This window comes from Momordica charantia (assembly GCF_013281855.1).
Source record: "Momordica charantia cultivar OHB3-1 chromosome 2 unlocalized genomic scaffold, Mcharantia_2.0 BLBB01000002.1, whole genome shotgun sequence".
Lineage (NCBI taxonomy): Eukaryota > Viridiplantae > Streptophyta > Magnoliopsida > Cucurbitales > Cucurbitaceae > Momordica > Momordica charantia.
In genome coordinates this window covers 11,781,623-11,925,801 of record NW_028275160.1, presented here as the reverse complement: position 1 = coordinate 11,925,801, position 144,179 = coordinate 11,781,623, and the positions used below count along the sequence as shown (strand labels likewise).

The following is a 144,179-nucleotide window of genomic DNA, read 5'->3' as shown; positions in this document are numbered from 1 at the left end:
CTTCAAAATAAAACCAATTACCAATTAAATGCTCATTCTTTTTCTTCGTTAAAAACTCACCTTCTTCTCTATTAGGTGGGTTTGACCATAACCCATTTCATTTCTCTTTCTCTCAAACCACCTCACTTAATCGCCCATTCTTTCTTTTTTATTATTTCTAATTCTTTCTCATTTACCTTATTCACCAAATCCTCTCTCTCTGACGTGGATCCCACTCCCTTTCCTTCTTCATTCTTCATCTTCTTCCTCCAACCCATAAAAAAAAAATCCTCTCCTATGTTTTATTTTTACTGTTTCCCAACCATAAATAAAATCTTCTGTATTTTATTTTGATCTTTCAGTCGAGAACAAGCAGCATCTCCTTTTTTTTTCTTTTTTTTTTTTACTTTCCTTCCCCAAATTTCTACCTTACAAATCATAAACAAAATCTTACCTTCTCTCTAAAATCAAATACCATAAATTTATCATTCATTCTCAGCCATACCTAATACACGTGGATTCACAAAATCAAATTTCTTTCTTTTTCTATAACAAATAACCAAAAATACCAAAATGCCCTTAAAAGATTTCCAACTTTTCTTATTTTATTTTCCCTTTAATTTCTTTTTGCTAAAAGAAACCAAACGGTCCTTACAACTACATATATGGTCCCGTCTCGATATAAGTGATGATACTACCGAAACATGTTCAATATCAAATCTCCACCTATCATTTATTTATTGAAAATTAACTATTATTTTTTTAGTACAACATGTGAGATGGAGATTCGAACCACATCATTATTAATACCAATCAAATATTAATCTTAATACGTAAGTAAATATCAACTGCATTTTAAGAAATAAATTAAATCACATTTGGTTGCCACGTAAATAATATAAATTACTATCGGATAAATCTACTAAGATACTCAGTATCACATATACTTATAACTTATAAGTCGATTGATAACGATATGGTTTTATTAAAAAAAAAAAAGGAAAAAGATAATATTTGATTAATCTTTTTATAATATTTTATTTTTCACACAGCGTTGAGAATTTGGGGTTCCGCCGCCGCCACAGTTCTTTTTAATAAAAAATAATATTTAGAGATATAGAGCGAAAGTTCACCACCACCGTTGGATGATCCGAAAATTCCCTCATCAATTTCAGGGAAAAAGAATATCGGACGGCTGAACTGGTTCGTAGCCAGCTGTTTCAGAAGCGTGAAAATTTAATTCTATAGATGGGTTATTAATAATTTATCGTGGCTCATCGACCAAGGAAAACGACGTCGTTTGGGTGTACCGCATGAAACCAGAAGATCAAATTTCTTTTCCAAACTTGACCCTAAAATTTTAAAATGAAAAAATAAAAAAATAAATTGTAAGTTTGATCCCAAACATCAAAGCTTCTGCATAATAAATCTCCAACTATAAAACTACCTGACAAATTTCTAAAACTTCCAATATTCTTTTAATAGATTCTACGATCTTAAAATATGTTTAAATGAATTTCAATTAGTTAGATATAAAATTAAAAATTCAATGAACTATTTGTAAAAGTTTAGGAACCACCAATGATACATGTTTAGATACTGTCTTATTTTACCCTAATACATTAACTAAAACTTTTGAGTTCATCGATGATTCAATGTAATTCCAAATTAAGAGGTCCTATATATGTTTGAACTCCCATTTATTATTAATTACCATATTTTTACATATTGTCCAAAATTTCAAGGGAAAAAAAGAAGTCAATTTTTTTTTGTAATATATTAACTTAAATTTTTGGATGGAGCCCTAATTTAAAGATATCTATCAATTACTTCAGAAATTAATTCTTATAATTATAATTTAAGTAAAAACGTGAACAATTTTGGATGATCAGAAGAAGAAAAAGGAGAGACCCAAATGGAAAGGGATAAGGTGGGATAGATGTGGATAATTTACATGGAGATATATAGAAGAGAATTAGGAAATTTAATTGACGACGTGTCGTACACAGTAGAGAGAACGTACGGCGGCCGGAAAGTGAAAGTGGAAGTGCTAATTTTTGTTCCGGGAGGAGGCGCCGCCGCCGCCGCCGCCGGTGCTCAATATATCTTTCAGGATGCGGCCCCTCACCGGAGGGTTGTTCGGAGAACTAAAGAACGGCCCCGGATACATGGTTCGGTTGCCGGAGCTCTGCCTTCCGCCGTCGTCTGCCGGCCTGGTTTGCCTCTCAGAAACCGCCGCTTCACTCATTCTCTCTCTCCTCTTTCGTTTCAGGGTTTGACAATAATAATTGAGAGAGGGGTGTTGAAGAGTGGATGGTTATTTATACACATGACAGTCCAATCATGTGTTGACACGTCACAACAAAGATTGTGGACCCAGGTTGTTGCTTCTACTGAGAAGAGTGGATCCGGTCGGGTACGTATTTTTGCCATCCCTAACTTTGATCACTGCACAGTGAACCACTATTTTTTTTTACGAGCAAATTGCACGATTGTGATAATTATATCTAAAATTTTAATTATAAATATTGAAAAATTGTACCTTCGATGAATTTCTCCCATGGACTCTCAATTATAAAAATTAAACTCTCAAACTTTCACAAGGTGAGACAATTACACCTAGAGGTGTTCAAGAGTTGAGTTGGATCGGATTACAAGAGATTTTTTGACCAACTTGAATTTTTGGATTGGTCATATATAAAAGGCTTTGAATTGGATGGTCAACCCAACAATCCAATATTTTGGAATTGGGTTGGATTGTCAGGTTGTGTGTGTTTTTTTTTTAATTTTTAATTATAGTGGCAACCAGAGTTATGATTAAAACTAAATGGATGGACGAGATTAAGATATAAAATGGAACAAGATAATATGAAAACCTTTAAATATTGAAGGGTTTTAGGATGATGGACATATATATATATATATAATTAATTAATTAAAAAATACAATATATGCATAAATTCGGGTTGGATTGGATTCATCCGATTGGATTGGATTGACCCGATCGAGTTAGAAAATCACAACTCAACCCAACCCGATGCTTCATCTAACCCCACCCAATTTATCGAACTATTGAGTTTTTTGAACACCTCTATTTTAAAAAAAACTAAACTTTTAAACTTTCGGGATAAAAAAATTCAATTTATTTTGACAGTCTCTTCTTCTACTCCCTCCCACCTCCTTCTCCTCCCTCTCCAACTTTCTCTCTCTAGAAGGTAGGATCTTCCCCAAACGACGTCGGATTCCGCTTACGACACGTCGAACAATCTTCCAGCATCCGATGAGAATCGCAGTCCTCCGATGCTCAAAATTCAGGCCAATTTTCTGTTATGTGAGCAAGACTTTAAATCTCTCTCTACTCTCTCCCTCTAGAACACTTTATGGGCTTCTTTCAAAGTTTTTTCTTCTAATTCCCGCTTCCCAAAATGGCTGAAGCAAAATTAGAAAAACCCAGCGGTCGAAAATCTTCAAGAATCCCTAGTTGAGTCCCCCTTTTCCTCTTCACTCCTTTACCTCCGGCGAGCTCATTTTTTCCGAAAAGAAAATTTCAATACACAGAATAATAACTTCTAGAGAGAGAAAGTAGAGAGAGAGATACCAGGAGGGGAGAGAGTCAAAATAAACTTAAAAGTTTTTTACTTTTTATTCTTTTAACTAAAAGTTCAACGGTTTAATTTTTGTTTAACGGTGTAATTATAACATTCGTCCTAAATAGGAGTGCAATTTTTTCACTAATAGATTAAGGGTATGTTTACAATTCAAAATTTGAGATTGCACTTGTCACAATCATCATACTTTAGGGGTAGTTTATGCAATTTTTTTTAATATACTTTTTGGTGGAGTTAGATTAATTTTAATGTTAAATTATGTTCTTAGCTTTTGTTTCAACTTTTGAATTGAAATTTAATATAGGTTTAATCTTAATCAACAAAACTACCAAATCAACTCATACCTCCAAACTTTTATAGGTTGTGTTTGATCACAAAAATGGATAGTCTCGTAAAGCTCGGATCCAATAGGTTGACAAATGCTAAGTACCTGCATAGAGAGAGAAACAAAATTTCGATGTTCAAGTCAGTCTAAATCTGATCTATTATAATCATCAAGATGAATAGTATCACATACTTGAAAAATGAAGCAAGTGCCCCTATTTATAGTTTTGGTCTGGGTGTCCTACTTGCTCAACGATTACAATCGTTCTGGAAATCACTACATGTTGGAAAAATGATTAAGAGTAGCGAGGCGTGGTGCTATGATCGTTGGCTTGTCTTTTACCAGGGTCGACCGTTTGGGTCAACATTGGTAGGCTCAACCTTGTGAAGGCATATACAACCATTTGGTGTACTAGTCAGTATCATGTGCATTTCATGTGGATATAAACATTTTAATATAATATTTCTAACAATTTAACCTATAGAATAACAATTCATCAGAACTTTAAATGTACTAATATTTTGTTTCAAATAAAATATATTTAATATAATATTTCTACCAATTTAACATATAGAATAACAACTCAACGGAATTTTTAAATGGTACTAATATTTGTTTCAAATAAAATATTATTATTTGTTGACATTTTCAATAAAAAAAAGTATAGTCGTATAAAAAACATTGAATATACTGTACAATTGAAATAATTAATGTGGTTATCAATTTTTGATAATCAAGCCTATTGTTAATTGAGACATAATAAATTAAATCAAATTATGTAAAAATTCTAACAGTAGTGAAATAATTTGTTAGATTGTGAAAATTATAATTAAATATTAAATGATATGAACAAATAAAATTACTTATTTTTATTCTTAAGCTACCTTCTAAAATTGAAAAATCAAATATATTTTTTCTATTTTTAAAGGATAAATATAAATTATACTACACCATTTAAATATTATAATAATTAAAAAATACAATCTATAACTATTGGCACAATTATTAACAACTTTCTTAATGTAAATATGGATACAAAACTATTAGACAATTTAAAAAATGGATGGTATAATTAAATATATTAAGGTAATATTATGTAGTTAAGAAATAATGTTTTGATATTAAAAAACTAAAAATATTAAATATTAAATCAAACTTGAAAACAACATTAACTAAATATTAAAACACAATATATAACTTAACTTAAAAGTAATCCACATAAAAATATTAAAATAATCTAAAACACATAAAAGTTGAAGATAATACGAATACATAATTTTGTTACTCTACCTCTTAATCGATTAAATATGTTTCTGGATTCTCAAATATTCTTTTGACATGATTTAGTTTTCACTCACGAAGACAAGAAAAATCTTCATTAATATTTTGGAAATGAGTTTTAGGTTATGGAAGAAAAAGACATAATCTTTCATTTTATATATTATTTGTTATGGCATCTATACGTGGATAGATGCATATCTTCATTAAACAGTTGTACTTTTCATCAGATTAACTTCTCTCAACACATCTTTTCACTCGAACAGTTACAACTCTTTTGGATTAAACTCCTTGTTTCATCGAATGATCACAACTTTTTTGGATTTGTTATCTCAACAGACACTTTAACTCGAACAGTCGTGTCTCTCGTAGAAATTTGAAGGACAAAATAGGTATGTATTTAAAAGTTGGGGGTAAAATGGGGAGGTAAAGATTCTACTCCATAACCCCATTTAGATATAGTATAGATTTGTCAACTCGACCAAAGGAGATGGCTAAGCTGCTTATTTGTCTTCTTAGACTTATGTATATTCACTGAACTTTTACTGACATGACACTTTTAATTCTATAGTTCATTGACATGTGACAGTGGATAAATTACCTCCAATATTTGCCCTCACTTTGAGGACCCATTGACGTGTAGGACTCTCCATTTTGCCCACATAGGATTCCAACTTAGTTGGGGTCAGTTCCACAATAAAGTCTGCAACGGCTTAACCCTTTAAGGTGGTTCTTGGTTTGAAGTTTAACTTGTATCCACTCAACTCAAGTGCCCATTTCATGAACCTTTCTGAAGTTTCAAGCTTAATGAAAAACTTGTCTTAAAGGGAAGTTGGTAAGTATTGTAACTTGATAACCTTGGAAGTAAGGTCGTAATCGCTGAGCCAAGGTGAGTTTTCAGCATCGGTTATTGACTTTCTCATATAATATATGATGTTCTACCAATCTTTCTCGTCTTTAATTAAAGTTGAACTAACTTCTTAGAAATGGTTAAGTTCAGAAGCAATTTGAGTTGGACAAACGCTTCTTGGCATTTCAAATTCCATTCGAAGTGTTCTTTCTTTCTTAGCACTTTGAAGAAGGATAAGCATATTGTTGGTTGAATAAGATACGAAATGATTGAGGGCGGCAGTCCAACCATTGAGGCGATGTAGTTACTTCAGATTTTTCGAAGGCTCCATGTTCAAGGCAACTCGAACTATGTCTCGATTAGCTTCAACTCCTTATTGATTTACCATAAACTCGAGGAATTTAATTACCTTATGCTATTCAAGAGGCACATTTGGTCGGATTGAGTTTAACTTTGTATGTACATCAAAAGCTTTCAATATGTCAGCTATGTGTGCTCGTCCGCCTACTTTTAACCAACATGTCGCTTACTTAGACTTCCATGTTCCAATCTATCTGTTTTGCAAACATATCATGTTCACCATGCAATGATAGGTCGCACTAGCATCCTTTAGTCGAATTGTATGATTTTGTGATAGTATTAGCCCTTGGTCGGTCATGAAAGAGGTATACTCTTGGTCGGGCACATGAATCTTAATTTGGTTGTAGCCTAAGGAAGCGTCCATATATGTTAAGAGCTCATGCCCAGTGGTGGTGTCAACGAGCTAATATATATTCGAAGAAGGGGAAAACTATCATTCGAACAGCCTTGTTTAAGCTTGTAAAGTCTATGTAAAAGCATCATTTTCTGTTAGTTTTTTTTTTTTTAACTAAAACTAAGTTAGAGAGCCACACAGGTAGTGATTTTCCTTTTAAAAAATCAGTTCGAAGAGCTTTTAAACTTCCTCACTTATTACAACACTTTTCTTAGCATCGATAGGTCAACATTTTTGTCGCACCAGTCATAATGAAGGGTCCACATTAACATGATGAATCATGATCTTGGGGTCTATGTCAGGCGTGTTCTTAGACAACCACGCAAATATGTCAGCATTGACCTTTAATTTAGGAATTCGAAAAGACCATTCCTCATCTCGGCCCCAGCTTTGTGCCAATGATAACCTATTTTCCAGGACTCAGGAGTGAGACAAGCTCTAACTCCTCCAAGGGAGTTCCTCAATCTTGCTCCAAGGCTTCTAATTCCATAGGGGAAAAAAGTTTGTTGACTGATCAGTGATGGTTGTGCAGATTGCCGACCCTTTGAGGACTAATGCATAATATTTCTTTGAAGTCTTTTACTCACCTTAGATCATTGTTATCCAGTAACAGTTAGATACTTCATCAACTATTGGAACGTTGAGGGAAGATCAGCTTAGAGAGCGTGAATGATGGGTCGACCAAATATGTTGTTGTAACTCGATGATCGATAAATGACTACGAACTCGATCACCTTTATCACTTGAGTCTCTACTTCTTTAATGGTGATGGGTAGATCAATGCACCCCTCAAGCATTACTATTTCGCTAGCGAATCCGACCATTGGTGTCGTACATTTCTTGAGTTGGATTCTTTCCCAGCGTAAGACCGAATATGTAGAAAAAGGCAGTACGTTCATAGAGGCTCCTCCTTCGACCAACATGTGATGGACCTTGACGTGGTTAATATATAGAGCAAAAATATGAAAAATGCCTAATTTTTGTCCTGCTACCAACTACTAAAAATTTTACAGCTCTTCAATTTTTTAAAAAAATAGAAAAAATATTTATCTCTACATGTTAAAATTTTAATAATCTGATAAGCAAAATATTCACCACCTAGATAAACATATAAGCTACACAAACATCTTCTATCTCAAATCTCCTATCTTATTTATTTTTGCAAAAGTAACTATGATTATTTACCAAGTAAATATTCAAACTTTTACTACATAAATATATATCAACTATATTTTAAGGAAAAAATCACATTTGGTTGCGAGTATAAATGACTATCGGATAAGTCTATGAAGATACTCAATATCTTATATACTTATAAATTGATTGATAATGACGTGGTTTTATTAAAAGAAAAAAAGACTGATATTTGATATTGACATAAATAATTAAATAATTATAATATTTTATTTTTCACACAGCATTGAAATTTGGGGTTCCGCCTCCGCCACACCCACAACCCACTTCTTTTTAATAAAAAATAATATTCGGAGATATATAGGAAAGCTCACCACCGTTGGATGATCCTAAAAAAGGATATCGGACGGTTTAAGTGGTTCCCAGCCAGCTGTTTCATAATTTAATTGTATTGATAGTTATTAATAATTTGTCGTGGCTCATAGGCGAAGGAACACGGCGTCGTCTGCCTACGTGTAATGCATGAAGGCCAAAAAAATCAAACTTCTTCTTTACCGAACTTAACCCTACAATTTTAAAATGGAAAAATAAAAGAAACTACCTAACAAAGCTCTAAGCTTTCAATATCTTTATAATAGATTCTTGAATCTTAAAATGTAAGTAGTCGATTGAATTCTCATTTATTACACGTAAAATTAAAAGTTAAATAACTTATTAAATATGAAAATTTGAGTTTAAAAACTTAATTATGATATACCTTTAAAATTTCATTTTACCTTGACTCATTCATTAAAATTTTTTGAATTACGATTTAAGGTAATATCAGAGTAACATATTTTGTGTTTGAACTATCATTTAATATTATTACTATATTGTGCAAATTTTCGAACAAAAATTATAATTGTAATTTACAATAAACTATTAACTTATGTTTTGGATTGAGAGTTTATATTCATGGTAATTTAATTTAATGTTTATAATAATAAAACACAACACTATCCCATCATATACAGGTTCCATGCATAATCAGAGAAGCAGTCCATGCGTATTAAGAACTTATTTACGACATGTCTAGCCGCTGCCGCCAGAAGTGGGAGTGGAAGGGCTAATTTTTGTTCGGGGCGGAGCCACCGCCGCAGGGGCTCAATATATCCTTCACGATGCATTCAATGATTTGGCCCCTCACCGGAGGGTTGTTTGGAGAAGTAAATAACGGCCCCGGATAAATGCTCCGGTCGCCGGAGCTCTTCTTTCCGCCGCCGTCGCTGCCGCAGCCCCCGCCTTGCTCGTCCGGCCTAATTTGAATCTCTGCAACCTCTGCTTTACTCATCATCTACCTCTTATCTCTCTCTTAAGAATAATAATTGAGAGAGGGGGTGATGAATGGAGGGGTATTTATTGTTCTGTAGGTAAGTGACAGTCCAATCATGTATTGACACGTCAGAGAAAAATGACGTGTATTGTGGACCCCAGGTGATGCCTTTGTTGACGTATATCCCTAGGCGACAGCGACTAGGTCAGTGAAGAGGAAAATTTATGGTACTCTACTCTTCAATATTCCTTCCCATAAATATAATTTTAGTTTCTTTTTCTTCATCTTCATCGTGAGGTTGGATTATTTTAGTGTTAAATTTAACTTTAGTTGCAACTTTTCTGAATTGGAATTTAATATGTATCAATATTTACCATGTTTCATCTCGAAATTAATTGGTTTCCGAATTAGTAGCTAAAATATATTATAAACCTTTCTAAGGTTCCATTTCAATATTTATGAGAGTCCGTTTGATAACCTTCAGATTTCTTGGTTCTCGTTTCCAATTTTATTAAAAGAACTAAACGTTTGACAAATTATTTCTGTGACTTGTTTCTCATATTTTAGAAACAATCTAAAAATTGTATAGATATTTTAGAAACAATAAAAATAAAAAAAGTTTCTTACTTCTGTTCCTACTTCCAATTTGTTCCTACATTAATAAATATTATGTTTTATCAATCTTTTGAATACATGGACGTTGGGAGCCATTTTATTCTATTATTATCTATTAAAAAAGAAGGAACAAAAACAAAAAAAACGAGAATTTTACCAAATGAACCTTATTCTTTTAGGCTAATGTTTACTTGAAGGGGGTAGGAATCAATTTTTTCATTAGAGTTTACTAAATTTTGGGAATTGAATCAAATAGTGGGACTTATCTCAAAGTTTGTAATCACATTCCTATAACCTCATCATTCCATTCTCATTCGTTATTATGTGGGCTCATATATTTATTATAATTATTTTACAATTTTTACTCTTATTTTTATGAGTTGGTATGATTTTATTATAAGATATCATAAATTTATATTTAATATTTAATCTTTTAATTTTAGTTTGTTATTTTTTTTAGTACAACATGCGAGGGCGAGGAATCGAATTCACAACCTCTTAGTTGAAGATACATGTCAATTACCGCTGAGACATGCTCGCTTTGACCAATTTTAGTTTGTTATTACTAATTAGTATCCATTGATTTTATAGATGGAATAATAAAATGTAATCATATTTTATATTAAATGATGGTTGTTCTAAAAGAAAAGTATTTTAGTTGGTGTAATTTTATTTGAATTATTCATTATTTATTAATATTAAATAAGCTGTTATAATAAACATTTTTTTTATCAATAATAGTATTAAAATAAATTTAAGTTTAATATTATTGTAATTAAAAAAATACTAGCACAATAATATATTTTATTTGTAAATTAGCTTGAAAGAAGAAAGGTATACTAGTAATTATTATATATCTTATTTCGATTTCGATTACAGATAGTTTTAGTAAAAAAATCCTGATTTCGATTCTAGAAAATTTTAGATAAAATAATATCAAAGAAATAACATTCTCATTTTGATTAATTTCTATTTCGGTTACTATTAAGTAAACCAAACCTCAATGTGGATCCTTAAAATAGATTTGGACAGATTAATTTATACTTCTGTTTTCTTAAAAAAAAAAAAAAAAAATTATACTTCAGTCTGGAGATATTAAAATCGCATTGTCACGCGGAAGACAAAGAGAGGTCCACTTAGACACGTCCGAAAATCTAGGTCACCTTGGATGGTTCCGAAGTGGCATACTTAGTCGTAAATTCATTATGGGAACCATCATATGGTTCCACCGGCATCAATGTCCGACCCATGACTTGGGACATGTCCGACCTACGTACAGCCCAATGCTAATAACTGGTCAGTGTCAAATAATCCCTAACGTATAAATAGAGGGCACTACTCTTGCAGACATGTATCTAATTATATCTCGAATTTTAAGTCCAAACTAGTACTTACTTGAGCGTCGAAGTGTTTGCCTATCTTGTGCAGGTCATTCTTGATGGTGCGAGTTAGCTAACCCAGGTGTCCGACCTTGACCAAGCCTAACCTCATCCTATTTTACAGATAAACAACTTTCAAAACTTGATAGGTTAAGTCAATTAAAAGCATAAACTAATAATTTTATCAAGTAAAAGTTTAAGCTGATTTAAGTGACTCAGCTGGATATTGGAAAACCATTACTTTATATGTTACCGTTTATATTACAAAAAAGGGAAAAATCTTGTATAATTAAACTACGCCTACACTATTGGATTACCAAAAAGTATCCAATATTATGTGCTAAAAATTTTAATGTTGTCTCAGCTGAGAACTCTTTGAACCTTAAAAAATAGTGTGTTGTACGTCCCCAACCAAATATTTAGGGTAACCATGGGTTAGTTAACGTCAGTTTGGTGCCTAATTTGGTTCGGTCGATTTTAATTGTTTGGCTAAATTTTTTGACTACGTTTCCTCACCCCTACAAAATATCACGTAATCAGTCATATAAAAGTGTTCATCATTTCATAATGGTCAAGGGTTTCTCTACAGGATGACCTAAAAATTCTCGATACTCATTTTGACAGTCTATATCGTAAGGCGTTGGATTCAAGATATAGAAGTGTTCGTACATCCATTTCCCAAATTGTATATTAATTCTATCCTTATATGCCATCTTTTCCTAACCAAGCAACATCAACAAAATTAAAGAGCTTTTAGACCAATGACGTTATCGTTAAAATCTGTTGAAGTCTTAATTAAATAAAATTATCGATAGTTAAAATTTACCAACATGAGTTAGGTGTTATTTGGTACCTGTCTCAAACCAAAAGGTTATGAGTTCGAATCTCACAATCTCACCTGTGGTACTAAAAAATCTTGATAAAATTTCAATGTCAATAAATATTTTTGAAAATTCATAAAAATAAAAAATTTGTGACAAAAATTTAAATTAACAAATAATGATTTCACATTTTTAAAAATAAGTTACAAAATATTAATATCATTTTTTAAATAACAAATTATTAACATTAACGTTATATTCATATCAGGATGTTATTCTTTTTTTAAGATATTTTGTCGATATTTTGTGGTATTATGAAAATTTTGATCAACCCCTCCTGTTGATGTAAAGGATTTTTTCTTCCTTTTTTGTTTTTTATATTTTTAGAAATCTCATATGGGAATTTAATTAATTTTGAATTGCTTTCATTCTTGAAAATATAATAATAATAATAATAATAATAATAATAATAATAACAATAACTTCCGGTCGGAATGCTGGAACCGGTCAAAAGTGGTCCTCTCCCCTTATTTATTTATTGTTTAGCGATAACACCGTTATCTACCTTTACTATAAATTTGAATTCTTTGCACCAACAATTTATCTACGTCCTCTATAAATAATTCGAAATTAGGAGGGGATACACGAATCAATCTTTGATACTGAAATTATTTGAACAAATTGTATAATACTGACAAAAACTTTTGGAGGGCTAATTTTATTTTTAGGATTTTATCTTCGAGTATTCTTGAAGATCGTATTGGTTTAATCAATTTTATTTTTTTTTATTAAAACAAGAACTAAAAAAAAGATCACAAATATTGTAGATAAAATTGTTACATTTACTAAAAAAACAAATGAAGGTTTAAATATTATTTTTTGTCCCTATACTTTTGATCTTGTTCATTTTAATTTCTATATCTTTTTTTTAGTCAATCTCTTAATTTGAGATATATGTCAATTACTGTTAATTTATACTCGCTTTAATTCTAATATGTTCTTTCAAGTTTATTTTAGTGTCAAAGAAATTATCTGTAACATTAAAAGAACCGAACAAAATTTTAAGAACAGGGGTCAAAGTGTTGGACTAGTCAAAAGTGGTCCTCTCTCGCATTATATTTTTATTATTTAGCAATGAGGATTTAATTGACCAATCAGAAAGTATTGAGTTCAAATTTTCCGTACCCACGCATTGTACTTAAAAAAAAAGGAGGATTTAATTCATAAATTTTCTTTTTTAGTATAATTAAATTATTAATTGAGTTTAAAAAAATAGCATAAACATGAACTAAAAAAAACATAAATAACATAGATAAAATTGTTGTATTTAGTAAATAAAAGTTTAAATATTACTTTTTATGTAGGTACTTTTTAAATTTAATTAATTTTGGTCCATATATTTTCACAATGTTCATTTTAATGTCTATATTTTTAACTTTTGTTCATTTAACATTCGTATTTTCAAATCATCTATTTGATCTAAAAAAATTATTTATAAATTTAAATGAGCTGAAAACGAAAGTACATCGAACAAAAAAAATTAAAAATTAAAAATAAAAGAACAAAATGATAATTAGGCCATAAATTTTCAAAAGTTTCATTCAAAAGTCGCAGGGCTGATTTTTCAAGTCAAATTTTGAATTCTTTAAAATTAATGAACATGTTGAAAAGTCTATTACATATTTTAGAGCAATTATACACTCTATAACAATCATGATATTTTTTTTTAATTTAATGTTCTTTTTAATAAAAATTTTATTTTGTAAAAATTATACTTGTCAACCAGGTTCTTTTTCTACTTACCTACAAAAATTTTGCTATATTATTATTGTAGCAAAAGTGAAACGGGCTAAAAATGTAAAAGAAAAAAATATATATATTTATGTATATATGTTTTTGGTTTTTAAAATTTAATATAGATTCCAAAAAAGTTTGTTTTAAGAAATAAAAATTAAAAAAGTTTAATTTTTTAAAAGGAAAAACCAAAAAATTCTATTCAGGTTAAGTGCATATTCCAGTAGTTGTTGAAAAATTAGAGTTTTATTTGGATTAAGTTGGCTTACCGATAAAATTAGAGTTAAAAAAGGCATCCTCGTCGCAGCAAAGCAACTACACTTGCTTCGGGATAGATGTGTGGGACAGAGGGCTCGTGGTACTTACTGCCCACCCTCTGGAACTTACTGGTACGTCAAGATCCAATTGGTCCGCTGTAGAGCCCCCTATGTTGGTTTTGGTTGGGGCTGAGGTGTGGAGGACATGGACTGTAGCAACGTCTGACCACACTATCGGAACATGGGCTGCTGTAACGGCTGAAATTCATGAATTTCGACTTGGTTTGAGATTTGAAGTTTGGTTATGACGAAGATCGATGGGTTTCCAGAGAAGGAAGCACAGCACGAATACTGCCATTCTAAAAAATGGTCGAGATTTGAGAGGTTGGTCGGCTGCGCTTAGAACGATTCCTGAGGTACCTGCAGTGGTAAGCCACTCCGACACCCAAATCAGTATAGAGTCCGAGCTCGATAGATAAGTATCATACAAATTTTTCATACCTGGGTGTGAGATGTGGTGGTTTATTTATAGCTGTCAATGAGGTAGATAGCTGTCCCATCGGGATATTCTCCTGCTCGAGCCAGATTCTCCCGAGTGACCTCCAATCCTTGCTATGGACCGGTCCATTCCCTGCCGCGTTAGGTGAGACTGGGCGCTTTGCTTCTCCTGCCAAGCTACCGCATTGCAGGTCGGCCTCTTCTTCGACTTCTCTCGAACAAGTCGGACGTCTACCGTTTGACCCCAACAGTGAGTACCAAAATAATTATTTTGTGATAATGATTACTTTTAAAACTTGGGAGTAAAATAAACCTTTTTAAAGTTGGAAAATTGTTATTTATGTACAAAGTTTTTCGTTTTAGAAGTCTAAATATCACGATCGGATTTAAAAAGTGTAAAAATCCGGGTGAGGTATAAGCCTGAATCATTGTTTTTTCTTAAATTTTAATCTATTATGTTTTTTAAATTTAACTTTTCTTAAATCTTACTAACCTCTTTCAAATACTTTCCTTTTTATTTAATCAAATATAAGATTTATCTATTAAATGCAAATTCACAAATTTGCATTTGGGTTTTTTTTCAAATTTTTATTGACAAATCTTTATAATTTCTCTCTCTAATGATTTTTCTTTTTTTAATTATTATACTTGATTTATCAACGAATTTATCAGAATTAAAATTTAGGACGTAATATATATATATATATATATATATTTTAATTTTGAGTTAGCCAGGATAAAATCCTTCGTAACCAACTTCGATCCATAATTTTAGATTTGACTTATAATTACCGTGGAAGAAATTCAGTTTTTGTTATATTTTTATCTGTTAAATTTAGTTAAAAATTGAGGTTATCAATTTTTTTTTATTATTATTGTTTCGAATTTGTGAGAGAGAAGTAAAAAAAAAAAGGTTTGACTGAAATAACTAATTTTTAGAAATCGAAACTTCTAAAATAAAAAATTTTGGGACATAGAAATGGATAATAGTTTGTTCAAAATCCAAACTCTGCGGGGAAAGACTGTTTGGATTATTTATTTCTTTTCCACTATTTTGTCATTTTCTTTTCCCATTTTTTTAACGATTGACCAAAAAAATTACCGATAAACTATGTTCAAATCAGAGAAAGACATTCATATAATAATTTTGTTATTTTTATTTCCATTCTTTCAAAATTTTAATTTTATATTAATAATTTTTTTTCTAAGTATTAGGACGGGAGATTGAGACTCAAAATTTTTTGGTTGAAAATAAGTATCTTACCCTGTTAAGTTCAGGTTGACAATTTTATATTAATAATATTTCTAAATAATAAATTTCATCATATTAGGAAAGGCATATACTCTTATCTTTAAGATGAGAGGTTTAAATACCCACATCTAATACCAATCTTAAAAAATTAATTAAATTAATAAATTTTATTGATGAATGGGTTAGATTTTGTTGAAGGGCATTACATGTGTTTGAGTATTCCATAAATAGGATATATACCCACATATATAGTATTCCATAAATAGGCTTTTAAAATTTGAACTTTAGAAATTAATTCTTGTGTCTCTCGATACGAAATGTTGTAGGATCAGTCGATTGTTACGTGAGATTAATCGAAGTGTGCGTAATCTAATTTAGACACTCCCATGTATAAAATATATATATACCCATGTTATCAATTTTGATAATTAATTATCAAATGAAAGAAAATCAACTCTATAAATTTTTTTCATATAGCATTCTATAAATAGGTTTTTAAAATTTAAACTTCATCTAAACATGAAATATTGTAGGGTCGAGTAGTTGTTTTGTGAGATTAGTTGAGATGTGGGTCAAACACGACATTTATAAATAAAAAAAAAAGTAATAAAAATAAAAATAATAAAAATCTGAACCTCAAAGTGCAATTTTATTTCAAAATATGACAATTTCAATTCTTTCTTCATTCAATGCATTTCACTTGGTAGAGTCCCCTGTCAAGTCTTATCATGACACGACTCCTTCTCTCCCATTTTACTTTTTTGACCTTTTTTTTTTCTCTCTCTCCATCTTCTTGAGAAATTATTTAAAGCAAAACAATTAACCAATCTCCTAAAACTCTATGCAGACTTTTTTTCTAGATTATTTCAAATTTATTATATATCCCACAATCTAAAAATATTTTTCTTTTCATACCCATAAAACTAATTCTTAAGTTTCCAAAATTGACCTTTTCAATTTACTCAAATTAGTAGCAAATCTTAATGGAAATTGACCTGGCCAACAAAAAAAAAAAAAGACTCTGAATCAATATTTACAGGCATCTAATAGTTAGATGGTAACTACTCACGATGTCTTGTTCAAAAATTGTAGAGTCCTTATATAGAGTAGTGACAAGTGGGCAACTAGGGGTAGATATTTCCAAAACTCCTATTTCCCAACTTCCGAGATCAACTTATAATTTGCCATGGGCGGTTGATGGTTGTCGTCTGATTGTGTTCGAACTTCTTAGGTTGGTCATCGTGTTGACTTCAACGAATGACACATGACAGAGTGTTTTTCGCTTCCTAACCCGGTTCTTTCTTTATCTACTAAAATCAATTAATGTTATGAAAACATTATGATGTTGAGAATAAACTAAAAGAACTAGCTCCTTTTGAACACGTTTTAAAAACCTGTAATTCTTAACCCAACAGTATTTGGTAAGAGTTTTGAGTGGAAAAAAAACCAAAAAAGGAACCAACTTTTAGCCGAGCTTCTCGCGATTCTACAAGGATTAGAACAGGCTCAAACTCTTAATTGCAAGAAAATTATGGTGGAATCGGATTCCCTTCAAGCAATTTCTCTTCTTGCAGCGAGCTGGTCTTTTTGATTCTTGCTCCTTCAATTATGTCCCTCGTGCTTTAAACCGCTCAACACATTCTTTGGCTAAATATGGGTTTCAATCGGGCTTTTCCAATTTTTGCACATCTTCTTTTCCCCTCTGACTATGTGGCCTTGTTGAGGAGGATCTGTTGTCTTCTATTGCCCCCGTGGCTTCTCCTTAATACATAAGCATTACCATTACAAAAAAAAAAAACGCTAAATTTTATTTATTTGCAAATAAGAAAACAAATGCTTCAAAGACTAAATGTTTTCACAAATTTTTAACAAAAATTTAATCAAACACAACCCGATGAACTGAATAAACTCAACCAAAATATTTCCCGATCAAATTGTGTTAGGTCACCATGAAAAAGGAAAAAAAAAATTGAGTTGGATCCATTATCATCTAATTAGAATCAGTTCAGTTAGACAAATTTATAAGCCATAAACATCCCTTAACCCTAACATGATATAAACCTAAAATTTAACCAATTAAATTAAGATAAGAATGGTAGAAAAATTCGAAATATTTTCTTGAAGTGCAATTAATATGTCACTCGATCAATTTTACTCTGGCCTTTTGGACAATTCTCTAGTTGGTTTTTGAATCGGTCCTAAGAGTAGGTTAGTCTTCCCTCCTTGAGTTAACTGGACAAATCTAGTCATACCGAACTGACTTGACTAATCCACGTATGATGTTGTATTTTTCCCTCCAACAATATTTAACGTCTATATGTGTCTGGTGCAGTCATAGTACATAAGACACGCACTTTGGCTATCACCAATAAATAATAGGTGTGTTAATATATATATATCTGATTACCCACCTAGTTGCTTCCCGAGATGTGATTTGTCTGCGGGCAACTTATAAAACGACTTACGAGTATGATAAGGGCTAAATCTAGTGTGCTATAGGGTTATCCAGTACATCAAGCAGCCAACTACGTTAGAATAAGATACATTAATCATTTCCTTCATATCCTCAGTATAGTTTTAGGAAGCCTTTGCCTCGGATAACTTGAAATTGATGAGCTAGAGGCACTTTTACAATCTTAGCTAATGCTTGCTAGAAATCTATTGATCACTATCTTGCTAAGATATTTTGACGAGGTGATTTGCATGATTCTAATGTCATTTTTGTAGGAATCATTTCAATTTCATACGAAATATATGTTTTATAGTCTATTTAACACGTATGAAAATAATTTTGTCAACAATTTTTCAAATGAAAATCTATCAAATGATGTAAAGTTGCAAAAAATTTTAAAATTTAAGTGTATAGTTATCCAAGGTTAATGTGAAATTTGGTGAAATTGAAAGTTTTAAGGTAAAAGTTTAAGACCTCATGTTCCTCAATTATCTTCTTTCTTTGAATTCTTTAGATTCCACGACTTTGAATTTGGTAACTTGATTCGTCTAACACAAAGAGGGAATTGTCGAGCTTAAGGGGTCAAGGATTCACCAATTGTGTCGTGGGTGCCAGCCCATGGTTGGTTGGCTCGATAGCTTGTCAGCTATAAGTCATGGCCATAGGCCAACCCTTGTTAGCCCACGGCTAGTTGGCCCATGGGCCTTAACTTGCTTCCCGGCCTTGGGGTACAATCCACAATGGGTTGGCTTAATCAGCCTTGATCCTCGAGGTATTGTTTGGAGGATTCAGCCCTTCGAAACTCGATCCATTGGTCTACATCCCTTATTTTGACCTATGTGCCTCATGTGTATGACTGGTGGGGCTTAATCTCACCACTAACAATTCCTACCTTGAGTATTTGGGTAAGACATATAATAAAAATGGTAGGGAGAAATAAGTTCCAACAAGTTGTGGAAGAATGCTAAATTGTGGGTCAAGTCAATTTTTTATAAATCAAATTAGTATTTGGCTTGATTCATTATTATTTTTATTATTATTTTTTTTAATGTTTCGTAGAACCATTTGCCTTTCCACTTCCTGATAGATTATGGGTCCTTGATCACAACTCCTACCCCGTCCTTAAAGTAGAGATAGAAGTGTCCCTCCTTATTTGGGACTTTTTTAACCTCGTAACAGACTGGCATCTCAACCACCAAAGGACTTCGAGGTTAAACAACATGCCCTATCCGTTGCGAGCGAATTACGTAGGGGCAAGGTCGATCTTACTAAGGAACTCCTGCATGCCCTAAGGGATGAAGGGTAATCTAAACCAAAACTCAAGCATCTTAAGTTAAATGGTAACATTCTCTTTCAAGAGGATTCTCGGCAGTCTCCCCCTTAATAGGGAGGTGAAGACATATGGAGTCAGAGATATTATACGGCCTTCGAAGTGGTCGTAAGTATATTTCAAGCATCTTCAAAAGGCACACATGCCTTTGTCCATAAGTCAAAATCTCACTACTATTAGAGTCAACCCCTGACAACGTATAACTATATTGAGGGACCTCCACCTTCTCAAGCTCCTCATTTAATCCATTTACTACGTCCTCACTTGAGGTAAAACCACTAAGGGAGGAGGTGTTGAAGGTTCGAATTGACTCGTCAGAGAACCTGCTAATCGAGCTACTAACCAATCTGCTATTCACGTAGTTGTAATACGAATTGATATCCTTCGAGCCACTCCTAGCACTAAAAGATGGATGTTAGAGCAAGACATGACTAAGCAAGCGAAAGAAAGCAAGAAAATTTCGAAAAGTAGAATACTGACCTAGAAGGAAGCTCTGAGATTAGCAAGTTGGACTCAAAGATCTCAAAAATAAGAAAGCGTAGAAGGCGAAGATAGATCTTGGGACTATTTATAGTGAAGCGAAATTCATCCCAATATTACACGTGTCCCGAAAAATAATGATCAAGATTTGATGGCATACTAAAGGTTAGAGACACTCAAGTGCTCCGACAGCTGTCATACCACCACTCAGCTTCCTAATGGCTATATTTTATCAACTCGAAAGTTATGAAGTCGCCACCTACGTAAATTTCTCAACCTAGAAAAATTTTCTCTGCCAAGTCAGACCTTCGGCCAGCAAGAGAAGGGGCCAATGTTGGGAGCAGAAAATGACCTTGCCACGTGGAGGACAGAGGAAAGCCGACAGGTCCAAGTCTTGCTTGAGAACTGTCTCGGATAGGTTCAACCTGCCATACTTAGTTGTAAAATGATGCAGGGACACCACAAAGTAGCGTGATTGTGGTCTGGGTTCGATATTACGCATCTAACATGTCCGACCTTGCCACGTGGAGGACAGAGGAAAGCCGACAGGTCCAAGTCTTGCTTGAGAACTGTCTCGGATAGGTTCAACCTGCCATACTTAGCTGTAAAATGCTGCAGGGACACCACAAAGTAGCGTGATTGTGGTATGGGTTCGATATTACGCATCTAACATGTCCAACCTTCGAAGCGACAAAAATAACCGCCTATCGGATCTCCAACCTACAAATAGAGGGCCTCACTTCTGCATCAGGTATCACATTATATCTCGAACTCTCTATTAAGTTCAAGCTTAAATTCACTTGGGCGTTCAAGTGTTACCTCTATTGTGTAGGTCTTTCCTCGCCAAGGCGCTCAAGCTATTCTCTTTGTCATACGTTGAGCGAGTTTGACCTTACCAGATTTCGTTGCATAAATAGTAGTTTACCTTGGTTAGGGCTTCCCCTTTCCTTTTATAGGCAGAAAAGGAAGGGAGGAATAGAGCGGGACAGACCGTCTCTTGAGACCGTGGTGATCCCTCCTGACATTCTCTGGCCTTTTCCTACTAGGGCAGAGTAGCCACTAGCATCTACGGTATGCTCCAAACATCTTACAGGTGCCTTGCGGACCGTCTGTTAGTGCCTCTAGCCAAGCTTGGTGCATCCATACAGTGCGCTTTTGCATCCTTTCATGTATGCTCGGTGTCACGGTCGTACGTTTTTCAACCGTGCAGCGCCATGATCTAAGTTGGACCATGGCCAGCCTTACGAGGAACTCTAGCTCCAATCCACTTTTCACGCCCCTTTGTGGCTTCGTCGGACCTTAGGCGAGGTTCTTTCTTCCTCGACCGAGCTTCACTTACAGCGGAATTCTCACTTGACTCGACAATGCACGTCGCCCGTACGTGCATTTAAACTCTAATGCGACTCTAGCCGGCTTGCCTCTACACTAGGCCAAGTCCCATGGCTCTACCTTGCCTCTACTCTAGGCCAAGGTCTTCTGAACGCGACGTCGCAACTTGTTTTCAACCATCTTGGTTCTCGGTCACTCGATCGTCCCGCTCCTACGATGAGCCAGGACCTTACCGGGATGAGTTCTGACCTATAACGAGGCCATAACGAGCTTAAAACGCCAATCGGGTACAACCGGGACATTCCTGCCACTTAACTATGTCAGAACTAGCTTATCGGGCCCATCGGACGTCTCTAAGACCATTCCTGCCGAGAAACTAGTTAATAACGGGCTAAACGGCCTTACCGGGTACTGCCGGGATGATTCCTGCCGACTTCCGGACAAGGAATGACTAAACTTGGCAACCGGGATGAGTCTTGCCGCTTACCAGGCCAAGACTAGCTTTTTCTCACTTACCGGGTGCCCACCGGTACTTTAGGATGTCACCCCGAGCGTCAGGATGTCATCGGGCTTCGCTGCTCACTTGGGCATGCATACCGAGAACCGACCCATGTGCTTGTCTTAATGATCGGGACCTTCCGGACATCCAGTCATCCGGACACTATCATGGCACGACGACTCTTGCGCTCGTGCCGTGTCGTTTGAGCATACCGTACCGCATAAGGACCCCCGTGGTGTAACCTCCGACACATGAACCGAGGCGCAATGCCGGCACACCCGTGCCGCCCGACACTGTTCTCGAGTTTTCTATCCTCGACGGAAGTCGCCCAAGACACTCGTCTTGTAGACGCTCGCCCTCGCCATGACACACGCATGTGTCATGGGGTGGCTCACTTAGGCCCTGACATGGCCCAGGGGTGGTGGAGAGCCAACACCATGCCTCCCCCTAAGATACATTCTAAGGCAAACTTGACTTGGCAGGCATGAACGTCGAAAGTGGCGAGGAGTCACTCGCCAACGTAGAGCGCACGTCTGAACTCCGATTGACACAAAACTTGGCGTGCTTACATATCTCACTAATATGCATCTAACTCTAAAGCCGCTCGTCCAAACTCTCGACGGAACCCCGACTTCTAGGGTTGTGGCCCGGGGCCCCAACTGGCCCCCGTTGAGCTTGTCACCGACACCACTGACGTCGCCTTCGCTTTGCATTCTGCATATGCCTTCTCTAGGCATTCTTGAGCACATCCATATGGTGTGATAGGTGATGCACAATCCTCCTTGGTCGCATCACGGCACTTCACTCTCGGCCCTTGACATGGCCCGATGGGCGACATATGCTTGTCGCTGACACTTGCACACTACGTGGGCGTCACAACCTACTCTCCACTAGTATGGTTGTGACATTCTCCCCCACTTAAACTGTCATCGTCCTCGATGACCTACTCGTGGGGTACAATCCAAAGATAAGAGTTAGGATTGTAACACTTGACATCATTTTCGTTGCATTTAACGTTCCCATTTTGTAGGTGGAGGGAGCTTGATGTGTCCCTATCGCCTGTTCCCACGTGGCACCTACTCAAATTTTGTAATCATTCCATCTAAAATGATGTATCTCATTCTTTTCCTACAACCTCATCAATAATTTCTTATTAGGGGAGGCCCACACCTAATTATTTCAATTTACAATTTTTATCATTTCGCTCTCCTCTATCAATGACACTCGTTACTTTTTAATTAATTGTTTACATTTTTATTTATACTATTAATAATTTTTCTTCTAATAAAATTTATAATAGTTGATGTGGTTTTATTATAAAATATTACAATTTTTTATTTAATTTTCAATTAAATAAATTTACTTTATTATTAAGTAATATCAATACGTTTTTTAAAGTGGAATTCATTACTATTAAATATTGATAACAATAACGTTTAATAATATTTTATATCAAATGATGTTTGTTCCAATGAAAGATTATTTTAGTTGATATAATTTTATTTTAATTATTTATCCTTTGTTAATATTCAATGAGGTTGATATAGTAAAAAAATATTTATTATCAGTAAAATAATAATAAAATAAATTAAAATTTATTAATGTTTTTATTAAAAAAGATTAGTGTAATAATATACTTGTAATTATCTATGGATAAGAAAAACGTATACTAATAATTGTTAAATATCTAATTTCTATTCTGATTCAAGACAATTTTAATAAACAACTTGGAATGCTTTCTGATTTTAATTCCAAAAAAATTATAGTAAACAATATCAGAGAATAACATTCTCATTCAAATTTATTTTCATTCTGATTCCTTCTCATTCCAATTCCTTGTAAATAAACGAGACAGTTTTAGTAAACAACTTCAAATGATTTCCGATTCCAATTCCAGAAGATTTCTAGTCAACAATATCAAAGAAATAATATTTCTATTCTGATTGATTTTTAGGACCGTCTTTGTATTAAATTTATTTATGTTATAATTATTTGTGTATCATTTGTTTTAGGTTATAAAAGCAATTATTAGTTTCCTCTACCCTTTGAGTTTCTTGTTTTGTCTTCAATGCCCTCAACCTGTTTGATGAAATTCCGCACAAAATAATTTGTCTTTCAAATCCTTTGATTGGCATTAACATTAACCCTTTTATCAAAGATTATAATAATAAAAAAATATATGGTAATTCCTTTTTCTACTGCCATTCTCCCTTAATTTAAGGGCGAGTTTAATTATCACAATATCTAAATCTTCATTTTGATCTTATTGTATTTGAAATTAATTTATTACCAAGGTAACAAAATCTCTATAATTTCTATTAATCCTTCATTCCATATTTCTCTATCAATTCTCCCTTTTCTTCTCTTCCGACCCACCACTCATATCACTGTGCTGCAGCTGAATCTCTTCTTCTCTACACAAACTGTGTAAGTATGCCAAGTTTCTAATGTAAAATTGCTTGATTTCAATGCCACTTTTTAGGTTACAAGTAGGGTTTTGATTTGATTTAATTTGAGATTTTGATATACTAAATGTTTTTTCTTTTCAAGATATAAAGTTTGTGCTTTCTTCTTTCTATGTAGGGCAGAGAGAATTCTGATTTTTTGTTGGAGATTTTTGATTTGAGGGAATAATGGGGAGAGGAAAACTGAGCATGACAATGATCCCTAATGAGAAATCTCGGAAGACGACTTTCTTTAAGCGAAAGAAAAGTTTGATGAGAAAAGCTTATGAGCTCTCCACGCTCTGTGACGTTCGCACCTGCGTTTTCGTCTGTGGCCCCAACCAAAACGACCAGTCGTCAGTCGAGGTTCACACTTGGCCGCCGTCTCGGGACGATGTTGATGACATGATTGCTTCTTATAGAGCCAATTGCCTCCATAAACGAGCTGGGAAGCCTTTTGATCTCCTTGACTTCTTCTCCGAGCGCAAGAAGAAGATCGAAAGCGACATCTCGAAGCTTCACAAGGATCTTGCACGAGCCAAGTATGAAATTAGCTAAACTACTACTGAACTTAAAAACTCTTGAAATTTTTTATGTTTATTTAATCTTTTAAACGTATTTCTAATTTTTTTTTCATTTACTCATGAATATACAACATGCACGAACTACTAATCAATATCGATTAGGAAATAAATGACATGTTAAATCACCGTTAAAATTAAATATTTTAAAATGTTGTTAATACTAGGTTCCCAAAGTGGGACGAGCGCCTAGACTATTTGTTGGAAGACCAGCTACGAGTTCTAATGGAAGAACTGGACTCAAAGTTAGATGCAACAAAGAGAAAGATCGAGATCGCGATGGAGAATCTCGAGGAGGGAGCGTCGTCCTCGACGGGCAGGAGCAGGCAAATAACCCTAAACACAAACATGAAGCAAGAGCAAAATAGCTATGGCATGTTTGGAAGCTGTTTAGGAGTGGAAACACAAGCCAATCTTATGCCATTCCATCACCAATACCAAAATCTTCAAAGCCTTCAAATGGATCATGAGCTTGATAACAATCTCTCCCCATTCCTCATTGGTTCTTCACAAGGCCCATCAACAACTCAAATTCAGCTCAATTATGGGAGTTTCCAAAACCCTAATATTTACAATGATCCAACAATGGTTATGGAAAGCAGCCAAAATTACTCATTGTGCCACTATGGAGTTCCTCTTCCTCCACACTCAATTCTTCCACTGTCATATATGCAGCTGAGTGATGATCAATTGATGATGGCATGTGCTTCTTCAAATTCTCACCAAATGGGTTTGGCCAATTTTAATGCTTCTGCTCAACTCAATAATGATCACTTTGATTATAACAGTTATGAGTATTTCATGAAGAGCAACAACTTCTAAATATTTCTACAAGTTAAGTTGATGTAATTTATTTACTTTCTGTTTGTTCTTTGTTTATTTAGTACTAGTTCATACTTCTCTTGGGATATTTGCTCTCTCTTTTGGTTAATTTTGTTGAAAGTTTTGATTATTTTAGAGTTTTTCTGCCTGTAGAATCTTTGTAGATACCTCTTATAGATTACAAATATTGTAGGAATACTTAAAATGGAATCATTGGGGTGTTCTGAAAATTTTATGTAGACCTCTTTGCGATAAATAGTTTTTTTTTTCTCTATGTCAAATACGAACTCTTGCATATGTTAATTCGAAATTACGGAATATATAGAGAGACTTCTCAATATATTTGTTTGAAAGTTGAGGAAGGGCTCGAACTCCTGACTTGTGAGTTAAACAATATTATTTACACATTTTTTAGTGCAATATTTGCAAATTGTACGAAGACCAAAACGAGTCATCTGAATCGGGTCCTAGCCAATTGTCTCATTTGCCCATATTCTAAGCCGACACTAATTTTGTGAATAGTGAATGAATTTGCATTACAACTTTGAACTAAAAAAATACTAACTTTTAAGTTTTAAGTAGCTTCATAGTCATAATTTAAGAAATTAACTTTGTAAACAATATTAGAAACGTGATAATAACTCCCAGCAATCACTGTATTCTTTTAAAAAATCAAATGTGAAAGGTAAATTTTGATTTTAAAATATTCGTTTTAAGAGAAGGTTAAATTACAAAACATACCCCTAAGGCCCTAAATGTAGTCTTTGTTTCAAAAATACTCATATTATTTCAAAAGTTTCAATACCACCTTTGACCTTTCATAAACGTTTTAAAAATACTTTTTGAGCAGACATATGTTAATATTTTTAACGAAAAGTTGATATGTCAGAATCTAAAATGCGTGACAATTAACATAGAAGTTTACTTGGATTGTTTATGCAATTTTGTACCTCTCTCCGTTGCAATACTACAAATTTTGGCTTCTTTGACAATTATGAACAGTAAAAAGATTGGGAAAAAATATTGTTACAAATTGTGGAGGTGCATTTTTTGTGAGAGAAAACATCAATTTCATAATTTTTTAAATTTTATGTCGGTTAAAAACAATCACGACAAAACTTAAATTTCTTTTTTTTTATTCAATGATAGTAAAAAACTATGACAAATAGTGGAGGTGCGATTTTGGCAGAAAAATAGAGATTTACGAATTTGTCTAGGCAACCTTTTACATTAATTCTTCCATCGTTTCAAAGTCTTTCATCCCAACTTTCCGTTCAAAATACTAACGGGCATTTGCTCAAATAATAGTTTGAGATAAATACAATATTAGACTATAAGAAATGATATTTTTGGAAGGTTGATAAAAGGTCAAGCCTAGTACTAAAACTTTTGAAATGATTCGAATATTTTTTAAACAAATAGCAAACTCTAGCTTTTTTTTTTTTTTTTTGGCAATTTAGCCTAAAAAGAATTATAATTTAGTTCTAAAAAAGTTAATTTTCACAGCTGTAAAATGGCAAAAACTGACTAATTTTTAGACAGCTGAAATCACGTAACACCATTAGAAAACAAAATTTCTTGTAGAGATATTGTCTTGTCGAAAAAGAACAACTGTTTTGAAGTTCTCTCCCAAAAAAAAAAAAGAAAAAGAAAAAGAAAAAAGAAAAGAAAAGAAAAAGAAAAAAGAAAAAAGAAAATTCCTACCAAATTCATGATCATATTCTCCCTCTGACGTAAACCAGAATTCTTTTAGATCACAAAAGGTCGTTGGATCGATCCCCCACCGGCTTCCATGCGCAGGAATGAAGAAGATGATGGAAGATGATGATCATCAAAAGGAGAATTCAAAGATCATCTTTCCAATTCTGATTCGGATTTTGCCGTACTTTTCATCTATCTTCTTTTGATATACGGTTGAGAGATTGAAAACCATATATAAATGTCTTTGGTGGATCCATCGACTGGACGTGCATTCATATGGATCATCACCGTGTTTCTCTTTTTCTGCATTCTCTCCGGTGGCGGTTGCCTTGTGATGTACATGATCCTACCTGAGACCGAAACCACCGCGTGGTTGCCGATGGTCGGCCTCTCCTTAGTCTGCCTTCCTTGGTTTTTCTGGATCTTAACTTTCTTCTACAGGGTCATATCGCGTGCTTGCGGTTTTAGGGTCTCCCTCGGCGTTGGGGTGGTCGACGGAGGCGCAGGGGTTGCCAATGCATCATCGGAATCCCCTCAAGGACCGGGTATCGATAATGATGATGAGGATGGCCATGGTGGTCTTGGTGATCAAAAGCGAAACAGTACTTCATCCTCCCGCAACTCAGCAGTATCTCGTGAAAGCGAAATGCCATTGGCCATAACAATGGCATCTTAAAGCTAAGCTAGCTAGGCATTGCAAAAACTTGGCTCCCAATTGAAGATTTGGCCATGGAGGAAGAATTAGTCAGAATGAAATCTCCCAACTAGAATTTCGAATTTCCTCCTGCTTGAAATGGAATACAACACATGCATTCTACCGAAAAATGAATGTTGATCTTTCACGAGTGTATATATTGATAGAAATGTTGTTTATGTACATCGGTCTGAATCCAATTCTGCTCCTTAATCAATCACCCTTCGGATATAGATAGATGGTCAATGATTTTAATTTATCTATCTTCAACTCCCTGTAATAGTGGAAATTGACTCGGTTTTACTAGTACAAAGAAAAGTTTAGTTTAGGTTGGGTCGGTTGGGTTAGGGAATACATTATACTCGTCATGTTATTAAAGTAGTAGTGTACGTTAAAGTATCTATATAAAAAAAATTAAATTTATTGCATGGATTCACTATGTTAAATCGCTTTTAGGTTCAATGTTGATTTGAGATCTTGTGTCTGAACCCTGATGTAACAGTGTATATTGAGAGTCGAGAGTTAATTGTCTTGAAAAGGGCAAAAAGAAAAAAAAATAGTCAAGTAAGAAAAGAGAACTTGAACTACCTATCATATTTGCTGCAAAAAATTTTCATTACATATTTGATAATTCAAATCTTATCAGACTCTTGAGCTTCATCCACAAAATATCATCCAAAACAAGGTTGTTTCTGTATTTATTGCTAAAAAATAAGAATAGAGTAATCAAATGTTGTATAATTTTACCTAAAACTTGTCAATAACCAGTTAATGCATGGTTTTTCATGAGATTTAACAAAAGCTAGAAATATTCCTCTAATAGCTCTGTCATTAATCAATGAAAAGAACTTTGATTCTGTAATGGGTGAGGGGGGCTGATGCCATGGTTTCTGTTAAAAGAAAAAAAAATAAGAGAATGGTTGCCAAAAGCAGGCACCCAAAAGAAGAAGAAAACCGAACAACCGCGGAGTTGACGGTCGGACATTTAAACTTACACCCTACAAAGAGAGGTACAATTGCGAATTGCCTAATCACTTAAACTATATTCAGGTTGGACTAGGGTTCTTGTATTGAACCATGTCAATGGGAAACTATCAGCAGCAGCTAGAAGTAAGAACAAGTTGGGAAATCTTCCAATCTTTGTAATACAGACACTCAAACTTCAACAAAGGTTGTTGACAAATCATAGTACTATAATATAACAATCTTTTGTCTCCTAAGTTTACATTTCACAATTGATTTTGAACTTGAACCGAGCTCTCCTTTTTCTTCCTTCTTCTTTGGGATAAGAAGAAACAAAGTTTTCATTCATTTGATGGGAAATACAACAGAAGAAGGGGAAAATGCCTATCAAAGGAGCTCATAGAAAAACTGCTCCAAGAGTGATCTTGAACTTATTTTATCACCTCCAGCATACAAAACAATGTCAAAAGCTACCTTTAAAGATGTTGCTCTAATTGCTGACACGAGCCCAGCTCAACTAATCAAGAAATTACTTACCTTGAGAGATAAGGTATTTGAATCCTACACCCGGGTTGAACTTTAAAAAAATGCCACTCTAATTTTAACTACAGAGGTCTCACATATTCAACATTTCAGGAAAATGCTTATAGCCCGAACAAAAACTACTAGTCAGAAAGGCATGAAATCTAACTATTCTCTCAGTTCTAAAATCAACACACATTGGAATTCTCAAAACCTGTGTGGGGGCAGGGGAACATGAAGAAACTATGCTCAAAACCTGGCTACTCCTTGGAAGAAGGCTGTTTTACAGATGGTGGATCTTTCTCTACCGATGCGACCGAACTGGCCGATTGTTCGGCTTCGTAACGCCGACGGAGCTTCTCTTGTAGCGAACGTACTCTGTCCTCGGTCTTGCGCAGCTTCCTCCATCTATAGCCAGTCCAAAGAGCAAAACCACCATAGACAACAATGTATGAGCCCCACACATAAGGATATGTTTCTGCATTCTCTTTGATTTCCCTGTACTTCTGTTCCAATTTACCCATAAACCCAGAGGAAGTGGCAGGAGTAGTTACCTCATCTTCTTCCTTTTTCGGAGTTTCCATTGCCCCCCTTCTGTTCTCCCACTAACCAGTACAATGAAGAGCTTACTAGTTGCTCAGTTATCTAAAAGCTGTAATAAAACCAAGTAACAATCAAAATCAATCAAAATTAAAGCTCTCAACAAAAGCTCCAGAAAGGGAATTATTCTCATCTCTCTATATGAAAGCTGTGCTAAATTTGAAGTGATCGCATGATAAGGAGAAAGACATAGGAGCTAATTGAAGGGGAAATTAGCTACGAAGTACAGAAGATAAAGTTGAATGTTAACGGATTCCCATCTGATCAATCGGAAAATAAGGGGAAGAAGAATACCCGAGGATGAGAAAGGCGCGACGACGGCTTTGAGCCTGGAAGCTGCAACACCGGCCGGCGGCTAACTGATGAGTATGAGAGGGGCGGCGGGCGGCGGGCGGTGGATTAAGGAGGGCTGAAGATTGAATCAAGACGGAGGAAGAGGAGGGGAGGGAGAGAGAGGAAATGAAATTGGAAGAAATTAGGGCAAACTGGGGAGAAATATTGTAGTAATTCAAAGAAATAGAGTTCTAATTTAATTTGGGAAAATTACCTTTTCGGGTGAGTGTCTCGATTTTGAGGTTAATTTGTATTTGATCTCTAAATTTTAAAATATTATATTTTTACGGTTACATTTTGAGTTTATTTTTCCTTTGGTTCTAAATTTTTAGATTCAGTTTTCGTCTGGTACTAGATCTCAAAATGTTATCATTTTATTCACGAGTTCCGAGTTTAATTTTTATTTGACTCCTAAATTTCAAAATATTAACAGTTCTATCGTTGAGTTCACTTCTGTTAATCATTAATAATCTTAATGATTCGCAAACTCAAATGTTAATCGGTCCATTTAAAAATATTTCAATAAATGATGTGGCAATAAAAATATATTCTATCTAACCCGTCTAATGAAATATTGACTAAGATTTTTTATTATATTTTCTGGTATTATATTTTCTACCAGATCGCCTATTGAAATATTATAAAAATAAATATTTTATTGCGTAAGGATATTGATAATATTAATTAATATTAAATAGATCCATCGACGTCTTCATTAACATTTTGTTAATGGTTTTGTTTTGTTAGGGACCAAAAGTAAGTATTAATGAAAATTTAGGGGTAAAAGTATGAACATTTTGGAATCTAGGGACCAAATAGAAATTAAATTCAAAACTAAGAGTAAAAGTGTAACATTTGAAACTTAGGAACCCAAATGCCAGTCTCATCATTGGGCCAACGGTCGGCCCAGCCCAAAGAAATAAGGGCCCAAACCCTACGGGCCTAAGTATTGTTTGGGTTGGGTTTGGGCTGGCCCAACCACTCAAACCTAGACTCATAGCCCAATCCATGGGCCTAAGTTGATAAGCCAAAATTAGATCGAGCTTGGATCGGCCCGTATATTAATATAGTTTTTATTGTTAAATTTTAAATTTTAAATAATTTCCAAACTAGGTTTTTTTTTTAATTCTAGAATATGTATTTTTATATAATTTTTGGTACATTTTTTTTGTTATTTTTTAAACTTGAAACAGAAATAATTTGAGATGAACAGAGGTTAAATACAACAAAAATTGAAAACTTAAACACTTTGAATTGGAACTTGAGAGAATTTGAGATTGAGAATTAGAAAGAAATTGAGATTGAGAAGTAGAATTTGAGTGAAGAAAAAAGGGAGAATGTTGATATTTATAACAAAATTTTGTATTAAAAATTTTAAAAAATTACAACCTAAATATTATATATTTTAAAATAATTTTAAATTTTGAATTTTAAAATATCAGGAACCTTTTTAAAACAAAGATTTAAATAAAATATTGGGAAGCGGGAGAGTTTATCCATTTTCAAAACAAAGATTTAAATTAGATATTGCTAAAGTGGAAAGTTTGTTCCTAACATGTTTCTATTTAATAGGGTGGAAACCAAGTTGTTTCATGTCAGCTTACATATTATTTATTTAAAAAATAAATAATATATTAATAAATATTAGATTGGACCTTTGGGCCGACTCAATGGGTCGATCCAAATATGGCCCAAACGGGCCAGCCCAATTTGAAAAACAAAGATCCATATTCAATCTAATTTATGGATGGCCTGGACTGGACCGATCAAACGTTAACCTTGGGCCGGCTTTGGATCGATCCTGGACTGGGCTTGGGTCGACCTTTAGAATTTGAGCCCAATGATGAGGCTGACCCAAATGGAATCTAAACTCAAATTTTAGTGGTAAAGTATAACATTTTGAACCATAGAGATCAAATAAAAACTAAACTAAAAATTCAAGAACAAAAACGTATTCTACCCATTTTAGTATCATCATATTTTATCTCATAAAAATAACCATCTTTAAGAGCGTAGATTTGAACCAATTTTCCTTTTTTAAAAAAGGAAAAAGACTTTTGAACCAATTTTTCCCCAAATATTGTTAAATAATAATAATAAAAAAAAGAACTCAAAAGAGTTATTAAATTAAATAAAATTAAAAGATATATACATACCTACGTTAAATTGTAAAGTCCAATCTTTCAAAATTGCGCTCATAAGTTTTTTGAATTTTTAGAAGTGTCAATTACTTAATTGTACCAAATAGATTTTTTTAAGTTTAAAATTTTCAATTTTGTATTTCATAGGCTCATAACTTTATAATGTTGTGTGCATATCTTCAGTAGCTTGAACAATGTATTCTAAAACAATCGGTTGTTTGAATTCTCACTTCATCCCATTCAAGTATTTATTATACACAAAATTTGTAACTTCGGAGAAATAATTATATTATAGATTGAAATTAGTAAAATGAGTTTTTAAAATGAAAATATGTGGTTGGATTCAGAAGCTTAAACTAACCAAATTACTATAAAATTTATTAAAATATTTGGAATTTTTATTACTTTTTGGTTTTTTTTTCTAATAATTGATTTTTATTTAATAAAAAAATAATAAAGGGAGGGAAAAATATTTAGAGGGAGAAATTAAAAGATAGTAAGAAAAAGGGGGAGAGATGTTTTTTTTTTTTTTTTGCTTGATCAAGAAAGTTAAAATGATAAGTTAGAGAGAGGGAAAAATAAGTTGAGATTAAAAAAAAGAAAGAAATAAGTTATAGAAAAATAATGAAAGAGAAGAAAAGTTACCTAAGAGGTAAAAAATTTTGAAAGAAAGAGGTAAGACAGTAATTTTATGAAGAGAGTATTAGAGAAAAATATTGGAGGGAGAAAGGTGGAGAAAAATGTGAAAAGAGAGAATAACAAGAGGGTTAAAAAAATGTTTTTTTAAAAACGAAAAATCTATTTTTAAAAACAAGGTTTTTACTATTTTAAATTTACTTAAAATTCGAAAAAGCTTTTTCAAAAACTAAATGAGTTATCAAAGACCTGTTTTTCAAAAATAAAAAAAATAAAAATTAAGGCGGTAATTATTTTGTTTTTTATTTTATATTTTTTAAAATTAAACTTACAACCAACTTACACCTATGTGATCCTTCATCATGTTATCAGCTTTTTAAAAACATTTTCAAATTAGAAATTAAATATTGAAAACAAAAATAAGTAGTTTTCAAAAACTTGTTTTTATTTTTAAATTTGATTAAGAATTCAAATATATTCTGGGTAGCAAGAAAACAAGCATAATTTTTAACACAGAAAATAAAAACGAAATCATTATGAAACGGGCCTAAGATGTCATGTGACGACCATTTGTTCTTTATTTTATGTTTTAAAAATTAAACTTTGAAATACTATTTTTACCTATGTGTTTCTTTGCAATGGAAAGTACACTTTTGATCTTTGAGCTCTGGATTAAGTGTCTATTTGGTCTTTTAGAAAACTCGTGTTAATTCCTAGTATCGGTGGAAAAGAATTAATGTATGATTGATCTCCTTTTGGATCTCATTTGTGAAAAAGAATTAATATATGCTCGATCTCCTTTTGTATAGCCTCCTTTAATTTGAGTGATCCATGCAACACTATCTTAGTATTGGTGGAAAAGTTTTGATTGGTAGTAACTCTATGTGGTTGAAAATATATTAGATTTTAGGGCTGTATCGAACCGAACTGAATGAACTTGGTTTAATCTTTACCAGTTTTGTTACATTCTCGATTTTAACTAAACTGAATCCACTCATCAACCCAAAACAGTAATTTAGTATAGAAATTGAAAATTCGACAAGAAAACACTAATCGAACCAACTAGAAACAACCAAAAGACGACTCGACCAAAACCAAATTTCTTTTAGCAAAACCAAACCAAATCGATTTTTTCCATTTTCTCCCTAAACCGACCCAACCCAACCCTACCCAATGCCCTAATTCACACCCCTATTAGATCGTAAATCTCAATTATATGCACTGTTGACTTGTCTCTTGCAAATATTTCACAATGATTAGATCTCATTGCAATATTTTCTAATAGAAAAGTTGCTCCATCTTACCAAAATTAACGCAAGGAAAAAAAGTAATATTTGGGGAGAACCAAGTGAGAGAAAGTACTCTCATTTTTTTAGAATTGCAGTTCAAATCAGAGTGGAGATTCAAATTTACGACATTTAAGAGAAATTATTAATGAACTACGTTCAAATCAACATTAACAAGATGCAAATATAAACAAAATCAACCCAAAACACTCGGTCACTTTAATTAAGGAAATAATATACAATAACAAGAAACACAGTAGATGAATTTTGGTCCATATCTCTTGAGACTATTACATTGAAAGTAAGAACCTTTCTACAAGAATGGACCAAAATGAAACACAGTAGATGAATTTTGGTCTTTTGACTTTCATCGGTTGATTTTACAAGAATTTTCATTTATTACATCATAAAACCGAAAGAGTCGAGAATGATCTAGTAATACCAATGGAAGCAAATTGTCGACATCAACTATAAATAAACTTGGATTTTAAAAAACATACCACGAAATTCGTTGTTAAGTTTAGTGAGAGCTTTGAGGAGCATCAGGCTGCTTCTCTGGTGCTGCATCTTGGAATGCTGGTATATCTTTGTATTCCTCATTCAACCTGGATAAAAGTGGGAATTTGGACTGCAAAGAATATTAAAGATTAAAAGTAGTCAACAATAGCAGAAACTAAGCAATAGAAAGGAAACGCTACGATGGTACTACATTGCTATGTAAGTGCATCGAAGTTACTAGCTCTCAACCAGTTTGTGAAGAGCATGTCGAATACTACTACTCTTTAACCATTTAAGCTCAATCGTAGCAATAGAATCTAGTCTAACAATTTTTAACCAGAGAGATACATGCCAAGAGAGTATTTGAGAGCTTCCATATCACCCAAACCAAACTGCCCAACAAGCCAAAAGATACCTCCCTGACGTCACTGACTAGCGTATATACTTCTGTTCTCGTAACAGACCGACACGCACATAAATTTACTCTTCCCTCTCTACCCCTTCCATCATCTTCCTATGGTAAACATTTATAACTGGAAATTGCCTCATTGGACTCTTTCTCCCTCTGTGTGCACAATGTGTATGAGCAACAATGAAACAGTGGACCACCTTTTTCTCCATTGCCCTTGTGTCCAAAGTTTGGGGGTTTATAGCTTCTTTGCTAGATTTATCTCTCTGTATTCCTAGAAGAATTGAGGATTTCATTGCTGAAGGTTATGGAGGAAGGCAGCTCAAGAGCAAAGCTTGGGTTCTTTGGAATTGTGCGGCCCGGGCTCTTTTATGGTCGATATGGAAGGAACGGAATTGTCGGCTTTTTGAAGATAAGTTGATTTTGTTAGATTCTTTTTGTGTGACTATTAAGCATCTAGCTTCTTGATGGACTATACTACACAAGAAAGTTTTTTGTAACTACAATCTTCTTTTGCTTACACAAGATTGGAAAGCGGTGATTGTATAGAGCTTTGGGGAGGGTTAGCTCTACCCTCCGCCTTTTGTTTGTATCCCTTTTAGAGGCCTTCTTGTTTTGAATACACATATTTTGTTTCTTATCAAAAAAAAAAAAAAAAACTGGGGGCCTATCACATATGTAGTTGACTAACGAGCAATTTTCATTATCTCGGTAATTAGTGAGGTACCATACCATAGGCTGAAATAATGGTGTAATCATAGGCTCTGATTCTAATATTAGCAATATGGTACTTCCTAGTTTCTATTGCTCTCTTATTTCTCTTCTTAGTTCTTAGTAAAGTTTGAAAAATGTAATTACGTGAAAGATAACTAATGAAGGTGCATATTCAAGGCATATAGACTCTGTTCTCAGAAAACTATTAAATGAAAAAATAACAAACAGAGTGACACAAGGTGTAATACTACTTGTTATATCATTTACAAAGCATTGCAGAGCAGTTGCACAAGTAAGCTCAAATGAAATTTTAAGAGCTAGTAATACCATGTCAACATTGAATCTTGTAATGGCGCCGTTAAGCTGAGGTGCCAAAAACAAGTCTGCCTGCAAATGATAAGGAATAGTTGACCTCAAAACTCAAAAGATGAATAAAAGAAGTTCTAATATAAATGACTTGTGACATTATGATAATTATTATTAGGATATTAGTTGGTGGTATTATGATAATTAGTTAGGGATATGTTGGTAATAAATAGAGGGAGTTAGCTAGGGGAGAGGGAGGATAGTTTTTGGGGGAATAATCTAACGTGGGATTTGGGTGATAGGTGGCCCTCTCGAAAGGCTATTGATATATAATTTCTCTTTGAAATTGCAATATAGTTACAAGTTCACTTTCTGATAATTTGGATCATAGCACTACTCTTTATAGTTTTATAAACTCAAGAAGTCTATGAACACTTTTCATTTAAAAAAATAAGGACTTCAAAATGGAGGATGAGACATCCTTAAGAACGCCTAAGAGCTTATATAAAAGCACTCTAGTTGGCACCAAAGTCTAAAAGAGAGTAATTATAAAAATTTTTACAAACAGAACTTCATTTGGAGGCTGTACTAGTTACCCCTCCCAAGAGATTATTTTTAACACAAGTATTCTGAAAAGTTCTCCTGTTTCAAGATAATCAAGGAATTGGAATCGGCTATTGTGAAGTAACTTTTGGGCCCGGCAGAGTTTGGATTTAGAAAAGTTCTATTTCTTTCTAACCACACTTCCCAAAGAAGAGCCTTAATAATATTGTTCCAAGAGGATTTTTTTTTCTTGCCTTTGTAAGGAGACCTCTATAAGGTTTGGAGGGGTCTCTTTGATTGATCTTGAGAAACACTATTGAATTCCAAAAATATTTGGAAATATACTGCCAGCAAACAAGCACAGAATAACAATTGGTGAATGAGTGGTCTGGATTCACTCTTTTTGCAGAAAATGCACCAGCAGCGAGAAATTTGGATGATATTTCTATGATCTATCATTCATATTGACCCCCTTTCCAACAAACCGACCTAGAAATCTATTGTATTATTGAAATGCTGCCTCTGAATTGAAAATGGGCCAGGTTCTGTTGATAAAGCTTCAAAATTGATTACTGATACTTGATAGAATAAAAGTCTTAAACACCTTTCAAGCCAAGGGCAAACCACAAAATGATATGCAGATGAGAAAATTGCTTATATTTTCACTACAAATGCTACCATCTGTATCATGGATAACACATAAGCATAAACTTAAACTAACCAGAAGAATTTCATCTCCGGTGGCAAATTTTCCAGCATGATCTTTTAGCAGCTTTTCAAGGGCTGAAACACACATAAATGGCAGAAAAAAGCCAACTCTTTCAGCAATTGTAAATAAAGAGTTCAGGGTGCATGAGCTTTTAGTATCTTCTAAGCGCTGAAACCAATGGCCGAATAAATAACTCTTTTTATCAATTATTTAAATTAAGAATTGAGAGAGCTGAGCTTTCAGCAGCTTTTTATTTTTCCTCTCTCAACTTGAGGGAGGGTAAGGAAGCTGACTGATGGATGATAAGACAAGTAATTAGAGAACTGGTACAGTAGGCTTGTCTTAAATTCAGCCTATGTCGTCTATATTATCATGCACAATGTCCTTTCATGGTTTGATGATATAAAAAGGATTAATATAGGTGGAACTATTGATGTATACAGATAAGTACTTGTCCCATTTCGAGGATAGACATCATCAGTTACTAATCAGCAATCTTTGTTTCTTATTTGTTTAGAGAAGTTATGTTTCATTTCAACTCAAGCTTACCAGAAAAACCTTTTCCGATGTGATGTCGAACCCAAGAAAGTTTCTCCTCTGGACCAGATTTTTCCTCAATGTACTTCTGTAAATTGGGAAAACAGTTAATTAATATAAATAAGAATAAAAATCTCATAAGTACCATAAAGAAGGCGAAAAATACAAGTGAATGGCAAACATTATTTCTTTCTAATGATAAAACTCGCATTTGTTGAGAAAAATGAAAGAATACAAGGGCATAAAACAAAATAAAATAAAAAGCCGAACTCAAAAGGAGTCAACCTAAAAAAAAGGGGATCCAATCGAGCAAAACAAAGACCTGAAGAGAATTCCAGTGAATGGAAAACATCATAAATATAACATTTTACAAGAGCGGTGTAGGGGGCAATAAAAGGGCATCCAAGAAAACTAAATTCCAAAAGAATGCATGTTGAACACTCACCAGAACAGCTAGATTTTGAAGAGGCTGTATGCTAGAAGAAACAATGTTCGCAGCCTGAGGAGAAACTTGGAGAAGTGATTTAATGTTACATACAACAATAGCTAAAATGGTACTCAAATTTCAATCACAGTCCTGCATCAGTAATACTATGTTTAAGAAAGAATCTCTAGGCTCTCCCCATCTTAGGCCTAGCCACATAGCTTTTATTTATTTATTTCTTTTGGATAACTGGGAGTCAAAGCTGCTCCCCTATATCCAAGAACACCCGTGCCCGTCCCAAGACTCGGATTCAAGAGACATCAAGGATTTTTAGTATTAAGTTCACCAAAAGATTCCAACTTGAGACCTCTAAGCCAGTATGACTAAGAGGCCCCAAACCCTTGCCAACTCAGCTGCCCTCGAGGGCTCTAGCCACATAGCTTTTATACATTTGCAATTTTCGTAGCTAGCTATTATCCCCATGCCCCCGTACACGAATCAAAAAATGCAAAATACCTGGTAATTAATAGCCCTTTTATGAAGATCTCGAGGCAACAGAGGATGCTGAGGATACTTTTCCTCCAAATACTGTAAGTTCAAAACAAAAGCAAGCGATTAATAGAAAGTAGACAGCTGAAACCGCAAGCTATAATTCCGAAAGGAAGAGGACAAACCATTAGTATTGCAAAAGAGTCGGCAATAACAGAATCCCCATCAACAAGAGTAGGTACATAACCGATAGGATTTAGCTTTTCATATTCTAAGCATCGGAAAAACAAGTAAACGTAGAAAGTTAGCTTCAACTTCATACAGAATACAATTTTAACAGCTTCCTCAAAAACAAACGAGTAAGGAAATTCTAAAATGTAGACAAATTCGATAGCATAATCATTACCGGGAGTGAATTGCTCTCCCTTCAATAAGTTAACAGCCTTGTACTCGAAATTTAGCCCTAAAAAAAAGGAACAAAAAGAATTAGAGAAGAAGAAGAAGCCATCTCAAAAAACCAGCTGATAATCGAATTCCAATGAAGAAAAGCGACAGACCTTTCAAGTTTAGGGCAATCCGAACACGGTGAGCACAAGAGCTCCTCCAGTACGAGTAAAGCTTCAACGGAGAAGCTCCCGCCGCCGTCGCCGCCGTCGCCGCCGCCGCATTTTCAGCCTTGACAACAGAAGATGAAGTCAGGTTATTAGCTACGCGAATGAAAGTCGAAAAGGGAAACAAAATCAAACAAAATGGCACAGTAGAAGATGAGAGAAATCAAGGATCCACCATGATGATTTCTGATCGGTGGAGAGTTCAAGGAATCAGAAATCAGCTGTCGCCCGAGAAGCACTTGCAGTTTGCGTACTCCGTCATTCATCTGAATTTCTTGCATTTTTTTATACAGTTTTTTATCGTTTGAATGAATTGACAACTTATCTCAATTCCCTGGCATTTTTTTTTTAAAGAAAAATTCATTTTTTAAATCGTACGATAAAAGTCGAGACCCAAAGGCCAAGTCGAACCTGAACCAATCGATAAGGTATGAAAATTTTTTAAGTATTAGACCACGTTCCATTTCAGAATTTGACACATCATTTAGTGACACAAACTTCGGTTATGTACATTAAAAATCAAACATCGTACCACTATGCCCACATCTTAAAATGAAGTTTTAATTTATTTTTTAAACCTAAAAAAACTACGAATTTTGTTAAATTAAAACAAAAAAAATAAATAACTTTTTTTATTTATTTCGACATTAGCGAGATTATTTTTTAAAAAAAATTTATTTAAAAAATAAAGTCAAATTTACTTTAAACAAAATTTATTTGCTAAAAACTATTTTTTTTTTAAGATTTTCTTCCAAAAAAATAACTGTTTAAAAGGAAAAATATATATATATTCTAAAACAACCTTCCAAAAGATTTTTTTTTAAATATTCTTTTTTTAAAAATCAGTTTAAAAAAACGTGTAGATCTAACCAAAAAAATCTTCCATATAGAAAAACTAAAAAAAATAAGGGAAAAAAAACCAAAACTCACTCAAAAAGAATTTAAAAGACTCTTTAAAAAACAAAATTTTAAGAGACAAAAAAAAACAAAATAAAAAAAAATACTGCAGGAGAAGACTCTTATCAAATTTGACCAAAAAAAATTAAACCTTATTAAAAGTTTTCTTTTAAATAAAAACTAACTTTTAAATTTTGAATTAAAATAATCCAATTTGTTTTTTTAAATAAGATTTATTTCATAAAAAATTCCTTTTTTTCAACTTATTTTAACCAAAATTTTAAAATAAAATCTCTTATTTAAACAAAATTAGAGAAAGAAAAATCTTTTTATTTTTAAAATATCAAAATTTTTATTTTCTTTTCAAAACTTATTTAAAATTTCTTTTATCTTAAAAAAATGGTTTCTTATTAAAAATAAATGTTCTTTCCAACTTATTTACTCACTTAAAGCGTATTACTGGGAGGGAGGTCACCGGAGTGCATGCGTCACCGGAGGTCGTTGGAGTTCGTGATTGGAGGTCCTGTCATTTGCTTGTGTCGTCGGAGGTCGTGGGTATCAAGGAGAAAAGGTGGTGGGATAAGAAATAAGAAAGGAGAATAGATGGAGTGGTGGTTACGAGTGTTATAGAGGGAGAGAAGAAGAAAATGTGAGGGTGTGAATTCCTAACTCTCTGCCTTGTATGCACTTGTCCCTTAAATACATAAAAAAAATAACGGTAAAAGAAGAAGAGTCAAAAGAAGAGAGAAAAAATGAGGGAGAAGAAGGAGGGAAGGATGACGCGTTCGATTATGACGAAGGAAAAACGGGAGGAGAAACCAAATCTTTATTTTTAACCAAAACAAAATCTATTTTTTTTAATTAAAAAATTCATTTATTTAAAACAAAATTCTTTATTTAAAATCAAATCTTTTTATTTATTTTATTTTAATAATAAATCAAATTCTTTAAAACAAAATCTATTTTTTTAATTTAATTTTAACTTTAGCTTATAACCAATAATAAAGTAATCTTATAGTATTTTAAACCAAAATAATCAAAATAAAACTTAATAAAACAAAAATTAAATAGTAAAAATTAAAATTAAAATGAAGCCGGACCAAATACAGTGTCTACAGCTTGCCCCCTTTGTGTATCCTTGCAGAACTAAAAGGGTAGATAAAGGCAAAAGACAAAATATTTGGGAAAGCGAAAATTTTATTCAGACAAGATAGAGATGGACCCAACTGGACACTAGGCGAGATCCCGACATGCAAAGAACCTCGTACTTGATACAGGCTTTAACCTCAATCTTGGATCGGGTGATTTAAACGACATGATAAGTGCGATGGACCTGGCTTAACACAGGCTTCGACCACAATCTTGGATCGGGTTCGATTTAACCGAATGATAAAATGCAACGGACCTGGCTTTAACACAGGCTTCGACCTCGGCTTGGATCGGGTTCGGTTTAACCGAATGATAATGCAATGGACCTGGCTTTAACAACAGGCTTCGACCTCGAGTTGGATCGGGTTCGATTTAACCGAATGATAAAATGCAACGGACTTGGCTTTAACAACAGGCTTCGACCTCGAGTTGGATCAGGTTCGATTTAACCGAAAGAGAAAATGCAACGAATCTGGCTTTAACAACAGGCTTCGACCTCGACTTAGATCGGGTTCGATTTAACCGAATGAGAAAATGCAATGGACCTGGCTATAACACAGGCTTCGACCTCGACTTTGATCGGGTTCGATTCAACCGAATGATAAAATACAATGGACCTGGCTTTAACAACAGGCTTCGACCTCGACTTGGATCGGATTCGATTTAACCGAATGATAAAATGCAACGGACCTGGCTTTAACAACAGGCTTCGACCTTGACTTGGATCAGGTTCGATTTAACCGAATGATAATGCAATGGACCTGGCTATAACACAGGCTTCGACCTCGACTTGGATCGAGTTCGATTTAACCAAATGATAAAATACAACGGACCTGGCTTTAACAACAGGCTTCGACCTCGACTTAGATCGGGTTCGATTTAACCGAATGATAAAATGCAACACGGACCTAGCTTTAACACTGGCTTCGACCTCGACTTGGATCGGGTTCGATTTAACTGAATGAGAAAATGTGATGGACCTGGCTTTAACAACAGGCTTCGACCTCGACTTGGATCGAGTTCGATTTAACCAAAGATAAATGTTTGATCACAAAAATTACCAAGCTTACGAGCTCAGCTCGAATGGAATTATGGCTTTAAGGATGAGCTGAATTTTACTGAGCATAAGACCTTCAAGAGAAAACACTCCGACGCCCAACTTAGGAAGAATCTGAGTTGTATTCGAGGGAAAATACAGTGTTCGCGTACCTTGGATAGAAGCAAATTATTTCTATATATAGGCACGGACAGGACTCCCGACCAGGCCTCAACGGCTCTTTAAGGTAAGCGTGAATTACGGCATGCTATCGTGGAGTTTGTTGAAATATGTGGCTAAGCAAGACACATCTAGGTCGGTTCAAACAAAGATTGGGAACGAGACCAAAGGAGATCTTGGTTGGTTCGGCCATAACGGGCGTCGACTCTGTAGATAGTCGAAATATCGAGGTGATAAAATTTGGCTTCATAGAAAGCTATCTCCAACAGATAAAATGTAATTTCCAAAAAAGGTTGAAGTTATTTGACTTGTAAAAAGGTTTTGACCTGAGTGCAGGGTTTAAAACCATGACGATAAGACTAACAAAAATCATGTGATCATGCAAATGCGAACTTCCAATGGCAGTATGCAGTACTTATCGTAGTGGGAGTCTGATATCCGAGCGAAAGGTCAGACCGAACAAATTCATCCTAGCGACCAACACTTCACTACGTAGGTACAGCTCTGGAGGTGAGGCATCGGTCGGTCCTAGAAACGGTTGCTGTGGCATGATGAGTTAATGACTGGAATCCCAGAGATCATAAAGAATGTGATAGGAATGGAGGCTGTGGAAAGCTGTTCTCATATTAAATTGCATCCCTTTGTAGAGCTCTTGCTAGAAATAGCTAATGAAGATCGGGTACCCTGTCGCTGACAATTGAGTGTGGCCTATCAACTAGCTCTAACTTTAAAGGCCGAGGAAAAGCTAAAGAGATATATCGGAGGCTCCACGAGAAGCTGTTGCGCGACCTCTGGCACAACTATCTTATGAAGGATGGGTGCATCTTTAAATGTGCATTGCCTCAATATCATGAATGACAAATGATGCTCCATTTTATTTTGTATTTATTTTTATCACTTGAAAAATGTGTAACAGCATATGATTTGTTTTTTATTTAGCTTAGCCAATGAATTTGATTTTCAATGCATGATGCAATAATGTATATGCCTACTGAAATCTAGAATGCAACATGTATGCATGATACTAATTTTTGTTTTGACAAACGTGATTACGAATGCACAATGCATGATACTTAAATTTTCATAATTTAACCATGATATTTATTTCCTTTTTTTTTTTTGAAGAATATGTATGCCAGTGATGTGAATGAATGATTTGTGAAAATATAGTTGAAAGAACAAGAAGTTTTTCCATATTTTGCAAAGATATTATCTTTTTTGTCTACTATCATCCTTCTTATTAGCAATTATTTAGCAAAGAATCAAATGAGAAAAGGTAATGTCGACATTGGAAGAAACACATCAACTGTTAGTTTTTCCCTTTTGCTTTTTTTTTTGTTTTTTTTAATGAATGCCTTCACTCAGTTTTGAAATCACTTTTTACTCAAAAGAAAAAAACAGACAAGGGATTAAGCTTTGAAGAACAAGACGGAAGAGAGTTGAGAAGAAAAATTTAGGTATGAATAAAAAGCAGTCAAAATAGGGAGATGTTTGTGCAACTACAAGTACCAATTTATGAAGCAGTAAATCATAAGAGCTCAATGTTATTTCATTACCTTCAAAGTTCTCAAAGTAACACTAGGTGGATAATTTTGGACGCTTACCACACAATTAGATGTGACAGAATTAACAAAAGGCTTTTATGGTAAGTAGACAAATATTGATATTCATCACAAAAATTGTATGTGACGAAGGATCTTTTGCAGTAAATGGTCAACTCTCAATGTTGACCATATTTACCATACATCGATAGGCTAGGCTCAAGGTAGATTAGGCTTAAAGCAGGCTAGACTCAAACTTTTATAGGAAGTCAGTAATTTTGGATTCTCACCTGAAAAATGCATCATTGCCCCAATATGATGGTTTACTGGTTTGCACATGAGAAGAAATAAGAAGGCCAAGATAAAGCTATTTTGGTTTAGGAATTTAGCCTGACAACAAAGCTTTGAGAAATATGTTTCAAAGAGAAGAAAAAAAAAAGGTTGAGACTTGGCAAAAATTTATATCTCATTGAGAGTATCAAAGACATTCATTTTTTCACTTTTTTTAAATTTTTTTTACATTGTTTCCTTTTTTCACCTTTTCATTTTTTTCATTTTCTCACTTTTTTTTTCCAAGTGACTTACTGTAGTCGCTTTATGATTCTTGCTAAGGTCCTAATAACAAAAGTGATAAGAGTAGACCTTTTTAAAATTATTATTGAAAATCTCAAAACATGTAACATTTTTTGTTTTTTGTTCTTTTATTTTTCAACCAATGATATGATATGAGTGATGCATGAATGAATGTATGATTTAGATTTTTTTTTTTTAAGAAAATAGCTCAATTTCCACACACTTGCATGCTTTTTTACAAGTACTTAGCTAAATCATGGGTGACTGAAGCTTCATTGTCGTTTTAACACTAGCAAGCAATCTCAAAGATGACTTCAAATAAGAAATAGACTTTATTTATAGTGGGAAAATATTAAATCCACATTGATTTCCATAGTCTTGTGAACTCATGATTCTAGTGCTTCATGTGTGAACCATCTTCCTTTGAAAACTTTAGTCATTCTGTCTTCATTAGAACTTGCACTTTATGCTTTAGTGAAGTACAGTTCTTAGTTGAATGACCTACAGCTCATTCATGGTAATCACAGTGGACTTGCGGGTCGTACCACTTTGGATAAGGTGGTTGCAATGACTCTACGGATACGGGAGCTAATAGATTACCTTGAAATAATTGGGATAACAACTCAGTGTAGGATATTGGGATCAGATGAAAGCTCTCTCGCTTTAGTTACCTCCTCCTACTATGATTATCTGGTAATGTTGGCAACCTTAGTTGTGGGTCATACTGCAGAGCCAATGAGTTTATGGGTACTATAGACGGATTATTGTATATCGTAGGTCCTTGCTGGTGCATCCACTTGAGCTTCGAGATTACTGCCTCGAATTTATTTTTCCTTTTAACAGAGCTTCTATTCGTTTCAGAATGTTGCTCTTTATTAATTAAAGGCACTGGCAGTTGTTTTGTTGCTTTTCCCCATCTTTGAGCATATTCTTTCCCTACAGTTTCTTCAGCATCTCCATTGGTAACATTTTTCTTTTCTTTACCTTTTAAAATATTTGAGTGATAGCCTTTGATGCTTGTCCATCTTGGAATGTGAATTCAACCTGACAGATTGTAGGAGCTTGTTAGCATTTCTTGGAAAGCTAACCTTCATGTGATGAATTGTGCTGGGGGAAGCCCTCTATTGACTAACAAAGAAGTAAGTTCACCTTAGGTAATGAATTATTACGAGGTTCGAGTAAATTATTAGGTTGAGAAATGTCCCCAACAATATATTTTAAGATATTGAAAATTTATGTGACTTGCCTTTGAATCTTATCGATGTTTTGTCTCATCTTCTTTAGCTTTGCATTTTGTACCTCCATGACCTGTTCTTCAATTTCGTCTCTTATTTTCCTTAGCTCAGTATTCAATTCTTCCCTGACCCGTTCGTGGATTTCGTCTCTAATATTCTTTAGCTCGGCATTGAGTTCTCCCATGTTATGCTGCTTTATGTACCTTGTATATAAAGAATGGTAAATATGTGGTTGTTGCGCTATTTTTAAGAGTTCGTGTTAATTATGATGTAATGGAGAATGCACAGATTTTGATTTTTTAAAGATAGAAATTGATATGCATGAGACGATGTTATGCAAATGTTCGATATAAATTAGAGGAATTAGGCGAAACAATGCCTGCAAAAATATTGCTTCCTTTTTTTTTAATACATATATTTAGACATATGAAATGATGCATTAGAACGATAAATTTTTTAATTTATGATATATACATGTAAAATGATGCATATGAAGAATATGTTTTTTTTTTTAATTTATTTTCTTTGAGGAGGAAAAAGATTGTTATCTAAATATGCTACAAATTGCCCCAAGATAAATTAGTACATTCTAACTGCATGCAAATGTAATGGTAGACTCTAATTCACCCTAAGAAAGAGAAACATGAATATGTACATAAAATTAAACTCTAGGGTTATAAAGCTGAACTTCTAAGTTTTCGAAAGTTTTTGGTGGGCCTACAAAGGGAAGTTTATAGTGCCTTTGAAAGGTAACACTTCTAAATTCACTTAGAAGTAGACTAAATGTGTGACTCAAAAAAGTAAAATAAATGTGATGTGGATGCATGTTGATAACAAATGAACAAATGGGAGTAAATAAAAGTTAAATGATTTTTTTTTCTTTTCTTAAAAAAAATGGTTAATTTCAAAATCTTATGATTAAAACTCCAAATCAACCTTAAAAATTAAAAATAATATGCCATGAATGACACAACAAGCCACATAAAATGCAATATGAATATGGTGTGAAGTTATATACTAATGTATCCTAGAGGATAATGGCCCCCAAATCTTCCATATGCTTGGCAGTATGGTCAACTTGAGTGGAGAATTTCATGCGCCTGCACGGGAACCGAAATTTCACGAAGGTCACACTACTCAGTCTCCGATCTAATCCTAAGGGTAAAGCCCGGGTAGGAGGCTTGTGAATGTGTGTGACATGCATAATGATGCAAAGATAATATTACACTATACAATAGGATAATTAAAATAACATAAAAAAAACAAAGCGGACCAACAAGAAATATAATGAGATAACAAATAACAAAAATAATGGTTTGACTCTCTAAAGTCCCCAGAGGAGTCGCCAAGTTGTCGCAACGTCATCGCAATGCTGAGCGGTCGACGTCATCCCCTGACGGGTCTCTTTCGAGATTAGGGTTTGGAGTCGCCACGAATCATCTACGAGGTGTGATTGGTCACCTATTAAAAAAAAAACTTGGTCTACATAAACAGAATTTTGGTTCGGTAGTCGGTTGAGCATAGGGAAGGTATTAGCACCCTACGACACCTGTTCGAAAACAGTACCATATCTTGTCGAAAATTATCCTATTATACTTGGTCCAAAAAGAAAAATACTTTTGTGTTTGATTTTAAATGTCCCAAATTTATTGGTTTATATTTTACAATAAAATATGAACCAACAAGCATGAGTGGCGCAAATACCATTAGAAAAACAAATTATCACCTCGAGAATATTGGAAAGATCCAATTTCTGTCATTGGGGTTTTCGAAATAATTATTTAGTATAAAAGAAAAATTAATAAATTAAAAATAAATTTAATGTAGAGCCCATCGAGACTTAAACTTGTGACTTAAGAGTTCATATACAAACTTCTTACCAATGTGCCAACATCCTAAGATATTACTCAATATTTTATATAAATGTTTTAAGATTTAAAATCTTATAAAAATGAAAGTTTTTTTATTTAAAAAAACATTTTATCTAAAATAGCTGTTTTGTAAAAATAATGAAAAAAAAAACTTTAATTTAGGCAAGAAAAGACTCAAACTTGAGACATATGAATTACTCCTAAGTAACCTACCACTATGCCAACACCACATGATACAATTTAACTTTAATTCTTATCATACAAATCTTTATTTTTAAAAAATTGTTAAAAAAAAAAAGAATAAAACTAAAACCGAAATAATAATAATAATAATAAAATAAAATATATTTTGTTTTAGATTTGAAATTTCTCCAACGAACTTCCTTAAAACTAAAAAAAAACATTTAAAACAAACTTGTTTTAAAAAAAAAATCATATTTAAAACAAACTTGTTTTTTTTTTTAAATCAAATCATATTTAAAACAAACTTATTTTAAAAATAATCAAATCATATTTAAAACAAACTTATTTTAAAAATAATCAAGTCATATTTAAACAAATTTATTTAAAATATATATATATATATATATATATCAAATTTAAAACAAACTTATTTAAAACAAATTTATTAAAAAAAATCAAATCATTTCTGAGACAATTTTTTTTCTATATCATGGGAAGTGAGTTTTTCTTCGTCTTCTCTGTATGGGTGTTCTTTGCCCTCTCTCCCCACTACAGCCCTTCTTAAATACACCTAAAAATAACAGTTCGGACCAAATACGGTGTCTACATCCACAATGGTATGATATTGTCCGCTTTGGACATAATCCTCACGACTTTGCTTTTGATTTCACCCAACAGACTTCTTACCAATGAAGATAACTGTCATTTCTTATATACTATGGATCATCTCTTTCCCTAACCAATGTGGGACTTTGTCTGCACTCCTCACAAACTCAACAATAAGAGAGATATGCTTAAGGCATATGTGAATTTGAAAAAATATTAGAGAAAGACGAGATTTATTAGAGACAGAGATATAAAGAAGATTGGTTGCTTTGGGAAGACAGGAGCATGATATCATCTAAGGGCAAGCCACATAAATAGGACTAATAGGATCAAGGGTCTTTTTTACAATGATGGATGTGGAACAACGAAAGGAAAAATGATATTGTAAGAATCGCTTCTTTCTATTTATAGAACTTGTTCTCTTTTGACAATCCAAACCATAAAGAGATCAGCTTAGTTCTAAAAGGAATTCCAACAAAGATCATGGATTAGCAAAACCAAGACATCAACTTAGTTCTTAAAAAAAAAGTCCAACAAAGGTCATGGATTAGCAAAACCAAGAGTTAGCTAAAAACTTTACTGCGGAAGAGATTAGAATGGCTCTTAAGGATATGCATCCAACAAAAGCTCCCGACCCAGATAGTTTAAATGCATTATTTTATTTTAAAAAATTGGGATATAGTTGGAGAGGAGACGACAAAGATTTGTCTTAGCTTTCTTGATGGCAACATGGATATTGAAAAAATCAATGACATATTCCAAAGTTGAAGAATCCTAAGCAAATGGAAGACTTTCGTCCAATTAGTCTTTATCATGTGGTTTACAAGCTTATTGTCAAAACTCTTGCAATCAAATTGAAGAAGGTCCCGGATGATACGGTCGGTTGGCCCACCTAACAGATGATGAGATTCTCGATCGATTTGATCGAATTTGGAAAACTCTTTTATTTTTCCTGAAAAATCAGCTTTCGTCCCTATAATGCTTAGTTATAATAACGCAATTATTGGTTTTGAGTGCATTTATGCAATAAATAATCAGAAAACCAGAAAGGATAGTATTGTAAACTGAATATGTCAAAAGCTTATAGCAGGATATTTACGAAAGGTGATGAAAAAATGGGCTTTCACAACAGGTGAATTTCCTTAATAATGCACTATGTTGAATCGGTGCATAATTTTTCAATCTTGATCGGTGGGGTTCCAAGTTGAAGTTTCAAACAAGATAGAGGACTTCGTTAGGGAGATTCCTTATGCCCTTATATTTTTATTTTATGTGTAGAGAAGTTATCTGCTCTTCTCAGATGGAAATAGCGCCACTTCATTGGTTTTCGAATGAATAAATATTGTCCTATTATAGCTCAACTTATTTTATGGAGATGACATTATTATCTTCTTTAAAACAGCTCAAAAGAATTTTCAAATTGTGATTTGAATCCTTAGACAGAGAAAGCGTCAGGTCAAGCCATTAATCTAAATAAATCTATAATCTATGTTTATGACTAGCCAAAAATACGAGCTAGGATATGATTGATTTTATAAAAAGAGAGCTCAAAGTTCCTGCTACTGATTGGTTGGGTTAGTATATGGGACTCTCATATGTAGTATGAAGTCTCAACAAATAAAAGTCAAGTTTTCATCTCAGTCAAGGACAAAATCTTCTTAGATAATATTATTTGAATTATAATTGGATTTGAATTAAATTAAATTTAGATTATATTATTTGAATTATATTACCCCAAGAATGATAGTATTATAGATAGGTCATTAGATTTGTACCAAGTAATTGAATTCAATGAAATATTATTTGTTATTCCCCTATTTTCCCTCGATCCCTAAACGTTAACATGATATCAGAGCTTTAAATTTTTTTGAAATCGATAGGTTATAGCCGGTGGAAATTTACATCTTCGAGGTTGGAAAATTTGAATTGATTTAACGATGCTGTATTTTTTGGTTGAAGCCATGATTTGAATTACGCGTGTTGAGTTGGCATGATTGAATTTGTGTTGGGTAATCATGACAAAATTTTATGGCTGAATTTGCATTGTAAATTCTCAATGCTAGCTAAGGTATCTATATTCGACTAGAAGGTCATAAGTTTGAATCATCATCCCACATATTGTACTACAAAAAAGACCTTTAAAAAATTTATGATTTTAAATCTATACGACCTTTTAGTTAGACCAGAACCCGTGAAGAGAGTGAAGTAGATTGCACCATCATCCACTACATCACTAATCAATTTCCAAAAACGAAATCAACTTTTTAATATATAATATATTATAATAAATATTTTTTTCCTTAAAAATCCAAGTCGTCCCTCCATCCTTTGAAGAAATGATCGTTAAATGAGTTTTGACACATGATGACCATGTCTTGATTTTTTTAAAAAATAAGACATGGTGCTAATTAAGTGCCACGTCCTTATGGTCAAGAGACGACCAACTACTAAAAATGATACGATCGTATCTTCAAGAGACGAGAGACGACCAAGTGGAGAACGAATTTCAAAAACAATATTTTTGGAATAAGTTTCAAAATAAACATTTTTTCTTTAATTTTATTTAATGTAGCATTATTTTAAAAATAAGTTTAAATAAAAACATTATTTAAAAAAAATCCCAAATTTTATAGATGAAGTGAATGAAAAAATTATATATATATTTTTTGACATTCCAAAATTTTCATATTCTACCATTAAATATAAATATATACAAATATTTATTTATAATTAGTTTTCTTGATAGAGTATACTTCTGCATTTGATACTTTCAATATCATGATTGTACTCTAGGATCACCATTGCATATAGAAAAATCATGGCTAAAAAAAAATACATGTACATTTCATCATAATGTAAAATTGAAACGACACGGTCTAGGATCCAGTTATAGATCCAACAACATACTTCTTTGCAACTTGAATATGTCACCAACATCTTAAGATATGTTTCAAGATTGAAGAATTATTCGAGAGCAAAGATGCTGAAACAGAAATTTCAGCCAATTACTAAATGTCACCTCACAATTTAAGATTATATTTAGGAAAAATCACAAATCACGTCACAATTTAAGATTATATTTAGGAAAAATCACAAATCTACATGTGTCCTAAATTAATTTAAAATCGGTGAATCAAACTATAACACGTGTCTCTCTTATAGCTGTCTGATGAAATCAACTAATTGGATCAAATCCATTATGAGATTGGGCCAAATCTCATGGGAAAATTGACAAAATAAGCCTTCTGTAAGGGTCTCTTAAGTTTTTTAATCGCCCTTCTCAAAACATAAGTTTTCTAGTCACTACTTGTTGGGTTTTGGCAAAATATTGAAATTGAAGTTGTCCCACATTGGAAGAATACAATGATGGTCTCAATGTGCTAGAAGTTGTCCCACATCCGAAAAGTACAAGGAGGAAATGTGTTCCAACTACTATAAAAGAAAGCTGGGCTTGGGTTTTAATCATCCCAATTGAAATACTTTAAGTCTGGTACACCAGCTCTAGTTAACTGAGCAGTATTTGCTTTGAAAGAGTGTTTTGTGTAATTGGGGTCGGGGAGAGAAATCTGTGTGATTGTAATAATTTTTTACATAGTGGATTTTTCCTTGTGGGTCGTGGTTTTTTCTCCGGTTTGGAATTTTCCCACGTTAATTCTTGTGTTTCTTTATTTTATTGCTTTCTTTAAATTTCTCAGTTATATTTTGCTTATTCCTTGAGTAGAAGTAGAAGATTTTTCCCATCAAGTGGTTTCAGAGCTTTAGGTTTGTAGTTTCTAGAATTTCTGAGTATGCTCTATGGTTGCAGCATTGTCTGAACTTCCACATCAGAAAAGATTTCTTGAAACGAGCTACGATTCTGTGAATAGTGTGAATTGTTCACTATTTGTAGATTCGCTAGGAGTGTGAAGCAGATATGTCATTCTTCATGAGTCAAGTGAAGATTAATGTGGAGAAATTTGACAGAAGGATCAACTTTGGCTTGTGGCAAGTGCAAGTCAAGGATGTGCTGATACAATCTGGGTTACACAAGGCGTTGAAGGGAAGACCGAGTGAAGGTGCTTCGGAAAAACTAAGCAGTGATGGTGGTCCAATGGAGTCCAATGGTGGTTCCAGCAGAGGTTCTAAGAAGTCTAGCATGAGTGATGAAAATTGGGAGGAAATGGATTTGAGAGCTGCAAGCGCGATACGAACAGGTTTGGCTAAGAATATTATTGCGAATGTGCATGAAATTTCGACAGCCAAAGAACTTTAGGAGAAGCTCGAAGCGTTGTATCAGGCAAAGAGCATCTCAAATCGGCTGTACCTGAAGGAGCAGTTTCACACACTGCGAATGGAGGAAGGTACAAAAATTTCAGATCATCTAAGTAATCTCAATAGCTTCATCTTTGAGCTGAAGGCGGTCAAAGTGAAGATAGATGACGAAGATAAAGCACTCAGGCTCATCTTATCACTTCCACCTTCTTATGAACACATGAAGCCGATCTTGATGTATGGGAAGGATACTTTGAATTTTCCCGAGGTTACTAATAAACTCTTATTAAAGGAAAGAAGGCTGAAGAGTGAAGGGCGTACTTCACATGAAGATTCGGCACTGGTAGCTAGCAATTGGAAGAAGAAGAAAGACTCCGTACAAAAGAAAGCTTGTTGCTGGGGATGCGGACAATCTAGGCACATGAAGAAAGATTGTCCCAACAGAGCCAGTTCGTCAGAGGGCTCTGGGCGGGATGCTGACAATGTTTCTCTCATCAGGGGAGACGATGATCAGTTCCTTTGAAGAGAGAGAGAATTCATCTTCATGGTATGTTCGTTTTACCATGATAGAGGATGTGATGTTAGCAGTTCCACAAATTTACACATGGGCATTGGCTTGGCAGTTATGCAAGGTGTGTGTGGTGGAAGTTATGTCGATGGCTGAAGAATTTCCAAGTGAGCCAAGTAGGTGGAAGTTGCACCATAAAGCTCAGCATGATTTATCGACATGTGACGAAGAAGAAAAATCTTGGAAGACGACATTCCAAATGATCTACTTTTATGGTGGAGTAGGCTATAGTTCTCTGAATTGAGAATTATGATTGTCGGTGAAGACAATGAGTGCAGTAGAAGCTGTGAACTTTTTTTTCAATATCTTGCCAAGGTGAAATTTGTTGGGTTTTGGCAAAATATTGGAATTGAAGTTGTCCCACATTGGAAGAATACAAGGATGGTCTCCATGTGCTAGAAGTTGTCCCACATCGGAAAAGTACAAGGAGGAGATGTGTTCCAACTACCATAAAAGGAGCTCATGAGCTTGAGTTTTAATTATCCCAATTGAAATATTTTAAGCCTGGTATACCAGCTCTAGTTAACTGAGCGGTATTTGCTTTGAAAGAGTGTTTTATGTAATTGGGGTCGGGGAGAGAAATTTGTGTGATTGTAATAATTTTTTACATAGTGGATTTTTCCTTGTGGGTCGTGGTTCTTTCTCCGGTTTGGAGTTTTTCCACGTTAATTCTTGTGTTTCTTTATTTTATTGCCTTCTTTCAATTTCTCGATTATTTTGTGCTTATTCATTGAGTAGAAGTAGGAGATTTTTCCCATTACTGCTGACATCACCTACTTTGCCAAATGACCTCCCATGTCCCTCCTTGCTTTTTTTTTTCCTCTTCCAGACTCCATCTCTCTTCTCTCTCTCCTCCTCTCTCCTCCTCTCTCCTCCATTTCTTAGATGTGCTTGATCTTCTCCATGATTTCTACACAAAACACACCAGTTTTTGGGCGTCTCCGTTAGGAATTCAACTAGTGGAGGTCCCGTTCGGTTGCTGTCCGCTGCTTCCATCCTGAGCTCTTGCGCCTCCTTGGTGGCCTCTCCGACGACACCGTTGAACGATGACAACATTGCCGGCGGCGAGAGAGAGGGAGAGAATAATTTGCATATGAAATAAGATAAAATTTTCCTTATTATTTTTCCCAACTCTTTCACCCTCTCTTCTAAAATCAAATTTTCAAGATTTTCAAAAACTTTCCTTCTTTACACAATATACTGCTATCTTCTACCAAACTCTCAAACCTCCAGCTCTTGCACGTCCCTCTTGTACAGACTATCTTCTTCTCCATGAAACCAAATGCGACGAGGAGAGAGGGGAGAGAAGAGAGAGGGACAAAGCGAGAACGAGAGAACGAGAGCGAGTTCATCGATAGAGTGAGATCGAGAAGGACAGAGCGAGATCGAGAAGGACGGAAGCGAGATCGAGAAAGACAGAGCGAGATCGAGAAGGACGGGATTGAGAGGGAGAGAGATCGAGAGAGAGAGGGGGAACGAGATGTGAATAAGTGGTGATAATAACGGAAAAATAGGACAGTTAGGAAAAAAATGGATTGTTTTCTCTTTCTTTTTTTTTCTTTACTCCACCAAATTGAATTAAATTAAATTTTAAATTTAGGATTAAAGTAGCAGATTTATGAGGAAGAGATTAAAGAAAAAACATGATATTTTTTTTATACTTTCACCTAATTAGATAAAATTTTAAATTTACGATTAAAGGAGGACTACCTAATTAAATTATAAATTTGAATTCTAATCCTAATCAAAATTAGGGGAGATATTAAATGAGAGATTTATGTTAATTTTTCAAATGATTCGTTCAAATAATTAAAGAGGAAAAAACAATTAAAGAAACAAATTTAGATTAAATTTCAAATTTGAATATACTAAAATTGATGCTATTGAAATTTGGTTCACTAAATTTCAATTATAATTTTAAATTTTAATTAAAAAAATCTTCAATGCTTGGTATTTTAAATTTGAAATTTAGTTTCTCTCCATTCCAACTTTTAAAATTTCAAAAAGGGATTATTTTATTTTTTTTCTTTACTTCACAAAATTGAATTAAATTAAATTTTAAATTTAGGATTAAAGGAGCATATTTATGAGGAAGAGATTTACGAAAAAACAGAATTTTTTTTTTATACTTTCACCTAATTGGATAAAATTTTAAATTTACGATTAAATGAGTACTACCTAATTAAATTATAAATTTAAATTCTATCCTAATCAAAATTAGGGGAGATATTAAAGGAGAGATTTACGTTTATTTTTCAAATGATTCGTTCAAATAATTAAAGAGGAAAAAAACAATTAAGGAAACGATTAAATTTCAAATTTTAATATACTAAAATGAATGAGATTAAAATTTGGTTCACTAAATTTCAATTATAATTTTAAATTTTAATTAAAAAAATCTTCTATGCTTAGTATTTTAAATTTGAGATTTCGTTTATCTCCATTCCAATTTTTAAAATCGTTTCTCGCTCTCGCTCACTCTTCTCTCGTTCTCTATCTCTCGCACAATTCTCTCTCTCTCAACTTTCTCTTATTCAACTCTCTTTCTCTATCTCCTTTCCCATCTCATTGTAAGTCGAACTTCATTCCTCTCCTGAGCCTCTTTCTTTGACAAACGACCTCCTTCGTTGGCTTTGATGAATTCGTCGCCGATGATTGTTGAAGGTCACGGGAATCATGGAGGCTGCTAGTTAAAAAATGGTGAGAGATTTAGTTTTTTTTTTTTTATAGCAGAGTAAACAAGAAAAAACTCATGCTTGCGGAAGACATGGAAAAGAGAAAGAGAGAAGAACAAAAAACGATGAGAAGAAAAAAATCTGGAAAAGGAGGAAGATGGAGGTAGAGAGAAGAAATAAAGAAAAAGAGAAATAAGGGAAGAAAACCTAAAAGGGAGGAAAACTAAAAACTTTTGGTAGTAGAGTAAGGAGGGGCATAGGAGGTCATTTGACAAAGTAGGTGACGTCAGCAATGACTATAAAACTTGTGTTTTAAGAAGAGCGATTAAAAAACTTAAGAGGCCCTCACAGAAGACTTATTTTGTCAATTTTCCCAAATCCCCCATGGCCCATTAAGCCCATGACTACCCACCAAAGCTCTATAAATAGAGGGGGTCAGCTCTCATTAGGGAAGAAAAATAAGTCAAAAGAAGCTAGAAGAATTGGAGATTCAGAGCACTCAGAATTGTCTACAATCATTCAGAGTCAAGCGAAACATCGAGATTTAAAGAATACGAGATTTCAAGAACATTGAATCTTTCCTCCCAAAGCAACAATACTTGAAGACTCCATCAAACTGCAAAGTCTTCATCAAATTGACTGAAGAACTTCAACAAGCTGCAAAGCTGAAGTATTTCACAAGCTGTAAAGCCAAAGAAATTCACAAGCTGTAAAGCCGAAGAACTTCAACAAGCTGCAAAGCTGAAGCACTTCACAAGCTACAAAGCCGAAGTACTTCACAATCTGCAAAGCTGAAGAACTTCACCAGCGCAAAATTGAAGAGCTTCACGAGCGCAAAGCCGAAGATTTACAAAGTCTTCATCAAACTATAAGCCAAAGAACTCCATCAACGAGTCAAAGTTTTCAACAAACTTAAAACCGAAGACTTCAAAGATCCATTGACAAGCAAGAAGCTGAAGGTATCAACCATTGATTCAAGAACAAGCTCACAAGCCCTTGAATTAAGTTTACATTTGAGAGAATTAATCAGGGGATTATACATTAGAGATTGTAATATCCACGTACACAAATACAAACACAAGTTCATTAATTTGAGTTTTCTCTTATTGAATTTCTCGTCGAACAAAAGAATTGAGAGCACTAAAAAAAATGAATGAAGAAGTGTTTGTGAACAAAGTGGTGGAAGAAAGCTCAAATCTATATAGTAATAGATGATGAAAAGTTACAAAACTTTAGAAATTCCATCTTGAATTGTAGCTAAAGGAATTTTTAAAAATTAAAAAAGATTTTTTACATTCCAACCTTTTATATTCCATATATTTAGTATTTCTTGATAATTAATTATTAATAAATTAATTTACTATATTTATAATAGTTAGCTTTATAAATTAAATTAAATTTTATTATTAAATTCAAATGTGATTGGCAAAACTTTTCTCATTCTCAAATAAATGCCCCTTCTAAAATAAAATAAAATATATTTTATTTTACAGATTAAAATTAATTTGAGTTATTTATTTATAATTAAGTAAAAATTAAATAGGTATAATAATCCTAAAATATTTTTTCGAGATCGTGCATTCTTAATATATTATAGATTATCTATAATATATTAAAACGCACAATCTCTAACAAATATTTTAGGATCATTATATCCCTTTAATTTTTGTTTAATTACAAACCAGTAACTAAAATTAACTTTAATCTATAAAATAAAATAAAATTTAATTTTAATGTTTTTAAGATGGGCATTTATTTAAGAATGGGAGAAGTTTTCTAACCACCATTTGAGTTTAATAAGAAATAATATAAAATCTTTATTTATAATAAAAGTTAAGGTAACTATTATAAATATATAGTAAATTGATTTGTTAATAATTATTAACAACAATATTAAATATATGGAATATAAAAGATTGGAATACTAAATATATGGGATATAAAAAATTGGAACGCAAAAAGTTTTTCCTAAAAAATTCCTTTAATTACAATTCATAATAAAATTTCTAAAGTTTTGTAACTTTTAATCATCTATTACCTATATAAATTAAGCTTTATTCCATCATTTTGTGCACAAACACTTAGACCTCAATTCATTCTTCTCGGTGCTCTCAAAAAAATTTTCAATCTTGAAAGACGTCTCAAGACGGGTAACATATTCAAGTTGCAAGGGAAGCACGTGTTGGATCTATATCTTGAATTCTAAGCTGTGTGTTGTTACAATTCCACATTGTGATGAAGTGTTTTTTGTTGGAGCCATGACTCTTTGTCTTTGCAATGGTGATTTTAGAGTACAATCATGAAGTTGAAAGTATCAGAGACTCTTATAGATATACTATCAAGAAAATTGGTGACCTAATGATGGACGAGCTAGCAACTGAAGTCCCATGGTCATTCACGTTATAAATCTCGGTTTTTGATGTATAGTCACAATAATTTCCTTTGTTTTGTTGATCATAGTGCCAATATTTTTCTTTTGTTTTGGCAGAATTTGATTGATTTTGTGTGACACAAATGATATAAATTTTTACCTCGTTGAATAATAATATTAGTCAATCAATTATCAGGTGAGCAATTTTATTTTAAGGAATGAGTCCATGGCTAGGGTATTATATATATATTTTTTTGTTACTTTGGTTTTTTCTTTTTTCTTTTATAATTAATGTATTTTTTATTTAAGATGTTTGATGAAAAAATAATAATTTATTCATCATAATCACAAATTTATCTTATTTTTTTGAAAAAAAATTATGTCCTTACAAAACTTTTAATTAATTATAAATATTAAAATTAACTAATGGATCCATTATCAATAATAATAATCTTTAAAATCTTACCATTATACTAATTATAAAAATTAAAATATATTTAACAAACTTATGATATTTTTATAAATTTGAATCACATACTAATTTAGTTAAATAAATAAAATTAAAATTTTTATTACGTGGTACTAAACTAGTAGATATAAGTGTCTGGACATTTGAGACAATATTGGTTAAAAGAGGGCAAAAACGAGAATGTGAAAATTTTATACTTGGGCTTGGGCTTGGGCTTGGGCTTAGGATTGGGCTTGGGCTTGGGCTCAGAAAAGGTTGGTTTCCATCGTCATCTTCCCGTATAAGTCTCTAAAACCCTAATTTCAGCCACGCAGGTGAGATTCAATTCCAGGGGAGGGACCGGCGAGGGAATCAACAAACGCCATGGGGAGAAGTACGTTTCCTTCTTTTTCTTGTTCTTTCTGTTCTTCTTCCATGTTATTCTCTAATCAAGAATCAATCTATTCGTTGCTCACAAATGATTTTTTCATCTTTTTATGTTTCGATTCGATGCATCTCTCAATTTGCCGATTGATTGATTATCCATTGTTACTTCGCATTCTATTTTCTTAGGGCCTGCTAGATGTTACCGCCAAATTAAAAACAAGCCCTACCCTAAATCGCGATTCTGTCGCGGTGTTCCTGATCCTAAGATCAGGATTTATGATGTTGGGATGAAGAAGAAGGGGGTTGATGAATTCCCGTTCTGTGTGCACCTTGTGAGTTGGGAGAAAGAAAATGTGTCCAGCGAGGCTCTGGAAGCCGCTAGGATCGCCTGTAACAAGTACATGGCGAAATTCGCTGGGAAGGATGCGTTTCATTTGAGGGTCAGAGTGCACCCCTTCCATGTTTTGAGGATTAACAAGATGCTTTCGTGTGCCGGGGCTGATAGGCTCCAAACTGGCATGAGAGGTGCTTTTGGTAAGCCACAAGGAACCTGTGCACGAGTCGCCATCGGCCAGGTTCTCCTCTCGGTTCGCTGCAAGGACAGCAACAGCCAGCATGCTCAGGAGGCGCTTCGTCGCGCCAAGTTCAAGTTCCCGGGGCGTCAGAAGATCATTGTTAGCAGGAAGTGGTATGCCCCTTTGACTGTAGGATGGATTCCCAATTTAGTGCTTTTGTTGATTGAATGCTAATCATTCCAAATATCCTTTTTTTTCTCAGGGGATTCACTAAATTCAGCCGAGCTGATTATCTGAGTTACAAGTCAGAGAACAAGATTATGCCAGATGGTGTTAATGCGAAGGTAAGCGATGTTACTATCATACATTCTTTTATAAGCACAATATAGGAGAATGAATCTAATGTTAGTTGGGACTTAGGAGAGGCTACTTTTTATATTCTTTTAAAGGAATTCATTGCATTGAACTGAAGACAGATTATGAAGCATCTGATAGAAAGTCTAATAGATTTAACTAAAGAAAAATTGGCCATGTCTATAAGCCAAACACGACATAGCTATTCTCTGGATGCTACGAAAGGTTACCGGGTTGATTTGATTGTAGTCTGTTCTTTTAGTTTGGCTTCGCTTTGTTGGACTGTTCTTTTGTATGATTAATGAAAGTTTGGGTTTTCATCCAAAGAAACAAAAAATGTTACCTGGTTTGGGCGCTTGTGTTGTAGGATCATGTTACTTGTAATACGTCATCTGAAATTTCTTGGTTCTTCATCACTCATAAACCACAAACACATGGTCAAAACTTTCATATATTTCTATTGATTGTTTTGAGTTGCATGGTTTATACTTTTAATTTGTCTACTCACGGGGCGGGTAATTTGACTATGCAGCTTCTTGGATGCCATGGGCCTCTAGCAAACCGTCAGCCTGGAAGAGCTTTTCTACCTCAAACTGCCTAAGCTAAGCTAGTTGTTTTCTTTTTTTAAATTTGTTTGAAATCAATGTTGACATTATTACCATGGTCTGTTTGAACGTTGTGAAGCAAAACAAGTTTCCTTTTGATACTCGAGGAAAACTTTATTTCTCCTGGTTGTATGAATTCTCGAAATTCTGGCTGTTTTGATTTAATATCGAGTTACTTAAGAACGTTGGAGGTAGCAGGATATGGCAAGTTTATATTTCACAGCTCTGAATTTTCAATCATTTTATTCTCTTGATTATGTTTCTTCCACTGTTGAAAGTCTCTAAGAATTCACTTAGATAAAGTTCCCGTTTCTCGTTTTCAATTAGACTAAGAAATTTAAACATTTGATAAGTATTTATGTTTCTTGTTATTATTTTAAATTTATTTCAATATAAATAAAATTCTTATTTGGTATAGAGCATTACCCCCCAACGATTTTCATAAATTCGTCGGGAGGTGGCTTTCCCAATGGATTTCTTCCGACATTTTTGCCGATGCAATATCTACGTTGGGAAAATGTTTTCCCGACGTTTTTAGTTCTATTTTTGTAGTGGATTGTTCCTGCATACTTGGACTTGAGGAAAAACTTCTCTTATTTCTTTGAGTACAGTAGTTCACACTGTGTCTGCTGTCTTTATTTTTTGCTATTACATCATCAGATCTGCTCCAAGTCCACAAAAACCAAAATATGTAAAAACTGTCTGAAATGGAAAATGGAAATCACACTACAAACAGATACAATCCATCACTAAATTTAGGTAGAGCTTTGAGAAGGAGCATCAGGCTGCTTCAATGGTGATGCATCTTGAAATGCTGGTACCTTATCATATTCCTCATTCAACCTCAATAAAAGTGGAAATTTCGACTGCAAAAAATAGTTTGAATTACAAAAAGTGATTGAGAATAAAGTGCTTCTTAGTTCCCATCACTTCGACGAATTTGGTTCCTATTGTTTTAAAAGTTCTGTCAATTTAACCCCTCCCGTTCGAGCGTAAATTTCACAATTTAGTTTTAGCTTGGTTCACATATTGTTCCTGAACCATTCTTTGCCCACCCAAACATTCTCAAACCAAAAAGAAAACACGTGACTTAAAACAGGGCCGAGTGGCACGACTAGAATTATGATCTTTAGCAACGGAAAAAAACAAATTTAGTCTATAAACATGAAATTTCAAGCAGTAATACCATGTCAACATTGAATGTTTCAATGGCTCGATAAAGCTGAGGAGCCAAAAACAAGTCTGCCTGCAAATGATAACAATAATAGTTAATAGTTTATCATATTTCCTCAACAATTTCTTAAACAATGAAATTTCAAAGATGCATCAAAGAAACTCGATGTAATTTCTGCATAGTTTTAATTGGGTCTTTATTATTTTAAAAGTTTCGACTTAATCCTTAAGATTTTAAACTTGTTTTAATTTGGTAATACAATTGTAAGAGTTTCGATTTGGACCTTAGAGTTTAGTCTAACTCACAAATTCTCTTTGTGATTATATTTTTAACACCTTTCTTTTATTTGATAATGTGCCTATTCTTTTGTTTTTTTATTTATTATTTTCCAACTCTAACTATAAGAACTAAATTGAAACGAGTCCAAACTTGAAAGAGTAAATTAAAACTTTTAAAAGAATAAAAACCAATTGAAAGTATACTGATTAAGTCCATTGTAATTTAACCATATATAAAATACTCTTTCTAGTCTTATAAAATCATGAAATTTAATTGCAATATTGTCTCTAATGAATGTTTGGTCAGGTTTACCTAAGATGTCGAATCCATGTTTGTCCCACGAGTTTTTTAAGTCCTGAGTTTCTTGGACAAACCCACAAAATTTCAATGGTACCTCAAACCTTTCTCCCAAATGTGTACCCTAAATACAGGTTTCTTTAAATCCTCAAATTAAACTCTATACGACTTAACATTTTCAGGTTTAAGATGTCGAACCCAACCGTGCCCTAAACACAAACCCAACAAATGTAAAATATGCACAATTGATAGTTCTTAGCTATCAATCCAAGGGCCAACAACAAGATGATATGTAGATGAGAAAATTGGTTAGAATTTCAATTGAATGCTAACATATTTGGTACCATGGATAATTAAGATTAAGCTCAAAGTTGAAACTAACCAGATAAATTTCATCTCCAGTTGCAAATTTTCCTGCATGATCTGTTAGCAACTTTTCAAGTGCTGAAACACACGAAAATGACAGAGAAAAGTTATAACAAAGTTATGTAAGTTTAAGAGTGGAGGGAGAGGCTCGACCTAATGATATAAAAAAGATCGATAATATTTAAGTTTTGATTGGTCAACACCAAACTTACTGTTAACCACCACTAAAAATGTGACAACTTTATTTTTCTTTCTACATTGTTTTCTCTCAGCGAAACCTATTGTTGTTAATGCATTTTAACATATGGTTTCAAATTTTGAAACTTCTTTTATATTAGTTAGGTTGTGGGCGCGAAATGTGACCATTACGTGTCACACCATTGACAATGCGCCAAGAAGTAAAGGAGGGGCCTTCATTACATGGAGGTTGGAAAAGTCGAATTCAAATATGGCCGATGTACCAATATCCAGTCCATTACTACATGTCTCAATCTGTTCCGCCATCTTTGGAGCAGCCAGCAACTTCAGAGAGGGAAGGTTAGTAAATACTAACACAATTCCTGTGTAATCCCACGATCTGAGGAGGAAATGGCGAGTGGCTAATTGAATTTTTCCAATCATGACCCATATAAATCCAAACGAAAAGCCATTTATATGTAGTGTGGATCTCTACTACATATAACCAATATACTAAATTTCAACCTGTACTGACTTGAGCATTAGGGTGTGCATCCGCCTTTTGTAGGTTTCCTTATTTACAAAGAGATTCATTCAATCATTTGGATAGGTATTCTATGCTCAAATAAGTTATATATATAATTTTTTTTGGAAAAATTTGAAACCTTAAAACATAGGTTTTTAAAACTCATTTAAAAAAAGTTAGTTAAGATTTAAGAAATAATTTTAATTTAGAGAAGTTGTCACCTGAAAAGCCTTTTCCAATGACGTGATGAACCCAGGAAAGTTTCTCCTCAGGACCTGATTTTTCCTCGATGTATTTCTGTAAATTGAGAAAATAGTAAATTAAATTAATTTATATATATAAGATTTTTTTTTTATATCTATATATATAAGATTGAAATCTCATAAAAACCATTAAAAAAAAGAATTCAAGAAAAGAGTAAAAGAAAGAGAAAATAAATAAGTGAACCTATGTAAATATAATGGTTTTAGTCCCGTTGTTTTAAAAATTTTAATTTAGTCCCTCATGTTTTAACTGTTTTTAGTTTACTCACTCGTTATTGGTAAATATTAAAATTAGCCGATGATAAACTTAAACTTACATGACATAGTACTCAGTGAATCGACAAAAATTTAGAGGAAAAATATCATCAAGAGAAAAAACTCAAAATCCCTATCAAATTTTCAAAAATGTTGAGGAATTAGAAACTTTCTCGTCTCAAATCACCTTTTTTTTCTTCCTCTAAACTTTCACCAATTCAATTTTATGCCATTCCACCTTATCATCGGCCAATTTTTTACACATTCACCTCTCGCGAGAGACTCAATTGAAAATGGTAGAACATAAGATTAAAAATTGAAAGATTTTAAAAAGATATAGAGATTGAATTAAAAAATTCACAGATATTAAGGACTAAAACATAAATACAAAATTTACAGAAAAGGAAAAGGAAACAAAAAATGAAATAAATTCCAAAAGATTGCAGGTTAATCGCTCACCTCAACAACAAGATTTTGGAGAGGTTGTATGCTCGAAGAGACAATATTTGCAGCCTGGGGAGAAATTTGGAGAAGTCAATTTACTATTACAAAAAAGTGTGATTATTATTATTTTCTATAGCACAACAAGTGAGCTCTTGTATCTTCCAAACGGAAAAGGGATCTCTAAGAACTGTTTCCTCGATCCGAAAGAGAGTATTCAGGCTCTCCCAATCACTAAAAAGTGTATCATGCTCGAATCTAACTGGTGGATCGGAAAAAAGAGGGGAAATTTACTTAATTAACTATTGAGCTATGCATTTTTAATTTTCTAAGTAACTCTGTGCATATGCAATTGTGCTAGTTTGAATACACGAATTAACAAATGAAAAATACCTGATAATTAATAGCCCTTTTATGAAGATCCTGAGGCAATAGAGGATGTTCTGGAAACTTTTCCTCCAAATACTGTATATGAAGTTATTTTTTAGACACTTTTAAAGTTCCGAGAACTATTAGCATTACAATTCTAAAAGTTCAAAGGTCGCGCACAAACCATTATGATAGCAAAAGAGTCGGCAATGACGATATTCCCATCCACGAGAGTAGGTACAAAACCGACAGGATTGAGCTTGAGATACTCTAAACATCGAAAAAAACAAGTAAAGTTAGTGTTTAGTATACTTTTGAACTTTTAAGTGAAGTACTAGTGGTATAATAAGTAATTTTTTTAGGTAGTTAAATGCTTCCTAACAGACGTATCTATCAACTTTATGTTAATAAATTTTAGTAGATATTGTTTTACAAAAAGAAACTCATGAGATTTTTTGAAAAATAGAACTTTTTACTTGAAACATTTTCCAAACTATGGTAGAATTTTGGGAATTCACAAAATTTAAGTTAAATTACTAATTTGACCTTGTCATGTTTCAACCAATTTCAAATTATTGTATTAGTATACTTTTTATTTTCTTTTCCTTAGTAACATAAAAACAAATTAAATTCATTTCAAATCCTTGAGACACATAACTTCAACAAGATGAAGAAATCAACATAATTTCTTATATTTCAATCACAAGATTTAATTAAAAATATGTCTCAAACTTTTCTCTCTTCCCAATCAAGAATTAAAAAAATTAACAACGAAGTTGAGAAAGCTGCAAAGATAGATGAAATATTACCAGGACTGGAATGCTCTCCCTTCATTATGTCAACAGCTTTGTACTCAAAATTCAGCCCTAAAAAGTAAAAAATATCCCAAGGAAAAAAAAAAAATAAAGAGATTTCAAGATAGAAGAAACAAAAAATATCAATATTCATGGGGTTCTCGGATCCCATTTTTGGACCGGATACTTGTTTGGGCGTTTTGGACTCTGATATCATATCAATATTGACGGGGTTTCATCTCAAAATCAATTGACAATGAGAGGAGTAGTTCATGTCTATTATAGACTTTTGTAAGATACATTTTTTCTCTTTTCAATGTAGGATCCTTAACAAAAAAAATCACAACATGAGGGGAAAGAATTAGGAAAAAGAAAAAGAAAGAGAAGGAAGACCTTTCAAGTTGAGTGCAATTCGAACTCGTTGAGCACAAGTGCTTCCCCAGAAGGAGTATAGCTTCAACGGAGACTCCATCAGATTTCTTCACAATACTCTTGAGAGAATTCAGTGTTTCTTGATTGTGAATATCTGAACGGGACCAACCATAAAGAAATATAGAAAATAACAAAGAAAGAAATTCAAAACCAAATTGGTGATTTTGACGATGGATATGGACAATTTTGACTTCTCATCTAACCTAAGGTTCCCACATGTGGCACTTAGTCAAGGTTGTCGATAACTCATATTTATAGAGATATATATTGATGAATATTTTAGAAAAAAGAAATTAAATGAGTGGATATTATTAGAGAGGGGAGATTCAACCTTCCACTTAACTTCAATAAACGTAATTTAACGTTTTATTTATCGAGTTATGATTATATTAGCACATTTTAGAGAAATACTAGGAGAATTCCCTTATTATTTAAGTTATAAATCACAACTTTAGCACATATGTGAGTCAAATCTGAGCATTGTTTAGTGTATAAGTAATGCAAATATGAATAAAAAAAATTAAATGATTGAGTACAATATAATATTATTGATTCATTACACTAATACTAATAACATATATTTAAATTAAGTTCAGAATGAAGAACAATGTTTTAAATGTCGATTTTGACGAAAATGTTGAATTCTTAATTTTATAGAAATACCGATAAGATGTTAATGTTATGAATATTTAAAAAAAATTATAGAAACAAAAAATTCATGACAAATATTAAAATTTTGAACAAATGAGCTTTTATGCTTTTATAAAATAAGTTAAAAATTATTAGTATTAATATTAATATTATGTTTATATCGTGATAATTTGTTTATCTCTTTTATATTTTGTTGATATTTTAATTTAGTAACGGAGGAAAAGACCATAAAAGGAAAAAAAAAAAAATCCCAAAGATCTCACTTGCTGCGTCATTGGTTGTAGTGGAAAGAGTTTTTTGCAAAAGGAAAACAAAAATAAAAAGTAAAATGAGTAGGAGAGAGAAGCCTTTATGGCACTTGGATGGCGGCTTCTACTTTTTTTAGTATTTTTAATTATAAAAAATAATCTTCACTATTCAATTGACTTCCGAGCTAAAATTTATTTTTTAGTTAGATCAATCACGCTCATAAATCGGTGGCAACTTCAAATATTTTTACTTGAAGGAGACCTAATAAAAAGGACATCGATCACTCTACATCGATATTGTAGCATATGTGCTTATACTAAGGTACCATATATTTATAGTGATCTGACAACAATATTTTGCTTTCATATAATTAGGGGCGAAAGAAACTGAATCGATCCGAAAAATCTAACCAAACCGAACTAGTTCGGGTCGGTTTGGTTTGAACAAAATATGAACCGAACCGAACGGTTTTAATCAAATTAGGTCATATTTATAATCTCCTCTCTCCTTCCCTCACTTCACAACCCATGCCGCCCCCTCCCTACCTCTCACTCCCATCTTCTCTCTCCCTCCCTCACTTTCATAGGTAACCCACGCCGCCCCCTCCCTTCCTCTCTCTCCCTCCGTATCTCTCTCTTTGAACGAACCCTGACGGTAAGCAACACTTTCCACCGGCGGCGACACACGGCGGGAATCGGAGATCTTGAAGTCACAGCGGTGGAGGCGGCGGTGAGCTTGTTTGAGACGTTGGAAGTGTTTCGATTGGAGGATTTGAGATGGGAGATGGAAATCAAAGGTTGGTGTTGAATTTAGGGGTTTTTGAGCAATACCCATATAAAATTTCTCAACAAAAACAAAGGAAAAAATTGACCCAAAAAATGTAAGATTTTCTGTTTGTGTTCCTTTTGAAAAAATCAAAAAATGATTGGATATTTTTTCGGATTTTTAGTTTCATGGAAAACAGGGGAAAAACGGTAGGGTTAGAAGGATAAGGAAGAGAAAGAGGAGGAGGAGAAAGGGAGGAAGAAGATGAAGGAAAAAAAACCGAATTCAATTCAGGTCGGGTCGGTTCTTGACTTGAAAACTGTCGGGTCAGTTCGGTTTTGACCTGAATAGTTTCGGTTCGGGTTGGTTTTCCCCAAAACCTGACTTGACCCGAACCAATTACACCCTAGATATACTTCTCTATCACAATTAATATAATTTTTGAAAGTAGGAATTATTATTTGATGCGGTTGACACTCTTGTCAAATTTTAGGTGTCGTTATCAAATTTTGGACGGCAAGGAGATAAGGAAGTCCCCGTTTTGCCCTTTTCTTTATTTAAATTCATTTATTATTATTAATTTAATAATATATTCTTTTTTATGATTAGACTTCTCTCATTTATTTATTTTTCTTTTTTAAATTATCTCTCCTTTCACCTTCTTCTCCCTCTCTGTTCTACAGTAAAACTCACCATCGGCTGCTGTCAACCCCTAATGACATTCACCAGGCACGAAGAAGGAACAAGGGAGAGAGGAAAACTCCGATTCTATATCTAGGGAGAGGGGGAGAGCTCCTCAATTTTTTCTTCTATGGAGCCATGAAACAAGGGAGAGAGGGGCTCTCCCTCTCTCTCTCTTTAGGCTTGTTGAGATCTAAAATGAAGTTCTGTGCCCACATGATAGAGAGTGAATCGACATTTTCATTTGCAAAACAATCGACAAATATATTAAAATATCAATAATGTAGACATCTTATTATTATTAAGATCTTTTTAAAACTTATTTGTTAATTTAAATATTTTTTTTTTACAAATTTATTAATTTTTATGATTGTTTTAGAAATATCCATCAACATTTTCATAATTCAAGATTTTTATTTACGTCGAGGTTTAAAATTTTGGCATTACTTTTTTAATTATATATTTTATTTTAATTTATTCTATTGTTTCACAATATATACAATAAACTTTATATCTTGACTCTAACTCTGATATATGTCCAATTACTGTTGAGCTATGTTCGTTTTAGCAATTCTGATTCCAATTTAATAACTATGATTAAATATGTGTTTTAGTCCCTAATATTTAAGTACTTTTTTTTTCTATTTCGTCTCAATGGTTTACAAACTTTTAATTTAGTCCTTAATATTTAACCATTCTTCAATTTAATCTCTCACCATTGGTAAATGTTCAAATTAGTTGATAATAAACGTATATTGCATAATTATTATCAACCAATTCCAATTTTAACACGTGTAAGAGGCTAAATTGAAACTTTAAAATAAGATTAAAGGAGAAAATTTTGAAACATCAACCACTAAAACATACATACATATATATAGTAGAATACAATTAGTTTCTTCCCTCAACATAAAGGCATATTCTTAGTTACCCATTTACAATATCCCTTTCCCTTTGCCTTTTCCATCCCACCTTTATTCTTTGCTTCCTCCCTCCTCCATAGCCAATGGCTCACAATATAAGCTTGAAGAAAAAGAAAAGGCAGATTGATTTAATTTATTTGTTGAGCAGAAGAAGAAGAAGAAGAAGGATTATTGAAGTTGAAGGGATCTCCATTAATGGAGGCAGAAGGAGGATTTGTTGTACATGAACCTCCAAATGCTAAGTTTGAGTTCACTCCCACATGGATTGTTGCTGTTGTTTGCTCCATCATTGTTCTCATTTCCTTCTGCGCTGAACGTGGCCTTCATCACCTTGGAAAGGTTCATACCTATATAAATTTTTTCTTAATTTCATCCTTCATTATTCCACGTTTTTTCTCCGACTTACAGGCAAAGATCTTTCTTCTGAAGAAATATAATCGTCGGGATAGGTCTACTTGCTCCCGACGTTTTGAAAAAAATGTCTGGAAAAAGTTGGCCCTATTCACGCCTGAGTCCAATTTTTTCCCGACGTTTTTTAAAATGTTGGGATAGGTTTGTTTTTTCCGAAGTATTAAAATTCTAACTCACATCTTTCTTTCTAGAAAAACATGTCAAAATTTGTTAATAGGAGGTTGATGTACTGTTGAATTATGGTTTTGTTAATATATCTAGGGTTAAAAAATACTATTTTGGTCCTTGTACTTTGAGCTTTGATTCATTTTGGTATATATACTTCTAACTTTGATTAATTTTAGTCTCTATACTTTCAAAATGTCTGGTTTGGTACCTGTATTTTTAAAAAGTGACCATTTTTGGTCCCTTAATTTTATTTTTTGTCTTGTTTTTTCTACCACAACTTCAACACAACACAACACAATATATATTTATTGAAATGTAATCATGATTTTGTATTAAAATGTTTCCGTTATGTGTATATATAATTTGATCTAAAATTTTGCAAGTAACGACCAAAATGGTCACTTTTTAAAACCATTGGGACAAATAAACATTTTGAAAGTATGAGAACTAAAATGAACCAAATTTGAAAATATCACCTGGGCATCCAACGTGAAAGAAATGCGGATTTCTAGACGAGCGGGGTTAGATTTTGTTGATGGGTGTGAATTAGGTTTCATGTTTCAAATAGAATCGAGGAGCATATCTATGTTTTTTGGGAATGTAGATGACCGGAATCTATAGATGCCTAGAATTTTAGATGCTCGAAATTTTAGATGTCCGACATGTTCAGTTAACCATGTTTGTTTCGTAGGTAGGATATCTGAGAATATTTGGATAGACATGTTTGTTTTGCAGGATTTATTTTTGGGAATATGTTAAATTTATGGAATGTTCCAAAAATACCCTTACAAATATTTATATAATTTATAAATTCATTTAATATAATAGATTTATTTGAAATAATTTATTATTTATTATTTTTTATATGTTATTTTGTAGAACAAATTAATTCATATTAACTTAATATATATTTAATTTTCAACTTTAATGGTTTCCAAAAAGACAATAATATAATTTTTGCTATCTTGAGTGAAATCTATTTATCCTATCATCACATTATATTTTTTTAAGAGGAAAAATATAACAGCTATGTTGGTCGCAAGCAAAATGTTGCTTTAAAATTATATATTTATGATAATAAATATTGTTAATAATGTAATTCCTTACCAATATAAAAAATAAATGAAGATATTATATAACTTAATTGCAATTTATTTTACATGTAAATCTAATGTACAAATATATTTAATAGCATAAAGTTGTTTATTAGTTCTGAGTACATTAATTTATTTTAATTATAAATTTAAAATATTAAAATAAAGAAGGGTAAAATATTAAAATTAAAAAAAATTGATGAAAGAAAATATATGGAGAAAAAAAATGAAGGGCAAAAATGTAAAACGTGGATGCCTCAACAAGGGAATCTTGGAAACCCATGTATCAAAAGGGCATCCAAAACCCGTAAAATGCCTCCTCATATGGACATCTTATCTTACATTCCCGCAAAACAAACATGGAAATCCAAATGCCCGTCCAACGGACACACAACTCCTTTGTTTACCCGTTTTAACAATTTTTTATGGAAAAACATAACCTAATTGAGAATCTTTATACAACCAAGGGTAAAGAAGACAATTTTAAAAGATTAAAGACATTATGGATCATTTGTTGTATTTAGCCTAAGTTTTTATATGGTTTTTTCTTTGATTCAGTGGTTACAGCGTAAAGGACAGGATGCACTCTATGATGCCTTGCAGAAACTAAAAGAAGGTTCTCCCTCAATTATCATATCAATTTTTTTTCCTTTTTTTTTAATCATCATGACTAATAAAAGGACTAAGTTTTTTAAGTTTAATCCAAAATTCACTTAATAATTCATAGTAATTATTCAATTATATTCAATCACATGTTTAGGTTCACAATTAAGGTGAGAGTTTTGGACTGATAAAGGAGTTGTTAGCTTATTTAAAGATTTGTTTCAAAATTTTTGTAGTACTTAGTTAGATAATCAAAAGTGGTATTTGAAAATTAAAAAACAAACCAAAAAAAAAAAAACTTTAAAAGTACTTTAAAATGATGTAAAAAAGCACTTAAAAGTGATTTTGAATGACTTTTGAACTGAAAGTAATTAAATGCATTTTGAAGTCACTTTTGATTATTTTACCAAATATTATGAAATTATTGAAAAGATATTTTAATAGGCTAAAAATATTTTTCTACCATTCTAAATTAGACCATCCTAAACTCATCTTCAATTAATGTTTTTTTCTCCAAAGTGCTTATACAAAAATGATTCTAATTAAAACACTTTTTTTTTCTTCCTAAAATTCATCCTCAATTTACCATTATAGAATTTCAAAGTACTTAAACATCTTATCCATTAATTAATTATTTTTGTGATTAATATGAAAAAAAAAGTCTATTCTAACTCATATATAGTTAAGTACAAAAATAGATTGAAACGAAATTGACACAAATATAAAAGTACATTTAGGTCTGAGTCACGAAACACGATATAATTAAGAACTTCTTTTTTAGTACAACAATACAGGTAAGAAATTTTTTTAGTACAAAAATATAAAAAAAATATTATGTTTTGTAACTTTCACGAAACACGATATAATTAAGAACGTTTTTTTAGTAAAAAATATAAAAAAAAATGTTATGTTTTGTAACTTTCACGAAACACGATATAATTAAGAATGTTTTTTTAGTACAAAAATACAGGGTAAGAATCTTTTTTAGTACAAATATAAAAAAAAGGTTATGTTTTGTAACTTTCTCATTTTTTTTTTTTGACAGAGTTGATGATTTTAGGGTTCATCTCCCTGTTATTGACTGTGTCTCAAGGTGCAATTGGCCATTTCTGTATGCCCCCAGATTTTGCAAACTATATGCTTCCATGCAAGAGGAATGCATCAGTTGTTCATCATTTCTCATCTTCTCCTACTTTCATCGGTGATAATAATATCGGGCGTCGTCTATTATCGACGCAAACAAATGTTCAACATTGCTCACGAAAAGTAAGGACTCGTTCGATAACATTTTCGTTGCCTTTCTATTTCGGGTTTCTATCCCTAATTGCTTCCATCCTCTCCACTTCTAGAAACTTATGTATAAATTTTGACAATTTCAGGCCTTATGGGACAAAATTTGTGTGTGTGTGTGTTTTTTTATTTTTAAAATTAAGTTAGAATTACTTATATTTATGTTTTTTTTAAGTGTAGTTTTTCACTTTTTAAAAATACTTTTGAAATCTTAACTAAATAAAGAAAAAAAGAACAACAAAATATTGGTCTTTGAAAACTTTGTTTTAGTTCTCAAATTTTAGCTACTATTTTAAAATATTTTTTTAACATATAGATTAAAACATAAAGAAAAATATTATCAATAAGCATACTTTTAAAAAATATATAAGATATAAAAACAAAATGTTATGATTGACCCTTTAGACCTATGTTTTTTCACATGAAAAAAAAGACAGTAAGAAAATGTTAATGGAAAATGTCAATAGAAATATCGCTAGCAACGGAAATTTTACAAAAATTCATTAGAAATCATGGAAACTCAATTTTTTTTTTCCAAATTAACAAAGAAAGTTTTAGTTTGCTAGGTTATTAGTTTATCAATTGACATTCAAGGGTATGTACATTTTTAATATTTCTCGACATTTTTCGACGTTTTTCCGAGATTTTGAAAGAAAAAAAAAATTAAAATCCTCATATGAAAATGGTTATGAACAGGGAAAGGTTCCTCTGTTGTCGTTGGAAGCTCTGCATCAGCTGCATATTTTCATATTTGTGTTGGCTGTTGTTCATGTTATCTTTTGTGCTACTACCATGCTTCTTGCTGCAGCAAAGGTAATCTCACTCTCCAAAAAAAATCGTTCGTTTGATAACTTTTTCATTTTTTTTAATTTTCTATTTTAAAAAATTATGCTTATTTACTCACACCTTAGATTTAGATAATGATTTCAAAGTTACATTAGTTACTATCTATACTAACAAGATACATCTTCCTTTTCGATGACTCGATCATGAAAATTCCAAACTTAAGTGTGCCTCCTAGTTGATTTACTAAGAAGCATGTGAGTGTCTGAATCCTGAGTTTGATTCGGATTATACGAATCACTTATTCAAAATACTGTATAACAAAAAAAAGTAAAAGGATAATATATCTTTAACATTTATTTATATACGGTATAATATTGAATTAAGATCATTAAATCGATGTTTATTTATATAGTGAAAAAATACACTAAAAAATCTTGAAAAAGTTGGCTTTAAAGGCAGATGTAGGATAGTACATAAAAAATTATTGAATGAGATAAATTTAAAATAAATATGACTATATACAATTTTTATGGTCAGTAAAAGAAATAGTTTTAAGATTAATAATAAACTCAGGTTGGTTCAGTTCCATCCAAACTTATTTCGGGCGAACCTTTAGTCAACTCAACCCATAGAATTTTTATTTATTTGAACTCAATGCAAACAAAAATAAATTTATGGCCCAATCCAAATCGTATGAATTAAGTTAGGTTGATCGGTTTTTTCGAGTCATCGAGTTTTTGAACATCCCTGTCATGATGGATGAATATTACTTAATTTGTGCAGATACGACTATGGAAGAGTTGGGAGGATTCTATTCCGGAGAGAGGAGTTCAAATTTCACGATCTGGAAAGGGTAAATTATTTTTTTTGTATCCATATAATATTTAACAAACTTAAGACAAATATAAAAAAATATAAAAGTTTGAGATTAAAGTAGGATTTAAACAGAAAAATTAACGAATTACTTAAAAAAAAAAAATTATAACTATTGCATTTCTAAAATTTCATTTACCATCGGTTGATTTAATATGTTGAGCAATATATTAGTTTTAATGATTTTCAGCTAAATTATATAAAACAACCTCTCAATACATGTAGCTAATTATTCCAATTTTGTCACGTTATATAAGTGAATAAAGCATCTTGTATTTCCCTAATCTAACCGAGAAAACGATCCTCCAAATATCAAAATAATATGATATTGTCTATTTTAGACCGTTCACGACTTTATTTTTGGTTACATCTAAAAAAGTCTCGTACCAAAATGGAGATGTTTTCCCATACTTATATATTCATGATCATCCCCTTATTTAGCCAATATGAGGCTTTTGTTGTATTTACAACAATCCTCTCTTCGAATAAATTAAGTACCACCAAGCTTGATCATACCATGATTAACATCTTCCAAGGTTCACCCACTTTCTTTGTTCGATACCTAAGGATTCTACTGACATGACTAAGTCGGGGGTATGGATCTGATATCACTTATTAGGGACAACGAACACTTCACATTTCTACAATAGTATGATATTGTTAGTTTTGGGTATAACACTCACGACTTTACTTTTGGTTTTACCAAAAAAACCTCATATCAACGAAAATAATTGTTCTCATCTATATACCATAGATCACTTCCTTCCCTAGTCAATATGGAACTTTTTTTTTTTTTGCACTCTTTACAAATCCAACAATCCTCCCCTCAAACAAAGAACAAAGTACCACTATCTACTCGAGTAGTCATTCATCCGTCCACTCTCTGACTACCATGAGAGCTGAGAGCTCAAATCTCCAGGCACATTTGGATAGAGCACAACCACATAGCACACAATTACTACATCTTCTGAGGCTTACCAACTTCTTTGTTTGGCACTTGAAGACTTCTCCCACAAAGTTTAAGCTTTTTTACCATGACTTTACTGCCACTTGTTAAGGACAATTGATGTCCAACGATAGCCCCAAGTATCTCTACTATGGTATGATATTGTCCGCTCTAGGCATAACTCTCACGATTTTAGTTTCATCCAAAAAGCTTCATATCAATGATGATGTTGTCTCATACTTATATATCCATGATCATCCTCTTATTTATCCAATATGGAACTTTAGTCGTATTACCAACATTGAGCAAAGAGCTCACTCTATAATATTTTTGTCTTCCAATGCCTTCCCCCCGAGCCCCTCGGGGCAAGGTTTTTCTCAATCTCACTTAGGACGTTGTTTGAGCTTTTACCCAATCACTTCATTTTTGTAATCAATAATTATCTTAAATATTAATTAACTTTAATCCGACAAAGTAAATATATCTCAGCGGTAATTCATCCCATATGTTGTACTTAAAAAAGAAACTATAACCCCATACACCTTTATTTTTATTTTTATTTGTGATTTGTTTTTTAATTACTATTTTGTATTATTTATACAAGATTTTAGTCATCCTTGAATTAAGCCTTTTAATTACAATATTGAATTCTTCTTAATTTTTTTTCCTTCTCTACCCTTTTTAGCTTCTCAAGATGCCGAGTTTGTTGAACGTGCCCAAGGATTTTGGAGAAAAGCTGCTGTCATTGGTTGGGTGGTAATTAAACATTATCATGATTTTGTTTTCAATTTTTTAATTTTGTTTTCTTTTAAAAAAATTTTAAGTTCAAAGACAAATTATAAATAATTTGCCAAAATTTTTGGGATAGAAACTCATTTAGCAGAATAATTTTATAGAAACCATTTTTATATGAGGTATTTACATAAATAACATAAAATAAATATAATAACTCGATTTCAATGTGGTATATTTTAAAATTAAAAGAATCAAATAAAAGCAGAAACAAAAGTTAAATCTTTAAAATTAATAACAAAGTAAAATTGTCTGTAAATTTTTTTTAATGATTATTTTTCAAATATGACTAAAATTTTAAAAATAGATTACAAATAAAGAATTTGGAGTATAAATTTATTTTTGAAATATATAATAAATGTAAAAAAAAAGGCCTCAAAATATTGTTTTTAATTTTATTTTAGGTAGCATTTGTGAAGCAGTTTCATGGATCAATCACAAAGTCCGATTACATCTCTCTTCGACGTGGCTTTATCGAGGTTACAAATAATTTTCCCATCCAATTCTTTTTTATTTTTGTGGTTCAATATTTAATTTTATGGAAAAAAAAACGTTTATACTATATTATACTTTATGGGTATATAATTTGGCCCTAAATTTAATATACCCATAAAGTATAATATAGTATAAACCTATTACATATGTATGTAATAGGTTCTAGTTTCAATTTTACTCTAATCTTTTATTTTGTTTTCGAGTATCACTATTAGAAATTTTTATCTAAATATTATTTTAAAAAATTTGCTCAATAGACTAATGATAATTGGAAAAAAATCAAAGTAAAATTTAAACTTATAAAATGTGAGGCAAAATTGGTAATAACTCGGTTTCAATGTGGTATATTTCAAAATAACCCTGCTATCAAATTTTCTATTAAAATGAGTACGAAAATATAATGTGGCATGATAGGTGTAAAGTGGAAGTGCAGTGATGTATGCACTTGATGAGATGTAAACATAATGGTATACGTGAGCATAGGTTTCAATTATGCCCTTGAACTTTGAGGTAGGTTTCGATGATGTTTCTATCGTTCCAAAAGTTTCATTTTGACCCTTAACCTTTAAACTTATTTCAAAACTACCCTTTAGTTAGTTTCCTCTTTAAAATAAAGGTGGAGATGTGACATAATGGTGAGCTCTAAAAAAGAAAATTTAAGAGTCTTAGTCACATTTGAAATACGTCGTTGGGAGCAATTTGGGGGTTAGGGTAATATCTCCTCTCACGATCAAAATACCATGGGGCAAACAAAATTATTGAGGGGTAAGTAGACCATGAAGGACGAACAAAATTTGAGGTCTTTCTCTCACAATCAATTGACAAAAATTAAGGGTTAGGACATGGACGAAGAAGAGGAAGAAAACAATGCAAAGAAAAAAATGTTGATCTAATCAAGTTCTCTTTATCAAATGTCTGGAATGTCTCTTTCGCCAGGTTGAACATAACTCATCTTTGCCCCTTCATCCCTTCTAGGTCCCTTGATCTAGGACCACCTAATAATAACTTGAGCCTAAGGATTTTCTAGCATGATCAAATCCTTTTTTTTTTTTAAATCAGAGATCTCTCTCTTAGTTGGTGTACCATGCCCTCTTCCTATTTAAGTAGGGCTTTCGCTAGGCTTCCTCTAATTAAGAACAAATAAAAAAGACACCGATAAGTTAATTTGATCCTAAGTCTGAAGGTTGAATTTTACCGTCTTAAGGGTAGTAAATCTTGAGGTACTCAACATTCCAAGAGCGGCACAATGGAGGAGTGTAAGAAGGTGGGTAGTCAGTCGTTTTTGCTCTCGCCCTCCCATCAATTGGGTAAGAAAAAGAGCTCGAGTCAACTCTCGAAATGAAGTGATTGACCATCTCTTAAGCCAATGATATAACGTTTGGTGCACCAATTAAAAAAAGGGACCTCCAAGCCGAGGAGCTCGAATTTAAAAGCTTCGACAGAGCTTAGATTAGAAACCTAACTTGAGCGAGGTGGCCTTTGATAAATAAGGCTTCATTAGGCTGGAAAAATCCTTAGACCTAGCTTGATAGGTGAGCCACGGAGAGGACTTGGAAATACCCAAAATGAGTTAGGCAAAACCTCATCAATGAGACCTTACCCTTGCCTGCAATATTAAATTGGGAAAAGCTTTTCTCTATCCTCAATCTTATCCATTTTTATTGAGTTAAAAAATTGCGGACGAGGATTGAACTATTAATCTTAGAGAGAGTAATGAATGTCTTATCTACTAAACATTGCTCGGGTTAATAATGTTGTCCCAGAGAGAGGACTTGGAAATACCCAAGATGAGTTATGCCAAACCTCATCAATGGGACCTTGCCCTTGTCCGCAATATTAAATTGGGAAAAGCCTTTCTCTATCCTCGTTCTTGTCCCTTTTTTTCGAGTTAAAAAATTGTGGACGAGGATTGAACTATTAATCTTAGAGATAGCAATGAATGTCTTATCTACTGAATTTTGTTCGTGTTAATAATGTTGTCCCAATTAAATTTGGGAATCATTATCGTGCCCTCCAAAATGGATTCTATAGAGCAATTGTCTTTCCCTATGTTGAGCGGTGTTTGGCATATTTATTTTATGTGTTTGGATATTTTTTTGATTAAGACTAAGTTAGATGTTTCTTTTTAGATCGAGGAGTATGATTTTATCACTAGTTCCTATTCAAGAATTCAGTTAAGTAAAATGATTAAAATTAGTACTCTAACTTTATTATTATTATTATCTTTTATCTAGTGTTGTTTTTTTAGTTCAACAATAAATACAATAGAGATTTGATCCTCCAACCTTTTAGTCAGATATATGTCTAAACAAGTTGAATTATGTGTTCACGTTGACTTATCAATGTTGTTTACGATGCAGGAACATTGCCCTAGAAGTCCTAATTTTGATTTCTATGGTTACGTGACACGTACACTCGAAAATGATTTCAAGAAAGTTGTAGGCATAAGGTCAGATATTTTACAAAAGCATTATTTTTAAACAGCTAAATATATATATTATTTTTTAATATTTAGGTATTTTTTCAATTTATTCCCTTTTCATTATATCATTTTCAGTAGTAAAGGTTGAAATTGATTTGATAACTTTATATGATATGATCCTCACTAAGTTGACATAAGTTATGCGGAAGAATTATGTCCCTAAAGAGTAAAAAAATCAAATTTCTACTCAATTCTAAAAAATATTTAAATTCAAGAGACTGAATTGAAATTTTTAAACAACAATTAACTGTTTAAATAATTGAGACTAAACCGAAAACATACTCAAACATATATTAAAATTATACTACGTTTCCAATATTTGTTTTTAATTTCTAAAATTATTTTTCACTAATTAAAGTTTACTAATTTTCCATTAAAAGTGTCGATAGGTTAAATGGCTATTTTTTTTAATATCTCTTTGTTAAACTTTTATTTTTAGTTTGATTTTATTTTTTTTATTTTTGGTTTCTTTTTTAATGAATAAAACAGAATTACATTTCAGTAGTTTTTTTTGTTTATTATTCTTTTTTTTTTAATTTTCTAAAATTATAAATTAAAAAAGTAAATGTTTTCAATGGAAATTAAAATTTTAAATTAAATTTCAATTTTTTTTATCATGTTTATCTTTTAATTTTTTTTATACATTTATAAGTTAAGAATGCTAAAATAATCTTTTAGTGTATACTTTGGAAAAAAACTGAAAATTGAAACAAAAAACAATAACTTGATCTCGTTTCGTTGTTTCTAAAATTTCTACACAATTTTAGAAACATTTCTCATAAGAAATGAGAAACAAAATAGTTACCCAATGCTTATGTTTCTCAAAAAATTGAAAACGAGAAACGAGAAACAAGAAACAAGAAACAACCAAACAAATAACGTAACCCAACCCCGCTTAATATTTGCACAACCTACACAAATTATATTAAAATCGCTTAGCACATATTATATTCTACTAGAATTGGTTCACATGACACATAATAAATCACCTCAGTCTATTTTCTAAACACAAAAATTCAATTTTAACAGATTTTAAAAATCATTTTAAAAATATCATGATTCTTATGCATATTTTGCTTCTAGTTATCCCTTTCAAAATATATTACTTGTGTTATATTAAAAAAATCAACAATTTTTTGCTTCAATTTTTAAGTAACTTTGAATACAAAAAAATGATTCCTTTTGTTAAATAATAATGTAAATTCAATATTTTGTAGTTGGTATCTTTGGGTATTTGTTGTGCTCTTTTTGCTGCTTAATCTTGAAGGTAATGTCATGCTTTACCCTTTCTATCCACCAATTTTATCAATTTTATTTTACTTTTTTCAATAAACTTATTTCAAATAATTTTGCTAATTAGTTTTTAATTTGAATTGTAGGATGGCACACTTATTTTTGGTTGTCATTTCTACCACTAATTGTAAGTTTTTTAATATTAGTCTAATTGTTTTTGTAAAATCCAATCCATCGACAAATTTGTTTAAATCTAGAGTATACAATGTTATATGAGAAATTTTAAATATCTTGTTTCATAGCTGATCTATTTGCAAAGATATTGTAATAAAAATTATGAATATAACATTTTTAAAAAAAATAGTTGCAAATATAACATTTTTTAGAAACATAATTGCTCTTTTTGGTCCCTAAGTTTGTAAAATGGTTCTAAATAATAGTCCTAACATATTCTGATCGTTAGTTGACTAACATTAAAATAGTGTGGTAGTTAACGTTTTTATTATGATTGGACTTTTTATCTCATTCTCTCTTCTCCCTCCTTTTCTTCTCTCCTTCTTCTCCTTCCCCTTCTTCGGTGAACCGCCATCGCTCATCGTTCGTCATGTTGTTTTTTCGCTGTCGCCTCCTGTCGTTCTGCTCCCCCTCCAATGATAGCCTTCGTTGTCGTTTACAGATCTGAAAGGAGAAGGAAGTTCCTTTTTCCTCTTCGAGAACCAGATCTAAATGATGGCGAGTTTTTTTGTACGACAACGATTATTTTTTGGGGAGGAGCAGGTCAACAGAGAAAGGGAGGAGGGACCGAGAGTGTACATTTTGAAACTATAAGTACCAAATAGACATCTACTCCAACTCCTAGGGAGGAAAAGTGTACTTTGCTCCTTTTTTTTTTAATAAAAACTTATTTATCCTAGATTAACTTTAACGACGGTGATCTATATATGTGTATGTTATGTGATATTAATGGAGCATTGAATAATCTTATATGTCAAAGTGAGCATAACTCAGCGGTAATTGACATATATTTCCTAACTATTTTGTCTTTTTATTGTCCGGTTATTAAAAATTATATCCTAAATATAGGTTTTATACACCCTATGTTCTAAATCTTGAGTTGCACAAAGTTTAAGCTTCTCAAACACATAAACCAAACGCCTTGTGATTACCATTAATTTTAATCAGTTGTATGTTTTTGTGTAACTTAATTGTTTGGGCAAAATGATAAAATTGATACAGCTGCTGCTTCTAGTGGGGGCAAAGTTGGAATTCATAATAACCCGTATGGCTCAAGAATTAAACTTGAGAATAGAAGACAAGGAAGAACAAAAAGAACAAGAACAAAAACAAGAACATCAACGTACAAATCAAACAGTACAACATAAGAAGAAGAAACATTTTGGCCATGAAGTGAAGCCCTCAGATGAACACTTTTGGTTTGCTCGTCCTTCTCTTGTTCTTCTCTTGATTCACTTCATTCTCTTTCAAAACTCCTTCGAGATCGCCTTCTTCTTCTGGATTTGGGTGAGCGGATTTTTCTTCTCCTTATACTTTTCATTTTTGAGATCAAATATTCATATTTAGTCCTTGAATTTTAGAGAGCTTTAATGTTGTCATTCTATGTCGTGCATCTCTACTGGTTAATTAGATGAAGTTCAAGGATTAAATTTGTAATTTACCGGTTTTTCTTTCTTAAAAATACTTATGCTTTACGTATGGTTGAAAAATATTTGCAGACAACTTATGGATTTAAGTCTTGCATTATGGAGAAAGCTGTGTTCGTCATCACCAGACTCTTCTTAGGGTAACACTATTAACTTTCATCTTCTCGTTTTGTTTGATAACGGTTTTGATTTTAATTTTTTATTATAAAATATTAAACTTGTCCGGTAACCATTTCTGTTATCTAAAATTTTTAGAGCTTTTGAACATTAATGAATTCCTAGCAAAATTCCAATAAGAATTCTTATTGAAAACAAATTATATTACTTAGCCAAAGAAAACTAGCTAGATGTGTAAAAACAAAAAATCCAAAGCAAAAATAACCATTACATTTTTAGTTTTGTGTTTTAACAAATTCTTTAGTATACTTTTCACATTAATTTGCTTCTTAACAAATTTTCACACATAAAAAAAATTCCTTTTTTTTTAAAACAAGTCCTTTTTTGTTTTAGTTTTAATAACGGTTCAGAAGCAAAACAAAGAAACACATAGATGGAACTATTGCTTATAGGCTTTATTTTGAACGACAGACAACCAAAAACAAAATGATTATCAAACCCACCTAAAATTACTATCTAATATCAATTTTATATTTAATTGGCCACTAACATTTGCCAAAATTCTTCCCCACAGTGCACTTGTCCAAGTGCTTTGCAGTTACAGCACATTGCCATTGTATACTTTAGTCACTCAGGTTGGTTATACTAAATTATACCCTTTGTGTTCTAAAAATAATTTCAAAAGGCTCCTATAGTTTATTTATTTTATTTTAATTTTTGTGTGAAATCCTATAATATAATTTAGACCTGTTTGGTAAATTTCATGTTTATTGTTTTTTTTTGTTCTCATTTCCTATTTTTTAATCAAGAAAAATAGAATTGTTTGGTAACTATTTTTGGATTCTTGTTGTTTGAAAAGAAACACATTTAATAATCATTTATTATTCATTATTCTTTAAGAATTTAAATTGAAAAAGGTAAAATTTTTATATGAGAATTAAAATTTCATGTTATGTTTATTTTTATGATCTTTATTATGCATTTTATAGGTAAAAAAGTAATAAAATAATACTCTTATCTATGTTTTGAAAAAAAATAAAAAATAAAAAATTGGAAACAGGAATAATAGATAAGAAACTTGATTTTTCTTTTCTAAAATTTTATACAATTTTGGAAACTTTTCATGAAAATGAGAAATGAGAAATAAGAATAGTTACCAAATATTAAAAATTAAAAATGACAAACAAGAAACAAAAACAAAAATGTTACTAAACAAATCTTCTAGATCAAGAAACACAAACAATTACTTTTTTTTCTCTCTTAGACAAGAGGGAACATAGAAAAACCAAAACCAAAAGGAAATCGTAATCGTAATCGTACCAAACAACTAGCGAAATGTCGAATGTTCTTAACTAGTTCATATACCATTGTAACTTTGATTGATTTCATTCAATATTAACCTCATTTTGTGTGTTTTTTATCAAGATGGGAAGCACATTCAAAAAGGGTATGTTTGGTAAAACAATAGAGGAACTTCTAATTTCATGGGCCAAAGAGACAAGGCGCAAGAGAGAAGCAGCTGAAAAATCTGAGCAATCTCAGAGATCAACACACCATGACATTGCTTCTACTTCTCAACCATCATCTCAAGTTGTTCAAATTCCCCCAATCCATCACCCATCATCTTCTTCAATTTAATTTAACTCCTTTTAGTTAATCAATGACAACACTTGTTGATTTCTCTCGAGTATATTGAATTCTATAGGTGTAATTTAAAGATACAACGATAATTTTACTTTTGAATTTAACATATGAGGTGGAGGTTCAAACTTCTGCCTTTTGATCCAATATGTATGTCATAACCAATTGAGCTATGTTCAGGTTGGTGAAACAATAACCATTAAATGTTAAACAATACGTGCAACTCTATAGTTAATAGTATTTTATAACAATGGTAATGGTTGCTAAATTATGATGGTTTAATCAAGATTTTGACTAAGTTCGTGAAGTTTGGCTCGGGTGTTTGCTAACTCAAAAGATGAGCTAATGTGCTGGCAAGTAGAGGACCTGCAAAAAAGAATAAGCACTCCGACGCTGAAGTCAATAGCTGGCCGACCTATACTCGAGAGAGAATAATATAGTTTACGTACCTGAAAATGAGGCGGCTAGGAGGTCTCTATATTTATAGGTAGAGCTTCTGGCACAGTTTCCGACAAGCATCCAATGACTCTCTGACAGCCCGATAATCACGGCGTGTTATCATGGATTGTGTCGAAGTTCAGTTGCTCAAGGAGTGTCCTTTGGACTGCATGGTTGCTAACCCAAGCGTACGATATGGAGATTATGAGCTCGACTCGGCTTGGATGTCAAGCGACCCAGGTAGGAAGTGCAGGTCGGCTCGTCTTCTAGATGACTCACGACCGACTTTCATGGATCAATTTCGACTTTCTAGAGAAGTTAGATATACATTTACTTCGATGTGTGGACCTTCATGTTGGTTCATTACTTTCATCCTATGAGATGTTGGCACGTGGTTGGTGATAAATCGTCTAAAAAAATGATACTATATTCAAATAGTACATAAATATAAATTTGAGAAGTAATTAAAGTTAGTAAAAAAAAAATCAAATATTGATGATTAACAAGAAAACGTAAAATGAAAGTAAAATATCTCCCACTACATTCAATTCACCAAAAAAAAAATCTTATCGGCTGAAATTATGGTGCTAGTTTCACCTAAAATGAGGTCAAAGAAGTACCGTGAGTTGAATTGCTCAGATTAGACAACCAGACAAGATTAGGCTGAATCGACCTGACCTGGTCGAGCCGACCACCTGAACAAACTTGAGGAGACTACATTGATAAATAGGAGATGTCTGGGGTAGTTGCAAATCCATTATTTATGGTTAGAGAGGGCAAACAGTCATATATACATATAATGCTAACAAAATCATTTTTAACCCTTAATTTGGTAAGATGTATCAATTTTTACCCTAAATTTTTAATTTCATCTAATTGTACCTTAAAATTTAGTAAGTGTTCAATTTTTACCATCTAACAGATTTTGGTTGAAAATTTGTTGAAAAAAATATTCTCATATGTGTTAAATGAATTATAAAGCATTTATTCAGTATGACATTAATAGTATCTAGATAGAAAATACATTAGAGCTTATTTTTTCTATTTGATTGAAATTCGTAAGTTTAGGCGGAGTTATTTAATGGTTTATGTTGATGTCGGTTACTGGGTTGGTGCCACATGTCATGGGACTACCACATACATCTTCGTCTCCTAACTCGAAGTTCACGTACACAAAGAAAGCTTGCACCGATATGGAGCCCTATCGAATGCACTACTGTTGGCTTTTTGGCCCTTAATCTCAAGTTAATTAATTTTAATTAATTAATTAATTAATGTTTTGATGATAACAAACTTAATTATGTTATTTGACAATTTTAGTGTTTTTAAGTGTCCATAGCGTAGAACTTGATACGACTATTCCAACGAATTTTGAATTATCAAAATCGGAGTTCATTATGACAAAAACAAATTGATAGGAAAAATACCGAGAGGATGACGTAGCGGCTAAATCAACCAAGCGGACCAATGAAATAGCCATATGCAGCGATTGTTAAAAAAAAAGAAAAAGAAAAGAAAAAGGATTTATAAAAAAAAGAAAGAATTATGAAAAGTTACCTTGAGGTAACTTAAAAAAAAAAAAAAAAGTGGCTGTTGAAACAGCCGTTAGAAAGAGAATTTTTTTTAATATTATATTATGTTATATTATATTTTATATATATATATATATATATATTATTTTTATTCCATTCAATCTCTACCCTTCATTCAAAATCATTTTTAATCTAATGGTCCAAATTTAATTTAGATTTCAAATTTATTTTCAATTTTTCCTCTTCTATTTAAACATCCTTCTTCTCCCAAATTTGTACATCTATTCTCTCCCAATTTTCTCTCCAATTTCATCCATTGTTTATCTCTCCAAAAATTTCGATGTTTCTTTAAATTTGTTGTGAGAGATTTATTTTGAGAGAGATTCTTGAGCTTCCAATTTTATTTCTTTAGCGAATTTGAGGGCTTTTATTTGTAAGAATTTTTCTTACAAATTTGTGAGCAAAAATTTGTGTATCCACTCTTTTTAGAGAGTTTGTGAGATTGTTCTTTAAAATTTCATATTCTTTGTAATAGTTGCTCTTGAGCCCAAAAAAGAGCATTTGTAACGGTTTGATCCTGAACCATAGAAAGGATCGGGTTCGTTCTTGCTCCATGACTCCTACCGTGGAAAAAGTCAAAGTTTCTTAATCGAATACTCAAGAAGCGCTTGGGGAGTGGAGTAGGCTGATTGTTGCCAAATCACTATAAATTTCTGGTGTCATTTTCTGTAACCATACTCTATTTAATTTTTGCAATTAATTTTCTTTATTATAAATTGCATGAAATTAATTGATATAATTTGTTAATCATATTTATGTGCAATATTTGAGTGGTGAAATTAATTACGGTGTTTGTATTTCTAATTTATTGTTTAATTTGTGATAAAATTAATTGTTCCTAAAAAGTTTACTTATTTGTTTAAATTTGGGTCCACTGTGTTAAAAAGTTTAAAAAAGATTCATTAAACTCTATTCACCCCCTCTAGGATTGTCATACCGATCCAACAACTACGATGCCTAAGTTAGAACTTGAGATAGGAACAAACGGGTATGATACGAGTGAAGTAAGAGTGCGAGAAACCAAGGTGAGAAGAGACCAATATCCATAGGGATGACCACCTCAACACCAAAGGCTAGAGAGAATGGTGTCTTGTCTGTGGCTGTGGAGGTGGTGTCGTTGTTTGATCGGCTCATAGCACGCTCGACAATTTTTCTGTCCATGCTCCTTTTAGTCCATTCATTTTTGCTTTCAAGTTTTTCTTGATTATCATGTTGACAACCTCAACTTGCTCGTTGGTTTGAGGGTGAGTGGATGAAGAGCTATGGTGCCTAATGCCCAAGTTGGAGTAGTATAACGCTTAGAAAAGTTAGTGTTGTTGAATTGTTGTCTGTTGTCTAACACCAGGGTGTAGGGCATCCCAAGCCCGCACACTATATTCCTCCACACGAAATTGGTCACTTTCTGCTCTGTGATTGTCCTTAGGGTTCTATTTCCGTCCAATTGGTAAAATAATTGATCGCTACCATTGCAATCTTAGTTTGTCCATTATCCATCAGTAGAGGTTCGATTAGGTCAAGTCCCCACTGCTCAAAAGATTAGGGACCCATCATGCTTATGAGTGGTTCTAGCGGTTGTCTTAGGATCATAGCTACTCTCTTTCAACAATCACCATTTTCGGGTGAACTACTTGGCATCCTCGTGTAAGGTTTGGCAATAGTAACCTTGCTTAATCATCTTCCCGTCTAGGGACCGAGCACTCAAGTAATTGCCACACACTCCCTAATGGATTTCTCACATGAAGTATGCACAACCTCAAAGGTCAAGCACCTAAAGAGGGGAAGTGAGTAGCTACTTCGATACAGTCGCCCCTCGTGTAGGGTGTAGTAAGCACGGTCGCTCGGAGCCTCGTTCTCATGTAGGAAATGGATTATATGATCCATCCAGGAGCTTTTCCTAGCCCTGTCCTAGTCCAGCTCCATTACTTCCTATTGTATGACAATAGGCTGAGTGAGGACTTCAATGATGACTACCCGTGGTAAGTCGGTCGCATATGCCGCAGCTAACTATTCTAGAGCGTTTGTGTTGGAGTTTTGGGATCTAGAGATTTGTTTGATTTTTCCAACTTTCAAAAGGTGTTAAGTAGGCTGATCAACTTGGCTAGGTAAGTTTCTTCTTTCCCCTGGTACTTGACCAGGACTTGGTTGACAATTAGTTGGGAGTTGCTAAATATCGACAAGTGTCTCAACAAGTGTCAGCACCGACTTTGCTTTCCATTAATAGATTGACAATCAATGCCTTGTATTCGGATTCATTGTTTGAGGCATAGAAGAAGAAGCGCAGTACATAACAAAAGCGTTTACCATAAGGTGACGGAGTAGGAGACCCACGTCATAGTCTGCAAGGTCTTTTTGTTTTCGGATAATAGTAGAATTTCACCCTTTATTGATCTTCTTATGTTCTGGAAGGCCAAACAGTCCCAATTGTTTTATTTCCAACTGATTGTTGGAAATTAACGGTCTTGTATAATTTTCCCTTCCATAGAAATATCCAAACACAACAAAAAAATATGCAAATAAAAAGAAAAACAGTAAAGCACAAGTAAATGACACAACAATTTATACTGGTTCACCACTAAAGGCTACATCCAGTCTTCCATTCAAATGTGAGTAATTCATTAATAATTGTTTCAGGATTGGAATACAATAAACTCTCCCAAAAATATCCCTTAAAGGTTCCAACAAAAGCCCTATAGCTTCCAAGTAGTTTACACAATTAATACTTAGGTATAGGAATGAAAAAACACAATAGATCAAGATACAATTATCCAACAAAGACGATCTTGATCTCTCCCAATATCTCTGCTAATACCTGAGCCGCTGCCACAAAAACTGCTGCCAAAAATCCCAATTCGACTGCCCTTACAATTCTGACGCTCTTCCTTGTGTTCCACGGCCACCAATTTTTGGTTTCGCGGCTGCGACCCCAAAAAAGGTGTTAATAACATATATATATATAAATATATATGTTGTTGGTACGGCGGCAAGTGAGAAGGGAAAAAAAACCTAAAAGGAACAATATCGAGCTTCCATGTTGGGCCGATTAGATTTGGCTCCAACACCCAACACCGATTTCCAATATCTTTGATAAAAAAAAAGTGCTGCAAAACCATCGGACTCGAGGCTTTAGTAGGATTCATTTGTTTGAGTGCACATTCAATCTCTGTCCTACCAAAAGGAGCTAGCAACCTTGCATTCAAACGTTGTGCAGGTCTGCATCATATGGACAAGAAGAAGAAAATATGTCATCAAAATAAGAAACAAATTATTCTTCAACATGACCCATATCCTCTGTCCATGAGTTGTCTTCCGTCTCAATACCCTCTATTAAATTCTTTTGTCTCCACGTAGTCGCTGCTTATGAAACCAGTTTGTATTTCTATCCCTCCAATTCAACCATTTTTCACAACATCTTTGTTTCCAATATATCTCCTCTGTCTAAAAAAGATCATCCAACTCCCTCTCCAAACAATCAACAATATCAAAATCCCAACGAATTTTATTGAAATCACGACCTATTATCCATGCTGAATCATCCCATTTGTATAACCCTGATTAGATCCAAATGAAATGACGATGATGCAATTTTGGATCCCCATGGAATCCAAAAAATGGATATTCTTTGAATTCCACAAAACCAATAAGCTATCAGATTATGTTTTTTTTTCCATTACGACAACATGTGAAGATAGGGATTCAAATGACTTTTTTTTTTCTTTCATGGTTGAGTTATGTTTAAGTTGGCAAAAAAAAAAAAAAAAATCCAAGATTAGCATTTCAAAATTTCATGAGGAGTGTTTCAAATGATTGTTATTATTATTTTACCTTTTTCTTTCTTAATTTTCTACCATGAAAATTTTTCATCTCTCCAAACCCCACCCATAATATTTTTTTTATTAACTAATTAACTTATACTAGTGGAATGTTATTAACAATGATGCAAATCTTCACCACATGTTGTTGTGCCGAGAGGGAAAAAAAACTTTTTTCAAAATTAAAATACATTTAAAAGTTTTTTTCAAGTTAATTATGTCCAAAGAAAGATTAAATGGGTTGGTAATATCATTAAAGTTTAAAAAATAAAAAAACTAGCAACATCATTGGTTGACAAATATAAAATTGGATTATCAAAATTTAATACACATATAAATTAGCATCTCAAAGTAAGAAAAATAAATTTTGGATTATATATAATAGTTTGAATTACAAATTTGAGCCCTATGGTTATGAAATAAGTTTTATATGGTCTCTAGTTATTAAAATAAAATTTCAATAATTTAGTTGGTATGGTTTTAAAATTTTAAATTTATTCTAAACGATCTCACAAATTATATTTTTTTAATACTATATTTACACATTTCTTTAGTTGGCAAATGAGGAGTTAGTTTTCTATTTTGGGTAATTGTGTTGTTTGACTTGTCCAACAAGGAAAAGAAATGCATTGTTTGACTACATGGTTTAAGATTGAATAAAAAATAGAAGAACATAAGTAGGTTTAGAAGAATGGAAGGGTGGTAGTGGCCTACTCCACCCCTTTTCTTCTCCTCTCCATCAACGGTATGCGTTTTCTCTCAATTTTCGATTTTTTCAGAGGGTTTTCCTTTATGCTTTTTTTCAGTTTTTCGAAGTTCTTTTTTTTCAAGTAGGAAGTAGCATAGATCAAGATATTTCAAGGATTTCTATTGCTGTTGTGGATGCGGTTTTCAAAGAGGATCCTTCTTTCCCGCTAGTTCCTGTGATGGTGGATGGTGGTAGCTGGGTGTCGGGATCACCCCATTGGATGCCAATAGTGTTGTTGCGGCTGACAAAATCAAAAGCAACATCGTTATGTATGGTCCATGGCTTCGTCATCAGGACGTTTTGAAGAGTTACCATGCACTAATCTCTTGGGATGACTCTTCATCTTCGTTGCATTCTAGTTTAGAGAACTTACATGGTTCCAAGGCAAGGATGACAGAGCAGAAGATGGGCGACGATAGAGGTGCGGCAGCCATCGGCTCAAATATCGTTTTGGGATCTTTGGAGGTTATATCAGTCTTAATTGTCTTGAGATCCCTTATCAGCATGATTTTGGGAATTTGTCTAATCCTTCCTTACCTGTCATGGTGGAAGATAAGACAACTTTGGATGCAATTATTTCTCTCCAAATCTCCAAATCCGAAATAAGAGTGCCATAATTGTGAATATGCTTCAATTAATTGAAGAATCTCCCCCAAAGTCATTAAATGAGATTGTGGATGTTGTGACTTTGGAGAAAAGGTCTGGTGGGCTAGAATTTTTTCATATTCCTAATTCTTTGAACATGCAATCTCTTTTATTGACCAAGTATAATGATCGTTTCTATGTCTTTTAGGATAACTGTTTTCTTTTATGGCTTTTATTTGTGGTGCGTTGTCATCCCTCTTCTGATGTAACTCTTAGTGGTACAATTTATTTTTAATGCAATATTTCTTTGGTTAAAAAAAAAAAAGTGGATTTAGAAGTAAATTGAAACTATAACCAAACTAAGGAACTAAATTTGTAATTTAACATATACTGCTGCATTAAGGCCTCTAATTAAGAATTTAGTTTTAAGCTGAATATAACCTCGAGCTGCCTCTATTCATGAATTTCCATAATGCTTTAGTTTTATCTCTAAACTCTTAAATTTGTTCCATTTTGGTATTTAATTTGTACTAATCAATATTCATAGAGTTCTATCTCAAGTAGTTCATGTATACTATAAATCCATGAATATTAATATGATATCAGAGCCTAGAATCTCAAGCGAGCACCAGGTCCAAAAATGCCACGTAAGCTACAAATAATATAAAATGAATAAATATTATCATATCATCTAAAATTTGTCAACTTATCAATGTCGCGTCAGCAAAGCTGTCAGTTTATTTCTATTGTATCCCCAATAAAGTGTAATTGGGTAATTGTACCGAAGCCCAAATTAGCCTAAGTCCACTAAAGATTATTGGGCTAGAGCTCAAATCAGATCCAAGCCAAAGAAGTTTTGAGTCCACTAAAGGCAAATGTGCCCAAATCTAAGGATTTGATCCAAATGCAACTATGCCTTAGCCCAAATTAGACCAATAAAAACTTTATATTGAAGAGGTTATTTCTCATTTTCAATATTCAAATTATTCAGAAGTTATCATAGAAGATTCAAAACTCTCTTTTTAAGTCTAGAAGACTTCCCAAAAGACTTTTTAATGATCAAAAACTTAAACTTGATTAAAAGACCTCCGGGATTAAAATCTCTTAGAGAAACTTTAGACCTCTAGACATTGATTGCTTTTTCCATCATCAAGAAGTCAAAGATTCAATCTTGATTAGAACAAATTTTCTAATCTTTGAATTAAGTTTACACGGAGAAAAAAAATAAAAAATTGTACCCATATAATTTGAATTCAAGTTTGCTCAATTTTGTCCTATCCTCCTCCTTTTATGAATGATAGTTTTTTTTACATTTTTTTCATATTTTTTGTGAAAATTTCTACGTTAATTGTCACGTCATTTAATATTTTTTTACGTCAACTTTTCTTTCAAAATATTAATGGGTGTTTGTTTGAAATGATATTTTTGAAACATATATTAAACTTCGAGTGTTGTATATTGAAACTTTTGGGACACATTTTAAATAAATGACAAAGGCTAGTTTTTTTTTCTGTTATTTAGCCTATTTTCTAATAAAAATGTCTGGTCACTCTTTTTACCCAATAGTTTGCAAATAACAATTTTGTTAGTCAGCCAGATCGAGTATAACTTAGCGGTAATTGATATATACCTCAAACCATGAAGTTGTGAGTTCGATCCTCCATCCCACGTGTACTAAAAAAACAATTTCGTTAGTCTGGAGATCTTTTTAATTTATTTATTAAAATAAAAAAAATTAAAATGTTGCTTTTGAAGATTGAGAGAGCAAAAGTGGCCATAAGAGTAACTCTCTTGTAGTTGTTTTATATGACATAATTGCTAGACTAAAATCTAATTATTGTTTTAAAATCATGTTCACCTAATCACTTTTTTTTCCACTTTTACACTTTAATACATAGAAAATACACACTTTTTTAGCAAGTTGGAAAAATATATAAGTTTTGTCTAAAATAATTGCAATGAAATGGGATCATAATCAATTAACAAAGCCAACCCATGAATCCATTACAAAATCATACTTCAACTTTTTAACAAATCCAACAATTTGTTAAATATAATCCTCTTTGATTGCTCCATATGTGTGAAAAAGAGATGTGATTGTGTTAATTAGACACATGAGGATGGCATCACTTTTGCAAGTGGAATAATAGATGTTTTGCTTTTGTCTTCTTCCACTATCTTTATTCTCAATTTATTTCCTTTTTTGCTTTACCCCCAATAAAAAAAATTTAATAATAGTGTAAGACACCATTAGTTCGATAGATTAAAATATCTTCACTCTACGTATTGTACTAATATATATATATAACATAAAATTTTATTTTTTACTCTCCTTGCTAGTTATTTTAATTTTAAACTTTTAATCTCGTCATGGCTAGGTGAGACTATTATAGGATTAATTCATTTGATTGTTTTTTTAGTTGAATTGGAGTATTTTGTTGTTGAGTTTGAGAGTCTTTTTGTAGGTTTGATTTTATGGTTAGATTCGAGTATATTAATTTTCTTTTTTTATCAAAGAAATATTGCACTAAAAAGAGATAGAACAACTAAGGATTACATTGGAAAAGTTGTGACTACAAATCACAATCAAAATCTACCAAGAAAAATAAATATTCCAAAGGATAGAAAAACGATCAAAAATGACACACTTTACCAATAAAACAACTTGTATGTTCAAAAGAACTAGGAACATGAACAAATTTAGATATCAAACATTTGGATAGCTTATTTTGGGTGCTTTCTTGATTGAATTTTGAATAGTTTTTCTATTTAATAATTTTTTTTTTGTTTATAAACCTTACTTTCACGTACATTTATTTTGTTATATATATATTTTAAACATTTTTAAAATCTAGACCCATTTTTTTATAATTAAAAAGTAGTTTTATTTTTGAAATTTAACTAAGAATTCAACTAGATTGTGAAGAGATGTGAAAAATTTACTAATGAAACTGTAAAAAATTAAAACAAGCATAATTCGTAAAGACAAAAGTAAAGAATAAAATGGGTTGTCAAACGGCACATTGTTTGGTTTGTGGATAATTTCTAATTTTAATTCTAAGAAAGTAAGTTTAGAATTCAATACCCATATATTTTTTAACTTGGTAAAAATTATTATTATTTGTTCTATATTTAATACTCTAGTCAGGTGCTAACTTGAATATAGTTCAACTGATTAAGATACATATCTCTACTGTTGACAAAGTTGCATGATGTCAGAACTGGTTCACAATTAGCTCAATCGTGATTTGGCTATAGGGAGTAAGTCTGCTATGACTGACCTAGGAGCTGGTCGCGAGTTTTGACCTCCGAGCTCAGTCCACCTCGTCGAAGACCTCGCCTTCCAACCTCGCCTTCCAACAAACGAAATTTTACCGTTTAATAAAATAATTTATGCGATGAAGACTAATTTAACGTTACTTGTTTCGTCATTGGACCAACTTTTTGAAGTTTGAATGATTCTCTTCATATTCTCATTTCAATCACACTTTTGAGCCACAAACGTATCGAATTGATCTTATATGTGCTTTGAGTCCCATCTCTATCATCTCAATAAAGTTTCTACTACCATAGAAATATCAATACTATTTTTATTTATTGTCTATTAATATTAAATAATTTTTTATATATATAGAAAATATATTATAGATGTAGACAAAAAGAGTAGGTACTCCGAGTCTCCGACTATAGTACTAGAAAATTTCACTTAATTAATAATTTTGCTTATCAATACAGTCTCGTTCATTACCTCACTTTTTTCCCGTGTACATTACACATTTACCCAACCTGAGCATAGTTGTAGTTGGTTAAGGCATCAAGGTTCAATATTTTCTAATTCTCACTCACCATATTTGTTGTACTAGAAAAAATTATTTATTTATTTACTTAATATCTGCACATTCAATAATTATCTCTACAGACTTATGTGGCTACAATACATTTTCCAGTAGACTTATGTGGCTACAATACATTTTCCAGTAGAGCTTAGGTTAAACTAGATATTTTTAAAGTTTAAAAATTAAAATAGAATAAATTTAAAAATTTTATGACCAAAATAAAATCCACTTAAAATGGTAGGGACCAAGTGAGATTTAAATCATATTTTTAACCTATTGTAATTCATTTTGAAACTTGGCCTATGACCTCTATATTTACTTACTTATTACGTAAATAAATTTGTACTTAAAAAAAGTAAATAAATTAGATAATACGTCACGTTAGATTTTTGCAATATACAATATACTAATAGAAAATTAATGATAAAGACATAAATTTATTTTTATGCAAGATTCACTGACAAAAATAAAATATTTGAAAGTAAGAAAATAAAAAATTGAAAAAAAAAATTAACTGTCACAAATTGAGCACATTACACTCATAATTTTCACTTTTTTATATTTTGCAAGAATGAGCACATTGCACATTATTTTATTTTTAATCTAAGATTACATTTTTTTCTTTCATTAACGGTTATAGTCGTCTTTTTTTTTATTTGAGGAGAACAAATGTAGAGATGAAAGATTGAACCTCCAATTTCGAGGAAGAGAATGTCTTGACTATTGAATTAAAAGGCTCATATTGACAATTGTTATAGCGTTTAAAGCTTAAAATCATTTCAAAATTACTCATAGAAGTCGAGCTCGTTCTTTTCTCCCTTAAACTAACTAGGATGAAGTAGCTTTGTAAAAACAGAAATAAGTTTATTGTCAATATTGATCGAAAAAGAAATGATAATGCATAAGTTCAAATTCAAATATTTTTCCTTGAATACAACAAATATAGAGATATGGATTTTAACTTCTAGATTTGAAGTGAAATAATAAATATTTGAACTATTAAACTAAACTCAATCAAGCATAAAATAGAAAGGGAAGACAAAAAAAAAAATTAATTCTCATCACTGAGCTTGGCAAATTGTATTAATTTTCACCGCAAATTTTATTTTATCGAATTGGACTCCAAGCTTAAAATAAGTTCTGCAATTTTTGTTTATTCTAATAAAATATTAGCTCCACATAAATTATTGTGTTTTTCTTATCCTTATCATTTTCTTTTAATTTCTCAGTTTTTTTCTACTTTTTCCTACCATAAAAGTGAGAGGTTTATTTTTTTCCAACAAATAATGTCAGACCTCCGTAGTTTCTTTAATTTTTAAGTATGCTTCGTGGTCCGTAGATTTGTTTGAACTTCCATATGAGAAAAAATTATTTAACGAACTACAATACTGTAAATAATGTGAGTTGTTCAGTATTTGTCGATGTACTAAAAATGTGAAGTAGATATGTCAAATTTTATGATTCCAACGAGGGTTTGACGTAGAGAAATTTGATGGAATGATCAACTTCGGATTGTGGTAAATGTAAGTGAAAGATTTACTAAAAACAATATGAGATACATAAGACCTCGAAAGGAAGATTGAACAATATTGATACTTTTGACGAGTTAGGCGACGATGGTTGGTTTAATAGAGTCCAATAATGGTTGTAGCAGAGGTTGTAAGAAGTCTAGCATGAATGATGAACATTAGAAGGAGAGGAAATGAATTTGAGAGCTGCAAGCATAATAAGACTAAGTTTGGTTGATAACATTCGAATGTTATCAATTCTAGCAAGTGTGCATGAAATTTTGAAAGCTAAGTGTTTGAAACATTGTATCCGTGAAATGTCAATTCAAATCCGTTCTACCTAAAGAAGCAGTTTCACACGTTGTGAATAGTAAAGGTACAAAAACTTGCATCTTGTTGCTATTTTCTTTTAATTTCTCGATTATTTTCTGCTTATTCCAACAACAACGAAGAAAGTCCTTTCCAAATCATTTTTACTATTAATTTTCACCGACAAGAACAATCTTTTGCAAGAATCTAAAAAATAATAATAATAAAAAAAATCAATAATTCCAATAAAATCATCTCTACACAGAATCGATCATTTAATAACTCTGTCAATACTCACAAATTTCAACCAAAAAAAACTCTAATATCATCTTTCTCTAAAATCCTATCAATTTCTGCCAAACATATGTTTTATAATTCATCGAACAGCCTGAGAAAATACTTTTTTCAACAATTCTTTGAAGAAAAACTTATTTGAAGGTAAAATTTTCAACAATTATCTAAGTTTAAAACACAATGGGATGAAATTAAAAATTAAAAATTGATAAAACTTATCAAATTCAGTGTAAACAATGATTTATTTATTTATTTATTATTATTATTATTATTATTTTTGTGCAAAGAGGCGTGGTGGAGAAATTTGTAAAATCCACAAGCTCAGTTTGAAAGGCACACAATGTTTGAAGAGACTTGAGATCCAATCTCTAATACACACCGCACATGGGAACTACAAATGAAACAAATATACTATAATGGTAGGTTTCGTTTTTAAGGCGTTTAATTTAATGAAGCATAACTCAACTAGTTAAAACTACGGGAATATCCACGTAGAATATATATTATATAATCTTGAAGAACAAAACGGTGTTTGGTCCGCTAGCTTCCTCCCCTCTATGAAACTGTTCTCCTCCCTCCGTGTCCCGTGATCAATTATAAGATTCAGCATACTAATCCCCTCTTTGGAACCATGCTAAAAAAATTCACAAAAAACTCACTAATTAAATCAAAATCAAATTTCTATATTTATTTTCTTTTAAGAGGTCGTAAGTAAATTTGATTCCTTCGTCTCCTATTTATGATGTTATATTCTAAAAAATGAATACATAATAGTCGAGTTTTTTTAATAAATGACTTATAGAATATATTAAGAGAGATGATTCATGATAAAGAAGCGAGAAATTAGCATGCAGAGCTTCAATGTAATCACGATAGTAGTGTATACTTCAAAAGATTATAAAAATTGAAGATCAGTAAAAAAAAATTTGTGGATAATGTCTTTGGTTCACTGTAAACATCTTCCTATATAGGAGAAGCATTTTTGCTTTGTCATTCCCAACATGTGGTACTTATCCTATGTTTCTAAAAATAATATGCCAAAGACTTGAGTTAGAATTTCACAAGAGGAAGTTTCACACAGAAGGTATGATGTTTATATTTCACTGTATTATGATGGCACTCAAAGGCTCTATTTATACAAAAGTATATCCTAAGTTTAGAAGAAAAAGAATCTAAACTTTAACAAAAATGCACAATAATAGATATTCTTGTTTTGACTATGACGTGGTGTGTGGCTTCAACTTCCTTGCTGAAGTTACGTTAACATCCCCCCGCAAACGAACGGGTAGGTCAAGCACTCCGAGTTTGGATCGTAGTCGGTGGAACTGAGAGTGAGTGAGTGGTTTAGTCAGGCAATCGGCTAGTTGATCAGCAGATGGTACATAACGAACTTCAAGAGCACCGCGTAACACGTGATCCCGAACAAAGTGGACATCTATTTCAATGTGCTTGGTCCGAGCGTGGAAGACTGGATTAGTTGCTAGAGCACCAGCACTGATATTGTCACACCAAATAATGGGCGGAGAACTAACGTTGACACCAAGTTCACCAAGGAGTTGTCGCAGCCAAATAATTTCAGCGGAAGCATGAGCAAGAGCACGATATTCGGACTCAGTACTGGAGCGAGCAATAGCCGTTTGTTCCTTTGACGACCACGAGACAAGAGTGTTTCCAAAGAAAACACAAGAAGCAGCAATTGATTTGCGATCATCAATGTTTGATGCCCAGTCTGCATCAGAATAAGCTGTGAGAGAGACCGTGTCACTTGGTTGGATGTGGAGGCCCATGTGTTTTGTACCACTTAAGTAGCGTAACACCCGCTTCACAGCTTGCCAATGTATGTCGGTGGGCTGTTTGAGAAATTGACTCAGGTGATTAACAATATACGCGATGTCTAGCCGAGTGTTGGTAAGATATTGAAGGGCACCAAGAGTGCTTCTGTATAGAAAGGGATCACTCATGGGCTCTCCATCAGAAATTGACAAGTGTTTGCCCAATACAGTGGGGGAGGGGCTGGCTTTAAGCCCTCCATATCCAGGCGACGGAACACGTCATCTATGTATTTTGCCTGAGTTAAAAGAACTCCGGAAGGGAGATGAGTGACCTGGAGGCCAAGAAAATAACTGAGCAAGCCAAGATCTTTCAACGCAAAAGTTTTATCTAGTGTGGCAACAAGACTGTCTATGAGAACAACATTATTTCCAGTGACAATGACATCATCGACATAGACCAGAAGGAGGATGATGGATGGATCGCGGTGATATATGAACAAGGATGTGTCTGATCTACTGTTGGTGAAGCCCCAAGAAAGCAAGGCAGATTTGAGAGTGACATTCCAAGCTCGAGGAGCTTGTTTGAGGCCATAAAGTGCTTTATGTAGTGTGCAGATATAATTCGGATATCTGGGATCGGCATATCCTGGAGGTTGAGACATATAGACATCTTCATCTAACTTGCCGTTGAGAAAGGCATTGTTGAAGTCAAGTTGTCGTAGTTTCCAGCCTCGAGATACAGCTAATGACAGAACAACTCGGATAGTGGAGGCTTTGACCACAGGACTGAAGGTTTCAAAAAAGTCAATACCGGGACTTTGATGAAAGCCTTTGGCCACCAACCGTGCCTTGTGGCGTTGAACCGAGCCATCAAAATTGCGTTTGATGCGGAAAACCCATTTACACCCAACTACATTGACTGAACCAGTAGGAGGGACGAGGGTCCAAGTCTGATTTTGCATAAGAGCATTATACTCCAAATCCATCGCTGATTTCCAGATGGGAGTAGCAAGAGCAACCTTAACAGTTGTGGGTTCTGTTACCGACCAATCAGTGGGAGTGGAGGATAGGAGCACCTTGGGCTTGAATATTCCAGCTTTCCCTCTTGTAATCATAGGGTGGATAGACTGAAATGGTGGGGGAGGCTGAGGTGCGATAGAGCTTTCAACCGCTGAGGTAGTTTCCGGTACAGGAATAGAGAGAGAAGGTAAAGGGGACGAGGTTGGTATATTTAGGTCAGATGCTTCAGGTGTGGGTAGTGGAGATAGAGGGAAAGATGGTGGATTGGAGGGGGTGGAGAACGCATGTTGGTCAGCTGAAATCGTACTAGGGAGCTGGTGGGATGGGCTAGAAATAAGAGATGTGTCAATTGGTAAAGGTTCATGGCTTAGGGGACTGTTTATGGGGAATTCTAGATTATTAGGTCGTGATTGGGGAGGTGAGGTTGGAGAGGTTGTTGGGGCCTGGGATCTAGGAGGCTGAGAGTTATGGGTGATAGGCAAATTTGGTGGGCATGGGTGAGGGGTGTTGGATGGTGGGTGAGTAGCAGGTTCAAGAGTAGGCAGGCTACCGAACCACGTGTGTAAGTTTGGAGCAGCGGTGGAATGAGATAAAGAATTGTCAGACACAGTGGATTGTTGAAGGCCAAATCCAGAAGCAAATGGATAATCACCTTCATTGAATTGAACATGTCGTGAGATGAAGACTCTTCCTGATGAGCTGAGACATTTATGACCCTTATGAGCTGGACTTGGACCAAGATAAACACACTTGTTAGTTCGAAATTGAAACTTATGAGTATGGTAAGGGCGTAAAAAGGGATAGCATGCACACCCAAATATTCTCAACTCGGAGACGTTAAGACTTCGTTGTATCAATAACTCCATTGGAGACTTACCATTAAGCAGAGGGGAAGGAAGACCATTGATTAATAAGGTTGATGTCAGGAAGGCCTCCCACCAAAAACTTAGAGGCATGGAAGCTTGAGCGAGCAAAGTGAGACCGGTCTCAACAATATGGCGATGTTTACGCTCAGCTCGACCATTTTGCGCAGAAGTGTACGGGCACGAAAATCTGGATTGTATCCCCAACTGATGGCATAACTGATGGACTCGTTTATATTCTCCTCCATTGTCAGACTGTAACATTTTAATATGGCTGCCAAATTGAGTCTTGATCATAGTAGTAAAATGATTAAATGCTGAAAGTGTGTCACTCTTTAACTTCAAAGGATAAATCCATACAAATCGGCTATAGTCATCAAGAAAATGAACATAGTATCTATACCCATCAGATGACATAACAGGTGCAGGTCCCCATAGATCAGTATGCACTAACATGAATGGAGCAGTAGCTTGTGAACTGGATAGAGGGAAAGGCAGACCATGAGATTTACCATATTTGCATGCTTCACAAAAGTTGACATTATCATGAACTTTCAAGGGCAGATTACAACGTTTAATTAAACTTCTAAAAACTTGAGAAGACAGATGTCCAAGTCGACGATGCCAAACGTCCTTGGATACCACAACATTTATACTACTGGATGATTTGGGAAGAGACACAGAACAAATAGTTTTATTAGCAGCCAACTCCAAGCCACAGTCAACTGGAGTCGAAGTACTCCCAATGACTACTCCAACAGTATTGAGGCGGTAAAGTCCATCCTTAAGAGCCCCTTTCAGCACCACCTTGCCCGAACGTATATCCTTTACAAGACAAGAATCAGCATGAAATTCAAGGTATACGTTATTGTCTTTAGCGAGTTTAGACACGCTAACTAGATTTTTAGCTATGTTAGGTACGCACAACACATTTTCAAGCATTACCAACCCACCGTCAGAAACTAAACAGGATTTGCCAACATGAGATATTTTTAATTTATCATCATTACCTACTGTAACTCTTTCCATACCTCCATATTCAGTAGGTTGAACCATACTATTGTAGTCGGCGGTGACATGATTTGAAGCACCACTATCCACATACCAATTCGGGTCTATCACTGTTTCTGGATTGGCCAAAAAAGGATTGTTATTTTGGGTTGCTGTGAAGGCATAAGATGTACCTTGTCCAGAGTTGTTGTTAACCCCCTGGTTAGAGTCGCCATTGAAGTTTTTACCCTGGCTTTGTGTATTGTTCCTGTACTCCTTATCAAATCGATGGTAGCACGTTAGTGCTGAATGTCCAGGTTTACCACACACCTGACAAATTTGCCGACTATTGTTGTTGTTCCACTGTCCTCTACCTCAATTTCGACCACCCCCCCGATTGTTGTTGAATGGTGGCTGAGAGTTTTGATTTTGACGTTGGTTTCCACCACTTACACTTCTGCTACTATTAGCCATATTCACAGAAACAGAGTTGTTAAAAGATACTGTATTTTTATGAGAATTCTAAAGTTCTAACCTCTTCTCAAATACCAACAATTCGGCTTGCATTTCAGGCCACGAAATGCCTCGTTTTCCTTGGATCGTTGCTACCACAGGATTATACTCTTCATCTAATCCCAGCAAAACTTGAGAAATCAAAGATCGAGTGGGTACGGGGCTTCCAGCTTGACCCAAATTGTCTGCATGAGACTTCATAACACGCAAAAAATCAGTCATTTTAAGAGAACCTTTTCGAGTTTGTTGAAATACTTGACGGAGATAATCTTCTTCCGCCTGAGACTGTACTCCAAAGAGTTCTTGTATGGCAGCCCATAAATCACAAGCATTTTCGTACCCCATCACCTGTGTTGCAACTTCTGGAGTCATAGAGTTGTACAACCAACCAAGAAGTAGCTGGTCGGTAGTTACCCATGACTCATATAGTGGATTGATGGCTGCTTCTGTTGCTATAGAGGAACTCGATGGTGCAGATATGTTCGTTTGGCTTGTTTCCATATTACCAATCGACTGTTGCACAAACATGGGCGGGCATGGGTGCTCGCCGGAGAGGTGTCTCTCTAGTTTGTAACTTCGTAATATGGGTAAGGCTAGGTTTTTCCACAACAAGTAATTGGTTCTATCTAGCTTTATTGTGGTGATTTGGTTAAGCAATTGATTGAGTGGTGGGCTCCTAAAGGTGGGGTGGGTAGAGGTGTTGGAGGAGGCGTTGGCCATTACAGCTCTGATACCAAGTTAAAATTTCACAAGAGGAAGTTTCACACAGAAGGTATGATGTTTATATTTCACTGTATTATGATAGCACTCAAAGGCTCTATTTATACAAAAGTATATCCTAAGTTTAGAAGAAAAAGAATCTAAACTTTAACAAAAATATTGTAACAAAAATGCACAATAATAGATATTCTTGTTTTGACTATGACGTGGTGTGTGGCTTCAACTTCCTTGCTGAAGTTACGTTAACAACTTGTATATAAGCCAGAAGGACTTCCAATATCATATAATTACGAGAGAAAGTTAAATGATCAAACTTTTCGAGTAAGAGTATCTCTTTGGGGCCGTTTATTTTTTGGGAATGTAGATGTCCGACATCTTCACATGCCTAGAATCTTATATGCCCGGAATTTTAGATATCCACAATTTCATATAGACACGTTTGTTTGGTAAGAAGGATTTATTTGTGGGAATATTGTAAATTTATATAATGTTCCAAAAATGTCTGGTCATCTTATAATTTATATGTTAAATTTAATATTATTTGAATCCATAAAAGAATTTTATTTTTATTAATTTAATATTACATTTTTATGTCAATTTTAGTTTATGTTTGGTGATTATTGGGAGAGTAAAATAAACGAAAGATTGTACCCTTGATTTGAATTAAAAATAAATTAAGATATTATACTATTGACTAATGTTTATTTTATATCTAAATGTAGCATATAAATAAAATTGTATTTAGACATTTATTAATGAATTAGTGCATACGTTTATTTTTAAAATAAAATAAAATAAATGATGAAAAAATATTATTGATGAAAAAAAATTATAGAACAAAAATGATGAGGGACAAAATTGTCAAAAGAAGATGCAAGACCTATGTTATAGGAGGACATCTAAAATTTTGTTGAGATGTCTCATGTATAGGCATCCTAGGATGCCCGGGCATAAGAATGCCTGAATATCTAGAAATGTTCGGGTATCCAACATTCCTATAAAATAAATAGGGGAATCTGGATACATCTCATGGGAGTCTTTCTTAGATTTTTCAGGAAACAAACGGCTAGAGTTTCACTAGGAGATGTAAGTTTATAAAGGAAAAAAAAAACTTTTTTTTAGTATAAAAAATAACCTTTTTTAGTACAAACAAAAAAAGAAAAAAAAACTTTGTACCTTGTGAACTTTTAATTATTCAGCCATAATATTCCTTTTGAAGAAGTTAATCAGGCATAATAAAAGTAGAAAATATTGGCTAATTAAAATTTAATATTAAATTATAGTTAATAATGATTTTGTTATCATTAGCCTGTTGATTGACCTTTGGAATAATAAACCATTGACCATATTATTTACCACTGTTGTTTTACCTTGTTCATTAACTTCAAAATTGTGCATCATTATTTAATGTACACATGGGTTTTTTTTCTTTTTTATTTTTTTATCAAATTTTTTTTCTGGGCAAATACTTGAAAAACCTGATATTCTTTAAATACAAAATCTAGAAATATCATTCCTACCAAAGGAAATAAAATGATTGAATATTACTTCTATAGAATGAATAAAATATCTATTTATGTTGATATCGTCACAAATATTTTTATAACTTGGAGAAATTTAATATCGATATTGGGAGTGAATTAATATTTCAAATTTACCACTAAAATATCATTGGGATATATAAATTATCGCCAACATTGATACATGTTTTTGACTATGAGATCACGAGTTTGAATCCCCCAACCCCAATTCTTTTAATATTTATTATTTCTAACTTATTTAGAAATGATAAAATGTTTATTTTTTAATTTAAATGGTTGTTACGAAATTTTTTATTTTATAACTTTTTCATAAATATATATTGACATCGACATTTTATTGATATTTTTATGAAATTGAGACCTTGGCGTCAACATTTAAAACCTTGACACTAACACATTTTTTTCATAGTTAAATCATAAATTAACTTTTCAAAGGAAGCACTTGAGTTATTGGTTAGATTAAATCATCCATTGAAGAATGTGAGACGCTTTAATTCAGGAGTGTTCTCTCGACTTACTCCACACGGTTCACTAGTTGTGGCGAGTCACATCATAATGCTACATGCCAAGTGAAATAGGTCAACACGAGACTCGTCCTCCTCAATTCAAGGATAAGGGGCATACTTTAATGTCCAAACGACGTCTCTATTCAAGTTCGACCTCAGCCTCAGAGAAACCTGACGAGTCTTCACCAATACAAAACTAAAAACTAATAATAAGATATATAACTTACTAGTTAAAATTTTTTTTAAAAGTTGTTTAATGTTGATAGCTTTTATTAATCAAATCCATCGACACATCAGTATGTTCATCAGTGTCTCAATTCACAATCACAGTGTCATTCTTGGAAAACAACACAAGCCCATATGGGCTGCCCTTTTTGACTAAATAGAAAAAGAAGCCACTTGTTTCCTTTTCATTGGTTCTCAGAAGGCTAAAAAAACTCTCAAAGAGCAGAAGAGAGAGAGAAGAAGAAGTTTTCAAGGAACAAGAAGTTGATATCTACAAATGCCTTTCACATCCATCTCCTTTAATTCAAATCCACATTTTCTATGAACAGCAACTATTCAATTTTCCAACCAATACAAAAAGATAAAACAAAGCCCTTCAGAATATGGCATCATAACCAAGTCAAGGAGGGGCAAACCTCTTTCCCTGGACAACCTCTCTACCATGACCCAGTTTCAGAAACCCAACAAAAAAAAAAGTAAAAAAAAAGGAGGAAAAACAATGTTTTTGGGGCACATCGACACGGTAGCTACTTATACGAGTGAGGGTGGAAGGTGTTAATACCTAAACTTTTGCTGAAAATCCTATGTTGAGCAATGACTAGTTAAAGCTTGAGGAGCGGCTGCATCTCCCCTGCAAGTAATCCTCTATGGAAATGCTTTGTATTCCACTGCTGATAGAAAGTGAGTCATCTTCCAAGCCAAGCAAGGCCATGTTGAGGTGTGATTGGATGTTGGTAGGTAGAGGTTCTCCGTCACTTGCGTCGAGTTCGTCTGATTCATCGATTTGTTGTCTTGCCCATGTTGTTATTTCCTCGTCGCCTTGGAGGAGTTTCAATACCTGCAGTTTTGAATAAAACAAATGAATGGGGGGAAGGGGAAAATGACACAACCTTGACAAGCATTGACGAGTGGAAGACGTCGAATGGGTTGTGCATTTAGTCGACGTACCAGACTGATTTGAGGGCGGAGTCTTGGCGCTCGTCTAATACAAAGGGTAGCAGCCAAAATCATTCGGCCTATTTGATCATGGTTGTAGTCACTGCCTAGGCTTGGATCTAGCAATTGCGAAACTTTGCCATCCCTCAAAATTGGCTTTGCCTATATTACATATGTTGGCATCGGTTATTCCATAGACAAGTTTGCCCGAGGTTCAGAAGAACTGAATTTATGACTACTCGTACATTATCCCGACATGGAACTAAAATGGAAGTTATTGTAGTCGAGGAGATCGAAACTTACCCACATTACAAGGCTCTCCTGCCCCTTGGGACAATCGTTGCTGATTGGCTTTCTACCTGAAAGTAGTTCAAGAAGTACCACACCAAATGCGTAGACATCGATTTTATCACTCACTTTTCCGTGCATGAAATACTCAGGAGCCAAGTAACTGCCATACAAGCGAATGTTACCAAGCACGCTCGAAAGAATACATTATCAACCATCACATTAAGAATATCTAACATGTCGAAAATGAAGAAAAACTTAATCAATGTGACATTTTAATACCAAGGAACAGACTGCATACCCGAACGTTCCAGCTACGTCAGTACAAGTGATATGGAAGCATGAGGATGCCCAACTCGCAAGCCCAAAATCAGAAAGCTGAAAGAGTAAACAGAACCTAGAGCAATCAAATGGAAGAACCCTTCTCCAAAACATACTAACTACAGTGATGAATATAAGCGCAGTTGAAATTCCTGGAGAGTTTATACATTTGTATGCAAAAGGAACATATCATAAAACCTGCGGTTCGAAATTCTCCGAAAGAAGAATGTTAGAGGATTTGACATCGCGGTGTATCACGGGCTCCTCCCTGCAATTATGTAGATAGTCTAATGCTTCAGCAACACCAACAGCAACCTTAAACCTCTCTTGCCAACCAAATGAATTTGCATCCTTCTTACAACCTTAAAGAAAATAAACCAGTTGGACAGTAAGAATATAGTAAAACATAAGTCACAGCAGTCTTCTTCATACACATGTACAGATCTTACCATGGAGATTCTCTTCCATACTTCCTCTTGAAAGAAAATCATAGACCAAGAGTAAATTATTGGCCTCCAAACAAAAACCTAATAAAGGTATAATATTCTTATGACTTGAAGTTGCAATGATCCCAACTTCCTGAACAAACTCCTTTAGCACATTCTCAGATGGCTTCAAGATTTTCACAGCAATTTCCTTCCCATCGGGAAGAAGCCCTCGATAAACATAGCTACTGCCTCCTTTACCAACCATATTCTCTAAAATACACATAAATAATTGTCAGAGAATCATCCAATCCAGAATAAGCCGAATGCGAGGATAAAAAGTTGAGAGAAGATTAGATACAAACCAGGCATAAAATTAGACGTTGCCGACGAAAGTTCCTCATAATTAAACAATCTGCAAGTGGATGAGTATTTATCCTTCAAATCCAGTACCTCTTTTGGAAGGCTTTCCAAAATGTGGTTGAACCCATATGGCACAATTGCTCCAATGTCTCCATCAATGGTCGAAGCCTGATCCTGATCAAAACTGCTCTGTTTCTGATCTGGATAAACTACGGCCGACGACTGGAAGTTCGATATGTGCAAAACACCATGAAGCCTTGAAAATTTCTTCGGAGGCTTCTCTGCTTGCTGCTTGGACAAAAATATCCGACGCAGAAGCGGCCAACTCGATTTCCATTGCGAAGGGTCTGGACTTACCATGGAATTCGACTTGGTAACTTCCGGAGGCCTTTGAAATGGTACCAAAGCCAATGAATCCCCCACATCAATGTCACCAGGCAACTCTTCCACCAAATTAGTCCCGGAATCATTTCGTTCAAGCAAAGACAGAGCACCCTCAACACAGTCCAGCTCCACATTGAATCCAGAGTCAGATTTCTGTAAACAATGATGACCCGTGACAAAATTTTCACCCAGCCCAACAGCTTTTGTTTCATTAGTTACTTCTACAATCTGGCTCAAATAGTTGTCGACCATGACCGCACAATTCTTGCCCCCATCCTTGTCTGCTCGATTAGGCAAAAAAGGGGGGAAATAAGAACCCATAATTCCTAAGCGGAAAATAAGAAATCACAGCCTAAAAGCGAAATAAAAGGTCAAATAATTGGTACCTCGAGACTGGTCTTTGTTAGGGAAAGTTGCTAATCTCTGGAAAATAATTTTGCCATTATTAACCGCTAAAACACTGAATCTGTTCGACGATTTTCTTGCGCAGTACTTAGCAACCGAGGCCGATGAACGGATTCTATGGTGGGATTTAGAAGTACCGAGAATCAGTGAAGCCTCGTCGTAAGAATCCAATTCCCGTCTAATGACTTTCCGGACCGGCGAGCCTCGGCAGACCTTGAGCTTCAAGTCGACCTGAACAACAATTTCACACTCAAAATTCCACCACAAAAAAAGAAAGAACACTCTCGATTCACAAAAATCCTCGAAATCCGAAGAACAGCTGAGTTTAAGAAGACAGAACCTGCTTGAGGTGACAGAATCCTTCGTAAGCGGAGAGTACAGAGTCAAACGACTTGACCAGAGAGAGCAACGTCGATTTCCCCTCTGCAACTGAAGCTCAACACCAGAAATTCCACACTCAGAACAAGGGGAAGCAACGAGAGAGAGAGAAAAACGAAGAGAGAAAGCAATTACCGGCGGAAGAATCAAGGACATGAAGAGCAATGACGCAATCGCCGGGCTGCGCCACTTTGACGAGCGCCCAAGTGAGGAGTTCCCTACTGTGGGGGTCCATTTTGACCCCGACCACCACCACTCGGGGGCCATCGCCGGCTGGCTCTCCGACCACCATAATCGGCGGCGCGTCTCCGTCGTCGGAGCTTGGAAATGGGTTTTTTCAGAGGAAGGAAAAAGGTTGAGGCGCGACAGAAGCCATGGGAGAAGGAACAGAGAGCATATGTAGTGGTAAACGGGAAATGGGAAATGGGAACTGGGAAAGGAAAGAAAGCAAAGAAGCGAATCATAAGGGAGAGCAATCGTGGTTACTGCTGCTAACTGTATTAAGAGGTTTTTTTCCTCTACTTCTCTTCTTACTCTACAACTCCCTTTTTCTCATCCTAACCAACGCATTGATCTAAGATGGATCTCACGACCCGAGATCAAGGCACAAAAGGACGGAAGGATCTGGCAATAAAAACGTAGCAGGAACGACGACAACAACAAAACAATAACGAGAACAAGTGTCAAAACAATACAAACATAAACAGACTCCATCAAAATTTGGGCTCGAGAATCAACTGTCAACGCTATCTCACCAAGTAGTAACACAAACAGAAACATAACTGAAGCTTGAAGCTAGACTTGATATAGATGCACTTAAAGTCATTTATTCTATTTTCATCTCTAAAACTTTCATACTTTTTGTGATTTTTTTCATCCTCCCCTCATTTGTTAATTTGACTACAAGTTCGTGGTTAAATGTTTTTATCTTTCCTAAAGAGGGTAGGTTTGAATTTCTACTCGGAGACGATCTAGTAGCAGTTAAATTCTAAAGGTAGTTGGAGTCAAGTCGATGTCTTTTTTTTTTCTATACTTTTGCAGCAAGAGCCTGAAAGCCTTATTTAATATGAAGGTTATTTACATTAGTAACGATAGGCGGTGAATATTATAGGGACTTTTGTCAAACTTAGTCATACAGTATCTTGTCCCTTTGAGTGGATTCTTTGCTATGTACACGGAGCATCAAGATTAGAATGACGTTGAAACAATAGAATTGTGGGCAAGTAGAGTGTGTTTTCGCTTCCCTTTCATTAGAAAATAATCTTCTAACTAATTCTACCTGGGAGACCAATTAGAGGCAATAACTTCCTATTATAACTTACAATTTCTTTTTGTCCTAATTCTTCTCAAAATTTTCAAAAGGGTATTAAATGTTTTGCTTTTGTTTACAAAGTTTGCATAAAAATACAACTTTATATCTTACCATTAATTCTTCTCTAATCGTCTAACAAGAACATTTTGAAACTTTAGAACTACTTGTAGGTTCAACACAAGTGTTCTTGTGTTGCCATCGAAATTAGCTTAGTTGGTTAAAGACATTAGTATTGTAAGTGTTAAAATTTTAGTTTTATTGGTTAATACAAACAAAAAAAAGGAAGAAGAAGAACAACACTTATGTGTGGATATCACTTGAACAAAATATGCGTTACATTTAGTTTGTAGAAAATTATTTTGAAGAAATTGTCAAAAGATTGAAATGGTCTATCATGCCAAGTTAAAAAATAATAATGAAATCTTAAAAATACAAAAAATACAAAAAAATAATAATAATAAAATTGAATGTTTATGGATGAAAAAAACACCCATAAAAAGTATGATTTAAGTCTAGAATTTATTTAGGAAAAAATTAACCCAAGGTTTAAAAGGCGATTTAATATTACAAATTATTTAATATTACAAACAAGTATTTTACTCTTCCCCCAAAAAATTAAAATTTATATTCTTTTACGGAGTTATTAATATTCATATTAGGGTGACATTTTGTTGATTTATTTTTATTTTATCAAAACTTTTTATCATATTATGAAAATGTTGATTTATTCCAATATCAAATCACTGTAGATATAGAAATTTCAATTTCAATGACAATGTCAATTTGTCGACCAAATAATAGTCGAAACACATTAAACATTTTATTATTGCAACTTAATATAATTATTTATATTTTTAAAATATCATTGTGATAAGGATTTGTATTAACGGTAGTCTGAAATAAGTTTGAACTAATGTAGTAATAATAATAATAATAATAATAATAAGTTTGAACTTTAAAATTAATTTATTACTTAAATAAGCATATTTATAAAATGTAAAAGTAATTATATTCTACCTTTTGTTTTGTTAAATTATTTAGTAAAGTATAATTCTTGATTTTTTTATTTAATGGCAAAATCATTTTCTACTTTGTTCTTTTAACTTTAAATATCATTCTCATTTAGTCTTTCCATTTCTAGATTTTTCCTTTCTAATTTGTTATTCAATTAGTGGGTCATTATTAAATCATAGTAATGGTATTACTTACTATTCCTTATTAAAAAAATACCTTTACAAATAAACTTTTAGATTTTATTTTTTAGAAAAATCATAATTAATTTGCACTTAAGGAAATGAAATAGAAGTTTTTACATATTGACTTTTCTTAATATTTATTTTGTAGATTTTTTTTAGTTCAGGCTGAAATTTCAAATTTCTAATCACTTTTGATTGATAGATGTGTTAATCAACGGAACTATCCTCAAGTTGTCATTTTTTCTCTGTATGATTGAACTATTGATTTTGGATATAAAATTGTACATATAAAGTAATAGATTTCATTAATGTCTACATATTTTTAATAATTTAATTTGATTGTACCATAATAAAAAGAAAAACAATTGATGTTAATATTAATAAAATTTCCTTTGAAAAAAAGAACATTAATGAAATTTTTTCCAATATTTAATTATCGTACAAATAAATATATGATCGAAAATCTATACAATTAGTTGACCCAAACAAAAAATCTATACAATTAGAGTGAACAATGAACATTGGTAGATTTAATGTATTATAATTACCTGTTTCAATTTAGAAACAAATCATCAAATACTAAATGAGCTTAGTTCAACTGATTAAGATAAAAAAAAAAAAAAAAATTAAATAAAAAATTATCGGAATTCACAGCCTAACCCACACAGCGTCGATTTCAGAAAGTCAAAAAAATATATATCATATATAAAAAAATTGGAGGTCGGAATCTCCACTCATTCATTTTTTAAATTTAAAATAAAACCATGAAATGATGACATGTAGCTAATCAACTTTATTTTAGTAAAATATTAGAATTTATTTATTAGTTTATGAAAGATTTTGTGGTCATAATACTTTGTCATTTAATATATACTCAAATTCATTAAAAAGAAATTAAACCGAAATTAACGACCAAAACACATGCTAGTGATCTATTATCCATTAAAAAGTCTGATATTTTCATACAACTTTTGAACCCTATTCAGTGGGAGGAACCGTTAGGTTCACAGGGTGCCGCAGTTTGTGGGTTTGAAGAGGGGGTGAAATTATCGTATAGGTTCACTTCGAGTGAGGCAAAATTAAAGAAACAATATGAGCCAACTACTCAGATCAAGTCAATTGGGTAGGACCACCCGATCCAAATTGACCAAACCAGATCGAGCTGATCTAATCTAGTTGAATCGGTCCAACTTGAGTCGAGCTAGGATGGCAAACCATCTATAATTAAGTCGGCCCCAATACATTATAAGAGAGATATTACTTTTTTAGTACCAACACGTGGAGGTGGAGATTCAAATTCACGACCTTTGATCGAGAGAGATTTCTTAACCAGTTGAGTTTATGCTCAAGTTAGGAGATATTGTTATTTTTTAAGTAAATGCTGACTAATAGTTTATCGCGTTAATTTTTATTTTATTAAGATGTTATCCAACACTTTAATGTGAGTTATTATTTTCTTTCATTATCTTGTTATTTTAAAATTCATCTATTATCTTTATAAAAAAAAAAAATCATCTATGTTGAGTTTCATAACCAAATCTTTTCTTATAATTTTTCTTAAAAGAAAAAATATCTTTTGTTATAATTAATTCTCTTAACAAGTTTATCAACATCTTCTTTAATATTGAATAAGCTTTTCTAGTTGTTCTTAGAATTTTTCTTAATTAGGTTCTTATTTTCACAGACACATTCAAGTTGAATAGGAAAAAATGGTAAATATGAACAATTAAAACCCACAAAAATGTCGTATTTAATTACAAAATATTAAAAGTAATATAATTTGAAAGAAGAAAAAGAAATATGATCATCAAACCAATAAATTTATAACCCTACAAACCTTAAAATTTTGATTCAATCTTGAGATGTTTGCTATTAGGTTATTATTGGTTAAATTTTCATGGAAAAAAGTACAATTTTTTTAAGGTAACTAAAATCAAGGCTCTATGATATTGATGTAAATGTTGTGATGTTAATTTTATGAAAATGTTGATAGAAATATCAATAAAATTCCAATGTTAATACCGATGAATATTTTTTGAAAAATTATAAAAATAAAAAATTCATACCAGATATTTAAATTAACAGATAAATATTTCACTATTTTAAAATAAGTTAAACACTAGGAATATTATATGTATATATTAGTGATATTCTATTAATATTTTCTCTATTTTAATTTTTTGTGATACTATGGAAATGTCGATTCAACTATTAAGTAGATGTTGAACTCATAGACATATGATCAACATGTTGATGAAATGAGACGGTAAATGATTATTCTGCTTAAAAAAACAGTTTAAAAAGTCAAGTTTTTTGCATTAGAAAAATTTCAAATTTTCTTTAGTCTCTGTCTAGATATGCATTATTGTTGCAATAATTTTCAAGAAATTTTTTGTAGAGGTTTCTTTTTTTTTCTTTTTTTTTTTTTAAGAATCTTTACCTAATTAGAATAAAGGGTTAATTATAATAGAAGTAGGTTTTAAATTTCTAACTTTTGTTAAAATTCCTTTTATAAGTATATGAAAACTATGTTTCAAACCAGCTTGTGTCTACATTTAATTATTCAAAGAATGAAAATTATTGGCATTATGAGCAAGTCGCGTGGATGAATTTGACACAAAGAAGATGAGAATGACCTAAAATCTTTCAACTCAAATACGAGCCCGATATGTAATTAATTTTTATTTTTTACGACAACATGTGGGATGAGAGTTCACGACCTATTATTAGAGATATGTGTCAATTACCGCTGAGCTATCGTTTTAGCTCTCGACATCTAATTTTGAGTATTAGATTCACTCCAAAAAAAAAAGCAATATATCGGTGTACTTAATTAAACTTCCCTTTGATGGTATTTTATCACAGTTAATTCCACATGAAATGATTGGACAAAGATGTTTATTTTAATGCCTATAATATTTATAACTAAAATTAAAAGCTATTTAAATATTTAGTTGGCTGTATTAATTAATAAATTAAATATTATTTTATTTCTTTGCTTTTGACTTTAATTCATTTTGGTTTACGTAGTTTAAATTTTTATTCATTTTAGTTACTGTATTTCAAAACATCTGTTTTGGTCCGTATTTGTAAAATTTTAACACAGATTTTATATACAATAAAAACCCTTGAATACAAATATTTGCCTACATCTCAAAAAATTTAGTAAACGAAGTGTCATATTAAAATTATGATCAAAATAAATAAGATAAAAATGAAATTATAAATGGACTAGTCAGTTTTTTGAAGTACGACTAAAATAAATGTTTCGAAAGTATTTGAACTAAAATAAATAAAAGTTGAAACTATAAAAACCAAAATGAACGTTTACGTTTTGAAAATACATGTATCAAAATAAACTAAAACGAAAAGTACACGAACTAAAACAATATTTAACCGCAGTTAATATTATAATAAAGCTACCTCTATAAAATCATAGTCTAGATTAAATAAATATATTTTTAACCTTTTTCTTGGGTCAAAGATCAACATTCTTCCCTTTAAAATAATTAAAATAATGATAGATGAGAATGTGGATCTTTTATTCGCATGTAATTATGAAATATAACATAAGAACATGATTGCACACCTCATTTTAGGACCTCTAAATATTAAAATAAAAAATATATATATTATTTGATATTTTATTTTTATCTTTTTTTCTTATTTCTTTTGTTTATGAATGGGAACGTGAATATGGCAGAATTTGTCTGTTGAGGTAATATTTTATTTATTTCCACCGGACCTTATTTTTGGTCTTCTTTTATCCATGCTATTTTTACGTCTTGACATTAATATTAATTAAGTTTTAAAAAATCAATTATTTTGGTGTGGCTTAAAATAACCTTTTAACATTTTGAAATTATACGATTTTTTGTTAGCAAATGTCAAAATACAACGATTATAAACTTATATGGTGTAACGTTTAGGGAATTGGCAAGAATTCAGTGAAGGAATTAGACCACTAAAAGAGATAAAGAGTCGGATTTTTTTTTTTTTTTTTTTATCAATTTCTAAGACATTTGGAAGGGAAAGTAGAAACTTTCTGGTCTAATTCTTCATTAAAATTTGTGTCTAACTCACTAAGTATGATCTCATATAAAATTATCACTAGCTAACTTTAACTTGAGAAATAATGTATTATATATATAATGACGTATATTATTTGAAAAATAGATCATACATTACCTAAAACATGATGGACATCTCCCTATAATGCAATAATTTAAAACAAAATAATTATAAAACAAACAAAACAAAACCCTAATTATCTATACCCCAGATTCAGAAATGGCCTCTAAATCCCAAACCAAAATCTAGATTTTGTTTTAAAGTCATGTATTTGGCGATGGAAATGACAAAACATGTGGATTTTATGTAATTTATACTTTGACTTTTATGTTTTTATTAGTTTAATAATTTTTTATCGATTTAGTTTATATTAAATTTAAATGTTACAGACTTTAAATGACATTTTAATCAAAATTTAAAATATAATAACAAAAAAATATAAAAAAATTAATCACATCTTAATTAAATTTTGCAATATTAATAAAATAACAATATAAAAATTAAAATATAAATAAATAAAAAGGTGGAAGTGGCGTACAACTTCCAAAAATAAAAAATAAAAAGGTGTCGCATAATCACCTGCCATATTATTTTGACCTAATTTTTGTCAATAGTTTTGAAAACCTAATTTAGGTTTGAATTTATTTATTTAAATTATATTTATTTTGTAATTATTTTTAAACTAACATTATTTTTGTAATTTATTTTTAAAACTAGATTATTTTAAAACTCTGTCCATCTTGGTTTTGTTCTGATTAATTGTCATGATTTCGATTCTCATCCCTATTTATATTAAATAATAATAATAATAATAATAATAATAAATAAATAAATAAAGTTGATCGAATTTGAGGCTAGATATAGGATTTATAAAATTTAAAAGCCAATATTTAAAGGGTACTCCTGAAAAAACTCATTCTGAGTGTTAATGGAATTTAACTATTTTAATGTTGTACTAAAAAAAGAAATGTAACTATTTTAATGGTAAGATTGAGAAATGAAATATTTTGGAGGGCTAAAATTCAAAACCCATATGCCAAATATTCTTAAAAAGAAAAAGTTATAATTTACCTACTACCAAAATTTGACTACAATAGTGATCAAAACCAAAATATTTACTCACATTTCCCTTGGAAGGAGTTCTAATAATTTTAAAAGTTTATTCTTAAGACAGAATTTAATAGTATTAAAAAAATTTTTGAAAGGTTACTGTATACTAAATTTTCCTTACAGGCTTTACCACCAAAAAAATAATTATAAGAAAAAACACTCATATCTTTTGGGTTAATTTTCAAGTTGTTATATTTGTATATTTAGTTTTGAAAATTTTTATTTTTTAATTAAAATGAATATATTGGTTGGTAATTATGGGGAATGATTGTTCTAAAAGTTCATATGATTCAAAGCCAATCCAAAGTAAAAGGGAAAAGAAAAAGTGAAGATTAAGTAATTAATCTTTTTACAAATCCCTTAATTAATGCATATTTATGTTAAAGATATGATTAGATATTGACTGCATGTTACTGGCCCAGTTTGATTTTAGGGTTTTTCTTCTTTTTTTTTTTTATAATTTTAATTATCCGCCATTGAATTGGGCAAAAAGAAAAGGCAGCTCAAATTAATTAAAATTAGCTTATCAACTTAATTTTTCTAATGGATAAATGAGATATTGAATATTTAATTTTTAGCCATATATATAGTTCTTAAATATATATGAAAAAGCAAAAGCGAGCATAACTGAGCGATAATTGGTCCATACGAGAGGTTGTAAGTTCGATCTCCCACTCCTACATGTACTCGGTACAAAAAATATATATATAATATATAAATTCAATTACTTCTCTAGACCTTAAATTACCTCATATTTTTTAACTAAAAAATTATAAACTTTAGCCCCAAATGAAAATTATTATTATTATTATTTTACTAGGTTAGAAAAAAATTAACTTCAAATTAATAATAATGACTAATTTAAAGATTTACTAAAAGTAGATGATTCGGATGAAATGAGTTTTTCACATTATAGATATCAAAATAATATTTAAATTTTGTTCTAATATGTATTTAAGTTTAAAAATCATTAAAACTTATTTAATAAAAAAATAAGGTTAAAATACTATTTTGATCAATGTACTTTCAACTTTAGATAATTTTTGTCCCAATACTTTTAAAATGTTCATTTTTTATCCTTTTACTTTTCAACTTTTGTTAATTTTAATCATTTTACTTGGTCCGTGTACTTTTAAAAAGTTACTATTTTGGTCTCTAATACAAAATTTTAACACAAATTCTACACATAATAAAAACCTTTTAATATAAAGTTATGATTATATTTCAAGAAATATATTGAGCGTAGTGTCGTGTTGAAATTGTAATAGAAAAATGAGACTAAAAATAAATTTAGTGACAAAAATGATCACTTTTAAAAATACATGGATCAAAATGAACATTCTAAAACTAAAGTTGAAGGTATGCAGACCAAAATGAATATTTTAAAAGTATAGAGACTAAAATTGAAATTACCGAGATCAAAATAGTATTTTAATAAAGAATAAATAAAATAAAATATTAAAAAAAAGTTATAATGTAAGGTTCATTCTTGGATAAAAAAGAGAGAACAAAAAAGGGTAAAGATTTTGAAAGAGATTGGTGGACCTTTTTATTTTAGTATTATATTGACTGACCTTTTCATTCAGTAATTGTTTTAATTTTTGATATAAAAAAAATTGTTTTAATTTTTAGTTATTTATATATATAAAGAAAATTTTAAATTTTGGTTGCCAAAATTTCTGCCGTCGAAGGGGGAAATAAACAAAGAAAAAGAGAGTTGGAATAGACTGAGAATCTTCTGTTCGTAAATTGCATACCAAAAATGTTTTTTAATTGCTAAAAGTTAAAAATACTTTTATTATTTTAATGTGTTTTTTATTCTTTCAAAAAAGAGAGAAAAAGAATGGAAGATAATGTTAGATTGGTTTGCATATATTATATATTTATGAATAAAATATTAATATAATTGCTCTTCAATTCTCATATCCAAGATAAAATAATAATTAGGTTAAAAAACTGTTATGGTCCCTATATTTTATTGAAAATAACGATTTAGTTATTAGGTTGTAACACCATTTAGTTTTTGTGCTTTTAAATTTTTAACAATTTAGTCCTCGAAGTTGTGTGTAACAATTTAGTTTTTATAGTTTAAAGTTTGTAATTTAATCTATGTCGTGAAAAATCTTATCAAAATTAAGTGTTGATTTTTATTATGATATACGATTTAGTTTTTGTAGTTTACAAATACGTTTGGTCTCTCGTCATTTTATCGATCTATATAAACAAGAAACCACATTAAATCTTAACATTTTTCACGACAGGGACTAAATTATTACAAACATTGAACTACAAATATTAAATTGTTACATATTAAAGTTCAAAGGCTAAATTATTAAAAATTTGAAAGTATATGGACTAAATCATTACAAACTAAAGTTCATGGACTAAATCGTTACTTCAATCAAAATATAGGGGCGAAAAATGATTTTTAATCTAATAATTATAGTCCCTACTACAAAATTAAAAATCGTCTATGGTATTTGAATTAGGAATTAACCAATGTCTTGAAGTTGGTGGTTAGCTCATATGGTAGAAATATTAATTTCCTGCCAAACCGAGCATAGCTCAAATGGTGAAGGTACCTATCCAGTAACCACAGTAAAGAGATGCGTTTCAAGTCATTAGTTTTGAATGGTACCAAAACATGAGGAACTGATGGAGTCGACCAATCGTGTTGGATTGCCATTGTCCTTTTAAGAGTAAAGGTGACACATTCCGACATGACATTGTTTTATAAATAAATAAAAAGGTAAAAAAAGAAGATTTCTCATGTTCTTGTTTACGTGCAATAAATGCATGGACATGTGGGTATGTCTGCGATTGTGGCCTAATGATGGGCCAATTCTTTCCCTTTTTTCTCCTCAATTTTAGTATCTTATTTTTATTTATATCTCCAAATGAGGTTGTGAGTTGGATCTCCGTCAATCTAGATTGTGAATTCGACTACATGTTGTATTAAAAAAAAAACTATTTTCATATATATTTTTCGTTTTGGTTCATTTGATTTTGTACTTTTAAAATATTCATTTTAGTTCATGTATTTCTAAAATATATGTATTCTGGTTTAAAATGTGACAATTTTTATCCATATTTGTAAATTTCTAACATAAATTCTATATATGACAGAAATCATTTAATACAAAGTTATGACTACATCTCAAGATATATATATATTGATGGTAGTGTCGTGCAAAAATTTTGATAGAAAAATTTGAGATAAATAAGAAAATGAATGGATCAAAATTGTCACATTTTAAAAGTATAAGGATCAAAATGAACATTTTGAAAGTATAGAGATTAAAGTTACATGGATTAAAAATTAAAATGAACTAAAGTTGAAAGTATAGGTACCATGATAATATTTACATTATTAAGAGAAAAAGCATATGATCCAATCGTCATTTGACACATGTAATTTAGGTTAGCTTTATTAATCATTTTATTTGAATTTTAAACCATATCTTTTAAAAGAAAGATTCACCACCCATGTGTCAAATGGCCATTAGACAAATGTGCTTTGTGAAATATTTTATTTCTTACTGTTTGTTTTTAAAAATTTTGTCCAAATATTTTCATATTTCTTAAAAACATATTTAACTTCTAAACTAGGCTTAAAAAATAAAAAAAAAATATTATTTTAAATTTTTTTTAAAAATTTGACTTGAAAACATTTTTTTAAATAATATAATAAAATAGAAAACACATCTGTAAAACTAGGGTTGATCATAAGTTTTATTTTAAGAAATAAAAAATTAAAGATAATATCAAACAAATTCTAAAATGTCTCTACTAATCTTATTTTGATTTCTAAACTTTGTTAATTTAATGTCTCTTTTAGTACTTAAACTTAAAAAAAAAAAAACCATTTTAGTATTTATTGTTCCATCATATAATATTTATTTATCCAATACTCAACCTTCAACCAATATACAATACTTCCACAAAACAACATTATAATTTTGTTAAAAGCAAAATAAAGATGACGATGCAAATAGTTATCTTCTTATTATTTTTTATTATTATTTTAAGTTTAATGACTAAAATAAGCATTAGGTAAGTTTAGACACCTAAAATAGAACAAGCCCCAAAGTTGTGAGACCAAAACATTTTAAATAATATAAAATAATGTTATACAGATCAAAATAAAATGTAAACATTATCCATATTTTATAAAATTTATGTCAAAATATATTTTTGTCCGTATTTCTATTTTAAAGTCTTTCAAAAGTAAATTTAAAGTAGAAATTGTGATTTCAAGGCTAATCTTATAGCTTCTATACGTCCACACATTACAAATTTTACAAATAAAGTTTCACTAAAAATTATGTTATTAATTATTTCCCCATTAAGCCCTTACTTTTATTTATTATTTTTTAATTTTTTTTTACTGAAATAAATTTCCTTGAATTTTGCTATATTAAGATTCTGTTTGGTTAATTTTTTAAAATTGATTTCATTCCATATTTTGAATCATTAATTGATTTCATTCCATATTATGCTCCTTTTTTTTAGTTTCATTTAAAAAAAAACATCAAGAAGTTATAGTTGCGTGTTCACTTTGATTCTCATTAGTTTTCGTCCTAATTTTATTTTTCAAACCCATTTTTTCTATCACAATTTCAACACAACATTGCACTTAATATATTTTTTGAGATGTAACCATGACTTTATATTAAAAGATTCTCTTTACGTGTAGAATTTATGTTAAAATTTTGAAGATAGGGACCAAACAAATATTTTGAAAGTATAAAACTAAAATAAACTGAAAGTACTGAGATCGAAATGAGTATTTCAAGAGTACAAAGACCCAAATGAACCAAAAGTATAGAAACCAAGATATAACATTTTGACCTAAATTAAATTATAAAATGTACTAAAAAAAAAAGTTGAATTATAAACTTTTGTTCAGTTATTTATGTGTTTTATGTATGTTTGTGGCTATTTGAATATATATCTTTTATTTATTTATTGCAGATTTGATTTTATTATGAAATTGAAAATTTCCTTTATTGTTTTTTTTAGTACAAAATTTCCTTTATTGTTAAATTGTTTCTGTCGTTAGAAATTCATTAAAATATAGTAAATTCATTCATTTTCTTTATTATTGAAATAATACTTCTTATTTTAAAATTTGACTTAAAACTCTAATATTTGAGTTTTTTTTTTTGAATTTAGTAAGTTTCAACTTAATATTTTAACATTGTTTAATTATACTTTTAACATTGTTTAATTATACTCTTTTTATTGATAGATGTTAAAATGGCTAAATACGACATGATCATAAGTGAGTGGTAGAAATTTAGAGAATAAATTTGGACTTTTAAGAGAAGAAAATTTGAAATTTTCTTAGAAATATAGATAAATAATTATAAATTTTTATCTGTAACTTAATTTCTCCTCTAAATTTCTACGAAGTCGCTAAATATCATGTCAGGTAAGTTTATAATCAACCAATGTTAATATTCAGTGCGCAGTAGAAGGAATAATATAATTGAAAAATGTTAAAACATGATGACTAAATTGAAATATTTTAAATATTAAGAAATAAATTAAAAAATACATCAACATTAGGACCAGACTATATATTTAGCCCTAAATCATATATACAAAATATTTTACAATTTCTTTTTGTATTGTCAAAACATATATATATTGGTTGCAGATATTGAGTATATATCAGCTATTATAGATAGTTCATTGGTCTAGCTCATTGGACTGGTTAGAGTAAATTTAGAAGGGATGGGTTTGAACTCCAAGATTACCACCTACGAATTAATTCTCGACACCAAATATAGCAGGATCCTACCAATATATATATATATATATATATATATATATATATATAATATGTTTCTAATAAATTCAAGTTTATACCACTTTAATTTGCTTATCGTATACATTATTGAAACCAAGTTTTAAATTTTTATTATTATTTATTTTTTTTGTATAATTTGGATTTTTTTATGTCGAAATAAAACTTACTTTTATATGTGGGAGTACTGTAATTCAAACCCATGAACTTAGAGATATATGTCATAATTGAGTTATGCTAAGGTTGGTAGTTTTAGAATACTTTTTTATAACCTAACACTAAAAAAATTTAATTAATTAAGAATACTTTTCATTTTGAAAATAACCACATTTTTTTTTTCTTAATGTGTATTAGGATCGGGGAGACAATAAGATTTGAGTCTACACAACCTAAAACTCAAAATAAAACACCAAAATTAATGACTAAGTCGGTCATACCTAACACATTTTTGTTTATTTTTCTTTTCTTTTTTTTTCCGACAAATATAGAGATGGAAGATCGAATTTTCTACCTCTCGTTAAATTATGTTTGAATTGGTTACCAAATGGCTCAGCCTTAGTTATTTTCTTTTGGGGCTGTGAGCATTTAATATTAACAACTCTCTCTCATGGATGGAAAATGACTTCCTTTGGTAGGTATTAGATATTTCTCTCCCAAACAACAAGGACCACGTGTACAACTTTCTAAAATTGTTCTTTTGGAAGTGTTTTTGCAAATTGATTTTCCCTTTTTATAAGTTATTTTTTTACATCTGTCCCAAGTTTATTTTTAGGAATTGATCATTTTTAGATCAATTTGAAATTATTCTTTTGTAAAAATTAAACTTCAAATTTGTGAAAAATAATTTTCAAACACTTCATAGAAATATTTATATTATTAATAATTCTACAAGTCAAATAATAATCTTAACAAACTAATACTAGTACCTTTTTTAGTACAACATGCAGGCGTAAAAATTCAAACTCACGACTTTGTAGTTGCATATAGATACCTTAACTCATTGAACTATATTCAGGTTGGCAACTAATGCGACCATATTTCAATGGATAAGGTACATACTACTTTTGATCTTAAGATTGAAAGTTTGATTTTCTACCACTACAACAAAAAAGGTCTTCAGCGACATTAATTAGCGACGAAGTTTTTTTCGTCGCTTTTCCAGCGACAAAAAGTATTTATCGTCGCAAAACAGCGACGAAAATTATTTTCGTCGCTGGAAATGCGACGAAAAAAGTTTCGTCGCTGGAAAAGCGACGAAAATTTTTCGTCGCAAAATTGAAGCATATGCGTGAAGAAGATGCTATGGAAATGACCCTCGGGAAAAGATCATCATACACTAAAGGGATGGGATATGGTCCGAAGCCACCGAGTAAAAAAGCGTCGGCAGGATGCTCACAAGAATACTTTCTCACATTGGAGGCCAGAGTTGCAAGAAATGAAGAATTATTACGAAGCCAACGAGAAGAATTATTAGAGGCACAGCGTTTGCAGGCTGAACAAGCAGCAAGGTCAACACAAGACTTACCTGATATGCAACGACAGGAATATGAGAGAAGATTTAGCCAGATGGAAGAAATTCTCAATAGCTTTAGAGGAGGAGGAGGAAGTTCATCGTTAAGCAAGGTACGAACAATTTGAATTTCTTTGTGTTTGACTTTATGTGTTTGATATTGAATATGTATTTTGTGAAGTTATTGATTTTGAGTATGGTATTGGGGGGGGGGGGGGGGGGGGGGAGGGGATTTGAAAGATATGGATGTGGTTTATGTTTATGTTTATTGTTGGAGCTTGAAACTTGTGAATATGAAATTTGTTATATAGTTGGGGGGGGGGGGGGGGGAGTTTGAAAAATGTGAATGTAATTTATGTTAATTTGAAACTTGTGAATATGAAGTTTGTTATATAATTGTTGAGATGTGGGAGCTTTTGAATGAGAATTGAATTTTGTTGGATGTATTTGATGTTTAGTTGAAGTATGAAAGATATGGAAGTGGTTTATGTTTATGTTTATTGTTGGAGCTTGAAACTTGTGAAAATGAAATTCGTTATATAGGGGAGGGGGAGTTTAAACTTTTGGATGTGTGTGATGTTTTATTGTTAAAGTTTGTTGGTCGAGCTTGAATATAGATGTGTGTTCATGGATGTATTTATGTGTACTTTGTTATATTATATATTATCATTTTGATTTTGGATGTATTTTTAAGGTCAAAAACATTGATCACATGAAATTATTTGTGCAGGATTGAAACTAATCAATAAACTTGTCAGGATTCGAAAATTCGGTAAACTTGTTGCTATTATTATATTAGATGAATGTGAAAAAGACTTATATTTTGACACATAACATATGTTTTGCTTTTCAAATTTGGATATTTTGTATTTACACTATGTTTAATTATAAAGTTTAGTGTGATTTATTATTTCTATATTATCATTTATCGTATTTTTTATGATTGCAGGAAATATAGCAATATTAAGTAGTTAATATTGAAGTTTAGTTTTTATTTAGCGACGAAATAATGAAAACGTCGCTGTATTTAGCGACGAAATCGCATAATGTCACCATAAGAAAGAAAAAAACGTACAAGTAAAAAATATATATATAATAAATAAACAGCGACGAAAATATAGCGTCACAATATAATTCCAGCGACGAAAATTCGTCGCTGAAGCTCACGACGAAAATATCTGTTTCGTCGCTGGAACTAGCGACGGTAGCGTTTTCGTCGCGCGCGTCCACTGACGACGGCTTTCACGCGACGCGCTTAGCGACAATAATATTTTCGTCGCTGTTGATCATCAGCGACGAAAATGAAGCTCCAGCGACGAAATATTTTGGTCGTTGAAACCCATTTTCCTTGTAGTGTACCCCTCATCATGAGTTGTTGCATTAAAAGAAAAAAATCACAAGAGTTTAGTGGCACTAATTGAAAATTAAGAGACTATTCAAACGAGTTCTAATGAAAAAGGTCAAGTAACTAAATTCTAAAATTTATATTTGATATTCAAAACTGTTGATTCACTCGTTAGTATAAATGTAAAAAAATAAAGAACTTTCGGGAAACATGTCGGGTTCAAATTCTATAATGACCACCAATATCTAAGATATATTAAAATCTTATGAATTTTCTCGATCAAGGTGTGTAAAATTAAATCACACATTTATGAAGATATTGAACACTTGCTCAAGTCGGTAGCATACTTATTTTCTTTTGCAAACTTTTTTTTTGGAATATTTTTTGTCCTTTTTTTTCCGTTTGTGAAATAAAACAAATTTTGTAATGTATGTTTGACCAAGCAAGAATATATCATATAATAAATATAAAGTAGATGCATATTTAATGAGAGAGATACCCCACCATGTGTTTCACCATGATGTCTATAAATATTCATATAGTGACATTTGTGATATATTATATGAAGTGACAAATAATATATAGAATGTGACCCAACACATTAACAACACTTAACCCATCCTTATGACTTCTCATGCCTCAAAATAGATACCTTTCAATTTTTTCCCACAAAAATAGGGTAGCATGAATTCCCCACAAAAAAAAAAACTAATAATAATAATAAATCAAAACTTCCCGGACCACTCTATATACAGCTCAACTGGTTAAATTATATATTTTAAACCAAAATGTCACAGGTTCGGATTCTTACCTCACATTTTGTGTGCAGACTTCCAATATTTATTCAATACAATACTAATCAGACCAACTCTCTACGTAACCTTTTAGTCACGTGGATACGCATTACCTTGTAATACGTATTGGTTAAGTTTTATATCATTGACTTTATCGAATAATTTATATGAGATTTCAAGTTCCTCGCTCATATACGAGTCTTCAACATGTTATTTTATGGCTATGATAACGTTTCCATTTATTGTTTCCGTTGGAATATCATATATATAATTTTTTCAAATAGTTGAGTTTTTTTTAGCATGAAAAACGTACACAATATGCGGGGTGGAGGATCGAACTTACAACCTCTGGTTGGAAGTATATATCAATTACCGCTGAGCTAAGCTCGCTTTGGATTGGAAGGAATTGTTGCATAAAAAAGATGAATTATGTGTAAACTGTGTAACACTCAAGATAATTATTCGTTCTACACAAGTTTTTAGCAGACTATAACAATTGTCCCAACAGGATCAACGAATAATTCCGATAGAACAACAATCTCAAACTTTTCGCATCTGACATAACTTTTAAATACTTGCTCTCAATATAACTAGATAAAAGAAAAGAGAACTCTCGTGATATGAGGAGAAACTAAAATGATGAAATCTTAGATATCTCAAATGATAAAAACAACAAATAAATCTTATTTTAGTCTTGAACTTTTAAGTTTATTCTAGTTTGATTCATGACCAAATACTTTTAAGCCTCAAAGTGTATATGTGCGTGCGTGTAAATAAATTATTTTAAAAGTTCATGGACCAAAAATGAAATAAATTTGAAAGTTTAAGAACAAAAAAATATTTAAACTTTAAAATATGTAGGTGGAAAATTTGATAGCAAAGATCAAAATATTTTTTGAGCAGAGCTTGAAGACTAAATCAAATAATTTATCAAGATGAAAGAGATAAATATAATTAAGAGCCAATGAGCTTAGATAATTGACACAGATCAAGATGTCATGAATTTGAATTCTCCAACTTTTCCTGTTATACTTAAAAAAATATATAATTAACAGAATTTCACTCCATATCATAGCATTAGTATATATTTTTAAAAATATCACAAAACTTGTCATTTATTTTTTTTCAAATATAACATACGTTTGACTTTTTTTAATAGGTTTGATATTACATTAGAATGTGAATTATGATATTTTTATAAAGTTTTAAACTTTAGGATATATATGAAAATACATAATTATTTTATGCAATTCATATAATTGCCTCAAAATTTAAAGATTAAAATAATATTTAAATAAAAAAAGAAAACTTTGGAATATAATTTTAAACGTGTAACTTTAAGTTTTTTATTTTCGTACAACAAAAGGTATGGTTAAGAATTCAAATCTCGCACCTTATAAAGGAGAATGTATTGATAAGTAAAAATGCAAATGAACATAGGGTGATGGGATGGGACAAAAGTGTGGTCCAAAAGTGTTGTTGAAGAGAATAATATAAAGAGAAGCATTCAAACTTCAAAAGTTGCTTCAATGACCAAACCGAATACGTTTAATTAGTACTCGTGGCATAGACGATTTTATTAATGAAAACATAACGTCGTCGTCTATTACTCTCTCAACGATAAATGATTTATGAAACTGTTGAAGTAAAAATATTTATAAAATTAAAAAATGGTCGAATTAGTATTTGATTGATAGTAAATATACGAGTAAATGACTAATTAACATCATTATATTAGTCTATTCGTAATTTAAATATAGTTTGTTTTCCTCTTTTTAGTACAACAAGTACTTAGGATGAGAGGATTTGAACTCATGACCTCTCGGTCAGAGATATGTTCCAATTATCATAGGGCTAAACTCATGTTAGCTGATACAGTTAATATCGTTGATTGATTATTATATAAACTAAAATTATGTATAAGCAAGGTTTTAATGTTGATGTGTCGATAGGAACTATGAGGGATCAATTTTACGAATATGTCTATGGAAATATTGATAAAATGTCGACGTCGATGAATATTTCTAGAAATGTTATAAAAGTAAAAAATATTTCAATTAATAAATAAGTATTTCAACTTAAGTTAAAAATGATTATATTAGTATTATATCAATAAATATTTTAATAATACTAATTAATTATTTATATACAGTATTAATTTTTATACTATAATATATAATAAATAATATTAAGCCCAATACGCCCAACCCAGTATATTGGATTTTTCAAAAGAAAATGGAAAAGATTACAAAAATGTATGATATTAGGTTAGGTTTTTATTTTTCATTTTTTATTCTTTTTATAATTCTATGTATTTTCTCTATTTAAAAAATTTATTCAAACATTTTAATTATTTTAACCGGTTTGTTTAATAATTTTAAATATTTATTAGAATATCAAAGGAAAGATTATGGTTCTCGGGTATCCAATCAATTAATCCCCCAAACCGGGGAAGCTTAAGCGGAAATGAAAGCCATTCTTTTTGTAGTTTTCTTTTGGGCTTCATCCCGTCCGTTCCGTTACATCTAGTGCGTGTCATACTTCTTTTTTGGGTATAAGCCAAAAACCTGCGAGAGGTTCCCCACTCTTCTTTGATCTGTCTTAGGGCCGAGTGGCGGCATCGACCCGATTTAGTTTTTCCCCCGCTCGATCGAGCTGTCTGAGGTCGATGGTGCATCCGATAAGCTCTTTCGGTATTCATCTCCAAAGCCCGGTCAGATGCTTGCGCTGTGCTTGGATGCACTTGTATTCCACACGCCAGCGATGAGATGAAAACCGCCCCCATTCAGCGGTTCCCGTGCCACCACAATGACATGGCATCGAAAGAGTGACTGAACCTGTCCCTGACTGTTAGGGTTGACTTTTTACTGCAGAAACATGTGTCGGTAGCCCTGTTTGACCACGTTTTTGACCCATTTCCTATTATTATTTGCAAAAAAGGACCACATATTATTAAAGTAAAACATACATAAATTATTTATTCATTTAAATTCAATGAAAAATACTTTCTTTATGTTTTCATGCATTTACTTTCATTTAATTATGTTCTAAATTAGTTATCAACCTCCTTGTGGAATGTCTTAGTCAAATGAATTGATTTTCAACACGCTCGAGATTTTGACCAGATTGCGCCTGACACTTTTTTGGGGTTGGTTTCTAAAAACTTTTCTTTACGTCTTTTTTCCATTCGGCCAGTGGGAACTTGATTTATACACTAAAGCCCGACCTTGGGAAAGGTGAGTTAGGTAAAATAATAGGAAACCAATATGGGATGTGACTTAGGAATAAGCGCATAAAACATGGTCCTAGGCATAGGCCCTCTGACCCATAATGCAAATGAGTTGGTAGATATTATCTAGGATTGTAATCACACATAGGAATATGATTGTAGGTTACTCTAGCCTCTACAGCAACCAAAAGCGGTAGTGAAAGAGTAGAACTCAAATCCCAAGAAAAGTCAGGAATTGCGTCTGGTGCATTTTCCAAACATAGTGTGTTTTCCATGTTTTGCATCAAAACTAAGGTAGGAGACAAGGAGGTTTAGTTTCATTAAATTGCTTGATAGTTAAAATCCCAAACAACAACATTTCACCATTATTTTCTTCCTAAATCACAATTGCATATTTGAATCATTTCACTGCATTACTTGATTTTGAAAAGCAATAAGTCCCTGAAGATTCGACCTTGAATTACTTCCGAGTATTACTTGTGACCGTGTGCGCTTGCACGAATCTTTAATCTTTTTAAAGGTAGAGAAAATCCTAACACTGACCATCCATTAGTGGCTCGGCTTCGTCCACAAAGCTACAGCTTCCGCATCTCTAGGCTTCACTATCGCTCATGACTGGTATATGGATCTCTTTATTTATGTAGTGGTAGGCCTGATAGAAGCTTGGCCAGAAGCGACTAGTCGCTTCCCGAATGCACCAAGCACATTGATTGGGACACATCAACTAAAGTGGCTTTTGAACAAGACCTATCGACTTAGGGGCAGTTGCTACTAAAATGGGTGTACCCGGAACGGGGTTCCGATCTCTGAATGGATCTGCTATAGCTACTCGATCTCGATCAAATGGCTTTGGGGTCACTTGTTCCCAGAGACAAGCCCTGGCTCAAATGCCTTTGCCACCACCGAAAGTAAAAATCTTTCAACCAAAATCCACCCTATGGATTTTCCTTCCTTTTGCCGCATTTTGCTCAAAGGGTTGAAGGGAGATAGTGCATCAATTTGTTCGCAAGGGCCAACTTGATCCTCTTCCGTAGGGATCCCAGATGGGGGAACCCTAAGAGAGCCGCCTACCCAGCCATGACAAATTTTTCTGGGTGAATGACTTTGGACGTTGCTGCGGTTGTTCGGAAGGACAAAGCGGCTCAACCAGAGAGCCAAGAATGCGGCTAAGTTGTCTCACTTGAGAATTCTGGAGTTGGGCTTCGGACCCTCGATTGATTGTTTTCCAAGAATGTTGAGCCGTGTATGTAAGCCGTGTATCTGGGACGAAGTTAAAAGAAGAGCTTTCGCTTTTTTGCACCCAAAAAGGCCAAGCCAATAGCCAAGTCATATGTAATGATTGCACCCATAGCTTAGTGGGTTTTTCATTTCTTCAATTACATGCTCCCCTGGAAGGAACTCCTCTCGTGCCTATCAGTGTCTCGTCCCTTCGCTTCAGCTGCCCCTGCCCTATCTATTCATCTTTTTTTTTTCAAATGGATATTTAGGGATCTCTCTTGTTCATAGATCATCGAAACCTGACTTGATAACTAGTATCGCCTCCCCGCCCAGCTCTATCAGCAGGTCTTTTCTTTTACAATACTTAAAAAGGTCTCTCATGGCCAATTTCTTATTACTGCGTTCTCGACCATAGAATTCGACCTGAGGGGTCAACCCGGTGGCTTCTATGAGTAAGGCGGTGCAAAGGAGGCTCGAGGGCTTGTTAAGGAAGGCGGCAATGTTTCTTATTCCACCGAGTTGAAGCTAGCAACATGTCCATTACACACCGGAGGTAGGTAAGAACTGAGGGACAATGCCTCCTAACCTAAGTGGGCCTACCAGCAAAGCAACAGGTACTTGATCGGGCAGGGGAGCGGTTTGGTATCGTGCAACGCTCTTAGCCCTGCTAGCGAAGGAATGCATCCAACAGTGTTCTGTCTCATTGGTCCTCTCATGCTAGAATTGGCTCAACAATCCACGTATACAAGTATACGAGGCAAAGACTATTTGTTTGAACACTAGACTACTACTAGAAACTAGAGACTACGACTACAATATAAACTGAAGCAATTTCCTCGAGATCGAATGAGGCTCTCGTTGAGAGATCTATTAGTGATTTGGCCACGATTCCTCGTGCTTCATGACTACCCGAAGGAGGAGGTATATGGCAGTAGCAAAGTTTATGATAAAAGAATAGGACAAAGGTATGTGATTCTCAAATATTGCATAACACAATTTGATACGATGAGATAGAATGCAATAGAAACAAAGACACAGGGAACAGATTACCTACTCTTAACGGTTCCCCTATCCTTTCAAAGCCCATAGGTTGGGCGCTCCCGCTTGACTAATAGTTTCGAAAGTCAGGCTCTTCTGCTGAGCGAAGCTGCGAGCCTACCCTTCTCGAGCCTACTTAAATAGCTTACGCACTCAATCTAATAACCTACCTATCGGGCGCCAATAAAAGAGAAAGTTTTTGCATGGGCTCATCATCTAATGGGGAGCTTGAAGAAACGAAGCGAGCTTAGAGTAGCAGCCTATTAGTTACTACATTTTGAAGGCTCCTTGAACTGAATTACCTGGGATGCCTGTGTCCATAAGAAATCGTGAAGCCACCCATTAATAGTAATGGAACTCTGCGCAAAGTTTCCTCCGGTAAATGCTCATTCTTATTTTAAAGAAAAATCAAACTTTGATTTCAAGCTAAATATATATTTTAATCCCTATTCTTTAAAAGGTTCTAATTTTGTCCCCTATATTTAAAATTCTTTTAATTTAGTCTCTTTCGATTTGTGTATGTTCAAATTGTCTGACAATAAACTTATATGACATAATACTCAGTGAATTTGTGAAAATTTAAAGGAGAAAAAAAAAGTCACAAAAAAAACTCAAAATTTCTACCAATTTTTTAGAAATGGGGAGATGGAGAAACTTACTCCTCTTTGATGATATGTTTCCTCTATATTTCAGTCAATCCACTAAATATTATGTCATAAATTTGTCATTAGCCAATTTTAATATTTGCCAATAATTAATGACAATTTTAACATTTGCCAATAATTAGGGACAGACGTATAAAATGTTAAAAGATAAAGAGACTTAATTAAAACTTTTTAAACAATAAAAACTAAATTGAAAAAAAAACTTTCAAACATTGTTTTTTAGTACAACTTTCAAACCTTATGAACAAAAACAAATATTTTATGATTTTATAATTTTTAATCTCAGTATTACTCAACTAGTTAACATATTAATAACCTTTTTTAAAGGTCAACGGTTTAAATCTCCACTCGATTTGTTATGTAATATTCTTTAAAAATTAATTTGAGATTGCAATTTATCCTATAGCTATTTAGTTTTATTTAAAAAATGGTCCTTTTTGAAACAATGATCTAAAGATTTTATAATTTTGATATGAAAACTACAATCATGTCCATTTAAATATATTTAAAGCCTACTACAACCAACTACAAGATTAAAATATAAAATATAATAATTTTCATTTTTATCCGCATACTTCATCTACTAATTAAAATTTTAATTTCACCATATTGAACTATAAATTTAAATAAATTATGAACTTGATAGAGTCTTAGAATTAGATTAGAAAATTTGTCAATCAAAAAAAAAAAAAAAAGAATTATCGTAAATTCAACGACTCTTTTAAACAAAAGAATCTAAACTCACAGCACCTAAATTCAACTAAAGAGCCTACAAATAGTAAAATGAATGATTATCCACAAAAATAACATCATTTATCCATCTCAACATTTATAGCTGGTCATAAATCTTAAAAAAACTATAAAAACGTAAATAATTATATATTTAGAATTCAAGATGAAACTAAAATTGATCAGAGAAAGTATAAGAGCAAAAATAAAAATTTACAAATCTTTTTATATTTAAGATGATTTTCATGAGTCTCGAGTTCGGCAGAGTAAATGAGACAATTATTATGATTCTAAAGACGATATTCAATTGCCATCTATTGTTGAACTAAAAAAACAATAAGATTATTTGATGAGATTATTTAGGTAAGGAGACATTGCTTAAGTGTTACAATAAATAAATGAGAATGAGATGGTGGAAGAAGACAAAAAGAAAAACATCATGAGAGCAATCAAAGAGGATTTTGAACAAATTGTTGGATTTGGTGAAAAAGTTGATATATGATTTTGTAATGGATTCATGGCTTGGATTTGCTAATTGATTATGATCTCAATTGATTTCAATTATTTTAGACACACTTAAATATTTCCAACTTGCTAATTGAAAGTGTGTGTATTTGCTTGCTATTGTATTAAAGTGAAATAGTGGGGGAAAAGTGTTTAAATGAACATGATTTAGGAAAAAAAGAACAAACAAAACAAACAAAGAAAATGTATTAAATTTTGGTCACAAGTCTAGCAAATATGGTATATAAAATAAACTAATTTGTAGATTTTAAAATACAAAATACTAACCCATAATATGCTTCTTTGAAACTCCTTCACAATGAAATGTCCTAGAATGATTGCTATGTACTCGAATAGAGAAAAAGAAGTATCATTAGTAAATATAGTAAAAAATTAATAGTTAAAAGAAATTCTGAATAGTGGGGTGGGTTCAAAATCACAACTCTCCGAGAGATATGTGCCAATTATTGTTGAGCTACACTCACTTTCGCATTTAATTGCAAATATAGTAATCACTTTTCTAATCAACTAATACAAAAAAAAATGGTTAAAAAAAATACCCATAAAATAAGTTGATTTTTGAAAACGAGAAAAATAATCATATTGATATACCTAATATTAAGTACATCAGTGATATAGATTAGGTATGTAAGTTATATTAATGATGTACCTAAAATGAAGTATAATGCTGATATATTTAGTGTGATTACTATACTTCGTATTATATATATATCAATTATTAATTTATATTAGGTATAAGTTATATCAATCATATATCTAAAATAAAGTATATCCTTGATATGTGACTAAGAAACTTACCACGTCACTTGAAACAAAATCTTTAACCCAAAGAAGATTTATCAATGATATATATACCTAATATGTTGAAATATATACTGTTATTTTTAATCACATGTGATTGATATACTTCGTATTAGGTGTATTAGTTATATCAATTGAAATAGATCATTGATATGCTTGATATCTCAATAAAAAAATCCACACTATCACTTAAACCACGATCTTCCCTCCAAAGAAGATTTATGATATATATATATATATATTCATTCATTTAATATATTATATTAGGTATAAGAGTTATATTAGTTATATATTTAGTATTAAGTAATATGTAGACCAGTTATATAATTGATATACTCACCGTGAGAAATTAGACTTTACGACATCTATAGTATATATAAAAGCCTTTTTTTTATCATTTTTGTCTTTTTCCTTTTTACTCACTTCAATATAAATTTTGAGGCAAAATAGTTCTTTTACATGCCACTGTTGAATTTTCCATAATTATAAATAAATAATACAATAAAAAAATAAAAAAATCTCACTTAGCTCAAATTTTAAAGAACCAACGTAGTATATGTTACATATATTTCGCCGTTACATATATTTAATTACCCAAATCATTATCTGTTGATGCATGAATTAGGCTCTCCCGGTTCCTTCCAAAGTTCACACCAAACTTGATAATCAGGAGACAGAGAACCTGCAAAACCAATCAAACTTAAACCGATGTGACTCCAGTCACACGGGCACCGATGTCTAAGTTAGCAAGGAGAGTAGATGAATAATGGAATTAGAGTGTAGAGAGTAGGGTGTTTTGGCATACCTCTAGGGTTTGGCTCACCCTTCCATTTAAAGAAGTCGAGTTCTAATCCCTTTAGGGTTTACCCCAGTCGAATCTTCATACATCTCGGCAAACTCAATATTCGGGCCCGCTCATTCGTTGTGGGCTTTAGGTCGAATCGAGAATCAAGGCGGGATACTTCTAGTGGGACAGCGAAACGGTCGGGATAAATCGCTACAATTCTCGACCGGGGGGCCGATAACTGCTCGGCGCCGACGACTGGTCGGTCGGGGCCGGCCCAAGTCGTCGGGTGCCGGCCCCCCTTTCCTGGTTCGTGCTTTCTCTCGGGTTTCCTTCGACCCTCATCGCTTGGTCTATTCTTCTTTTATCTCCCCATAACAGTAGCCCTCACTCTCAAAATAAAAGGCAAGAGCATGCTAAGGCTTCTATATTGAGAGTATTTGTTATCTAGCGTGGATGGCTACTTTTGTGAAACTGCCCTATTTTTAGTCGTTGTTGGTTGTCGTCTCTATGGGCTAACTTTCCTAGCCCCCATTCTCTTTTGTTTCAGTTGGCTGTAATCAAATCTCTTGGCTCTACCATACGGTTAGTTTTAGTTTTAACTGTTAGATTTTAGCTTTGGGATCTAACTTTCAGTTGGACTGGCTATACCACTTTTAAGTTTCTAACCTGTTTAGGTTTTGCCCATGGTTTTATACTCTAGGCTTTACTATTGGGTTTTCAACCTATTTGGCTTTTGCCAATGGTTTTATACCGCGAGTTCAGTTGGTACCCTTCTATCGTTGTCGAGTCGTTTCATGGGCTGGTCTTCCTAACTCCATACTATTTCTACATAGTTGGCTGCAATCAAGTCTCATGAGCTCTACTATACGGTTAGTTTTAATCGTTAGATTTTAGCCTTGGGATCTAACTTTTATTCGCCAGCAGTACCACCCTTGGGTTTCTAACTTATTTGGCTTTTGCCCATGGTTTTATACCCTAGGGTTTACTCTTAGGTTTCTAACCTATTTGGCTTTCGCCAATGGCTTTATACCTTGAGTTTAGTCGGAACCCTTGGGTTTCTAACCTATTTGGCTTCTGCCAATTTTTTACCCTGGGTTTAATCAATACTCTTGGGTTTCTAATCTATTTTGGCTTTTGCCAAATGATTTTATACCCTGGGTTCCCTCGATTGGTTTGGCTTGCCTGCTTTCTGTTTCAACCTTGATGGGCCTGTACGCATACTTTTTTCAGCACCTTTGGGATTCTCTTCCCTGGTTTCACTAACTGGTTTCTAGCTTATCGGCCTGCTTCTAGGTATGTCCCAGTTTGAGTTCCTTGACCAGCTATTAATTAATCTACCCATGCCCCCACTTGAGGAGTTTTCATTTAGAATAAAAGATAAATACTCAAGTAGTAAAGAATTAATCAAATATCACATGCTATAACCAAAAGCAAGTAGATATTTTCTGAAATGTAGGGCCAAACGTAATTTGAAACAAAGTAACCTATATAAGCAATTATCAAAAAATTAAGCCTAAACTATTAACCAGGCAAAAAGGAAAGAAATATTGTCCTGTGTGATCAGGCCGTCACGCTTTATCTTGAGATGGCGTAGTAGAATCCGTGCAATACTCACGGCTTTCTCCCGAATCTTGCTCGGATGTGTCTGTCGTTGGAGTATATTTCTCCAAAGGGTCTCATTGATACAACCGGTCTTGAGTCTTGTCAAGACTCTGTTTTGAATGGAGTAGTTCTTCTGCGCTCATATATTTTTGAGCTCGAGTCAATGCTTCTGAGAAGGTTGTTGGAGCCCTCTTTCTAAAAGAGAATGACAGCTCTTTATCTCTTATGCCAGATAGGAAAACGAGTAGTGATATTCCGTCGGTAAGATCTTTGACTAGTAGTCTTTCCTCGTTGAAGCGAGCCACATATTTTCTGAGGCTCTTAGTTGATTCTTGCTTTATAGTCAGGAGGTAAGTCACAGGTTGGCTCCTATTTTGCCATCCAACGAATTATGTGACAAATGTTTCGGCCAGTTTTTTGAAGGAGAAGATTGATTTTCTTTTTAATTGTCGAAACCAAACACGAGCAGTGCCCATTAACGTGAAAGAGAACGCTTTGTACTTGATTGCTTTGTCATCCTACAGAAGTCCATCCATTATCTATACATGTCCAAATTGGCAAAAGAATCTGTTGAGCCGTCGTATTGCTTTATAGTAGGGAGTTTGAACTTTTGAGGGATCTTTTCTCTCATTATTTCTTCCACGAATGGGGAATAGTTTTGCTCTATAATCTCCTCAATATCGTATCTTCTGTCTTTTTGTTTTTTACTACCTTTCTGTGATCTTTATGTATGCTCATGTCAGCTAAGCGATTTTTCTTTATGGAGTGTGGTGTTCTTGAGGCCTGGTCGGGTTTCCTGTCGATGGTAAGTATCATTCTGTGGTTTGACGTTCCCTCACATTACCAGTTTACTCCGTTCCAATGGGATGTCCGTTGACTCCTTCGCGTCTCCATTCGCTGGAGCTTTGTCCTTTCGTGGATCTCGTACAAGTGCTGGTGGACTCTCCTCTTGTTGCTCAAGTGTCTCAAGAATGAGAGATATGTTTGGGTTCACTCCTACAATCTTCTTTTCTAAAGTAGCTCATTTGTTCTCCTATCGTTCAGGAATTTCTGTCTGTTGCTCTTTCTGCACTGGAATCTGTCGTCTTGTATCACCCAGGGCCTGCTAGGGAAGTTGTCAACCTGTTTTACCCTCGGCTGTCTTGAGTAAAGCCAGCTAGCCTCCTAGTCATATGACGTTCGTTGTCGGCATGTTGTGGTCTATTTCCAAAATTTATGTCGATTTGTTTCTCTCAGGATCTGTCCTGGATTTTGTAGATTCGCTTCACTCTAGACCTTCTCGGAACTTGAGCAGCTCTCGGTCGACTTGTTGATCGTATCGACTTCAGGATCTGAATCGTCCCTTCTCGGATCCGAGCAGTTCTCGGTCGACTTGTGGATCGTCTTGACTTTTGGATCTAAATCGTCCTTCTCGGATCTGAGCAGTTCTTGGTCGACTTGTTGATCTTCTCGACTTTTGGATATGAATCGTCCCTTCTCGGGTCCGAGTAGTTTTCAGTCAACTTGTTGATCGTTTCGACTTTTGAATTTGAATCGTCCCCACAGACGGTGCCAATTGTTGATGCGTGAATTAGGTTCTCCGGTTCCTTCTGAGGTTCGCACCAAACTTGATAATCAGGGGACAGAGAACCTGCAAAACCAATCAAACCTAAATTGGTGTGACTCCAATCATACGGGCTTCGATGCTAAGTTAGCAAGGAGAGTAGATGGATAATGGAATTAGAGTGTAGAGAGTAGGGTGTTTTGGCATACCTCTAGGGTTTGACTCACCCTTCCATTTATAGAAGTCGAGTTCTAATCCGTTTAGGGTTTACCCCAGTCGAATCTTCATACATCTTGACAAACTCAATATTCGGGCTCGCTCATTCGTTGTGGGCTTTAGGTCGAATTGAGAATCAAGGCGGGATACTTCGAGTGGGACTGCGAAACAGTCGGGATAAATTGCTACGGTTCTCGACCGGGGGGCCGATAACTGCTCGGCACCGACCACTGGTCAGCTAGGGGCCGGCCCAAGTCGTCGGGTGCCAGCCCCCCTTTCCTGGTTCGTGCTTTCTTTGGGGTTTCCTTCGACCCCCATCGCTTGGTCTATTCTTCATTTATCTCCCCATAACATTATCCATTTGTGTAGAGCAATAAAAAGGAAACAAAACGTCAAATTAATTGCAAAACTCTACCCTCAATCAATTATTCATAAAACCCAAAATAAGTTCACTTAAAATTCCAATATTAGAATTAAATTCTCAAGTCAAATTAGAAAGGACAAATATACATTACATATATTTAATTATCCAAATTATTACCCATTTTGCGAATTGCAATAAAAAGGAAATCAAATTCATTACAAAAAATACCCATCCTTAATCAATTATTTATAAAACGTTCCCCTCAAGATCGTGGCTCTTCGTTTGAGCTTGTTGGGCTCTGATACCATATTAATATTCATGGGGTTCCATCTCAAAACCAATTGACAATGAAAGGAGTAGTCCATGTTTATTATAAACCATTGTTAAGTCCCGTCTCTTTTCAATGTGGGATCCTTAACATGCCCCCTCCTCAAGATCGTGGCTCTTTGGCTCATCGACTATTTAATCAAATTCCTCTCATCCCATTCTCTAAATTTCTATTACCAGACGAATTTTTCTCTCTCTACTCTCTATCTCCCCTCTTATTTTCTGTCGTCGTTGCCAATTATGGCTTCACTGTCACTGCAAGAAATTAAAGTTTCGACAACGAGACGTTTGGCAACGATATCATAACTCGTCGCCAAAAGTGCTCTTTTTTTTAGTACAACATGTATGGATGGGGGATCGAACTTACAACCTCTTGGTTGAAGATATATGTCAATTACCGTTGAACTATACTCGCTTTGGCGCCAAAAGTGTCATTCGACAGCGAAACTCGGTGCGAACTGATCTATCAAGATTCGCCCAATTGTTTAACCCCTTAGAGACCAACTACCACTGTCTCACCAATGCCCTCCGCTGCTCCATCCGCCACCGATTATTTATTCTTTAGTGATTTTAAATGTCTGTCATTGGTTATAGATTTGAATCAATTTACTCTGATTTATAATGTAACTTTTTTTTTAACTATGGATATGGATATCACTCAAACACCTTAGGTTAAGGTCTAAAAAACAAACGTGTAACCCATGGGGAGCACGTGGACGTGGGGTTTTGATCCTCATCCTTCTCTCTTTTTTCTTTTTTTTTTTTGGACTCAAATAAGATCTTGAAGTAAAATTTTCTTTGCTTTTATTCGTTACTTTAAAGAATGAAGAAGGGTGGAAATTTAGAGATATGTGTTAAACTTTTTTTTTTTAAAAAAAGATACGTGTTGAGTTGCATTAGATATCCAATATATGAGTTAAATTTACCAATCCATCAACTTAAACTTTTGGGTTGAGTGGTGGTTTATCCATACTTAAGAAGTTGTTCATTCTTACTTGATGTATTTTATTTATGAAAAAAAAATTCATATCAATGGGTGTGATGAGATTTACGGTAGCGTGTTAGCAACGAAGAATGAGAATAACGATATAAATATGAGAGATAAAAAGAGTCCAAATATATTATAAATTTTAACTATTTAATTAATTTTTATAATTTTATTAATTTAAAATAAAACCATGAAATTTCATGTGCATTGCACATGTTTCTTACTAGTATTATAAAAAGTCACTAGTATAAGTTTCGACAACTCCTATATTTGACCGCTCGCGAAAACCAGCGACCCTAATATGTGACTGCATCGCTAAAGAAAACTTTTAGCGACGTCGTTATGAAACCTACAATATACTTTAAAATATCTTCAACTTGGAGAAGATTTATCAAGAATATAATACTTAATATGAATTATATCATTGATATACCTTATTATATATATTATTTATATCAGGGATATAATAATATACATAATATTAAGTATACAAGGGATGAAGATATAGTATTTCATTTAGGTATATCGATAATAATATACCTAAAATAAAAATATCGCTTATATCCTTAATATATTAATAAGAAATTATCTGAAATGTTACTTAAACAAAAATCTTCAATTTGAAGGAGATTTATTAGATATACTTACTATGAAATATATCATTTCATATATTTGACGTGATTGATATACGTAATATTAGATATATTAGTGATATACTTCAGTTTAGATCTATCAATTTATCAATGTGGAGATATACTTCATTTAGGTATATAGATGATGATATACCTAAAATGAAGTATATCCCTTATGTACTTGATATATCGATAAGAAGTCTTCAGTGTTACTTGAACAAAATTCTTCAACTCGAAGAAGATTCATCAATTATATACTTATGAAATGTATCATTCATATATTTAGTGTGACTAATATACTTGATATTAGGTATATTAGTTACATCAGTGATATACTTATTCAATATATCTTTTATGCAACTTATTCTTACCAAAAAATTTCCGATAGTCACAATAGATTCTCGAGAACACTCTAGGATTAAGAACCTGCAAAAAACAAGTTAGTACTCCAACGATCTTGTCAGTCTTTGTGCTTGGTAAATAATAAGAATTCAAGATAATCAGTTTTTGTGTACCTTAACTCATTCATTTCAATTGGTATTTATAGGGGATGAGAAAAGTAACCGTTGGAGTGGTGAGGATCCTCATTTGAATAAACGGTTCCAATTCCACAAAAGTAGGGAGACACGCGCTTAGTGGAGGGGACAGTTGGCCTGCTACGTGGTTAGTAGGCAAAACCGTTCGACTGGTCGCCTAGTTCGGCTTTGGTTCGAACTAGTACCATTTGTCTCCACCGGGTGTTTTCTCTTGTAATTAATTTGGAGTGTCGATGTGTCTTAAAATTCGAAGGCCAATGATAAGATGAAAAAGATACCCATATTTTATATATTTATTTTACATTTTATTAATCTATTATCTTTAAATATTGGAATTTAATTATAATTTATAATTTTGTGGCAGATTGAAGATATTCAAGAATAATAATTTAAAAACGCAATTTTAGAAGATAATGCAGACTTCACCAAATTGGGAAGAGTTCAACAGATAAATACAGACATAATTATTATGGTGTGAAGCTTCAATTTGAGAATTATGAATTTTTAGGATATTTTGTAAATAAAGAGATATAATCACAGTAGGAAACATAATCCTCAATTGATTAGGAATTCTTTTATTTAATTTGTTTTCTTTTAAAAATGATATTTCCCAATTAGTTAGGAACTCGAGATAATTTCTTTAAAAGATGATAAAGTTAATCTTTATACATAGAGAAGCCTATCCATCATCCAAGTTCCAACTAAAGGCTCTCGTTCTCCAAAATTCAAGTTCTCTCCCACCACCATGAGTGGCTAGACTTTAATTCTTCCAACTCAAGGGTGATTCAAGTCCGATTGTAAGCTTGGGAGGCTTAAGTTAGATAGAGATTTCTTCTTTTTCAAGTATTCTTTGTTTCTTGTTCTTATTATTTATGAACAGCTTATATTAATTAAATTGACGCCTTAATTCATATTAATTGTTCTACTTCTATCCATGAGTTTGTGATCCGTAATTGTCATGAATGATTGAAATAAGTAGCAAGGGGTTGGCTTATGTGTGTATTTATGGTTTTTCCATGTTTACATAGCTAGCATAATAGACTCTAAGGAAACAAAGGGACAAAATTAATTAACTTGCAGCTATCTCAAATTAATTGATTTTGGTTTAGTCATTATCATCATCCTTAATGCTATTCTTTGATTAATATGGAACGCTATCATGCCCAATTGATTAATTAATAAGATTTAATTTTGATGCTTGGTCTAAATTAATTAAATTAAGAGAATTAAAACTTACCACGGCTGTTCCGAGTAAGTAGACTAATTTCTTGAATCAAGAAATCGATTTTTTATATAAAACCTATGATCAAGATTACAATTGGATGAAAATCACACCTTGAATGGGAAGCTCGGTAAGATTGACTTTCCTTTTCCTTTTAGTTTATTTTTTTAATTTCAAAATTTAAATACAAACCTCCCATTTTTTTAACTTTGAGAAATTAATTCATTGGTTCTCTTGGGATTTGACCTGGTCTTCCTATAAATTTAGTAAAATCAGTAATTATTTTGAAGGGCCTCGACAACCCGCCAAACACAACTATCATACCTAATATCAAATAGATTACAATATAATTCATATTAGATATTTCAATTTCTGAAAATATTAAAGGCAAACTCGAAATAACGAAAAAAAATTGATTTTAAAAATTTTGTCATATTTCCAAAACAAAAGAAATGTTGCAATATTTGCAAATATGTCAAATATTTTTGCTACGCGTTAAAAATACTCTTAAATTGAAAATAAATTAGAGTTAGTTGCAAATATAACATAAATGCAGATAAATAGTATTTCAAAATTACCCAGAAGAAAATAATGAGAAATTTCAATTCCTAAAATAAATTTCTTCATTTATACAGGGTTTGTTAAAGTAGGAGTGGTTTCAAGACTTTCAAATACATAAAAGAAATTATTATTTTATCAATGCATAATAAATATTAAAAGAATAATATAACATAAAAAAATTTAGTATCTATATTAAAATTAGTTTTCAGTTAAAGTTTTTATTTTTTAAATTTAATATTTTAGAGAACAAGAAATAAAAAATTCACCAAGCATAATTCTATTTCTTTTTTCGATTAAAAAATAACAAGAAACGAATAAATAGCTATAGTTCCTGATTATTAGCTTTTTTTTTTCTAATTTTTTTTTCTAGCGCATCTTCTTATCAAGAACGAACAGAAAATCAAGTAAATTGCAATTTCTCCTTATTTGTAGAAAGGTTTTAAATTGCAACGTCAATTAAAATATCGATAAAATGTTGATGACCATATATTTCTGGTAAAGCTATAAAATTAAAAATTCTTAAAAATTATTTAAATTAACAAATAATTATTTCATCATTTCTAAATAAGTTTAAAATATTTGATAGTGATGTTTATATTAGTGAAAGTTTATCGATATTTTTCATATTTTGTCTTTATTTTTTTTGTAATATTATAGAAATGTTGATTTACCCCTCGTGTCGATATCGG

General features: G+C 32.5%; 8 protein-coding genes and 1 long non-coding RNA gene across 15 annotated transcripts; 5 read left to right on the top strand and 4 right to left on the bottom strand.

Annotated features, from left to right (window-relative positions):
* Positions 1-24,579: 24,579 nt before the first annotated feature.
* On the top strand, positions 24,580-25,793 carry LOC111017467 (agamous-like MADS-box protein AGL75). The gene is made up of 2 exons (XM_022293224.1): positions 24,580-24,932; positions 25,139-25,793. Exons 1-2 carry the CDS (start codon positions 24,580-24,582, stop codon positions 25,791-25,793), a joined length of 1,008 nt encoding a protein of 335 aa, XP_022148916.1.
* A 1,632-nt stretch (positions 25,794-27,425) lies between these two features.
* Positions 27,426-28,616, top strand: LOC111017503 (uncharacterized). The gene has a single exon (XM_022293275.2). The coding sequence runs from the start codon at positions 27,733-27,735 to the stop codon at positions 28,168-28,170; it is 438 nt and encodes a 145-aa protein (XP_022148967.2). The 5' UTR covers positions 27,426-27,732; the 3' UTR covers positions 28,171-28,616.
* Positions 28,617-29,427: 811 nt separating this feature from the next.
* On the bottom strand, positions 29,428-30,775 carry LOC111017444 (uncharacterized). The gene is made up of 2 exons (XM_022293189.2): positions 30,568-30,775; positions 29,428-30,325 (listed from the first exon to the last, which is right to left on the bottom strand). Exon 2 carries the CDS (start codon positions 30,255-30,257, stop codon positions 29,934-29,936), a length of 324 nt encoding a protein of 107 aa, XP_022148881.2. The 5' UTR covers positions 30,258-30,325; positions 30,568-30,775; the 3' UTR covers positions 29,428-29,933.
* Positions 30,776-34,865: 4,090 nt separating this feature from the next.
* On the bottom strand, positions 34,866-40,241 carry LOC111017500 (glutathione S-transferase zeta class). Its single transcript, XM_022293269.2, has 10 exons — positions 40,085-40,241; positions 39,856-39,973; positions 39,705-39,761; positions 39,484-39,569; positions 39,326-39,397; positions 38,831-38,884; positions 38,398-38,473; positions 37,861-37,922; positions 36,618-36,677; positions 34,866-35,297 (listed from the first exon to the last, which is right to left on the bottom strand). Exons 1-10 carry the CDS (start codon positions 40,085-40,087, stop codon positions 35,190-35,192), a joined length of 696 nt encoding a protein of 231 aa, XP_022148961.1. The 5' UTR covers positions 40,088-40,241; the 3' UTR covers positions 34,866-35,189.
* Positions 40,242-59,732: 19,491 nt separating this feature from the next.
* LOC111017508 (large ribosomal subunit protein uL16-like) lies at positions 59,733-61,576 on the top strand. Its single transcript, XM_022293281.2, has 4 exons — positions 59,733-59,887; positions 60,067-60,568; positions 60,658-60,739; positions 61,282-61,576. The coding sequence occupies exons 1-4, from the start codon at positions 59,878-59,880 to the stop codon at positions 61,348-61,350; spliced, it is 663 nt and encodes a 220-aa protein (XP_022148973.1). The 5' UTR covers positions 59,733-59,877; the 3' UTR covers positions 61,351-61,576.
* Positions 61,577-61,930: 354 nt separating this feature from the next.
* LOC111017437 (glutathione S-transferase 2) lies at positions 61,931-66,938 on the bottom strand. 2 transcript variants are annotated; one of them, XM_088121239.1, is made up of 10 exons: positions 66,689-66,938; positions 66,311-66,367; positions 65,686-65,771; positions 65,526-65,597; positions 65,151-65,204; positions 64,395-64,470; positions 64,173-64,220; positions 63,487-63,548; positions 62,541-62,600; positions 61,931-62,220 (listed from the first exon to the last, which is right to left on the bottom strand). In XM_088121239.1, exons 1-10 carry the CDS (start codon positions 66,765-66,767, stop codon positions 62,110-62,112), a joined length of 705 nt encoding a protein of 234 aa, XP_087977365.1. In that variant the 5' UTR covers positions 66,768-66,938; the 3' UTR covers positions 61,931-62,109. The 2 variants fall into 2 exon arrangements, with proteins under 2 accessions (XP_087977365.1, XP_022148870.2); XM_022293178.2 differs by lacking the exon at positions 64,173-64,220 and having other exon boundaries at positions 66,689-66,932.
* Positions 66,939-68,129: 1,191 nt separating this feature from the next.
* LOC148212823 (uncharacterized) lies at positions 68,130-68,994 on the top strand. 4 transcript variants are annotated; one of them, XR_015789480.1, is made up of 3 exons: positions 68,130-68,423; positions 68,592-68,686; positions 68,886-68,994. It is a non-coding gene; the product is annotated as an uncharacterized LOC148212823 (long non-coding RNA). The 4 variants fall into 4 exon arrangements; XR_015789483.1 differs by having other exon boundaries at positions 68,844-68,994; XR_015789481.1 differs by having other exon boundaries at positions 68,592-68,718.
* Positions 68,995-69,728: 734 nt separating this feature from the next.
* On the top strand, positions 69,729-84,735 carry MLO13 (Seven transmembrane MLO family protein). 3 transcript variants are annotated; one of them, XM_022293247.2, is made up of 14 exons: positions 69,734-70,335; positions 72,228-72,285; positions 73,318-73,538; positions 74,259-74,375; positions 75,132-75,201; positions 76,853-76,923; positions 77,364-77,438; positions 79,815-79,903; positions 81,154-81,203; positions 81,316-81,356; positions 82,406-82,690; positions 82,903-82,970; positions 83,522-83,582; positions 84,373-84,735. In XM_022293247.2, the coding sequence occupies exons 1-14, from the start codon at positions 70,192-70,194 to the stop codon at positions 84,583-84,585; spliced, it is 1,563 nt and encodes a 520-aa protein (XP_022148939.1). In that variant the 5' UTR covers positions 69,734-70,191; the 3' UTR covers positions 84,586-84,735. The 3 variants fall into 3 exon arrangements, with proteins under 3 accessions (XP_022148941.1, XP_087977364.1, XP_022148939.1); XM_022293249.2 differs by lacking the exons at positions 83,522-83,582; positions 84,373-84,735 and having other exon boundaries at positions 69,729-70,335; positions 82,903-82,974; XM_088121238.1 differs by lacking the exons at positions 79,815-79,903; positions 81,154-81,203; positions 81,316-81,356 and having other exon boundaries at positions 69,732-70,335.
* Positions 84,736-106,121: 21,386 nt separating this feature from the next.
* LOC111017492 (protein kinase STUNTED) lies at positions 106,122-109,810 on the bottom strand. Its single transcript, XM_022293256.2, has 10 exons — positions 109,493-109,810; positions 109,320-109,408; positions 108,961-109,210; positions 108,193-108,855; positions 107,852-108,100; positions 107,601-107,764; positions 107,383-107,459; positions 107,097-107,244; positions 106,806-106,955; positions 106,122-106,695 (listed from the first exon to the last, which is right to left on the bottom strand). Exons 1-10 carry the CDS (start codon positions 109,647-109,649, stop codon positions 106,456-106,458), a joined length of 2,187 nt encoding a protein of 728 aa, XP_022148948.1. The 5' UTR covers positions 109,650-109,810; the 3' UTR covers positions 106,122-106,455.
* Positions 109,811-144,179: the final 34,369 nt, after the last annotated feature.

Excerpts from the sequence above, each read along its gene's own strand:
- LOC111017467 (XM_022293224.1), top strand. The coding sequence starts at position 24,580 with ATGGGGAGAGGAAAACTGAGCATGACAATGATCCCTAATGAGAAATCT. Across the intron at positions 24,933-25,138 it reads AAGGATCTTGCACGAGCCAA|GTTCCCAAAGTGGGACGAGC; the intron begins GTATGAAATTAG and ends TGTTAATACTAG.
- LOC111017503 (XM_022293275.2), top strand. The coding sequence starts at position 27,733 with ATGTCTTTGGTGGATCCATCGACTGGACGTGCATTCATATGGATCATC.
- LOC111017444 (XM_022293189.2), bottom strand. The coding sequence starts at position 30,257 with ATGGAAACTCCGAAAAAGGAAGAAGATGAGGTAACTACTCCTGCCACT.
- LOC111017500 (XM_022293269.2), bottom strand. Across the intron at positions 39,398-39,483 it reads ACTCTTTTGCAATACTAATG|TATTTGGAGGAAAAGTATCC; the intron begins GTTTGTCCTCTT and ends TTGAACTTACAG. Across the intron at positions 38,885-39,325 it reads AAAGGGCTATTAATTACCAG|GCTGCGAACATTGTTTCTTC; the intron begins GTATTTTGCATT and ends GTTTCTCCTCAG.
- LOC111017508 (XM_022293281.2), top strand. Across the intron at positions 60,569-60,657 it reads ATCATTGTTAGCAGGAAGTG|GGGATTCACTAAATTCAGCC; the intron begins GTATGCCCCTTT and ends TTTTTTTCTCAG. Across the intron at positions 60,740-61,281 it reads CAGATGGTGTTAATGCGAAG|CTTCTTGGATGCCATGGGCC; the intron begins GTAAGCGATGTT and ends TTGACTATGCAG.
- LOC111017437 (XM_088121239.1), bottom strand. The coding sequence starts at position 66,767 with ATGGAGTCTCCGTTGAAGCTATACTCCTTCTGGGGAAGCACTTGTGCT. Across the intron at positions 66,368-66,688 it reads AATTGCACTCAACTTGAAAG|GGCTGAATTTTGAGTACAAA; the intron begins GTCTTCCTTCTC and ends TTTACTTTTTAG. Across the intron at positions 65,598-65,685 it reads ACTCTTTTGCTATCATAATG|TATTTGGAGGAAAAGTTTCC; the intron begins GTTTGTGCGCGA and ends CTTCATATACAG.
- MLO13 (XM_022293247.2), top strand. The coding sequence starts at position 70,192 with ATGGAGGCAGAAGGAGGATTTGTTGTACATGAACCTCCAAATGCTAAG. Across the intron at positions 70,336-72,227 it reads GCCTTCATCACCTTGGAAAG|TGGTTACAGCGTAAAGGACA; the intron begins GTTCATACCTAT and ends TCTTTGATTCAG. Across the intron at positions 82,691-82,902 it reads CCTTCTTCTTCTGGATTTGG|ACAACTTATGGATTTAAGTC; the intron begins GTGAGCGGATTT and ends AAATATTTGCAG.
- LOC111017492 (XM_022293256.2), bottom strand. The coding sequence starts at position 109,649 with ATGGTGGTCGGAGAGCCAGCCGGCGATGGCCCCCGAGTGGTGGTGGTC. Across the intron at positions 108,856-108,960 it reads TAACAAAGACCAGTCTCGAG|ACAAGGATGGGGGCAAGAAT; the intron begins GTACCAATTATT and ends CTAATCGAGCAG. Across the intron at positions 106,956-107,096 it reads AGGAGAGCCTTGTAATGTGG|GCAAAGCCAATTTTGAGGGA; the intron begins GTAAGTTTCGAT and ends TATGTAATATAG.